This window comes from Sphaeramia orbicularis, chromosome 6 (assembly GCF_902148855.1).
Source record: "Sphaeramia orbicularis chromosome 6, fSphaOr1.1, whole genome shotgun sequence".
In the NCBI taxonomy this organism is placed as follows: Eukaryota; Metazoa; Chordata; class Actinopteri; order Kurtiformes; family Apogonidae; genus Sphaeramia; species Sphaeramia orbicularis.
The window spans coordinates 33509288-33653466 of NC_043962.1; the positions used below are offsets into that span (position 1 = coordinate 33509288).

Sequence of the window (144179 nt, forward strand, 5' to 3'; positions counted from 1 at the left end):
GGCCTGTGGCGATAGAATGACTCACTACTCCCTCTAGTGGTCACATCCCCATCCTACTGACGTGAATAGATTCTGTGCATATCTACAATCCAGTACCTGCTCATTAGTGCCTTCGGAATAACTGTTTATTCTCATCCTCTAATGATAATTTTAGGAAATTTTTCAAAAAGTAGAAAAACTACATATTGTCCCTTTAATAAATTGAGGGAATTATGAATTTGTATCAAACTATTCTGTATGGTCAGAGATCAGATTTAAGTACTGGAATTCATTTTTATAAAACATACATCTCATAAACCAGGGAGAGGAGTGTGAATGAACTGAAAGAGAAAAGTACATACCTCTAAATGTGTTTATTTTGAGGGTTTGTGATCAGCTGAGGCTCATACTGGTTACCTCACCACCACACAACCTCTTTTACTTGAGAACTTTAAAAGAACATTTTATTGCAGGATGATACAAACATATAGAACCACATATTATTAACTAACAAAACATGTGACTTGTGACTGTTTCTATGTTATAATTAAGTTTCTTATTATTGAACATCTCTGGGACTCTCCTCTAGTTGTGTTTCGTGTCAGGTTTATCAGAACAACTTAACATCTGGGATGTACTTTGGTATTTCCGAGAGAGGAGCATTTCCACACCGGTGACCAGCTCCTTTACTATGAAACCTCTGAAACAATTGAATAGAAGGAAGCGCTGCTCGCTGACTTTTTCCTCCCCAGAAAGGCACACTTCCCTTCAACACTTCTATTCTGCTCATCTGAACCTGGTGGACGCATGAAGCTGCACCACAGAAACATGGACGCCCTGTTTTTGGTTTTAATTCTATTTCTGAGATTCAGCTCTGCTTGTGAGTATTGCTGTGGTCTTTTGTGTTTCTGTTTGTGATCAGGATCAGGGTAACTTTAAGACTTTGAGGAGATAGTGGCTGCGGAAACTGAAGTTCATCCTTATCTTTGTACAAAAGAGGGTCGATCTAATGAGCAGTGTGTGAACAGGACACGAACGGACCAGCAGACTACAAAACTATAACCTATGTCGAGTTTTTACCGTTCATTTCTGAAATTTTGATGGTTTTGTTATAGTTTACAGTCTTTATTTAGATGAATGGGTTGTGTTAATGAAGGTTTTCTAATTATCTAACAACAGTCATAATCTTGGCTTACACATATTTGCTCACTGAGAAAGTTATGTTCAAGCAGCCACATTCATTTATTTTTAAAAAATAAAAACAGAACATTTTTAAAATGAAAGAAAACTGAAATGTAACAAATATCAAATACATGTATACAAACCATGCATTTTCTGTAACATTTATAAGCTGGGACCACACTTCTACTTCTAAAGTTTTTTTTACTTTCTATCTGTCTGTCTGTCTGTCTGTCTGTCTATCAATCTATTTTTGTTTTTGTTTACATTTAATTTCTTGATAGGAGCTTGATAATATTCTGAATCTGAGGTATTAGTATTACAGAATATATGATGCAAATAGTGATTATTTTCATTAATGATTCAACTATGATTCATTTTGATTGTTAAAAAAATAGTTTTATCGACCTCTCAGTGAGGGAATCAAATAAAAAGTCTGTCTAAAGCAAGAAAATATATGTTGTGGTTGCTTACGATTGATGGTGATGCAAAAATACAAATCCAATATATTTGATAATCAAATCAAGAATATTTCAGAAGCTGTGATATGCAGACATTTTTGCATTTTTTTGTCAAAAGAATACTTTTTCTTTCAATGAATAATTTTCACCTGGACTCTGACATAAAACTGGTCTGTTTCTGATTCATGCTGATATCGCACCTGTGACACAAACAGCACAACTTATTACAATCACACATCAGCCATTTCTACAGGTCACATAAAAACTTGGATGGATTTATTGTGTTTATTATATATGGACATGGGATTTGAAGCTGCAGCTTCTGTATAATGAAGCAAGAATATTATTGCAATTAAATATTCAGTTATATATTCAACCTTTATTAACCAATTATATTTAAATATTCAGCCTTCAGTTCTGGTTGAAAACCAAATATGGTCACATCATTTATGTTTCAGTATTAGATCACTGTTCAGGAGTCTGTCTGTTTGATTTAAAGATGGTATCAGATTTTTAAAAAATCTCAAAAAGAGGAACTTAGAACAGCTGCAAACATGCAAAATGAAAATTAAATTCAGTGTTACTTAAACAAACTGTGCTGAAACATGTTGCATTGATAGTTTGTCATGTAACTTGGAAATGAGAAACAACTCACACAATTTAACGTGTTAACACTGAGCTCAGGAGTTTGGAAATTATTATTGTTCGGTGTGATGGACATTTTTTTCCTGTCATTTATGTATTTCTTACAATTCTATTATTTACATTACAAACCTTATAGAACTAAATAAAATGCTTTTTTAGTAGCTGTATCCTGAGTCTGAACACTTTTAACTCTACTGAATGAAGTGTGAAGCTCATTGTTCATCTGTATTATTATCAACATCTGTATTATATTATCATCAGCTTCAATCAAAACCACACTGCTGCCTCTAAACCTTCATGTGATGCGTTAGGTGAGAGTTTACATTATTTAAACAGAAAAAAGCCACCAATTGAGGCTGTGGTTCTGGGGTAAAACTGCTGTTTTTGTCAAATGAATCTGGTGACGCTAAGTGATAAAACAACCGCAGTTTCCCGTCAGGCAAAGAAGATTATTGGATTTATTGACTCGTATGTTTAGTGGCTTTTAAAACTTTGCAGGATTAAACAGGAAGTGGTGTGTTTAACCAATTATACCCTAAAATGCACTTTCTCAGAAATGTGCAGGTTTCTTCTGTAAATACTACATAGACAGCACCAATGCACTGTCTTACACTCAGTCCTGTGTTTCAGTATACAACTCAAAAAACAGGCTCTAACCCTTTATAGGGCACTCAGAAATACTCTGAAATTCAGCATTTAAACTGAGGACATAACAAGGCTTTATTACTTTGGTGAAATTTTTCCAAAATTTTTGTTGTCATGTGGAAAATCAAGGTCAATGAAATTACCATATTTGGTTTGCTGCCCATATGCAGATTAAAAAAAAAAAAAAGAAAAAAATCCGAGATGTAAATATAAACAATACAAGAAAAATACATGTGACAAGGAAATTAACATGCATTTTAGACCATTAGAACATAGCTTTTAGAACATTAGACTAACATAAGTGCTGATCCAGACCCCTGTCCACATCCACATTATCCCTTTGAACATCATTCTTTACATTAGTACCATTACTGCATGGTACCGAACAAAGCAGGTCCACTCACTGTTCATGCAGAGGTGGACCTTACAGACCCTGTAGACCACATTGGACCTGAGATTGTTGACTCACTTTTCTAACTGTAAGTGTTCCTGTCACTGTCTGGTAATGTGTGCAAAAATTACCAAATATAGTCACTTACCTGTGCAGTCAGCACTGAAAGTCAACATAGTACTTATCTCATTAACATATTTTGTGCTGTTTTTCCAACATCATGTATGAGGAAGGAGCTTTAACCCTTTCATGCATGAATTATGAGAGCTTTAATGAAGATATTTTTATTACTCCTCAGGCATGAAAAAAAACAATGCGATTGAAATTTTGTTATGAGCCTATTTTTCATGGAGTTGCAAAAATGTCCACGCAGTTGGACACTTTGGGTTTAATTTATGAAGCGCAGAAACATGTATTTGCTGATATATTGTGTGAAAACTATGAAAAAAATACATTTTTAATGCTGCTAATCTGATGTTTTCTCACATTTTAACATACTTTAATACTAGTCATTACTCACTTGATGATGATGATGAAATTCTTTATTCAGTCCAAGGTTATGATAGTTTTGGATTTTTCATTATAGTTTAGTGATATTTAGTTTTGACTTTTTTTTTCTCTAATTCAGTTAGTTTTAATTCGTTTTTAGAGCAGGTTTGCTAGTTTTTATTAGTTTTCGTTATTTTATAAATGCTTAGTTTTAGTTTCATTTTAGTTTCTTTATATCTGTTATATCTCTTATCTTCTTCACCGTCGAATTCAAATAAATCCCAGACAGGACTCTCCCAACTTTCTCCCAACTTTAGTCTACATGTTTCCAGGTAGAGTGGGGATGAGAAGACGACTATACGACAAGTGACGAGAAGTGACAGACCGTTAAATATCATATGGTGCCACCAGCTAAAATTGCTTGAGGGAAATAAATCAATTTTATATCAGTCCGACATTGACAAAGACGAAAATGAAGGGAATTTTATCCATAATTTTTATATGTTTTAGTTAGTTTTGTAAACAAACAATACAGTTTCAGTTAGTTATCTTTTTTTTTCTTTTAATTATAGTTTTTATTTATTTCAGTTAACAAAAATGTTTTTACAATTCTAGTTTTCATCATTTTGTTAGTTTTCGTTAACAATAATAACCTTGATTCAGTCATCGTATAATACAACCAGTGCCAACACTATAAATATTACCAACGGGTTAGTGACTGAAAAGGCACAGGCAGAAGAAGAATGCTTATATTAATGCCTATCCTACATAACAAATTCAGCTACCCAGCATTCAATATAGGAAAAAGAAAAAAACAAAAAACGCATACAACCAAACAAACGATCAAAAACACAAAAAAGTGAAACTAAACCAGAAAAACAGAAAATATAACCAACCAATTAATGGTAATTAGAGTTGAAAATAAATTATTTACTTATTACTTATTAGATCTCAACAATTGTATCCTTCAAAAATTTCCCTATGTACCATTTTTTTAAATATCAAAAATGAGCTCCACATTCTTAAATCCATGCTGGCCTCATTCCATAGTTTAACTCCAACAACAGATATACATCTTCTTTTAGTCGCTTTTCTAGCTTTTTGTACAACTAATTTACAAACATCTCGCAAATCATATTTAGACTCATATGTTGAGAAGAGCCTTCGTATACAGACAGGGAGTAACTTTAATTTTCCTTTATACATTATTTGTATTATTTTATAGTAAACCAAATCATTAAATTTCATAATATGGGATTTCATAAATAGTTGATCAGTATATTCATAGTAACCAGCCTTATTAATAATACTTATAGCTCATTTTTGTAGGAGGACTATAGTATTTACAGTTGTTTTATACGTTGAGCCCCACACTCCCACACAATATGACATATAAGGAACTAGAAGTGAACAGTAAATTATATGTAGTGCCTTATGGTTGAGTATATTTCTGGACTTACACAAGATTGCCTTTGACTTTGCGATCTTTCCTTTTATATATCTAATATGTTGTTTCCATGTTAACTTCTGATCAATGACAACCCCTAAAAATTTGATATCAAAGACTCTTTCAATTTCAGCATCACATATCTAATCATATCATATCATGGAGATAATAATAGTAATATGTTATAACAGTCTAATAACAATAACAAGCACTTGATTTACACTCAAACATGTTACTGCAGATCAAGGTTATTATCGTTAACAAAAACTAACGAAATGACAAAAACTAGAATTGCAAAAACATATTCGTTAACTGAAATAAGTAAAAACTGTAATTAAAAGAAAAAAAACGATAACTAACTGAAACTGTATTTTGTGCTTATAAAACTAACTAAAACGTATAAAAATTATGGATAAAATTTCCTTCGTTTTCGTCTTTGTCAATGTCGGATTGATATGAAATCTACGAAATCGATTTATTTCCCTCAAGCAATTTTAGCTGCTGGCACCATATGACAGTTAACGGTCCGTCACTTCTCATCACTTGTCATTTAGAGACGTCTTCTCGTCCCCACTCTAACTGGAAAAATGGAGGCTAAAGTTGGGAGAAAACAGTAGAGTCCTGTCTGGGATTTATTTGAATACAACGGCGAAGATAAAAGATATTAAAAAAACTAAAAGTAAGCATTTAGAAAATAACAAAAACTAATACAAACTAGCAAACCTACTCTAAAAACGAATTAAAACTAACTGAATTAGAGAAAAAAGTCAAAACTAAATAAAACTAAAGTATAATGAAAATCCAAAACTATTATATAACCTTGCTGCAGATCAGGTTTATCAAAAACAGCAAAGTTACAGTAATGGTATGAATTGCAGTGTATGTGATGATGCATAAGCGTCCATTGTGTTGGCTGATATGGAACTAAAATATACAAGAGAACAGCTTAGAATAGTCAACCACTGTAGTGACCACTATGCATGAAAGGCTTTATTTGTGCATGAGATTTCATTTTTCTGTCATTCTTCATGTTGAAGTTCCATGTACTTAGTTGGAGTCAGAAATAAGAAAAGCCACCATGGATATCTTTGTTCAAACCTCTCTGATCATGTGAACTGTTTGTCTCTCCAGCGGGTTTCCTCATGATGCTGACACAGAAGAGGCTGTGTCTGTCAGCCCACAGTCACAGTGTCCTCCTGGGCCGGTGTGATGTCTCCAACCCCACGCAGCACTGGGCGTGGGCGGCTGGATCCAGGATAATCCACACCCAGACCTCGCTGTGCCTCTGGGCCGACCCAAACCCGAACCTGCCACGCCACGCCCGCCTCGCCAGCCTGACCGACTGCACCGCCGCACCGGCCTGGGACTGCTACGGCACAAAGGGAGCCTTCGGATTGGCTGCAACTTCAACTTATCTGAAGAAACAAGGACAACGGGTGGTGATGACAGAGAAAGCACAGTATTCAGACTGGACCAGATATGATGTTGATTCAGGTGGAAAAAACATGATGACATCCTTGTGCGCCAAAAGAGGTGAGTTCAACATGGGTTATTGGAGGATGATGATTTTTTTACGGCAGGGGTGTCAAACTCATTTTAGTTCAGGGTCCACATTTAGCTAAATTTGATCTGAAGTGGGCCGAACTAGTAAAATAATTACATAATAATATATAAATAATGTCAACTCCAAACTTTTCTCAGTTTTAGAGTGAAAAAAGTAAATTTACATTATGAGAAGGTTTATATCTACAAACTATCCTTTCAAAAGATGTGAATAACATGAACAAACTGAAAAAAATAAGAGTAATTTTAACTATATTCTGCCTCAGTTTATCATTTACGCATGTTCATTATAACTTACAGATCACAGTGGATCTACAAATACACAAAGCATTTAATAACAAACAGAAAATTGTTAAAATTGTACTTACTTCTCTTAAGACATTTCAGGTTGTTCATATTTTTGTTCAGGTTATTCACATTTTTTGCGAAATTATACTTTGTTTTAGTGTAACTACATGAAAATATTTACATTAACAAAGAGAAAAATTTGGAGTTGTCATTATTTATATGTTATTATGATCGTATTTTACTGGTCCTGCCCACTTGAGATTGAATTGGTCTAAATGTGGAACCTGCACTAAAAGGATTGTTCATATCTATGAAAAACAAGTGCAATTTTAACAATATTATGCCTCAGATTATTAGTTTATCATTTACACATGTGTGTTACAACTTACATTACAATTACAAATGCACAAAACATTTAATAAGAGGCAGAATATTGGTAAAATTGCATTTACTTATCTTAAGACATTTCAGGTTATTCACATTTTTTGTAAAATAACAGTTTTTTAATATAAATATTTTCATGTAATTTTACTTTTTTTACACTAAAACCAACAGAAAATTTGCTGTTTTCATTATTTATAGGTTTAATATGACAGTATTTTACTGATTCTGACCCACTTGAGATCTAATTGGTCTGTATGTGGAATCTGAATTAAAAGGATTTTGACATCCTCGACTGTTAATATCTTCAGTGTAATTTTTGCATTTCACAAATTCATCCTAAGGGCCGGACTGGACCCTTTGGCGGGCCACATTTGGCCCCCAGGCCGTATGTTTGACACCTGTGTTTTATGGAGAATTTAACATTTAAGAATATAACCTTTAAAGATTCACTCAAATACATCCCTAGACAGAGACAGAATATTCTTAAATATAAACAAATTGACTTGTATTAAGCAAAAAAGCAATGACCAATGGATTAAAACTACACTGGATGTATCTGTGATTTAAAAAAAAAATCAAAAATTGCACTTTTTAGTGTAACAAAAACATAGATTTATTATTCTTATTATGAATTACTTAAGTGGTGTCATCATTTTAAAAAGGAAATAAACTTGTTCATCTGCTGTAATGTTATACAAACATTTGTTTTACCTTATTATTGGTTAAATCTACTAAATGTTAACTAAAATATAATTGGGGCAAAATTAAATATGGGTCAAAACATGGTATTTGAAATCTCTGTGATGGAACATTTTAGAGACAATTTGACAGATTAGTGTTGCTAAATGACCCTCATTTTTACTTTTAAATTCATTTTTGCTTTAGTTGGACCATAAGGGATTATCCAGAACAAGGAGCTATTTTATATTGAAATAAATGTTGGAATGGCAATCAATTAAAGTTCGCTCTCTGACGGGACATTACTGTGTTTTGACCCATATACAAACAACATGTCCAGAAAATTTGGGACTGAAATGCAACACAAACAATTATCTTATTGTTAAATTATTTCAACCTTTATTTAACTGACAAAGGTACAAAGGAAATATTTTCAGTGTTTTTACCATGAAATTGAATTATATTTTGTAAATAAACCCATTTAAGGACCATCCAAGTGTACAGGAGTTTCCACAGAGGTTCAGGTGTTTCATCCACATAGAACCATCATTGTGGAAGCCTGGATATAGTTGTGGAAAAAATTATTAGACCATCAAAAGTCATCGAAAACAAAGGTTATGCAATCAAGTACTAACTCCTGTTTGTATCATGTGACTAAAACTGACAGAAAAGAAAACATGGAATGCCTAAAAGCACTGTTTTTGTCAGTACAATGCCATAGATATTGATGTAAGAACTGAAGTGATTTTGGTTATTATCAAGAAAACATGGAAAATGATTAGATATCAGCTCTGAAATTAAACTCTTATGAGCTATTTTTGTTGTTATCATTATATTTGTCCAAACAAATGTACCATCAGTTGTACCAGGCATTAAAGTGAACAAGAAATGGAAGAAAACAAGGGGTGGTCTAATAATTTTTTCTCCGACTGTACACTAATTTCTGAAGCTGGGTCCTACAATGAACACCTTTCAAAACACCACCTTTGCATTTCCGTGTTTACAACCCATAAACTTATTTTCTGAAACAATGAAGCTACAACCCCTCCAACAAATGCAACAACAGCAGACTTTTTTTTTTTCAAATTGTGTTTGTTTACGTTGCACGGGTTTTATGCACATGCTCCATGTCTTCTTCTCTATTTTTGGTGTATTTTTGTGGCCGCGTTTACAGGCTTGGCATATCTACTTCAGCTTTTTCTGTAATTTTGTACAGATGATAAACCTTTTTAAAACAGGAAAGATCTACATTGTTTACTTCTCCATCTGGACAAGGTGTTAGATTTTTTATCTGCAGTGCACTCAAAAAAATCCTGAGACACAGACTCCTTTGTAGAATATGCAAAATTATCATGTTCATTGCCAACAGGTGATAAAAATGGTTTAAATAATAACCTCTGAGAGCAAAAATGTTAAATTGCTTCATTGGTAATAGTTAAAATGACATCTCTTCCACCTCCACAAATCTGAAACATTTAGACACAAAATATTTTCTACTTAAAAGTCAGTTTTGATTGAATATGCAGTGATAACTTTAATGTCAACACCTATAAAGTTGTATACTTCATCCCCAACTAAAATGTTAGTGATTTCACAGACATCGTTGTTGGGTCCACTCATTAATATTTGATTTTAGGTGAAGACAGATGAACTTTTCAATGTTCGGAAACTGAACATGAAATCATTCAGAGTCTAAAACCATGAACGAACATAATTCTGGAAAAGAACATGAGAGAACATTTGTTTTGAGTGGAGACAGACTTTGAGGAAAACAAAGGCAACACAGGTGGATTCATTTCCTCTTGTTCATGTTCATGCTTACATAACTTCACAATAGATTTAGGATGTTGCTCTGTTTTATGACTGTCACAGATTCTTACTGTGGGTTTTCTGATAGTTTGTGGTATTTTTTCCATTAACAGATAATTTTCTTGATTGATTGCATTTCAACTTTGGTTATCTATTCCCCCCAAGTGCAGTTATGTGAAAAATCTTTCTTAGAACACAGGTAGCATACGGCAAGACTGTATATGCAGTGGCTCTGTTTTAGAGATTAGATTAGATTAGATTAGATTAGATTAGATTAGAATTAATTAGGTTAGGTTAGGCTATTTTAGATTAGATTAGATTAGATTAGATTAGATTAGATTAGATTAGAATTAATTAGGTTAGGTTAGGTTAGGTTAGGCTATTTTATTTTAGATTAGATTAGATTAGAATTAATTAGGTTAGGTTAGGTTAGGTTAGGCTATTTTATTTTAGATTAGATTAGATTAGAATTAATTAGGTTAGGTTAGGTTAGGTTAGGCTATTTTATATTAGATTAGATTAGATTAGATTAGAGACTTTACTGATCCCACAATGGGGAAATTCAATGGTCAAGGCAACAACAAAATAAAGTGCAAGAAAAAATGTACAGGCATTAAGGTTGTGCAAAAGACAAAGTTACATTGTTTGTCTTTTGCACAATCTTTATGCCTGCACAATTTTTCACATTTTTTCAATAATAATGAAAATAGTAATAAGTAATAAATCTCTAACGACTATGTACAACAGGGTGGAATAGCAAAATGTCAGAGACACCTGCAGTACAGGGTTACACTGTTGTGTTGTAAAGTCTGACAGCAGTTGAATAACCTACGACTGCACTTCTTCCTACACCATGGTTAGGGTTAGGGTTAGATACACTTTATTGATCCCCCAAAGGGGAAATTCAAATGTAACAGCAACACATGACAAGAGTCATCAAATATGATAGAAAGATATAGAAAAAATCCAAAGTATCTAAATATGACATAAATACTACTACTACTACTACTACTACTACTAATAATAATAATAATAATATAGTGCCAAACCAAACGTCACGATGAGGCTTGGTGAGGTTTCATTTCTTATCTGATTTAATGCTCAAATGTTCAGGTATGAACCTCAACATGACAAAAGCTGAGGACAACCTTGTCTATGTGCTTCAGTTTTGGGCGACTTTGTGTTAATTGAGCAGAGTGTGAATGATTCTGTCAGTCAGCCATTAGACAGAGGATGACACTCCTGATACTGACTTCCCTCACATTGTTGGTGGGGTGCTTTTAGCTCAGTCGGTCAGGCAGGAAAGACGTCAGCAGTGTTCTTCCTGTCGGGGTCGGTCACAATGAGGGGACGCAGCACAACCAGAGGAATGTCTTTGAGATGTGACATAAAAATGAGCTCCACTGTCGTAGAATGAAGAAATACTAATCTAAACATTTGTTATTTAGTAGATCCACCTAAGATCTTCAATTAATGTAATGTCACGAATTGCTTTTAATTCACTTATTAAATGCAACTCAATTTTCAACCCATAAAACCTCTAGTTCCAGCTCATTTTAAGAGTCTTAAAGGGGTTACGTGTAGTACTTATATGGTAACTGGGACAGACTCCAGTACCCCTGACCTTCCTGAGGATTAAGGGTTCAGAAAATGAATGACTGAATTAAGTTAATTCTGCCATTATCTCAGTATAATATGTTTTTCTCATGGTAACAGGTTAATTTTCTTGTTTTCTATGTGACTGGAAAAACTGACACTGAGTGTAAATAGTACCTTAAAAGATAAAAATCACTTCCAGACTTATTTATTTAGACTTCCATACAGATGTTCAATTCAAAAATTATTTTACTGAGCGATAATTAATTCCAGATATATATTTGGCAGTTTTTGGGATGAAAGCTGGGAATGTTATCAGCCGATGAATCAGATATAATTTTTTTTCCTGCTCTAAACTGTTGTTTTTGCATCACTTTTTAACCCTTTCATTTCTGTTGTACAGTTACTCAAATTTCAATTAAAACCACAATATTTGCAATAATTAGTCCAAAGTAATAGTGTTAATTGTAGTGTTTAATACTGCAAATTCCTTAATTACTATTCGGATTACCTGAGAATTAATGCCTCTGTTATTTTAATACATTATAAAGTCATTAAAGTGGCTGCTGATGAGACAAATTAGTCATAACTAATGAACATGTCTATGCAAAATATGATATTTACCATTAAACTACATTCAAACATTGATATACGGTTGTTTAATTCACTCAAACTAAGAACTGAATCCAATATGTCCAAATGTCTCAATCATTCATGCGTGAAAGGGTTAAAAAAAAATCCACCACCAGTTAAACTGTTGTATACTTCCTCTAAACCAGGGGTGTCAAACTCATTTTAGTTCAGGGGCCAAATTCAGCCCAATGACCTCAAATGGGCCGGACCAGTAAAATAATAACAGTGAAAAAAGTCAAATTAAATTATGATAATGTTTACATCCACAAAAATCTGAATAATGTGAACAACTGGAAACGTCTTAAGAAGAACAAGTGCAATTTTAACAATATTATGCCTCAGATTATTAGTTTATCATTTACACATGTGCGTTACAATTTACATTACAATTAAAAATGCACAAAACATTTAATAACAGGCAGAACATTGGTAAAATTGTATTTACTTATCTTAAGACATTTCAGGTTATTCACTTTTTTTTGTAAAATAACAGCTTTTTAATATAAATATTTTCATGTAATTTTACTTTTTTTTTTTACACTAAAACTAAGAGAAAATTTGCTGTTTTCATTATTTATAGGTTTAATATGATAGTATTTTACTGATTCTGACCCACTTGAGATCTAATTGGTCTGTATGTGGAATCTGAATTAAAATGATTTTGACATCCTCGATTGTTAATATCTTCAGTGTAATTTTTGTATTTCACAAATCCATCCTACGGGCCAGATTAGATCCTTTGGTGGGCCGGATTTGGCCCCCGGGCTGCATGTTTGACACCTGTGCTCTACAGTGATTCATCGTCTGGTAATACACAAACCTCCACTTCTGGGTGAGTAAGTTTTACCCAGATTTTTCCACCAACTAACAGATGTGTTTTTCTCTTTTTTTTCCAGATACAACTCCTGTTTCTACCATATTTTATTCATCCACACACAAACCTGTCGGACACACCAGTACAGACAAAATAAATAAAAGTCCTACTATATCTGTAGATAATGAGCGAATACCAACCACAGTAAAAACCCACAGGACTACGAGACAAGTAACAACCTTGAAAGTCCACGATACGATTCCTAACGACGCCTCAACGCGTGAAAATGACTTCAACAAACCTCGAACCAGGAGGTCGACAGACTTTAATAATGACCACACATCAGTCACAGACACGTCGGCTTTAAACAGCAGCCATGTTGTCTCGTTGAGTCCGGCCGCGTTCACATCTCAAGCATTCTCAGATGTTTTGGAAAATGCGTCAGCGAGAAGTGTCCCCGAGTTTGAGGCCAAGACAGTTTCAGGACATGAAGTACTTTCCAGCTCCACCTCCAACTTGCTTGGAAGTAAACCAGTTTTGACTGAAATCACAGCTGCGACTCTGGTTTCCTCTACAATTTCCTCAGTGCGGAACAGCAGCGACGAGTCAGATTTCACAGTGATCTCTGAGGTCACATCTGTGTCTTCTGAAACCGACGGCGCTTCCACTGTTGGTTTTGACGTGTCCGATACAGAATCAAACACAGACACAACAAATATGACACATCCAACTCCCAACATGAGCGTACAAACTGGACAAACTGGTGTCAACTCTGCATCTGGGAAGACTCCTCATTATGTGGCCTCGACAGCAGAAGCAACATCTGATTCAGTGACGGACACCGATGCATCGTCGACTCCTCAAGACCAGTCTACGATGTCGAAAACTTCAGCTCTGCCGACGTTTTTTCCAAAAATCTCAGACGCCAACACAAGTCAAACCTCACCCTCATCAACAGTCAGGACGTCTACAGGAAGGACGGCTACCATGACACAAAAACACACACCTGAAATCACAGACAAACCCACATTCATCCCCACAACCACGATAACCTCCACTACAAGCCCTCCAGCTACAACTGCACCTGTTACACCCACAGCAGCTGCGAGCACGCCTGCAGAACCTACAACAGCAGTAACCACACAGACCATAACCACTCCGACTCTAACCACGACTGCACTAGACACCACCGAAATGACGACAACCACAGCTGTCACCACTGCAGCCTGGACGACTACAACAACAACAACACCACCACCCACAACTACAACTACAACCACACCTCCTCTTCCACCAACGACTACAACACTTCAAACAACAACACAGGAAATAACCACCACCACCACCACTACCACCACCACTGTGAGTAACAAACATTTTCTTCAAATTTTACCTGAATGTTCAGAAAATGGGCAAAAAATGTGAACGTATGTGCATTTCCATCCACTCCTTTAACTATTAACAGTTGGTTCTTTATTATGGCAAGGCAAGGCAAGGGAGATTTATTTGTATAGCACAATTTATACACAGGGCAATTCACAGAGCTTTACAAAAATGGAAAAGAGACAAATTAAAAACACACAATTACAATTAAAACATAATCAATAAAACATAAATAATAATCAATTAAAACAAAGTAAAAGAGCAGAGTGCAGATAGAACCCTTTCAGTTGTTCTATGCACAGTTGAACAGAGCTGTTTTCAGCCTGGACTTAAACATTGTCACAGTACAGGTTTGTCTCACATCATCAGGAAGACTGTTCCACAGTTTAGCTGCATAGAACTGAAACACAGCTTCACCTGTTTAGTCCTGACTCTGGACACCAGCTAAAGACCAGTCCCTGAGGTTCTCAGGGTCCGAGATGGTTCATATGGCACCAACATGTCACAGATGTACTTTGGTGTTAGACCATGGACAGACTTATAGACCAGCAGAGCTGTTTTAAAGTCTATTCTCTGAGTGACAGGAAGCCAGTGCACAGATCTGAGCACAGGACTAATATGGTTGTAGTTCCTGGTTCTAGTCAGGACTCGAGCAGCAGCGTTCTGGATGGACTGCAGCTGTCTTACAGCTCATTTAGAGAGTCCAGTGAGAAGGCCGTTACAGTAGTCTAACCTGCTAGAGATAAACGCGTGGGCAAGTCTCTCTAAGTCTGGTTTAGACAGTAAACCTTTGATTCTGGCAATGTTTTCGGTTTCACCCTTTAGCCCCTAATGTGTCTGTGCTGAGCATTCTGTATGTATGATTTATTTTAAATATTCAGAAATATTCAACTGCTTGCTCAAAAGGAAATATTTGAAAAAGTCCTCAGAGAATAGACCTTGTTCTTTCCATAGACATCTGAGCATGCTCAGTACACCACCCGCCACCTGTGGAATGGGGGTAAAACAGAAAGCAGTGAGTCAGACTCGCTCTGAAATGAGACGGTTTGGGCTACTTTTTTTTTTTTTTTTTACACCGTTTTCCTTGTCACTTTTTATTTTTAATGTAGTTTGCAGTGTTGTCATGATTTTTCTTTCTTTCTTTCTTTCTTTCTTTCTTTCTTTCTTTCTTTCTTTCTTTCTTTCTTTTTTACTGTGTTTTTACCCAGTTTTAACTGTGTAACCGCTTTTTGGAGTTCAACCAGGTGCCAAAAAGCAGCTGGACTGATTTAGAAAAAAAAAGCTCCAAAACATAAACTACTGGGCCAACATTCAAAGACTTGTTATTATTCAGTGTTCCAGTTCACAGTTCATGTTCAACCTCCTAAATCTCTTACTGATGTACATTGGGAGTGCCTTATTTAGTAAAAACCTGTAAAACTTCATTTCCCCCCTGACTTTTTCTGTTATTCCACCCTGTTCTGACCCTAAAACCCACAGTAAAGCAAATCCACCGAAGAAAGGAACACAAACACAAACTCACAGCAGCTTTTATGACACTGAAACAGACACAAATTCACAGCAGCACGTTTACCTGGAATAATGTGTCGGGGGTTAAAGGGTTAATATTTCCCCATACAATGCCACACCCACTGAGCTATAGGAGGAGGAAATAAATGTGAAGGATACTTCCAAACTGAACCGCTGATGCTCGTCTCATGTAGATGTTTGGTACTTTATCACTTGTTGTACTATTGCTACAATTTGTCGAAGCCTTTGTCTAACATTTGTTCCTGCAGACCTTCATACATGGTGGCATATTTGCTACCGTTAACATGGCTTTTCTATTTATTTTTGCTAGAAATCAGTGCAGTTTTTTTTGTTCAATAACAACATAATTATTTACTGAATCTGTTTCAATTGCTCTTTTTTGCACCTTTTCTTCACCGTTTACTGATCAGGTGAAACTGAAATTAGAATAATAACAGCTGGATGGAAATGCACTTATTGTCACTTTAGCTATGTGACAATAAATCTATTAATTAATACTTTAAGAGCTATTTTTGTGCTGACTTTCAAATAAATTTTACTTATTGTTTTATCTCTTGCATTTTTCAGAGAAAATCCTTATTTATTTCCCTCACTTAACTCATAAAGACCCAGTGCAACTTTTCCTGTACTTCCCAAATGTTTTTTCCTCTATATTTAAGATTTTTTCATTGATAAGTCTCCATTTATTATGCAATTATCCTCTGTATTTTGCTTTTCCAGTATAAATCAGGTATTTTCCAATATTTAATTTACTGATCATGTAGATGTTCATAAAAGCTCAGATTAAAGTTGAGTGTTTTTATATCAGAAACAGAGAAAACTGACAAAAAAGTGACTTTTTCAGAAAAATATCTCATTAACTGAACATTAAACAAGCCACTGTCATTGATCCAACTCCATGGGTTTTACTGGTGAATCAATGTTGTAGAAGATGACAGTGTTTCCACGTTCACTACAGAGCCTCTGAACGTCCAAATGGGTCATATCTGATGACCATGAAAAGATGACAAACTGCATTTTACACAAATTATTTACATGCATTGATAGGATTAATGGATCAACAGGTATTAAACAGTTTAGATAAGTTGATGGTTTTGGTCGTTAGTGAATGTTTGGGTCTTTAAGGGTTAACTTACTGATTACTTTACTTTACTTTGCTTTTTTTTTTTCTTTTTTGCTAGAGTAAGAGTATTATCATTCTTTGATAAGTGATGATAGCTGTCTTTAGGTGAACAGAATCAGGACAGAACCACCTAGACTCATTTCCAGGAAAAACCATGGTTTGGTTTAAGCACAAAACAAGTTGGAAAAAGATAATGGTGGACGACTGCTTGCAGCTTAATTTAACTCACTCTGAGTCAGCAGTGGATCAACTCAGTTAAAACTTTCAAGTGAACTTCACAGATAAAATACTGCCGTTTTTAATTTCTCATGAGTAAAAAATTAAACTGTGATAGCAATTTAACCTTACTCTTTGATCTTTATTTGTGTTTATCTGCTTGATTGGAATTTTCTTTTGTGCAAACCTCTTTATAGACATGAAATTATTTTTGCTAAAATATTTCAAAATATGCGTGTCTAATAGATGATCAAACGTATTCAGGTAGTTATTTTTCTCTTTGGAAGGTTTGGCTGATTAACTATCTTGCTGTATTACTGTCTATCTCAGTTCGACCCACTGACTTGTAGATTCACTCTGATTTTAGGGCTTCAGTAAATAACAAAAATAGCAGAACAGGAACCAAGCTTCAAAGAGCATGGTCAGACATCCGGGTTAATTTTAGGGTGATATGCAAGACTGATCACACAGTTAAGACCTAGCCTTAAAACAAAAACACATCTTTAAAGCTACTTTTGTTTTGAAATTAAGTTTATTACTATCGTTATTTATCACGGCCAATATAATTAGGTTTTTTGATAGTTAAAAAAAAAAAAAAATCTTTAATGTCAAAGTGAAAACAGATTAATACAAAATAATGTCCCTTAATTAAAAAAATATATCATGTTAAATAAGTGAGCACCTTTGGCTACAATCACAGCAAGTCCAGCCACAGATTCTCTATTAGATTGAGATTTAGGCTTTAACTTGACCACATCTGAATGAGACAGAAAAGTTTAGTTTAATTACATTTATTGGTGAGTAACTGAAGAACGTTATCACATTAAACTGGAGTTCAGATTTAACCTTCAAATACCTAAACAGTTGCCAGTAACCAAACGCATCAATGACCTAAAATGATCAATAACTTTTGAACCATTAATCCTATCTCAATACATTTAATTCACATTAAATTCAGGTAAAATTAATGTTTTAGCCTTTCACATGTTCAGAGGCTCTCTAGTGAACATGGAAACACTGTCATCTTCTGCAACATTGATTCACCAATACAAATTTTAAAAAACACATAGTTTGATACGCAAGTGGCTGTAGACAATTGTTTTAATATTTAGTTAATGATGTATTTTATGTAAAAAGTCACTTTTTACTTAAGTTTGCTGTTTTGATATAATATTCTTTGAATTTACTCTGAGCTTTTACAAACATCTATCACTGTAAGACCAGATAAGTTGAGTTTACTTAAAAAATTTGAGGAAACTGGTTGCCTTAAAAAATTTAAGTAATGAGTAATGAAAACTTGCCCAATACTCACAATGCAATGTGAAGATAGAAAGGTGTGGTCATGACTAAAACTTAGTGATTTAATTCCATTCAACTTAAACTTTTTTGTACTTTCGACTATGTCTACAAATTAGTTAACATTTTATAGTAATGCAATAAAAATCAAATCATTTAAGTACAATGTAATTAAAGCATTTTAGTAAATACAAAGTCTGGGCTTACAGTGTACATGGTCGGTACATTAAATATGGAAAAATACCTGATTATGACAAAATAAATAAGATAATATTCGAATAAATACTGATAAAACACTAAGAAAATGTTAAATTAAAGAAGAAAAAACTATTTGTACACTGTAAGCCCGGACTTTGTATTTACTAAAATGCTTTAATTACAATGTACTTAAATGATTTAAGTTTATTACATTACTATAAAATGTTAAGTATATTCTACTAATTTGTAGACATAGTCGAAAGTACGAAAAAGTTTAAACTGAATGGATTTAAATCACTAAGTTTTAGTCATGACCACACCTTTCTATCTTCACATTGTATTGTGGGTATTGGGCATGTTGTTGAAAATGTGTTATTTTTCTATGCAGGGGTTCAGCAGGGTTGTGGTGTTAGTGTTAATTTTGACTTAATATGTGTATGGCAATGTTTACTGGCCTTTTTGTGTTTGTTTTTGTATTTTTGTAGAGCTGCACCATGAGTGAGAGCCATAGGCTGAACAATGGATTTACTGTTCATCCTTAGTTGAATTGAAGGGTTATTTTCAGTTTCCTTGTACTGAACATGTGTACTCTAACTTGAATGACTTTAACTTTGATACAAGTATATATTACTGGCAGGATCAACCAAGTAACTCCATCACGTCACAGGAAAGAATTAAAATCTCCCCACTATCTTCTAGAGCAACATAAATCTATATGCCTTGCCAACTTAAAAGCACTTCCTGTGCTGGCAAATTGCATTGAGCTGACTTCCTGCTAAACTTCCATTCACGCTACAATATGTTAAGTTTATAATTATACAAAGCAATTTATATTGCTAAAGATTTTAATGTAAATCAACTTGGAATTGAGTCCAATGAACTGATGATATTAAGTTAATGATTATACAAAGCAATTTACATTGCAACAAATTCTAAGTTAAATGAACTTGGCATTTAGTGTGTTGTACTTAAAAGAGCAATTCCATTCAAATCAAGCATTTAATACACTCAAGTTTTCATTACTCATTACTTTAATTTTTTAAGGCAACGGGCTACCTCAGATTTTTTAAGTAAACTCAACTTCTCCGGTCTTACAGTGTAAGTGGTTTTCAAGGGTTGACATAATGTCATGGTGGTACAAGTGTTTTATTTTGCACAGCTATTCAGTTTATATTTAGTTTTATACTTATAGTCATATATTTTTTTTAATTCTTTACTTTATTGAAATTCTTTGCATATGGATATTTTATAGGTTATTTCTGATCTTAACTGGAGCAAGTGTAACAAACCCAATCTCCAGCAGGAATCATAAACATTCTGATTGTGATGGTGGAAGTGTAATATTTATAATCCTTCAGGAAAATATTCAGATTGATCTTCCTCCAGAATGCAAAGCATAATGTAAACCTGTTTGGAGTGTGATATTTAACTGTGTTTTGAAAGGTTTTGGAGTTAAAGTTGTGCCGTTGGATGATCTTCATGCATGAAATGTTTCAACCCTTTCTATTCTTAGAGCCCTTGTGTGTTGGATCTGTGCTTCCTGGCTGGATAACTCTTATTCACTCCTAACAATGGCTGATTCTGCCCTAATTGATTGCGCTCGGTTTGATGCTAAAGGTCGCCGGAGAAAGTCCAAGGCGGACAGGAAGGAAAGAAGGGTGTGGTGCCGGGCAGCACAGAGCCTGTCTGCTCCTGTTTCATAGTTTAGTGAAAGTTTAAAGATAGATGGATCCCTCAGAGAGAAAAAGAGCATGGACTGTGTGATAAATGTTTTGAAGCTGTTTGGGGAAAAAGTTCCAAAAAGTCGGAGCTCTGAGGGAAGACGCGTGATAAAGAGCTTCCAGATAAATGTAAAGACTGTGGCTGGTGCTGATAAAAGGCATCAGCAGATTCCTGGTTTTAATTAGACTCCACCAGATGAAGCTGATGCTGCAGGGTGAGGATGTAACTGTGGATGGAGGACAGGACAGGCGCGCGCGCTGTGGAGAGTTTTGTGCGTAACGAAGTTTGGCAACAAGTAACCCACGTCCTGTGCGCCTCATGAGTGAAGATCACAGCTTCCTCTTATTTAAAATCCTCGTTATGTCAGCTCATCTTGGAAAAGTTTCAAGTTTTTCACTAATCAGACGGACGGATTTACCGCAATGCTCAAATGCGCCACAAAATATTTAATGCTTTGTTTAGTTTGGAGCTTAAATGAGGTAAAAATGGTGAATTAATACTTCATTTTCCCCTCGTCCTCTTTATATACTGTTAACCTGTCTTCATGTGATGCCCTGTTGCAGATCCAGACCACTGAGGCCACCCGCTGTTCCGCAAACTTCACAGAAATCAGCGCCAAATCGGATTCAGTTGTTGTGCGCATAACCTCCACCGGGCTGTTCTGCAACTTCACTGTGTTTACTGACGAGAGCGCGCGAACCGATGCCACCGACTGTGAGCTGCGTGGGCAGATTAGGAACATCTACACGTGCCAAATCACGGATCTGGAACCCGGGACTTTGTATCATTTAGCGGTGATTTCCAAAAAGGATGGAGAGAGGAGCAACGCGTCAGTGCGCACAGGTAAGAAGCAAACTGAAACTGTCTGAACCCTTTCATGCATGAATGATGAGAACATTAATGGTCCAAACTCAGTCATGTCCAGTTAGAGAGTGAATTTTAACCCTTTCATGCATAGTGCACTGTAAGACCGGAGAGTTGAGTTTACTTAAAAAATCTGAAGTAACTCGTTGCCTTAAAAAATTTAAGTAATGAGTTATGAAAACTTGAACGTATTAAACTTAAATGCTTGATTTGAATGGAATTGCTTTTTTTTTTTTTTTTTTTTTTTTTTTTAACCCTTTCATAGATAGTGGTCACTGTGATGGACAGTTATCCTACAGCTGTTCTCTCGTATATTCATGGATTTTGTTGTTTTAGTTTCATATCAACCAACACATTAGACACTTATGCATAATCCCATACACTGCAATTGATAACATTACTGTAACTTTGCTGTTCTTGATAAACCCAATCTAACATGTTTGAGTGTAATTCAATTCCTTGTTATTGTTATTAGACTGCAATTAACAACAATTTTTTTTTTTTTTTTTTTGCATATTATCGCCATGGAGTGAGTAATGACTAGTATTAGAGTATGTTAAAATGTGACAAAACATCAGATTAGCAGCATTAAAATGTTTTTATGTCATAGTTTTCACACAGTATGTCTGTAAAAACATGTTTCTTTGCAAAAAATTAAATGCATGGTGCCCAGCTTTTTTTTTTTTTTTTGCTTTGTTTTTTTTTTTTTGCATTTTTGCAACTCCATGAAAATAGCATAATTAAAAAAATGTAATCCCATTCTTTTCTTCATGCCTAGAGAGGAATAAAATCACTCAAGAAAAAAATCTTGATTAAGGTTCTCATAATTCATGCATGAAAGGGTTAAGTACAACACACTAAATGCCAAGTTCATTTAACTTAAAATTTGTTGCAATATCAATTGCTTCATATTAGACATAATATCATCAGTCCATTGTACTCAATTCCCAGTAGGTTTAAATTAAATGTATTGCAACATAAATTGCTTTGTAAAACTATTAAACCTAATATATTGTGGCATGGCTGGAAGCTAAAATAAAGTTGGCTTATAATAATCAGATAGTACTGACAGTGCTTTTAGTTTGGTAAAGGTTAAAGTAACAGTAAATCCATAGTTCTTCTTATGGCTCTGACTCATGGTGCAGCTCTACAAAAAGGCCAGTAAACATTGCCATATACACATTAAGTCAAAATTAATACCAACACCACACCCCCGCTGAACCCCTGCACAGAAAAATAACACATTTTCAACAACATTCCCAATATCCACACTGCAGTGCGGACATAAAAAGGTGTGGTCATGACTAACACTTCGTGATTTAAATCCATTCAACTGAAACTTTCTCATACTTTCAACTATGTCTACAAATTAGTAAAATATACTTAACATTTTATAGTAATGTAATAAAACTTAAATCATTTAAGTACATTGTAATTAAAGCATTTTAGTAAATATAAAGTCTGGGCTTGCAGTGTGGTCACTACAGTGGACAGTTATTCTCCAGCTGTCCTCTTGTATATTCATGGGTTTTGTTGTTTTAGTTCCATATCAGCCAACACAGTGGACACTCATGCACCATCCCATACACTGACATTCATACAATTATTGTAAATTTGTTGTTCTTCATAAACCTGATCTGCACTAACATGTTCGAGTATAAATCAATTGCTTGTTATTGTTATTAGACTGTAACTAAACAAAAAGTTTCAAACAAAAAGTTAGGTTTTTTTGCATGTTATTTCCATGAAGTGAGTAATGACTAGTATTAGTGTAAGTTAAAATGTGAGAAAACATCAGATTAGCTGCATTAAAAATGTTTTTATTTCATACTTTTCACACTGTTTATCATTAAATATGTGTCTTTGCTTCAAAAATTAAATGCATGGTGTCCAGCTGAGTGGAAAGTTTTGCAACTCCATGAAAAATGCACTGTTTTTTTTTTTTTTTGCCTTTTGCACAGCCTATATTCAACTGTGTACACATCTTACATTTTTACTGTCTATATTCTCTATTTTTACCTCCGCCAAGGAGGTTATGTTTTTGTCAGGGTTTGTTTGTTTGTCTGTCTGTTTGTTTGTCTGTCCGTTAGTGTGCAACATAACTCAAAAAGTTATAGACAGATTTGGATGAAATTTTCAGGGTTTGTTGGAAATGGGATAAGGAAGAAATGATTAAATTTTGGTGGTGATCGGGGGTGGGGGGGGCCCACGGGGGCGGGGGGCACTGATCGTTAGTGTGCAACATAACTCAAAAAGTTATGGACAGATTTGGATGAAATTTTCAGGGTTTGTTGGAAATGGGATAAGGAAGAAATAATTAAATTTTGGTGGTGATCAGGGGTGGGGGGGCCCACGGGGGGGCCCACTGATCAGCCTTGGCGGAGGTCTGCGCTCTCCAAGTGCTTCTAGTTTTTTTCTGTTTTATATTGTAGCGAGCAAATGCAACAACATTTTGTTCTGCATACGCTTGTACATCTGAATGACAATAAAGTCTGTCTAAGTTTAAGTCTAAAATAGGTTCATAAAATAAATTAAATCACTTTGTTTTTTAATGCCCGGAGGCATAAAAACTCTCATAATAACGCTCTCATAATTCATGCATGAAAGGGTTAATTGATTGCCATTCCAACATTTATTTCACTATAAAGTAGCTCCTTGTTTTGGATAATCCCTTGTGGTCTAACTAAAGCAAAAATGAATTTAAAAGTAAAAATGTGGGTCAAATTGTCTCTAAAATCTCCCGTCAGAGAGATTTTGAATACCGTGTTTTGACCCTTATCAAGTTTTTTTTTTTTTTTTTTCCTGAGTGTTTTTATTTCTCTTTAGGCCTGAAAAAAACAATGCGATTGAAGAATTTTTTTATGAACTTATTTTTCTTGGAGCTGCAAAAAATATCCAATCAGCTGGACATCATGCATTTAATTTCTGAAGCAAAGAAACATGTATTTACTGATACACTGTGTGAAAATTATGAAATAATTTTTTTATTGCTGCTAATCTGATATTTTGTCAAATTTTAACATACTGTAATATTAGTTATTACTCACTTTATGGAGATAATATGCAAAAAAAACCAACCAAACAAACAAACAAACAAAAAAAACCCCTGCAGTCTAATAACAATAACAAGCAGTTGATTTACACTCACACATGTTACTGCAGATCAGGTTTATCAAGAACAGCAAAGTTACAGTAATGGTATGAATTGCAGTGTATGGGATGATGCATAGGCGTCCACTGTGTTGGCTGATATGGAACTGAAACAACAAAATCCATGAATATACAAGAGAACAGCTGTAGAATAAATGTCCACTGTAGTGACCACTATGCATGAAAGGGTTAAACTTAACATCAGATTATAAAACACTTCATTTAACTTACTTAGAGATATTTTATTTGCCGTTAGCTTCATAGTTTAAGTGCCTCAGTCATATTTTTGGCCATTCTGCATAAAAGGAAGCAGCATTATTAGACTAAAGTTACGCAGATGTCACAATTTGTCCAAAAATATGATTTTTATACAATGAGGCTGACGTCTTAAAAACTGAAGCTCATTATCACATTATACTTGCCAACCATTAAGGAGAGGTTTGCAGTATATCTTATTTACTGCTGAAATTTCATATTTACTTCCTTTCCAATGTCAATATTGATGTGGTGCATGGCTGTGGTAGTCAAATAATCAGGTTACAGCTCAAAATTGTACATTGGTATCCCTAAATGAATCTGAATCGATCAATTAATACTGAATATCGGATCGAATTGTGATTAATCAATTCAGAAGCTCATGAATTGAATTGATTAATGAAATTGGCAATGATACCCAGGCCTGCTTAAGGTTATATGATCCAATTACTATCTGTCTGCAACAAAATAACTCAAAATACTCTGGATATAGTTGTTTTATTGTTCAGAAGGTCATCATTTCCATTCTAGTATTATTTGTATGTTTGTCTGGATTTGATATAATGGTGGAATTCACCTCTACTGTCCTATTATGAACCACATTTTATGAAAGTACATTTTTGGATTGAGCTTGTTCTTCAATAGATGTAAAAGATGGTGTCCTGAAATCAACTTGCATTAAAAATAATAGCAGACTCTGCTGGTGCTTCTCATCAGATTACATAGTTTTACCTGAATATACACTGATCCACACACAAGAAAATCCGTAGAGTAAATTTAACACTTAAAGAGTTAATGAGTCTGAGAACATATGGCCCTTATCTACAGAGTAAAAGCTACCGTGAAGATAGTGTTGAAATTCTAGTGTCAATTAAACTGTAGTTAGAGTTGATTTTGCACTTAATTACACTTGAAAGTCTTAATTGTGTTTTACTCAATTAATATTTTCAAGTATTAATTTGTGGTTTAAAGTATTTATGAGACATTTCTCCAATTTATTATCTCATTACAAATGTATATGTGCTTCATTTCAAGTGTTTAGAAATGATTCTACATTATGTTGTTATATAACCTCTCCATACTAGGATTAAATACTTCCCCTTTACATATTTATTTTGTCTTATCCAACACCTTACATATCAATAAAACTATTTTCAGTAGAATGACAGTAATAAATTGTGATTTTTCTCCTTAATTATCTACAACACTTTTAAACACAATTAAGCACTTTCATAAAGAATGCCACAATATTCATTTTTATTACAGTGTATTAATCATTAAAATTAATAAAGTTGGAATCATTTGTTTTCAGACATATTCCTCTTTTTATTCATGTTTGTGTGCTTCCATGAAACTGGGTTCATTCTGGTATCTGGCACTTTGCCAGGTTTTTTAGACCCAATAATAAAAGAGAAATTTAGACATATTTCCCCCCAGGATGTACCTAATGATGACCTCAGATAAATGCAAAAAAATTATGCTCTTGCTCTGAGCCATCCCAAAATTAATGAATTTTTAATAAAATATTGATATGACCAAAATTGAGACATGAAAAGCTACCTTGGTGTCAGTGCATTTGATCTGGAAAGCATGGCTTGAAATGGTCTTATATACCGCTGTAAATAAAGACAGTGTTAAATTTGAGGATCCTAGTGGTTTTTCTAATCCACACGTGTGGATTTTTCATGAATCCGCAGTCTCATTCCAGGTTTCGTGTGTAACCCATTGTGTCCAAAGGTATTACATGTGGAACCTGCCCATTTAAACACACATAAATCGTGAGTGATTTTGCAACAGTGTCATTTTTGTGAAACACTCTGCCTTGCATAATTAGTTCGATTCCCAAATTATTCCTGTGAGAGAATAAAAAGATATTGAAAAAAATAGTTGCGCGTCATCTCCGTGTCCTTTTTACCATGTTACATGCAGATTTTTGCATAAAATTGACATAAAAATGTGTTTTATCTGAAGTTTCTCTTGTATCTCAGTAAATATTTATTTTTGAAATTGACCCAAAGTGCTTCCAAACTTGCTTCATAACATTAGTCTACATCTAGTTTGAATTTTTAGCCCCTCTGTCCTGTTTTTATGGACCAGTTTCATAGAGGCACCCATTTGTACAAATTAGTAATCACGTTTGACCAGGTACAATGATTACATACTGAGTCCCAGTTACACTTTATATATTAAGAATAACTCACATTGTCACAATCATTGCATGAGAAGAGACAAAAATATCTTTTATTCCAACTTATCCAACTTATGAAACAGTATTTTAAAGTGATCCCTCATCCTTTTTTACTTAATAATTGACTTCTGTAGCGTAACTTGATATAACCATGATTAGCTGTTCTATCACTTTTGAAATACATTTATCTAAATGATATAAATAAAATATCCATATCTGATCTTTTTAAAGTAACTACATGTTAGCATGACAAAGTGAACCACAACTTTCCATGATGAGTAAAAGGAAGTTCTGGTCAGATCCTTGACTAGGACATGAAAAAACAGAACAGTCACTTAATAACAACCCATCTGGTGAATTCATGATAACTTCTGTTTTTTTTTGTTTTGTTTTGTTTTTTTTTAATGGGTGGACAAAACGTTCCTGCCCCATCCTGCCTCCTCCTTGTCATTAAGCACCTCTCTGTACATCCTTTTGCACATTGTCAAGGCTACAACCTCAGCACGCTGCCAGTTCCAGGCTTCCCAGAAAGCCTTCCTGGCTGTAGGTCTGTCAGGTTAAGCGCCCTAAACGGGACAAACGCTGGTCACCTGAGGCTGATAAAAAACAGCGCCCAGTAACAATAGCGGTCGTCTAATCTGAAGTGTTTGTTTCCAGACACTTCTCCCCCCACTCCCCTGAGCCACTTCCCGCCTTGCATTGTTTCTCAGGACCAACGGATGCAGAGACCTTCGCACTGTTTGTTTTGGTACAACACACAGATTAGACTGAGAAATCAACAGTACAAGATATAACTTTCTTTATTTTCACTGGTGATACTCAGATTTTTTTTTTACTTTTAGGGAGTGAGATTGTGTCATATTTGGATTATAAATACATTATTTTTGGTGCTTTAACCCTTTCATACATAAGTCACTACAGTGGACAGTTATTCTACAGCTGTTCTCTTGTGTATTAATGGGTTTTGTTGTTTTAGTTTCATATCAGCCAACACAGTGGACACTTACGCACCATCTCATACCCTGACATTTATACCATGACTGTAACTTTGCTGTTCTTGATAAACCTGATCTGCACTAACATGTTTTAGTGTAAATCAATTGTTATTTATTAGACAAAAAGTTTTTTTTTGCATATTATTTCCATGAAGTGAGTAATTACTAGCATTAGAATATGTTAAAATGTGAGAAGACATCAGATTAGCAGCATTAAAAATGTTTTTATTTCATTGTTTTCATATCACTTTCTGATACTGGGTTTTAAACACATGTTTTTTTACTTCAAAAATTAAATGCATGGATATTTTTGTAACTATAGAAAAAAAAAACTCGATCACATTGTTTTTTTATGCCTAAGGAGGAATAAAAACAATCAAGAAAAAAATCTTGACTAAGGTTCTCATAATTCATGCATGAAAGGGTTAAGTATTTTATATAGACTAACAGCTCATACAGTCACGGAAAAAAATATTAGACCACCAAAAGTCATCAAAAACAATGGTTGTGCGATTAAGTACTACCTCCTGTGTGTATCATGTGACTAAAACAGACAGAAAAGAAAACATTTAATGCCTAAAAGCACTGTTTTTGTCAGTACAGTAATGTAACTATTGATGTAAGAACTGAAGTGATTTTGGTTATTATCAAGAAAACATGGAAAATGGTTAGATATCAACTCTTAAACTCAACTCTTATGAGCTATTTTTGTTGTTATCATTACATTTGTCCAAACAAATGTACCTTTAGTTGTACTAGGCATTAAAATGAACAAGAAATTGAAGAAAACAAGGGTGGTGTAATAATTTTTTCTCCGACTGTACATGCCTTATTCTTCATTATAGCAGGCCTGTTGTTACTGAGAGACTGTTAATATTTTTAACCCATAAAGACCCAAACAGCCACTGGTGACCAAAAGCATCTACTGATCTAAAATATTTAATACCTGTTGATCCACTAATGCTATCTGTACATGTAAATAATTGGTGTAAAATGCAGTTTGTCATCTTTCATGGCCATCAGATAGAACCCATTTGGACGTTCAGAGGCTCCGTAGTGAATGTGGAAACACCGTCATCTTCTATAACATTAATACACCAGTAAAAACCATCAAGTTGGATCAATGACAGTGGATGGAGACAGTTGGTTTATGTTCGGTTAAAGATATATTTTACAGAAAAAGTCACTTTTTCCTTAGTTTTCTCTCTTTTTTTTTTTGATATAGTCTTTGAATTTACTGTGAGATTTAATAAACATCTACATGATCAGTGAATTAAATATAGGAAAACAAATGATATACACTGAAAAAAACTCAAAATACAGAGGTTAATATTACAATAAATGGTGATAAATCACTTGAGAAAGGTTAAATATAGAGAAAAATTCATTTGGGAGCTGCCACAAATGTAGCACCGAGTCTTTATGGGTTAATTTCTGCAGGAATCTAAAGCTCAGAACTAGTCTTAAAGGGGTTTATATTCATATTCCAGACTCTCACCACCAAGGGAAGTCACACAGAACTACTGAAACCGCTGAAGAGTCAACTACACTGTAACAGATTTCTGTAATTTCTACAGTAAAAAATTCCACTAGCTTCTTGTTCTAACAATTTACATGATATAACTGCAATTTGCAATGCATTATGGGTAAAAATATATCCGGTAACTTCAAGTATTTGTTCACAGTATCACATTGTAAAATTACAGGATGGTAGTGTTTTCACTTGGTCCTGACTGTAAACCATACAAATTACAATTACACACTGTTAGTATTAGAAGGCGGACATGGGAGAGCAAACCCGGCATCCATCCACTCACTAAAGTAGAAGTAAGACATTATCAGCCCACAAAATTAAAATGTGATTCAAGTAGTAACTTCATGGGATATAATTTGACCGTGTAGACATCTGTTTTAACCTGGCATGTAATGTAGGCATGTCAAAACCAGCATTTTAGTAAGAATAATGTTTCTTTACTGGTGTGAGTGACTGTATTTCACATTTTTTTTTATTTATCTTAGTCGTGTTTAATACGGAATATACAGGGTGTGGGACTCATAATGCACCGTTTTTGCAAATGTTAGCTAGTGAAAAACTGGTTAAGTTAAGCTAACGCTAGCTGTGAGCCCCAGTCCAGGCTCCGTTAGCGCCGTTAGCATGGATACAGTCCAACTGGAGCAGTCAAAACTAAAAAAACTTAAAAAAAAACAAACAAAACAAAACAAAAAACTAAAATACAAGTAATGGTTGTTTCTAATATAAAGCAACAATACATTGCTGTAATTTATATACAGCAAAACCTTTTGAAATTAAAATATTGTAATTATTTTTACAGTAACTAGCAAACAATTTTACAGCACTTTATTGGCAACTTTTTTTTTGCCAGGTAATTACTGTAAATTCTACATGAAATTTGTTACAGTGTATGTATCCATAGACTGTATCACTCACTGAATACAGTATAAAGCTAATTACTTACATCATTATCATCTTCTCATCAAGTTTTATTCAGGAAACAGATTAGCTGGTATGAATAAATTCAGTTCGTATCTCTACAATACAAATCATTGGCATCTTTGGCAAACATAATAACATATTTTGAACACTTTAATGGTAATTTGGAGTCATTTCTTTAACATTAAAATGTAGAAATACTACATGCAGCTTCTTTAAAGATAACATTTTTAATGAACAGCACTAAACTAAGGCTACGTTCAAACAGCTGGTCATAATGCACAAGTTACATTTTTTGGTGAAATCTGTTTTTGTGTCCTCGTTCATATTTCACATTAAATGCAACTTTTATCAGTTTTAAGTATGAACTGAATGCGACCCTGAAAAACCCGCATGCTCAAAAGAGGTCCTGATGTAACACATGACCATGCAGGCACGCACTGTGTTTACAGAAGTAAATATGGAGGGACGCAGAAGTGTGACGTTCGTTGCATTTCAATGACATAAAGGTCGGATAAATGTGACCTGGCCATTCAGACTGAAGTCACACTGCAAAATATCAGATATGTATTGGATTTAGGACTACATATGAAAGTGGCCTGGGTCAGATTTGAAAAAATCTGAGTCTTTAACAGATCGGATACAGGTGTCATATGGGCAAAATATCAGATTTGGACCACATTTGCCTGCGGTCTGAACGTAGCCTAAGTGTGTAGTGCCTTTGCAAACACTATCAGGACTGAAGTTAAATTTTTAGTGAACAGTTTTTGTTGTTTCGTTTAGGGGGATGTCCAAAACTATATGAGGCAGGGAGTCAGGTGAAATCAGTCACCCAGTAGCTGAATTATTCCAACAGACGACTTCCTTTGAGTCAGATTAAGCAGTGTGATTCAACACTGATGCTGTGGGAATTTAACCCATAAAGATCCAAACAGCATCTACTCATCTAAACTGTTTAACACCTCTTGATCCACTAATCCTATCAATACATGTAAATAATGGGTGTAAAATGCAGTTTGTCGACTTTTCATGGTCATCAGATATGACCCATTTGGACGTTCAGAGAATCCGTAGTGAACGTGGAAACACCGTCATCTTCTACAATATTGATTCACCAGTAAAACCCATGAAGTCTGATGAATAACAGAAGTTGTAGATGCTTTTTTTTGTTTAGTCACTGACTGCTAAAAATCACTTTTCTTTAGTTTTCTCTGTTGTAAAATAATAACATTTGAATTTACTCTGAGTTTTCATGAACATCTTCATGATAAATAAATTAAACACAGGGTAGATATCTGATTTAGACTGAAAAATGCAAAAATACAGGAGATAATATAATAAATGGGGATAAATCCCATAAGAAAGGTTAAATAAAGTGAAAATTTCATTTGCACTGGGTCTTTATGGGTTACACCTGTAATGGAGATGTTATGGAGCTGGAAACAGAAACTTATACATTTGAAGCCAATTATATCAGATGCACAGATATTTAAAACTAAGATTGAAGTCAAAGTTGTATAAGAACAGTTAACAGTTTATGTAAAGTACTTTTTTCACATTTGTAATTTCTCAGATTGGCAGTTTTTGGCTTCACTTCGAGGAACAAACTGTCTCTGGGGTTTTAATTTGTGGCGTTAGTGTGGGACATTGTCCTTGGGGTGTCACTGATCTGCCAGCAGGATTCTTCAGGAAGCAGTGAAGGCTCCTCAGGGAGGAAACCATTATTAAGAAAGGGCCAGAGTTCAGGATTTAGCTGTAATTGTGTGTGTGTATGTGTGGCTTTTAGCCCTGTCCTGTTCCGTCCTCCTTTTTTTATTTCCTGTTCACGCTTGCTCGAAACACATGCAGATCTCCCCACGAAAAACGGCACATTCTTTAAGCAGCTCAAACAATCTTATCGACCTCCTCCATCGCTGCCTCTCCTGGCTTTCAGCACAAAGACAGGAAACATCAGAGGCCTTCCATGTACTGACACTGTTGTTGTGTAGCACACACAAAAAAGTTTAATTAATGTTAGCATAATGCGTTTGAAGAACAGAGGAGGTCTTGAGCGTACAGGATCTGTAGGTTCCTGGAAACCTCTTTCAGGGTCAATGTTGTCATGTCCCCAGGTGAAACTAAAATATACTAAGAGAATGTCCAGAATCATCAGATCAGAACCAGTGGACCCCATAAAGATGGTCACATGTTGTGTAGTATAAAGGAAATTCTAATATATGTTTGGTCATAAATACTAAAAATGGGAAATGACTGAATTATGTGTGAGATTATTGTTTTTCATCAGTTTTGAGTTTCAAGCAATCAGTATTTGTTTTGCTAAAAAAAATAAAAAATAAAAAAAATTATATATATACTGTATATATATTTGAATATTATTTTAATATTTAGAAAAAAGCTCAATGAAGCTGAATCAGCTGATAGTTTACATTAGAGCTCTGTTTTTAGACAGATTAAAGCTAAAGTAAAGCTTCCATTTTCTGTATGGTTTGTGTTGTCAGTAGCTGAAAAAATCTATTTGGAATCGAACAAACAAGGTCAGAACTGTCACAGTTTAGTCTGGAGCATGGATCAACAAACAACAACTTAGCAAAGATAATAACATGATATAATACCTTTATACACTGAAAAATGTCAGAATCAAACTCACATATGTAGAAGAAACACTGGTTTCAGCATCAAACTCCATTCTTTTCATTTAGAGCTGCGTCCAGTGGAGAAAATAACAATAATGTTTCCAAATTTGATCACTTTGTCACTTTTTTTGACTCTGAAAGTTGTTTCTTAGTGGTTCCCATCCCACATTGTCACTTTCTGATGCTTTGATCAAAGGCCCCGTTACTTTTCCTCACCATGGGAGACAAACATGATGATGGACCAACAGAGTGACTCACTATTCCCTCTATTGGTCACATAAATCTCAGTTCATATCTCTACTATTCAATAAATTGGCATTGTTTGGTATAACATCAGAGCTCTTTATTCTAAACACAATTCTGATATTTTAGGTAATTTCTTTTTATCTCAAACCAAAATACAACATATAACCCTTTTAAGGACACATAACTTATATTTAGACATAATTCTTCCATTAGATTGGTTCCCAAGTCTGTCCAGTTGTTGTTTTTGGGTTTTTGTGCAAAACCATGAAGTGATTTAATGACATTCAGTGTTATAGTGACCAAAAATACACTTAAGTAGTCATTTTTCTCTTTAGAAACAAATGAAAATTTTTTGAAATCTGTTTCTTTAATCCACCAAAACCACTCATTTTTGTTTTGTAGATGACTGCAATGAAATGTCAAATCTGTAAATTTTCAAGGTTTTCAAGTTTTTGATGATTCGTCTTGTCACTATTAATCAGACATGAAACATTGAACATCCGCTCATCAGTGTAGAGGTCGGGTAAACTCTAAACTTCACTGGGTTCTTTCCTGTTTTAGACCCGGTCAGCCCAGCTCGGTTGGACGTGCAGCTGGACCAGGCCCCAGTCCAGTACAAGAGTCAGTCTGCGGTCCAGAGCGGATCCTCAGGCCTGCGGGTCTTTTGGCCTCGCTCTCCTGGTCATGTGGACTGGTATGAGCTCACTCTGGAGGATCCTGCCTCCAAATCCATGGTCCGTACCCGGATTATGGGCACCGCCGCCCCTCAGTCGGGCTTCAGCGGCCTTGTTCCTGGGACCGTTTACAATCTCCGACTGGTGGCCACAGCGGGGAACAAACGGGCTCCTGCAGTCCAGACCACAACCGCAACAGGTGAGCAGCTGCTTCATTCAACTTTACACTATATGGACCAAAGTATCTGGACATGGTGAATTCAGGTGTTTCTTTTCAAACAAGGGGTCTGTGCGACAAAACAAGAATAAGATAAGATAAGATAAGATATGATAAGATAAGATAAGATAAATATCAGTATTTCCTTAAAGTTTACTAGGATATTTTTCTTCCTAAGTGACATATGGAGAAAGTAGATGATAAGTTGTGATAGAAAATTATTGATATATTTTAGAAATTTAGAGGTAGAACATTTAAAATCGTAATCATGGATAAGAGAAAACAAAAACCAAAATCAATGTTGAGAAAAATTAAGTAAAAACCGTCTCTGAGGCATTTTGGAAGCAAAGATAACTTAAAACAAAACTAACCAATGCAGTTATGTTTGTCACAATATAAAGCTATATTATGATATTTATAATAAGAAAAAAGAAAAAAAAAAACCCACCTAAATTCAACTTGTCCCAATACTTTTGTCCATATAGTGTACGTCATGTTAGGCTACATATGAATTTAGAGTCCACAGCTTATTTCCCCATGGGGACAAAAAGGAAAATTTCTTCTTTTTTCAAAGGTTTTAAATAAATTAAACATGTTATTTTAATTGACTTAAAACACAGGATGGAAACTACAACAACAGCAGCCATTCTATTTTATTCTCAATTCCTCTATTCTTTAATATTAAGAAATTGAAAACATCCTTTCTTCAAATGTTATTTGCAGTCATATTTACATTTTATCATATTTAGTGTATACATACAGTGTATTGTTTAAGAATGACTTGCTGAATTACATGTCAGATGTACATGTCTATGTTTTTTTTGTTTGTTTTTTTTTAGTTCAGGTGACAATCAGATTAGATTCAGATCATATTCAACTTTATTGTCAGTATACATGTATAAGTACAAGGCAGTGAATTGTCATTAGCATCTAAAACAGAAGCACAGTAAGCAGCAAGTGCAGAATATGCAGTATCTACAGTATGTACATGATCAGGCAGTACTATAGACACATAAACAGGTGGATGTGCTGGGAACATATTATACAGTGGAAGTACTATGGATGTAGTATATACATGTGGAGGTGCTATGAAGATAAAAGTAAAGTCTATTAAGTGAAATAATAAAAGTAAGTTAAGGTATACAAAAAACCCTCTTTTTTTTCAACATGGAGGTCATACATACAAATGTTGAAATATAGCTTTTTAAAAGCAATTTAACCCATAAAGACCCAGTGCTACTTTTGTGGTAGATCCCAAATGAATTTTTTCTATATTTAGTTATTTTAAGTGATATATCACCATTTATGATAACATTATCCTCTGTATTTTGTGTTTTTCAATGTAAATCATGTATATTCCCATATTTAATTCCCTGATCATGTAGATGTTCATTAAAACTTAGAATGAATTCAAAGGATATTATATTAGAAACAGAAAAAAAATTAAGAAAAAGTGACTTTTTCAGCAAACATAACAATAACTGAATGTAAAAACAAGTGTCTCCATCCACTGTCATTGATCCAACTCCATGGGTTTTACTGGGGAGCCAATGTTGTAGAAGATGATTGTGTTCCCACGTTCACTACAGAGGCTTTGAATGTCCAAAAGGGTCATATCTGATTATGATATAAAGCTGAGAAACTGCCTTTTAAACCAATTATTTACATGCACTGATAGAATTAGTGGATCAACAGGTATTAAACAATTTAGATCAGTAAATGCTTTTGGTCGCCGGTGGCTGTTTGAGTCTTTATGGGTTAACCTGCAACTGACAGTGTTTTAACATTTCTATACCTTTTAATCTGCTGCTATTCTGCATTTTGTTAATTTTTTAGGGATTCTTTTCAACACTAAACCTCTGGCTGTATTCAAAATGTGTTTCCATTCCACAGCCCCCTCCTCTGTCAGCGGCCTGCAGGTGGCGTCCTCTTCCTCAAACAGCCTCACTGTGTCCTGGAAGGCCGGTCCAGGCAGGGTAGAGCGATTCTGGGTTCTGCTTATGGACCAGAGCGGGGAACTGATGAGAAATATTTCTCTAGAGAACACTGTGACCTCCACGGTGCTCGACAACCTGCATCCCGGGACTCTATACACTGTTACCGTGGTAACAGAAGCTGCTGGACTGAAGAGTGCCGTGCCCAAACAAGCTGTGACAGGTCGGCAATGTCCCAAATTTGCAACTTGTGTTGTGTTTTTACATCAAAGGATTTTTTTTGTTTTGTTTTAAAACATACCTTTTGTACAGTTTTATAAATCAGCATCTACGGTATTATATATGCACTCCACTACATGTCTGATAGCTTTAGTTACATCTCAGGCTATAGTTTTGTTTTGTTTTTTTTTCCTGTCCAGTGAAAACAACGTTTGTCCAAATATGTTGCTTTTCCAACACGTTCCGGGTGTAACCCACCATCGCCCATAGATCTGACTCTGGCACACCCATGACCCTCACAAGGATAGATGGATGGATAGGATAGGATAGGATAGGATAGGATAGGATAGGATAGGATAGTTATGTTTATGTTTATGTTTGTATAGGATAGTTATATTTTCAGGTGAATAGAGTTCTCCAAAAAGATGCTGTTCCCTCTAGATGTGTGGACAGGCAGCTGTTTATTTACTTATTTAATTTTAACCTTTATTTAACCAGGAAAGACTCTTTTTTAAAAAATTTTAGTGTAAATGTATACATAACAAAAAACAGACAGAAAAGGGCACAGATAAATCACAAACAGATAGACCAGTGTATAAGTAAAAAACAAAACAAAACAGAATAACAGCAAAGCTAAGACAATTTAGTATATCAGTGGGGAGGAGATCACCAAAATTCAAGAATTGTTATATGTCACATGTTCATGGTAGGAACATTGAAATGCAAAAACTGTCCACAAGGCCATGCAATAAAATTGGTCAAACCTACAAAAGCTTACTCTTACAGAGTCAAATCATTTGCATGCATTTTTCTTTCAAAATTTCATATCTTTAAAAAAAAAAAAAAAGTATCAGAAAAAACTTGCATCATGTTGTTTCCAATCAAGGCAATTATTTCATGTAAAAAAATAAGTCAAAACATTTACTTACTGCATCTAAAAAGGATATAAATATGAATATTAACTTATTAAAGTAACAGAAAAATACTGTTATAGAAACCATCAAAGTACTGTACAGAGTGCAGAGACCAGAGTAGAATGTAAAATGTACAAATGTTATATTTATATGTCTGTATATGTGTGTGTGTGTGTGTGTGTGTGTGTGTGTGTGTGAGTGTGTGTGTGTGTGTGTGTGTGTGTGTGTGTGGGTGGGTGGGTGGTGGTGTAATATACATACAGTATATACATTGTGGTGCAGTCTAGTATTCATTTTGGTTATGACCTGGGTTCACAGTCCTGACAGCATGAGGAAAAGAGCTCTTCCTGAGTTTCTCTGTTTTGGCCTTGATGAGGCCCAGGCGTCGGCCAGAGCGTAGCCACTCAGACAGTCACCAAATAAATCAATCAATAAACTAATAAATCATCCAAGATGCTATTTAACAGCTCAGGCTTGTACGATTTTATTTGTTTATCCATTCTCACAGAATTGATGAGTAAATAAATGGTACAAAGAAATTATTTGCCTTTAGTGGTAAATATTTATACACAAATCATGAATTATTTGTGTATTGATATTAACCACAGGAGGAAAGACCTACTGAGATTGAAAACAGCATCCTGACCAATATACACAGCAGCAAAATTAACCAGGTTACACACAACCAACTACACACACGCACACACACACATACACAGACATCACATGAAATTCAAGGCAAGTATAAAATCATAGGTGTGAAGTGATACCTCTGTGGAATTAAACGTCTTTTGAACGTGTTTAATTGGACCAGCTCCTTAAGTTTCAGGTCATTTTATAGTTGATTTTGAGTTGAAGGTGCAGCAGATTGAAAGGCCTTTTTCTCGGTTCAATGTAGACAGAAGGAATAAATACTGAGACCAAAAAACTAAAACTATGTTTTTTTTGATTGCTTTTGTTGCAAATTTATGAGAAGATAATATGTGATTTTTTTTTTTTTTTTTTTTTTTTAGCTTGATAGAGTTTTTCTCCTCTCAGTGACCAGAACAATCAAACAGTTTAACATCTTGTCAAAACAGCAGACACAGTAAAATATTAGGCTAACTTGTCAAAAAAAAAAAATAGTATTGTAAGAATATTTTTCAACAGTTGCAAGTCTTTTTCATTTGATTTTAAAATGTCAAACCTCTCAGAATGATGCACCTTCAAAACTGTAATTTAAACACAAATGAAAATAACAGTTTTCCAAAATGACTGTACTTTTCTGTGACATTTGTGTTTTGCGTCATACTGTGTTATGTTTCTAATTTTCGAGGTATGGTTTTCAGTAATAATATATTTAACAGATCACCTTTCATGTCCAGTGACAGATGGGAACTTGTACATGTAGGTTGTACAGAGTTGCTTGTTTCTGAGCCGTTGCTTCTCTTTGTTTTACTTTCCTACGCCGCCCCGTCCTGTGTCCTCTCACACTGCAGCAGCACTGTCAGACATTTTCCCGTCGTTTCCAGGATATTTCAGGCTTTTGTCCTTCCCACCCTTCCTCTGACTGCAGCTGGTCACCTCGTCTAAAACCTTTCCCACCCAAGAGCATTATCAGTTCAATAAATCTTTCCAAACCTGAGAAACAGAACTGAGGGCTGACCTTTTATACCGATGACAGAACAGTTCTCTTGTCTGGAAAGAAGTGTTTTACATTAGCAGTGGAGGAAATATCGAGGATTTTACTGAAGGGTCAAGTCACGCGCCTGTTGACTTTGAATCAAAAATTAGAATTAAGATAATGATTTCAAACTTTTTGTAGTTCAATAGTATAACATCTTAAGTTTCTAAATCCATTAAAATTTTTGCCAAAAAAGGATTTTCAAGAAAATTACAGAGCTTTTTATATGAATTAAATTCAGTCCCTCGGAAAGTTCTCTAAGAATGAATAATAACATAACTTATCACTGCTATAATTTGAAATCTCAATCATATATTTCTGTTTTCAATATAGTTTTATGACCTTTTACGCTCCCTTTTATAATTATAAAAATCATTTTGTCTGAAAAATTGGTGTGAATTGCTTTTTTAAGCATTTTAATATCAGATGGTGCCAGTTATGTAGGGAATTTCACTTTTCTCAAAAAACATGTTTTTTTTAAATTACTCACGCAAAAGATGGCATGATAGCTTTTGTTTCTTTTCATGAGCTTCAAGTACTAGTTAATACCTTTAAAATGATGTATTATTCATGTCTCTAGCTTAAATACTTTTTGAATTAGAGTATAAAATGTAGTCGGGCAGTCCCTACATAACCGCGTGACTTGACCCTGAAGTAAAAATACTGTGAAAGTACTCAACTACAAGTTAAGTATGTAATTAAGTAAAGTAATGTTTTTTTGCATGACAACACTCATTTTTAATGATAAATAAGTAAATACATACATACATACATACATACATACATATTAACTGAAAGGTTCCAGACTACCTCCCATTTTAGAAATTAACCTTAAAATTCCAGGTTTGTTTAAAACAGTTCATCAGCTGTTAAGAGTGTGATAAGTGTCTTGTGTGGATTTATGTTATAGCTACAAGGACTGAGTAACTTTAATTTGTTTTGTGTATTGCATTAGTTTTGTTTCTGTTATTTCTATGTTTCTGAAATACACTGAAGTATTATATAGGCTATATATATTATATATGTTAACTTTTTGACAAATAAATAACATTAAAGCAAAGAATTAATTTGTGTCATTCCCAAAACCTTTGGCCATGACTGTAATAATCTGGTATGTAATTTACAGACAAGGTAGACAAGACAAGAAACAAGATAAGAACGTTTTTGTCGCCAATTTTTTCAATACTCTCACAGTGAGTAAAGACAGTGTGCAGATTTTCAACACCAGAAGTTGTGTCATGCTTCACTGGTTTTTAGGTGTAGTCTTGAGTCTAAAAATAGTAACTGTGGTGTGTTTTTAAATCCCTTGAGTGTATATTAGATGAATCACATCATAGAATTTTATACTGTAAGACACCACAATATGGTATTGTAGGTAAAGCATATAATCACTCCAAAAATAACAATGACTCTAATAAGTAAAAATAGAGACAAATAAGAGAACACTGATTCTGTATTTTTCTTGACTATCCTCTTCCCTCAGTCCCAGTAGCGGTGTCCGACTTGAGGCTGGACAACAACGGCAGCTCTGACAGTTTACTGGCATCATGGACATCACCTAAGGGGGGTGTGGATGCTTATGTGGTGACTTTGTCGGCCCTGGGATCCTTCCCACAGGAGCACCACTTGGCCTCCAACCACACCAGGCTCACCTTCCAGGGACTGATCCCAGGACGGAGCTACCAGTTAAGCATCAGGACCACAGCGGGAGGAAGGAGCTCCACAGCCAGGACCAGCGGGAGGACAGGTACATGGAGCTTTAGTCACTTTAACAGATGAAATGATGTAAATATCACTACGATGGAAGAACAGCAGTGCATACGGTTATACTTGATAATGTTTAACCCTTGTGTCCCTTCGTTGCAAAAATGCACCAAAAAAACTGCGATTAAATCATCATACATAAATATTTGTTTTGGCTTTTTTTTTTTCTTTTCATAAATCTCTTAAACAACTTCAAATTTGCTCAAAACTACCAAACATTCAATTATTTTCATGATTTCACCCCTTTAAATGCCAGTTTAATTATTCAAATTATGAATTATGATGGTTTAGTAGTGAAAATAAAGAAAAGAAATAAATAATATTGATGTATGAGGATTTTAATAGTTTCTTTTTGCATGTACATTTTTGCTATGAAGGTGTACAGAGGGTGCAGAATACATCAATAGAGTATAAACAACATGTAAGATTAAAAGATATTGGAAAATTCATGCCACAAGCTGTAAAATTATTACCAAATCAAAAAAAAAAAAAGTTGAGAAAAATGTTCAAAAATATTCAAGGGGGTATAAAGGTTGATTTTAATTGTTAAACTGCCAGATAGTTTTGAAAAATTGCATGTGTGAAATAGTTTTTCTTTTTATGTTTCAGTCCCTGAGCCTGTGTCCGGCCTCTCCATGTCGGAGGTCAAAGGTGGCAGAGGGTTGACGCTCACCTGGTCGCCCCCTAGAGGTGACTGGGAGAAGTACAGTGTTCAACTGTGGAATAGTTCTGCTCTTGTGGTGAATGAGACCATCAGTAAAATAGTCAGACAGCACTTCATTCCAGTGTCCACCTTCGGCCTCATCCCCGGTCGACTGTACAGGGCAGAGGTGACGGTGCACAGCGGCATTCTGGGTAACAAAGCACAGTGCCAAGGACGACTGGGTTAGTCAGTTGTTTTTTTTTTTCAATCTACATGTTTTTGTGTTTGATATCAAGGGTTGTTCAGATTTGCAACATGAAAGAGAGCAAAAAATACATTCTTTACCTATGTAGGAATATAGATATTTGAGTTGTAAAATAAAGTAAAGTATGCTGGCTGTTTCTGTGCGCTGCAAAAATAACCCGACTAGAAATAAGAGATTTGCATGGATAGCATTCTTGAAACTAGTATATAAATATAACCGCTTTAAAACTTTAAAACATAAATAGACACTTTTATGTAAGATATGTTTACTTTAAATGATTGTTCTGTTTTCCTCATAACGCTGATTTAAAGATTTTGCTTACTTTAAGAATTTACACTTAAATTAACATTTTCAAGTATGAAAAAAAAGCTTACAATAGGACACATTTTTATATGTTCATGATTTGACTGATTTTGAGAATTCATATCTCAACTCTGAGAATAATAAATAGCAAAAATTGCTTAGAATAAGGCAGCATATCATCATAAAGCATATTGAAAATAAATGAGTTACATGACTCAGGGATAAAACAGAAGCTTATTCTTATATTTTTACCATTTCATTGAAAGAGCAATAAAACTCAGTCTATTTCAGTAATATGACATTTGAAGCTTACCTGTTCTGTCTATATATATATAAGTTTGAAGTAAAGATATTTGTGCTAGGGAGCAAAAGTAATAAGTCATCAGAAAATATATACCGACATAAAGTAAGTGTAGTATATAAGTATTTGTACTTTGTTACTTTTTTGTTGCTACTTGTTTTCTCATGAGTATTAATCATATTCATATTAATAGGGATAATTAGAAGTAAAAGCTGAATTATATGCTTTATAAATACTCCATTTACCATTTCTGACAACAGAAAATTTGAAAAGTGAACTCTTTAATATAGTTTGTATATTAACAGTAACAGTCACATAAACTAACTGGACTGAACAGAATAATCCACAGCTGGAGTTATCATATTAGATCATGAATACCTGATCCTCAGCCTTGATCTCCTGCCCACCAGCCCCTCGACCCGTTCAGCAGCTGCTCCTCCGTCACAGTGATGAAACCGTGATGAGTGTCGTGTGGAATCGGCCCGTTGGCGAATGGGAGGGCTTCACCGTGGTCGTCAGACAGGGGGACTCTGTAGTGGCTCAGAGGAAACTCCCGTGGGAGGCCAAAGAGTGCGCCTTCAACACCCTCACCCCAGGACGCCTGTACACTATCACCGTGACGACCAACAGCGGCAACTTGACCAACTCTGTCTCAGTGACAGGATGGACCAGTAAGTCTCCGATTTAGCATTTTCATATTACTGTCACTTGATTGAAAATCCAAAGCATACGACCAAAAACCTAAATAGCACAGCTTCCGGACTAGAAAGAAGTATGGACAAAAAACACAATATTAACATCTCAATATTAATCCTTTCATGCATGAATTATTAATAAACTAGTGACATTTTTGACATAAAACATAGACTTATGGATTTCTACACTGCTATTCATGTTAGTGGATTCGATGCATCAACAGTTTAACATGTAGTTTTTTTTATGCATAAACACATCCATAAAGCTCTGTCCAGAAACAGGATCACTAATTTAAGAAAACATATAATTTCAGAGTAAAATATAACTGTCCTCAGTGATTATATTCTGGGAAACTTCAGTCACTGAGACAAAATGACAAAAAACATTAGGATTAAACTGAACAAACTACTGCCTAAACTGCAGATTATTAAAGAATTTCTTTGCAATCACATGTTTTGAGTTCATTAAACAATATATCAAGTAAAGTTCTGACTTTATTTATCCCACAGTGGGGAAATTCAAGTGTCACAGCAGCATTTACAGTAAAGTGAGCCCAAGAAATATTAGAAAACACAATGGCATAATTAAGAGTTAGAGTCATTACTGCAAATAATGTAGCTTTAATTGAAGACTGAATATCTGTCTACTGCGGTGTTGTCATGCATGAAAGGGTTAAAGAGGAGCATTACAAATGAAGGAGCTGAGTAGATCTTTATGAATGAGGAATGGTAGAAAATCCAGTTTATTCAGCGTTTGTGTAAATGCAGAGTCTTTGGAGGCTTTTCTTTTAAATTATGTATTAATACTCAGATTTAATAAAGTGCTTTCAACTCAGCAGTAGTGGAAGAAGTATTTAGATTCTATAAAAAATGAAATCACTTTCCAAATATCTTTATCCTTTTCAGCTCCGGCTCAGGTCACTAAGCTGCAGGTTTCCAACGGCGGCGGCACTGACAGCCTTCAGACCCAGTGGGAACCAGCCACCGGTGACGTGGACTCCTATCAGGTCCTACTGGTCCACGACAGCAGCGTCATCAAAAATGAGAGTGTAGCGGCAAACACCAGCAGCCTCAGCTTCCACTCTCTGAGACCTGGCGCTCTTTACCGGGTGGTTTTAACCACCGTCAGAGCTGGACACACCTCCAGGCAGACGGTCGCAGAAGGGCGCACCGGTAGGAAACACAAATATTTGAATGTTCTGTCAGAGACATTTATGTTGGACTTAAACACATCAACATGAATACAGTCTGAGCAAACCTACCTGAGTATGAGGAAGAATAAGTAACAATACAGTCTATATCAGGGATGTGAAGCTCATTTTAGTTCTGGGGCCACTTTTAGCCCAATATGATCTCAAATGGGCCAGACCAGTAAAATAATAACAGTGAAAAAAGTAAAATTACATTATGAAAATCTTTACAACTACAAAGTTTTCTTAAAAATCTAAATAACATGAACAACCTGAAACGTCCTAAGAAAAAGTGCATTTTCAATAATATTCCTCAGTTTATCATTTACACATCTACAGTATGTTACAACTTACAGATCACAGTGGATCTACAGATACACAAAACATTTAGTAACAGGAAGAATATTGTTAAAATTACACTGACTTCTCTTAAGATATTTCATGTTGTTCATATTTGCTCAGGTTATTCATATTTTGGTGAAAGAATTGTTTCCTTTACATGTGTTGATAGGATTAGTGAATCAAAAGCTAGAACACATTTTTTTCTTTGAGGATAAAACTTCCAGATCAAAAACTAATGAATAATATTATAATATGAAAATCTCAAACATTTACTAGCAATACTAATGATACTAACTTAATTATTTTATTGTCAGAAATGGTAGATATAGCATATACAGGAAGTGTGATATAGCCTTTTTATTTGTCATTATAAAACAGATGATAACTGCTCTTTCATCACCATGAAGGTTTAGAGAAAAAACAGGGAGATGCTTTGCTTGATGAGTTTTCTTTCTGTTTTATTTTACAGTGGTTTTTGCATGAGAAAAGGTTGTTTTTCTTTTTTGACATTTTAAGGAGGTTTATGAATTGCATATATGCTGGTATCCTTCTCTCTATTAAACTGAATTGGTAATTATTCACTGTCATGCATGAATTATACATCAATAATAGTTCCCTTAAAGGCAATTCATTTATAGCCTCCTAATCCAATAGACAGTTTATTAACAGATAAAATTCAAATGTGAGAGCACAGATTTTAGAAAAAAGCACTAAAAGCAATAAAAAAACAATAAATTAAACAATGTAAATCAAATAAATCAATAACTAATCTAATTTGTATTGTACTAACATGTTCATCAAATCATAAACATATTATCTCTGCCAATATAGACATGCTACATATCATTGAAATGCTTAGATTCTCCATATATTTAAGGAAATCATGAGCATTTAAGAACAATTCCTCATGAAGTAAAGACATGTATCAAGGATTATTCATATTCCTTTAGTCTAGAGGTTAATCATGATTTAAGGAAGTCCATATAGAGGAAGTTTCCTTGTGTACTGATCCGCAGCATCATTGTGTTTAAGTTGTATTTTAATTTATGTTTATTACTTTATATATGTTGAAGAAGCATTGTATTGTTGTCAACAACTTAAATCAAATGAAGCAAGCTATAATTCAATGCTATTAAATCAATATTAATTTTGACTCTGAACTCTGGAGGGTTGAAATGGGTATTGTCAGTCTGATTAGGAGAGTCATTGCAAAGAAAATAAGGGACTTCGAGTAACGAACAGTTCTCACCGAGGGGTCATTATAGCAACAATTACTAATAAATGATTACAAATTATAAATGCACGTCAGAAGTAGAACTATGTCAATATTTTTCACACAAACCAAATTTTCTCAAATCACTGTTTGAGGGGAAAAAAATAAAAAATAAGGTGCTCAGATCTTTCTAAGAGATGCCAAGCTCCACCTTTCATAGACACTTAAGTCAAAGGAAGCACCACCAACGCCACGTTTTCAACATTCGACTGTCTGGATGTAAGGTGGTTGTGCATGGACTCAGTTGTTAAATTTAGCTGCAGACTTGGCAGTTGCACAGTGGTTAAATCCAGCTTGTTTATTTATGTAATGTCTGTTGAATTTTACACACAGTTACGTAACATCATATAATACCAGCAATAATGTGATATCATTGCTTTGTGTTTTCTGAGACAATAGAGGTCCTGTTGCCTCTCACTAATGCAGGTCACCAGCGACATGAGGACTCATAAACAGCTCTGTGGATGTCAAACTAACAGGAGGATATTATTGAAAACGGTCCCTTATCTGATGCACCAGGAATTTGCCTGGAATTTGCAGGAAGTGTCGACTACACAACAAGTAAAGAAAAAACAGAAAGTCAAGGTCTGTCTATCAAAGACTTCCCGTCAGGAGGGAAGAGGATGAGGTTCCACCATATTATTGTCGAATTCCAGCATGAAGACTTTACTGCTGCTGGAAAATATTTAGATGAATATCCTCCAAGTCACCAAGGGCTTTAAACATCAAACAAAACATGTATAACATTGTGCATGACATATACTCCTTTAAATAAGTAATTGTTTATTAAAATGTTAAGACTATTACTTGACTTTTTTCCATGGGTATAGCTGAGGGTTTAGGTGAAATGCTACTTTTTTGTCTATTAAAATATACAAAACTAACAACAGAAGAAGAACCAAAGAAAGTCTGTATATGAGCTTGTGTAGATACTTTATGCATCTAGATTATTAGGGGATGGATCTATAGAATAACTCACAATATGATATTAGGAGGATTCAGTGCCTGTGATATTACAGCCATTCTAAAATATTTAATACTACAATACAAATACATGATAAGCAGAAGAAAAAACACTGATTTGATGTTTTATTTTTTGTTTTCTCTCTGAAGCCAAGAAAATAATCTGCAAATGTTGAAACCATTTTCTTTTGTTTTCATAGTCATAATATTTTTAAAACATTAAAATGATTTTTTCACTGAGCCTTTATTTTCAGTGTTTTTTCCTCGTATGTGTATATTTTTATGTTTCTAACTTTGCCTGTTTCCGTCTTTCTCTTCCATCAGTCCCGGCTGCAGTCGGTGAGGTTACTGTCAGTAACAACGGTCGTATGGACTTCCTCAGCGTCTCGTGGCGTCCAGTGCCCGGTGATGTCGACAGCTACCTGGTTGTCCTGAGGGACAGAGAGAAGACAGTCCACACTCTGGCCGTTTCCAAATCCAGCCCAGAGTGTGTTTTCAACTCCCTGGTGTCTGGGCGCCTCTATAACATCTCCATCACATCTCGCAGCGGCATTTATGAAAACCACACTATTGTCCAGGAACGAACACGTGAGTTGATTTTTGAAGAGAAATATAAAACCTGAACAAAACCTGAGTCATAAAAATATGTAAAGAAAGAGAAAAACATGGCTTGGACTTGTGTATTTGCTGTCTTTTCTCAGAACCGTCTAAGGTCCAGATTCTCACAGCGACCCATGCTGCCCGAGACAACTACCTGAAGGTGTACTGGAGCCACGCAGCTGGAGATTTTGACTTCTACCAGGTGTTCATCAAACACAACAACATGTTCCTCCAGAACAAGACGGTGCCAAAGACACAGAATGAGTGTGTGTTCAATGAGCTGGTGCCGGGTCGGCTCTACACGGTGCTGGTGAGCACCTGGAGTGGAAACTACGAAACCAGCGCCTCCACCGACGGCATGACATGTAAGTCAACCTTTATTATTATATATGATGTGTCCTTGGGCAAGACACTTCATCCTCCTTGCCTCCAGTGCTGCTACTCACACTGGTGTATGAATGTGTGAGTGAATGAATAATGGATCCATTGTATGCGCTTTGAGTATGTGTTCATAGAATATCGCTATATTAATCTAATCTATTATTGTTATTATTATTATTATTATTATACTTTATTTTTATTGATTTTTCAGTTTGCATCAAAAAACAAAGAAAAATATTAGAACAGGCCGCTTCATAATATTACACAGAATTTTTCAGGGAGCTATGGGTTACATTTTGTAAACAAATATAGAGTTTAAGTTATCTTGCACAGTGGTAGAAAAATGTTTTCGGACAACCCATGCAATTATGATATATTAGATTAACAATCACTCTTAAGTCACTGAAAACTGAATGTTTCAGCAAGATAATGAAACACATCCAAGGCATGACATGTTAAAAGTGAACAGAATTTAGTTTTGTTATCAATAGAAAGTGTTGAAAATGGCGTGTGACTACATCTCTTAACTCCATTCATTTATTTTAAATATACATCATTTTTCCAGTTTCCTGAAAAATAACTGTTTTGGTCATAAGAGGTTTCCGCCTGACAGTGACGATATGAAAAAAGAAAGCAATGATATTAAAAGTTGCTCTGAAATGTAATTCATTGTTGACAGTATCAACATAACATACTTCATGCTTTGTCTGGTCAAAATTATTCCATTTGTAAATACATCTGTTTGCAACATATTCAAGAAAAGTTTAGGATTAATAATGAGTTAAAACAGTAAAAAACAAGTGATGCAGGAAAGGTCTAGTCCTTCAGGAGAAAAGACAGGAGAAGGATTGCAAATTCTAAACAAATGTGGGATAAAATTATTGATTAAAAAGAATGTTCCTCAAAAAAAAAAGACAGTAAGAGAATTGGATATTTCAGCCTTTATGGTGTAGAAGAGTCTGAATGTATTTCGAGAACAAGCGTTTAAACCTAAGCTGAAGACCATGAGAGAACCACATGAAATAAAAGGATGAGCTGATAACAGCACGTGGGCTCTGTGTGTTAACACTACGATAAGGAGTTATATCCACAAAAGCCAGTTCACCTTTACTGAGTCAAAATGAAGTCTTATGTTAACTGTGTCAAAGTCATCATCACTGTTTCAGACTCTAATGCATCTGTAATGGAGCATCTGTCAGTGGTAACGTGGACTGTGGTCAGACCAACCAGTATCCAGGTCCAGCTTTTTGAATGTTCTGGACTGAACATGAAAATGTAACACTATCTGTTTTAAAATCCTGCATTAAAACACATTTTATTCCTTCACTTTTAATTCACTATGAGATCTGCTTTTCTTTATCATTTCTCATTGTATTTTATTTTTACTATTGGCTCATTCTTATTAATTTTACATGCTCCCTGTGAATAAATCTGTGTTCCAGTACCGGCGGTGGTCCAGTCCCTGACTCTGTCTGGACAGGGTACTGAGGACTTGCGGGTGTCGTGGACGGCGGCTCCGGGTGACGTGGACCACTATGAGGTGCAGCTGCTCTTCAACGACATGAAGGTGTTCCCGCCGAACACTCTGGGCAGCGGAGAGGGCGAGTTTGTCCTGTCCTCCCTCACCCCCGGGCGGCTTTATAAGATCCTGGTTTCCACCTTCAGCGGCCCCAACCAGCGGGCTCAGTTCATCGAAGGCCGCACAGGTCAGAAACACTACGATGAGGATGATACTGAAGTAGGAGAAGCTAATGTGGATGTTTAAAGTTTCTGTTTATTTAGGTCTTCAGGGCTTGGATGGAAATATTTACTCCATTTTTTAAATTCATTTGACCAGATGAAATTCAGCTGAAATTAGAATCTTTTACATCTAGATCTTAAAATAACAGCAACATAAGCCACTTGTAAAAAAGGACTGTTCAACATCAGACATGCAAATGCACAACTGTAAAACATAAAAGATGCTATGACTTAAGCTGCCCAGCATAAGAGGAAATGAAGACAATATAACTTTGTCAAGGTATACAAAATACGCAGATATATAAAGGTTAACTACGAACATTACAGTAAAAATGTATGTATTTAAAAACAGATTTTGTTCCACTGGCTATCTTCATTAACATAGCAGCAGCTGCTAAGATTCACTGGGTATTACAATTTTTCAATCCAGTAATGATGAAATGATGAAATAATGACATTTTATCAAGCTATAAAAGTATGTATGGCCACACAAAGCACAGTGTAAATATGACAACAACCACAAAACAAAGAACTTTATTCCACTTTAGAAAAGTCTAAAGCAATATATCTAAGCAGCTAGTATCTTAGCTAACTGTATAGCTCTTAATAATTAGGCCTATATTTTTCTTATAGCCTTCAAACTGCCTGAATTTGTTTAGTTCTTATGATAAACATGTGCTTTTATGATTAATATGGGTTGTCAGTTCACCTCTGCAAATTTTACAAAATGGTACCTATGCCTACATAGTAAACACATGTCAGATTTTTAACCTTTTCTCCCAAACTTCAGTTTTCTATTTAGAGCGATGAACTGGAACTGGTGGCTCCCATTTCTGTAGCAAAGATTAACTCTTCACATGATGAAAACCTTCTTCAATACAAAATTCAAATTAAAACATTAAACATGCTGATAGGGTTAAAAGTCTGTCTTTCCTGTTTAGTCCCCAGTAAAGTGAAAAACATCCATGTGAGCAACAACGGCGACAGCAGCAGTCTGAAGGTGAGCTGGACGCCGGGTCAGGGCGACGTGGACAGCTACTCTGTGTTTCTGTTTAGACTGAATCGCCAGCTGGACGTCCGACCCATCCCCAAGCACCAGAACCAGGTGGGCTTCGGCTCTCTGCAGCCTGGACAGCTGTACAGCGTCACGGTGCAGTCCATCAGCGGAGAACTGATGAACAACAGCACAGCCAGTGGACGCACAGGTCAGAGCCACATGTGCCCTAGGTTTATGTGACTGAGATGATAATTCACTGTTATTATACTGTAGTACTCTACTGTCTATCAACATTTAGTGTGTTGTTTCAGGTTGGCATTAGACACTGTATATAATTAATGAGTGTGGTGGATGGGATCTAATTAGCCAATCTGATAAGCCATTTTGGATACATATGATAAAATATATAAAACCCTATAGATTTTGTCACAAGGTGGCTATTCAGCAGTACCCTATTTAATATTATTTGATACTTTAGTTACCATTACAATGATACAATGTTAGGTACATTTATGAAATTATACAACTACATTAAAGAAAACAGTTGACTCTTTAATATTTCTATAAGGGATTTTCAAAACCTTGGAACATTGTTAAATTCCAAAATACAAAAGTGATTCATTCAAAAACTGTGCTGGTGTAGTTTTACTTAGAAACAGACTGAACAACTAACAAATGGACATTTTGTTTGATAGAAAAAAGGCATCAGGCCCTGATGTAGCATATGATTCACATTTTGGTTGATCCAGTGTCAGACATTTTTGCAGCTGGACAATGTAAGACTGGCCTACAACACTGATAGGAAAGGATTCAAATGTAAAAACATAATCATTATGCTTTTCCATATGGTCCTTGTGTACCCCTTATCCAAGAGGTCAAGGGTCTGCCAGCACTGAATATCTAATTTTTTTTTGTAGAGATCTTTTTTTAAAGACATCTAGTGGCTATCATAGGTAATACAGGAAGTTTTGTCTGTTTGCTTTTTTTTTTTTTTTAACCTGTTTTGTATTTTCTGCCTCCTGTCATGGAAACCTGACTGTCACCTCCATGTTTTTCTTTTCTCCTTCCTCAGTCCCCTCAAAAGTGACAGGTCTGCAGGTCAGTAACCTCCACACGACCTGTAGCCTGCAGGTGAGTTGGCAGGAGGCGCTGGGCGTTGCCGATGGTTACAGTCTGCAGCTGTTGGACGACAGAGGCAGCCTGGTGGTCAATTCCTCACAGCCCTCTGGACATACTCAACACAGATTCAACAACCTCATCCCGGGAAAGAAGTACCGCATCCTGGTCCAGACCACAAGTGGAGGCGTTCTCAGCCAGGGGGTCAGCGCTGAAGCCCGTACACGTAAGAGAACGCATGTGTTTTACTTAAACTGGATAAGGAATATACACATGGACATTTATGAAATGTAAAGCAACAGACATGTAGATAAGAGGATCACATATGGATAGACAACACCGTTTATGGAGATCACTTGGGTAGAAATTATTTAGATTTTACATTGTCATTCACTGTTTCTACCTTGGGAATATACTTAATACTTAAAATATACTTAAAGCATGCCCCCAATAATAGAATAAGTAGAATAAATATGCATAAAATTTATTGTGGAAACAACCTTCAAACAGACTTCTAGTCAGTTGTATAACAGTGCATCACAATTTTTTTTTTTACCAAATTTTCTGAAGATCAGCAAAATTAAAAAAAAAAAAAGAAGAAGAAGAAGAATTGATATCAAGCTTCTGTTTGAATCATCATTACCATCATGGACTATGAAGTAAACTTAATGCAAGTGTATTGCTAATAGTTGTGACTGTGTTCAGTTTACATGCATATTGTAAAGCATTCCAAGTGGGTGCAGCATAAAATAAACAGAAGCAGTTTTCCCAAATTTACAATAGAGTGAGTCAAACAATGATTATGGGACCAAATTAATAAAAATGTTGGGATTAAAACCAAATCCTCATCCCCACAGAACTTTTTCCACTAATGAGAAGAACAAAATTTGGCAGTAACTATAAACTTCGATATATTTTCCAGTAAATACAGTATTAAGCAACTGATACTATTTTTTTTTTTTTCAGAGGTATTTTAACTTGGGTTGATAAAATATCACAGAGGTTTTCTTTTCTCGTTCTTTCAGGTCCAGCGGCTGTCACTGATCTGTCCATCAAAACCAATGCCACCACCAGCCTGTCCTTCCACTGGTCACCACCAGAGGGCGAGTTTGAGGCCTATGAAATGTTCCTGTACAAGGCTGATGAGACTCTGCAGGAGCGTCGCCGTGGTCAGCCCAGCTCCCAGCAGTGCTCCTTCCAGGGTCTCAGACCTGGAGCTCTGTACAAAATGGTATTACTGACACGCAGCGGCGAGCAGACCAATGACACATCTGTCTGGGCTCGAACTGGTGAGGACGAGAGAAAACCATTTTCTGAAAGACACCGTCATAATTCTGAAATTAGTTGATCTTTGGTGGAACATAACTCTCAGTATTTTTACAGATTTGAAGTACATTAACTTTATTTCAATTTTATGCAGCTCTACACTAATACTTCACCACAGTCAGATGTAAATATTGTACTTTTTTTTCCAGCCTTCGCTCCTTTTCAGATTAAACAAAGTCTCCAAATGTCCAAATATGTTCAACTTAAATATATGATAAACTAATGGGCTATGTGTTCCTTATCAGTTGCTATAAAAATGTGATGATTATATAGAATTTGATGAAATGCTGCAGAGAAAATCATCAGGCTATGAAGTTGTTCAACCTTAACCCTTTGTAGGGCACTCATAGAAATACTCTGAAGTAAAAAATTTCATCTTAAGTGTGTTATCGAAGGACATTTTACAAACTTTTTTATTGTTATGTAAAAAAATCAAGATTAATGAAGTTACCATTTTTGGGTCCTTATCCATAAGTGGCAAAAAAAAACAAGAACAACACATGTAAGGTGAAAGGAACATTTATTTTAGAACATTAGAACATCACTTTTAGAGCATTAAAACAACCTAAGTGCTGATCCAGACCCCTGTCCACATCCACATTATCCCTTTGAACATGATTCCTTACATTAGTACCATTACTTCATGGTACCTAACAAAGCAGGTACACTCACTATTCATGCAGAGGTGGACCTTACAGACCCTGTAGACCACATTGGACCTGAGATTGTTGACTCACTGTCCTAACAGTAACTGTTGCTGTCACTATCTTGTAATGCATGGTGAAATGACCAAAAATAGTCACTTGCCTGATAAAAGGTTAAACATGCAGTGAAATACACTGTAGATATTAATATAACACTAGAATTAATCCATAATCTTTATATATGTTAGTAAAACACTGACAGGGACCATTTTACTGCACAATAAACATTAAATACACTTTCTGAATTATACTCTTAACAAATTGATAGGCAGATTGTAATTTCTGTTTTCCTGACCCTTGGACTGTGACCATATCTTGAAGTATGTTATATCTTTTGATGACCCTTTTGTGTATCTTTTTGAAAAAAACTGCAATGAAATAACATGCATCTTTGGACCAATACTAATGTTTACAATCATAGTGTGACTGCTAGTTTGTTTGGTTGTGATTTATTCACTCTTTTACCAAATAAACTAGTAAAAGTAAAGTGTTTCATAGTTATATCTATAAAGCAATCTTTAATAATGACACAGACAAGAGATCAGCATATTGTCGCTATCTGCCAGAAACCTCTTTGTTCAAAACGGTCATTTTTCAGGATACTGGAAAAACGATGTGTGTTGTAAATAAATGAATGGTGTTAAGAGATGTAGTCACGAGCCGTTTTCAACACTTTTCATCGGTTAAATGTTTCCACCGTCGTCAGACAAATGTGAAGACTGACCAATAGAATAGTTTTATGACAAAAAAAGACCAAGCGATGATATGTTCAGATAATATAAAATAAAACTGCTCCTCTTCCCTCAGTTCCAGCAGCTGTGATGTCTCTGAAGGCTCAGAGTGGAAACCAGTCTGAGTCTCTGAAGTTCACCTGGGCTCGTGGTGGCGGAGATCTGAGCGACTTCCTGTTAACTCTCTACAACCCTGATGGCTCGCAACAGGCTGAGGAGCAGCTGGGGTCAGAGGTCACAGAGTTTGTCTTTTCTAAGTTGGTTCCTGGGCGGCTTTACCAGGCTGTGGTGTTGAGCCGCAGTGGAGAACTCGCCAACAGCGCCAGCACATTTGGAAGGACAGGTGAGACTGGATGGGTCTGGAATTTAGTGAGATCTACACATGTGGCTGTTCAGGATCAGATCATTCATCTGGTGGTGGTTTTTCAAAAGAGCACTGGACTAAATCATCCTAATCCAGATACGAACGTGTTCTGTATGAGAATACATATCTCAATGTAGGCTGCCAGACAGTTAAAGAACACGTAGAATGATAGACAGAAAATAAATTAATAAAGCAATAAACAATTGACTGTTAACCCATAAAGACCCAAACATCCACTGCTGACCAAAAGCATCTACTGATCTAAACTGTTCAATACCTGTTGATCCACTAATCCTATCAATACATGTAAATAATTGGTATAAAATGCAGTTTGTCATCTTTTCATGGTCATCAGATATGACCCATTTGGACGTTCAGAGGCTCTGTAGTAAACGTTGAAACACCGTCATATTCTACAACATTGATTCACCAGTAAAACCCATGGAGTTGGATCAGTGACAGTGGAGGGACACACATGGTTTATGTTCAGTTAATGATAGATTTTTGATTTAAAAGTTCCTTTTTCTTCAGTTTTCTATATTTTCGATTTAATAACCCTCAATTTTAATCTGAGGTTTTATGAACATCTACATGATCAGTAAATTAAATATAGATAAATACCAGTTTTTCACACAAAAAAATGCTAAACATAGAAGATAACATTACAATAAATGGTGATAAATCATTTCAGAAAAGTTAAATATAGAGAAAAAATCATTTGGGAACTGTCACAAAAGTAACACTGGGTCTTTATGGGTTCATGCAAAAGTACTGCATGTGTCAGAAACCACTTGACTGGTTTATCTCTAATGATTATTGTTATAATTAAAGGGATGTACAATGGAATATATTGTTTTTGTTTGATATTGACAGTTGTTTGAAGGGTTAAGTTGCTGTAATGGAAGACTTAGGTCTGTATGTAGTTGAATGTTAAGAAAGTTAATGTAATCAAGTGCATAATATAAATTGAAAAATAAATATACCCCTAAAAATAAATTTTGTGTCAGAATCCAGCATTTTTTTTAATGGATCACAAGTATCTAAATCCTTTCAGAAAGTTTTCAACAATAGGTATTGATGGTTTTATCCAAATTAAACCAAATACAGGATACCATTATCTGATTTTTTTGTTTCGTCTGACTGACCTGTTGTCAATATCTATTCTAATCCAACAACTGATATCAAATCAGAAAAATGAAAAAGTGAAATTTCTGATTCATCTGCAATTAATTTACAATACATTTATTTTTCACCTCAGCACCCAAGCCTCCAACCTCCTTCTTGTTCGGCGGGGTGACCAACACCTCCCTGGAGATCACGTGGAGCAGCCCCATTGGCTCCGACTATGATGACTTTGACCTGCAGTGGACGCCTCGGGACCAGCTGTCGGTCATCAACCCGTACCACAGTCGCACCTCCGGCAGCCGCATCCTGAGAGGGATGCATCCTGGGAGGCTGTACAGCTTCAGCATCCGGACCGTCAGCGGAGCCACAGACACCGGAGCTGCACCGACCTACAGTCAACCCATTCACAAGAGCATCCGCACCAGTAGGTGGCAGCAAAGCAAGAGAAGATAAAGCCAACTAGATAAAGCTGAAGCAAACTGTGAAGGCAGACATAGGAAATGGAATTAAACTGAACTTGAGTTTACTAAAAATGACAAATAATTGGCCTTATACAAAAACTAAAATAATAGATGCAAAGTTTGTTGACACATTTTATTTCAGGGGCGCCAAACATGTGGCCCGTGGGTAAAAAGGGTTCGCTGTGGCCCACAGGATGAATTTGTGAGGTGCAAAAATTACACTGAAAATTCAGTGTTAATAGTCAGAGTTGTCATTTTAGTTCAGGGGCCACATACAGCCCAGTGTGATCTCAAGTGGGTCAGACCAGTAACATAATAGCAAAATAATCTATAAATGATAACTACAAATTTTTTTTCTTTGTTTTCGTGCAAAAAGTAAATGTGCAATTTTGACAATATTATGCCTCAGCTTCTCATTTACACATATGCTTTACAACTTACAGATCACAGTAGATCTAGAAAGCCATAAAACATTTAGTAACAGGCACAATATTGTTAAAATTCCACTTATTTTTCTTAAATTAAAATGATTAAATTTTGGTGGTGATGGGGGAGGGGACTGATCTGCCTTGGTGGAGGTCTGTGCTCTCGGAGTGCATTTCTAGTTTTTTATTAAGTTGTTTCTATTTTGCCTAATTCGCTCCCACATTCTTCCTATATTTTCCTTCATTCATTCATATTTTCCATATTTTATTTATTCATTCCTATGTTTTTTGATACATGGACATAAGACAAATGTATATACAGATGACTCACACAACAGAACATCCTTCTCAGGTAAATAACTTTCAAGTAAAGCACAATTTACCATAAATAACACCAAGTGTTTTAAAGTAGTCAACAATTTACAACCTCATCAAATTTTGGAAAGCAGGTGTTTTTACCCACAAACACTGAAAACCTGTTGTTACTTGTTGTTATTTTATCTGGTCAGTAAGGAAATGTATTTATTTATTTTTTTTATTTTCCTTCTGTAGAGCCAGAACGAGTCCACAGCCTCCACTGCCGCCCTCAGAGCTCCACCTCTATCTCCTGCTCCTGGGGTCCGCCAGAGTCTGACTATGACTCCTACACCATTGAGTGTCTCCATGAGGACTCCCAGATCCTGGTGTACTCCCGACGCACCAGACGTGACTCCAACTACTACCTGATCACGCAGCTGGAGCCTCACAAGCGCTACACCGTGTCGGTCAAAGTCATCTCGGACAGGATGACCAGTGAGGCAGCGAAGGACAGCGTGGTCACCATGATCGACCGTGAGTGATAAATAAGAATAAACAAGACGTCTGGGTTCAATTCACAATTCTGATACCCTGATCAGATTTAGCTGTTCACATTACGTCTTAAATGATGCTAATAGATTTCAGATTGAAATACACTAAAGCACGGAAGAGTTCATTGTAGTATTTTTAGTTGATGCTAAAGTACTATTGTTGTGCTGCATTTAAATAATAATGTAAGCAGCCAAAATAAAGAAATGAAACCTGAGCAGTAAATATGAATTCAGCACAAAAATATAAGATGCGCACAATTGAAAACCCTCAGCCTGACTTATCAGGCACACTACTGCCACCCAGTGGCCTGACTTATCAGTGCCTGCCAAAGTTTTTGGACAGATGGACTACCAACTGATGACAATACCCTGAGGCCAGTGTGGCCGAGGGTAACCAGACAGTGTGAATGTGTCAAGAACACATGAGTGCTAAGTCACTGCTCCGTCAGTCAGGCATGATCAGTGACCTGTTGCCTCCTTCATGGGCTGTACCAGCACTGATAGTGATGAAGTAACGTTGTATTATTCAATTACCTGGGCTGAGATGGACTGGTCACTGACCCCGTACAGCTGACACCGGTCTAAGATGACACATTATCAGCCAGTGCTGGGTCACAACCCTAAGATAATGGTGGAGTACAAAGCTAAAGTGCAAACACGTGCTTTCCACTCAATCTTGCTCACGGACTGCAGCTTGTTTACTCATACTCGTACTGCTTGTTTACTCATACCAGAATCAACAACAGGTACATCACTTACAGCGGCAGTGGCTGCTCCCATAAGTTCTGTCCCTGCGCAAAATTGACGTAATAAAAAGTGTACAGCATTTATGCTGTTTTTTTTCTTTTTTTACTGAATTTGCGTGATACACAAAGCACAATTAATATCGTAAGCATGACCAGTACTGGTTCACTTTAAGGAATCGCGGAGTTAAAATTACGAATTGAGAAGAGCCTCAAGTTACCGCACAATAACAACACAGTGGTTTAGAGAAATTATGGATATTTACAGAATAAGTTCACTATAAAATTCGACATAATCTCTGCTCGGTTGCTGCCTTTCAGCTCTTTGTCTTCTCCTTCTGATCCAAACCTCATTCTTCCAGGTCCACCAGTTCCTCCACTCACTACCCGGGTCAGTGACAGGACCACAGAGGTCACCAAGTCCTCCATTTTGTTTAAGTTCAACTGCAGCTGGTTCAGCGACGTCAACGGAGCGGTCAAGTTCTTCACTGTGGTGGTGACTGAGTCAGCTGGTACGGAACGCTGATTTGAGCTTTACAATTATTTATTTCAGTGTAAAAGGACAAAGAAATGTTTATTGCTGAAAAGTAAAGGTAGAAAAGTAAAAGTACAAACATTTTGCACTGAAATAGAGGTACACAAATCTACTTCAAGTTAAAGTGAAAAGCACACGTTCAATATATGAAAAAAAGTAAGTATTAAACCATTCTAACTTTAAGTAAAAAATGACAATCTGATTTTTTTGGCTCTTAAAGATGTAGAAAATGTCCAACCGGACCAGCAGCACCCTCTGCCTTCTTACCTGGACTACAAATCTAACAGCTCCATAAAGTCCTACCAGACTAGCTACTTCCCCAGTCACTGCATTGAAGGCCCGGACAGCAGCTCCAAGAGCTTTGAGATCAGCGTGGGAACAGGCATGGATGTCCTGGGAGGCTCCTGTGACCGGACCAACAGAGACCTGGACACCGAGAACCGGAGGAACCTGGACCTGTTCTGTGACGGACCTCTGAAACCCAAAACTGCATATAGGTAATAAAGATCCATGACCCTGTGTTACATGGTGTTGTATCTATGTTACTTCTTTCTTCACATCAACAATGAATGAAGAATCTAATGGATTGTTTGTCTGTTTTTTACCTTCAGCAGAAATAAAATATTTTTCAACTCAACAAAATATTTTCAATCTTAATATATAATATCAATATTTTTTGTGTTTTCATTCGTATCAGGGTCCTGAATTATCCTTTCAGGGTTTATTGTATAATAATGACTGGCACATAATATAATAATGACTGATCTTCGTTGCCAGTTTCAACATGTGAAGTATGAGAAGTCCAACTAAAAGTATTCACAAACTAGAAGCACTCGGAGAGCGCAGATCAGCCAATGAGAGCACAGAATCACAGAACGCCAGCCAATGAGAGCATAGGGTCACACAACCTTAGAGCCTGATCCTTAGTTTTTCTCTTTCCTGTTGTGCTGTTACACAGTTATAGCAAACATTTTTTGTAATAAATAACTTATATATACAAATGCAATGTAGAACAACATCACTTTCATCCAAATACACGCAGTACGTTATAAGAGTTCACATAACCATTGTTCAACTTATGATTCATTTCAACTTTAATGTGGTATAAAAGTGTTAGTAGGTGATATAGGGATGTCAGTTGTTTTTTGTTTAACACACCCAAGTTTGATCGAACATCTTATCATTTGTATTACCTAACAAAATACTTTTAAATATCTAACTAGAAGCACTCGGAGAGCGCAGACCTCCGCCAAGGCTGATCAGTGGCCCCCCCCGTGGGCCCCCCCACCCCCGATCACCACCAAAATTTAATCATTTCTTCCTTATCCCATTTCCAACAAACCCTGAAAATTTCATCCAAATCTGTCCATAACTTTTTGAGTTACGTTGCACACTAACGGACAGACAAACAAACAGACAAACAAACCCTGGCAAAAACGTAACCTCCTTGGCGGAGGTAATAACTGAGGGAAACCTGAGGAAACACAGGTGTGTACTTGGGCTTCATTGTACACTTTATGGAATCGACTTGTCTTGTTGAGTGTTGAGGAGTTAAAGAGGTACAAACTAGGGAATTGATAAAATCTTTATATATTACTATTCACCTTCTATTTGTTCTCTCACCATCATGTAATATCCCTCATGTCAGCAACACATCTGACTGTGTGTTTCTGCTTTCCCTGCCTGTTTTGTCATGACCCTTCTGTTCATTTGGTGTTTTCATAGTTACCTCCGCCAAGGAGGTTATGTTTTTGCCAGGGTTTGTTTGTTTGTCTGTTTGTTTGTCTGTCCGTTAGTGTTCAACATAACTCAAAAAGGTATGGACAGATTTGGATGAAATTTTCAGGGTTTGTTGGAAATGGGATAAGGAAGAAATGATTAAATTTTGGTGGTGATCGGGGGTGGGGGGGCCCACGGGGGGGGCCACTGATCAGCCTTGGCGGAGGTCTGCGCTCTCCGAGTGCTTCTAGTTAGATATTTAAAAGTATTTTGTTAGGTAATACAAATGATAAGATGTTCGATCAAACTTGGGTGTGTTAAACAAAAAACAACTGACATCCCTATATCACCTACTAACACTTTTATACCACATTAAAGTTGAAATGAATCATAAGTTGAACAATGGTTATGTGAACTCTTATAACGTACTGCATGTATTTGGATGAAAGTGATGTTGTTCTACATTGCATTTGTATATATAAGTTATTTATTACAAAAAATGTTTGCTATAACTGTGTAACAGCACAACAGGAAAGAGAAAAACTAAGGATCAGGCTCTAAGGTTGTGTGACCCTATGCTCTCATTGGCTGGCGTTCTGTGATTCTGTGCTCTCATTGGCTGATGTTCTGTGATTCTGTGCTCTCATTGGCTGATGTTCTGTGATTCTGTGCTCTCATTGGCTGGTGTTCTGTGACGCTGCGCTCTGATTGGTTGACGTTCTGTGAAACTTCGCTCTGGCTGACGTTCTGTGACGCTGCGCTCTCATTGGCTAACGTTCTGTGACGCTACATTCTCATTAGCTGACGTTCTGTGACACTGTGCTCTCATTGGCTGGCGTTCTGTGATGCTGCGCTCTCATTGGCTGGCGTTCTGTGATTCTGTGCTCTCATTGGCTGATGTTCTGTGATTCTGTGCTCTCATTGGCTGGCGTTCTGTGACGCTGCGCTCTGATTGGTTGACGTTCTGTGAAACTTCGCTCTGACTGGCTGATGTTCTGTGACGCTGCGCTCTCATTGGCTAACGTTCTGTGACGCTACATTCTCATTAGCTGACGTTCTGTGACACTGTGCTCTCATTGGCTGGCGTTCTGTGATGCTGCGCTCTCATTGGCTGACGTTCTGTGACGCTGCGCTCTCATTGGCTGGTGTTCTGTGACGCTGCGCTCTGATTGGCTGGCATTCTGTGACACCGCACTCTCATTGGCTGGTGTTCTGTGACGCTCCACTCTCATTGGCTGGCGTTCTGTGACGCTGCGCTCTCATTGGCTGACGTTCTGTGACGCTGCGCTCTCATTGGCTGGCGTTCTGTGACGCTGCGCTCTGATTGGTTGACGTTCTGTGAAACTTCGCTCTGACTGGCTGACGTTCTGTGACGCTGCGCTCTCATTGGCTGACGTTCTGTGACACTCCACTCTCATTGGCTGGCGTTCTGTGACGCTGCGCTCTGATTGGCTGGTGTTCTATGACACTGTGCTCTCATTGGCTGGTGTTCTGTGATGCCGTGCTCTCATTGGCTGACGTTCTGTGACGCTGCGTTCTCATTGGCTGGCGTTCTGTGACGCTATGCTCTGATTGGCTGACGTTCTGTGACGCTCCACTCTCATTGGCTGACGTTCTGTGACATTACGCTCTGATTGGCTGACGTTCTGTGACGCTGCGCTCTCCTTGGCTGACGTTCCGTGACGCTGCGCTCTCATTGGCTGACATTCCATGACGCTGCGTTCTGATTGGTTGATTTTCTGTGACGTTGCGCCCTCATTGGCTGGCATTCTGTGACGCAGCGCTCTTATTGGCTGACGTTCTGTGATGCTCCGCTCTGATTGGCTGGTGTTCTGTGACGCTCCGCTCTCATTGGCTGCTCAAAACAAATAAATGAATGAATGAAAAAAAAGCTGTCTTTGTTTCAAAATCATTGCTTCCTGGTGCTTTTTAAGGCTAAAAACTCAAAAAAGACTGTTCTAGGTAATTTGCAAATGCCCATGTTCCTGTGACTTTAATAAAAGAAGCCTCAAATCATTGCAACTTTCACCGCAATTTTTTGGAAAAGCTGCTGCAAAATCTGCATTTTAGGCCACAACAATCAAAAAAAAAAATCTCGCGAAATCCTGGAGGGACTGATCAGAGATCATAAAACGCAGAGGTACATTCCAACAATATTTACAAAGTTGCAGCATACGACGTATTTAACATAATGATTACAGTTTTACTGACTCTTCTACTGTCAAAACAGTGTGTATGAAAGGCATCTTTTATGTTTCACTTTTACTCTTTTTTTGCATCTTGTTAGGTCTGTTACCGTTACATCATTTTCATCCTGTGGCATTTTCTACATTATTTCATATTTTTAGTCTTACTACATTGTTTTTCTCTGGTTTTGTCTTTTATAACTTGTTTGATCTTTTATATAATTTTTGTCTTGTTGTATCTCTTACTTCTCTTTTCATTGCACATAACTTAACATTTATAAATGCTTCCAAAAATTCTTCCGCTACTTTAAATTAGAAAATGGATTCACTTGTCACATTTTTGTCAAGTGTGACCCATCTTTAATGTCTACAGTCGTGGCCAAAAGTTTTGTTTTGCAAGACTTGCTTTCCTCATGGTACATTGAAGAACAATTACAACATTCTTATAGGTTTCATAGACGTTTATTGAAAACTAAATCATTTTTTTAGCAAAGAATCTATTAAATAATAGTATTGTAATTAATACATGATAACAAAAGATTAATAAAAGAAACACAAGAAAACTGAAGAAATTACTGAAGTAAAGGTACAAATGTTCATGCTCTGTGTTTTGTCTTTCAGGCTGAGTATTCGAGCGTTCACTCAGCTCTTTGATGAGGAGAAAAATGGTGTCATTGCCAGTTCGCCTCTGTACACCGATACATATATGTCACTTCCTGTGGTCACGGAGGCTGGTGAGTAAATCAACATGAACTCTGCTTCTTTTCCTTGTTAATAACCAAGTGTTTTACAGAGAATGGAAAGGCTCTAAAAGGATAAAAATAAAGTTTAAGGATAAATCAGGTAGGGAAAAGAAGAGTGGGGAAAATAAAGAATGAGATAGTATGTGATGTATGAATGAAAATAACAGAAATCTACAGTCCTGGATGGTTGTGTAAACGTTTCTTTGCTACTCCAGAACCTCTGACTGGTGTGATCGAGGGCATCAGCGCCGGTATGTTCCTCATCGCCGTGATGGTGGGCGTCACTGCTCTACTCGTCTGTAGACAGAAGACTCGCAAAGTGTGAGTATCTGTAAACACATGAGTCTCTGTCAGGCTCAGACGTCTGCTGTATGTACACAGTTTACATTTTTACATTTTAGGGACTGATCCAGCACTGAGCAGCTCCACAGTCAGGGTCCTGTTCAGGAAATCTGCTGTTGTGATGGTTGAACATGCACATTTGGACTAGAGGGTGTTTTCTATAAATATAACCATGTACAAACAGTCAAATCTGCCAAAATTGGAACTTTAACCACAGCTGATTTTTTTTAACTTAAGTTTCTCCAGAACTGATCAGTAGGTCATTTGAATAGTGAAACTCTTTTTTAGTATCAATTTTTACTTCTAAAGCTAATTATGCTAATGCTAATCATCACAAGTAAACTGCAACTGAACATGCTAATATTAGTTTATAGTTTATTTTGCAAAACAAACTGTATATCATGCTAACAAGAGATTTTTTTGGAAAAACCTTCTGAAGTGCAAATCTTTTTTCTGTGCAGACATAGAAAATGGTGCAGCTTCTTACACCAGCAAGCCTTTGCATCTGCAGTTTTTGTTTTTCCTGCGTTGAAAATAGAAAAATGTTATTTTGTAGTATTCCACATATTGTTGATATATTAGACAGTAGATGACACCAACTGTTGTGCTTGTGTGAGCAATTGTAATTTAACGATTAACACAATCATCAACAGTATATTTATATCACAGGTGTCAAACATGCGGCCCGGGGGCCAAATCCGGCCCGCCAAAGGGTCAAGTCCAGCCCTTGGGATGAATTTGTGAAATGCAAAAGTTACACTAAAGATATTAACAATCCTTTTAGTTCAGGTTCCACATTCAGACCAACTCAATCTCAAGTGGGCAGGATTCAGTAAAATATGATCATAACAACAGATAAATAATGACAACTCCAAAGTTTTTGCTTTGTAAATGTAAATATTTTCATGTATTTGCACTAAAACAAAGTACAATTTCGCAAAAAATGTGAATAACCTGAACAAAAATACGAACAACCTGAAATGTCTTAAGAGAAGTAAGTACAAATTAAACCAAATTCTGCCTGTTATTAAATGTTTTGTGTGTTTGTACATCCACTGTGATCTGTAAGTTATAATGCACATGTGTAAATGATAAACTGAGGCAGAATATTGTTAAAATTACACTTATTTTTTTCAGTTTGTTCATGTTAATCACATTGTTTGAAAGGATAGTTTGTAGATGTAAACCTTTTCATAATGTAAATTTACTTTTTTCGCTCTAAAACATAGAGAAAAGTTTGGAGTTGGCATTATTTATATATTATTATGTTATTATTTTACTGGTTCGGCCCACTTCAGATCAAATTTAGCTGAATATAGCCCCCGAACTAAAATGAGTTTGACACCCCTGATCTATATTATTGAACTATTATAATGTATATTGCAGGAAACTTAATGGAAAAAGATTACTAAAGCTTCTATGTACAACATTTTAGAAAACCTTTGTTATTACTGACACCATTGGCAGTGGAGTGATATGTAGTTAGCATTCTGCTCTTTGTGTATTTGTATGAAGTGTGTTTTGGAGTCTGTGTTGTGCTGTAAGCATCGTTCATTGACATTAGACGACTCACTTTCTAAGCTAATGGTAGGTACTTTTCCACACCGTTGTTGCTCTGGAGGAGATGACCAGAGGCAGTGAATCACAAACAGCAATGCTTGGATTTTCCAAAAACCCAACCATACTCCCCTTCATAGTGATCAATGCACAGGCTGTTGTCATGGATGAAAACAGCAGAGACAGTTGGGGAAGGTCAAATCTTTTAAGGTGTATTAATCCATGTCAGTTTCTTCATGTTGTTTCACACTGCAATTTTCAATCTTTTTTTTATCACAATTTATGCAACACTTAACTTATCAACTAAATGTTCATATTTGGTTCGTTCAGTCTGACCTGTTATCTGACCTGTTTTTAGCTTCAAAGACTACTCTCTCAATAACAGGGGGCAGGGCCATTTTTACAGGGTTTTTATGTGTTTATTTAACAGTATAGAAGTAGTGGGAAAGAAAGACAGAATCCATAAAGTGCACACTGAAGCTCAAATACACACCTGTGTGTCCTGGGTCATAGATTTACACACATTTTCCTCAGTTGTTAGATATTTAATTGTTATTTGTTAGGTAGTAAAAATGATAAGATGTTCGATCAAATATGGGTGTGTTAAATAGAAAATAATTGACATCCCTGCATCACCTACTGACAATTTATGCCACAATAAGTTGAAATTAAAACAGAGGAACATTCTAACAAAATTTACAAAGTTGTAGCATGCGACGTATTTAACTGATGCATAATTATTACAGTTTTGCTAACAATGTGTCTGAAAAACAACAAAAACTTTTATGCTGTTTTATAGCTAGATAGATAGATAGATAGATAGATAGATAGATAGATAGATAGATAGATAGATAGATAGATAGATAGATAGATAGATAGATAGATAGATAGATAGATAGACTTTATTGTTTGTCACAAGTGACCACTTACTCTTTTTTCTTCTTGTTGGGTCTATTACATTTACATTACATCATTTTCATCCTGTTCCATTTTTTACATTAAATTTCATATTTTTAGTCTTGTTACGTTGTTTTCCTCGTTTTTTTTTTTTTTTTCATCTTTTACATCATTTTGTCTTGTTGCATCTCATACTTCTCTTCTACATTTCACTTAAGTTCACGTTTATAAACACTTCCCAAAATTCTTCTACTACTTTAATTTGGGAAATAAATTTAGAAAGGAAAAAAAGACAGAAGAGAAGGTAATAATACAGAAAAGATGACCCAAAGAAACCGTTAAAACTTTGTGGTGTTAAATATTGAACCAACGGATGCCCTTTGAATCTGACATTTTCTGTTATCAAAAGGTGGCGCAGGATCTGAATGTCTTTCTCAGCTGTTTTCAGTCTGTACACACTATTTAATGAACAGCCAAGTGTGGTGTAGTGAGCATCCACCATATAGACAGAAATGACAAACCACTTTGTCACCTGTTTGATTATGGTTTTTAAGTCTCAGGCAGCTCCCAGATGGAGGTGTAGCAGGGTGGAGGCTGCTGGGTTTAAAGCACTGCTGTGGTGTGTTTTCAGCAGTGTGCAGGAGAGTCCAGCAGTCAGGATGAGCACGAGGAGAGAAGGACCGACATCAGGAGTTCACATGGGAGTCAGAGGGTAAGAACAAACACTGAGCTGCTCCTCCCATAAACTGCCTCATACTGACATAATGAACTGATGCAGAAATATTAGCACAGTAGTCAAACTAAGGCTGAAAACACTGAAATTTGACTACGTATTAATAAGATAAGATATACATTAAAATTAAAGGGCTCTTGTATATACATACATTACCAATGCTAAAATGAATTCACTACTCCTGCTAATAATACATGTGCTAATGAATTGCTAATAAATTAACTGAAGGGAATTTTGACAAAAATGAAACTTAGCAAAAACCTAAACAATTAAACACTTAAACCATTACAGTGTGCACATTCTAACTGCAATTAAAGATTACGAACATATATATTTTAGCAGTTTTTGGGCTTTTTTATTCATAAATATTGAAACGTTCTGAGAGATTTAATAATTGTGGGTTTAACAACAATAATAATAATATAATATATAAATCTAGTTTTATTTGACATGAATATATCAAGATGTCAAGGTAGCTAATAGCACAGATAAAACAAACCACCGCATTCACTATACTACCACTGTTGTATTGAAATAAACTATTGCTTATTTAAAAAATTTATATAACCTTATAAGCAAAAAAACTCACAGCACAAAAACCCTTTATTTATTATTTCTATTGTATTTAGATATTCAGTGTTCATTGTTCTCTAAACTTCATGGCTGAATTCCTAACCTTTTATTCTTAGCATGTCTCATGTTTGGGAAAAAAAAAGCATTAAATAAGTTATGCATTGATGTGGGTGTGTTAAACATTTTTTTATGCCTGGGATAATGTCTGTAATTAAAATTAATCACTATGATAATATTTAATTCTCCTACTAACCCAGTAATGTACAATACTCAACAGTAAAAATATCCATTCTGCACTATATAAAAGGGAAAGGAAAACAATAACTAAAACTGAAAACGTACCCAACAATATGCAGGTAAATACAGTGTATTCATTAATTACTGTTTTGATTTTTGCAAACATACCAGCTGGGCTGAACATAGAAACCAGCCAAACCATTAATTACAGTTAACACTGCTCACACCACTCCCTTTCCCCTGCAGGGTAATGCAGTTTGTGGCTTTTTGTGCTTCTGTTATTTTAAATAGGCCGTTTACATCATACTGACAGGTGTGCCTCGGTTTGTTACACAATCTGTACAGTAAAGGTGTCGAAGGAGCGGGAAAAGATGGAGGACAGATGCTGTAATAAGCTTCTTAGCACGATACTCGCAACATTTCCTTTACAAATCAATATATTGCATAGTTATGATAATCCCTATCAGTCATCACTTCTGACCGTCTATGACTTTGTGGTTTATTTATCTCCCTTTTCCTGTGTTTTCTTATTTTTCCTCATATTTTTGCTTTGTTTGGGACATTTCTTTGCGTCCACCTTTTTGCACTGAATTTGTTCCTCATTCAGTGTGCGTGGGTGTAATAATACAGCAACACACAAACAGGAGGAAGCATGTTTCAGTTTCCTTCCCACTAGAACATTCTGCGAGAGTTATGCAATGATGTAGTTTATTCTTTAGAACATAACTGCCGTAAAGCAATCAGAAAATGTCATTTATTCTCCCATATCAGTGCTTTTTTTACTATCACTACTTACTCTCCCCATTCATTCTATTGCTCGCTCAACCACTACTTGAAGGCGAAATAACTTTGCAAACAAAAAGCACTATTACATATTTTACCCGTATATACAATAAATCTGTCAGTGAACATCTATTAATGCACAAAACTGTGATTCCTCATTTGTTTGTACAACCACTAACAACTATCTCTCCTTTCTCAGGAACCGTCGTTTTTCAAGGTAAGAAAATATCATGCATTATGTAAGTTTGATGGTAACACTTTACATCCGGTGCAGTATATTTATATTTTCAACAAATTTATCTTGAATAAGTGGAGGATGGTGGATAAAATGTGCTATTTCTGCTTACATTATAGTGTGACATAGTGTGTTTAATATTGATCTGTTGTATGAATCTTAAATTAGACCCTGATAAATCTTTTTACCTTTCTCTATGTCCTGTAGCCCTATTAAGATTGTGAACTTTGAGTCTCATTACATCAAACTTCAGGCTGATTCCAACTATCTTCTATCAGAGGAGTATGAGGTGAGTTATGAGGATATGCCACTAGTACAATATTGATCCTGCATGGACCCTAATATTCCACCAGTAATCTTAATAATGAAATGAATAGTCACTTACACCACAGTATACTACAGAGCCACCCACATTTTAATATTCCATTGGACTGCCTTTAGCTTTGATTACAGCACACTTTTGTCTTTGCATTGTTTCAATGTCACAATATTTATTTGTCATATTTTGGATACGTAATGTTCCTGAACCTAGAGCTAACCAACTGAAATGACCCCAGATCTTAACACTGACCCCACAGACTTGTACTGTAGGCACTAGGCATGATGGGTAATCACTTGATCCACCTCTCTTTTCACTGTGGAACATGATCAGTGCCCCTAATCCTGGAAATAAGATAACGCTATATGCTAATACTAATAAACTACAATTATAAGAAAGAAAGAAAGAAAGAGGACCTTGTTGAAAAGTCAAATATGTTGAGGAAAAATTAATTACCATCATAAAATAATTACTATCATGTGTCAAACAGGCAGATTAATGTGTTGAACTCCAGTATCTGTGATTTGATCTCTAAACCCCAGCCACCTTCCATGCATAATTTCACCCCGATTTGCTGTTTTCCTGTCAGGACCTGAAAGACGTGGGCCGAAACCAGCCTCTCGACTCGGCGCTGCTGCCTGAGAACCGCGGCAAGAACCGATACAACAACATCCTTCCCTGTGAGTGGGAGGCAGCAGCCCTTTAGACACATAAATATGGAGTGATTAGCAGAGATTACACTGTGTTGTGAAGGCCACACCCCTTCTAGTTTGGCAGGCTTCACATTACCCAGCAGTGCATGCAGTATTTATGTGGCAAGCATCTTACTCAACGTCTCTTATTTATCTCATGTTTAGATGACTCAACACGGGTGAAGCTGTCCTACGTGGATGACGATCCCTGCTCTGACTACATTAACGCCAGCTACATTCCTGTAAGTTCACAGCTGCGATAAGTGACTGACCATACATTAAGAATTTATGTCAAAGAAGAAGGGCCTCACCAGTTAATATATAGTGGCATTTATCAACTCTCAGTCACTTGTTGACAATAAAAACACCATTTATAAATATTCTTGACTATTGTAATGGTACAGTAATGTCTTTTTTTGCCCATGCTGAAAAATATTTACAATCACACATCAATAGAGAATGAAAACTTGCTGAGTTTGGATCTACTTGATGGTTTGGTGCTATTTAAAAAAAAAAAAATCTTTTTGTAAAGAGACAATTATGTAGCGTGAACTCATGCCACTATGGTTTCAGCGGTGTAATATTTTCACAATATAATATGTTTGACAGCATATGGTATTACATAACATACCATAACAAACCATGACATAACATACCATAACATAACATAGCGTAACATAGTATAATGTAGCATAGCATAACATAGCGTGGCATAGCGTAACATAGCATAACGTAACATAACATAGTATAACATAACATAATATAACATAATGTAGCGTAATGTAACGTAATATAATGTAGTATAGCATAGCATAACATGACATGATTTAACATAACATAGCATTGCATAGTGTAACATAGCATAACTTAATATAACATAACATAGCATAACATAATATAACATAGCATAACATAACAATATAACATGATAGTATAGCCTAATGTAACATAACATAATGTAGCATAGCATAACATAACATAACATAACATTGCGTAACATAGCAAAACATAGCATAGCATTGTGTAACATAGTGTAACATAGCATAGTAGACAATAGTGTACCATAACATAACACAACACAATATAACATAATATAATAGTAAAGTGATAAAATATGAAGAATATAAAAATAAAGATATTCAATATTAACATAAAATAGTAATACAATTCTACACGAATACGAATATTTACAGACCAGAAGAAAAATGTTCAGTGTAAACAGTTGCACAAAGCCCAGGGCCTTAAAAAGGCAGCTATCCACAAAACGGTAGTACTATGGTTGAATATAATCTGGTATAAAAGCAGTTGGAATTTGTTATTTATTTGTTCCAGACTAACCCTTTAAAACACCAAGTCACACAACAACAAAAACAAATTATGTGATTGTGGCAGCAGTATTTCTGTGAGGTAAAATTGTTGCATTACCATACCGTAGCATTACCATGGCAACACAGATGGGACTGTGGTTGTCCCCAGTACTAGGTATAACTGGGCTACATAGGATGTTAAAGTCATATGAACCACAACACCATGTTGTTTGAGACGTACAGTATTATGTGACTATATTGTGAAAACATGCATCAATGCTGGTGACGATGGACATGAAAACTGATATATATGTAAAAATCTGCATTCTACTGGTCAAAACTGTTTAACTCACCACTTCTTGTTTGTAAATCTTCTTGACCTTTCTCACCTCCATGATGATGTAGAGTTGCACTTTTAATATTGTTTTAGTACAGATCCACATCATGAAATTCATATAAAATGAGACCTGTCAGATGTGTACTTCTGTCAGATTCTGCCAAACCTTATTCATTTTCAGATGGGTCAGACCGAAGCCTGTTTATTTCTCTATTCTGAACCACCAGACTCTCACCAGGTTGTAAAACTGCAGTCTTGATTGCTTCATTTATTTGGTTTGATCCAAAACAATACATTAAAACACCACAGTGACACAACACCAGGACGGCAGGACTTCAACTCCCTGAACTGTGAACGGCAATAGAAAACAGGAGAAATATTCTAAATATAGCATACATGGCATAAATGGTTATTGATTTTTCAGTTGGCTTTTCTCAGGTGGTATAACTAGTACAAATAATTAAACTAACCCTTTCAGAATTTCATATACTTCTGCAGAAGTGTCTTGTGACTCTCTGTGATGTCAGATCACTTCTGTCTCAGCCTCTTTATGACTTTTTAGTAATTTTCAGAATCATGCAATAGATGGAGTTAACCCTTTTAAGACTCCCATTATGACAGGCCTCTAAGGTGTCTTCATGTTTCATTTGCAATAAAAGTGTCAGAAAATGTCTTTTTTGCCAAGTCTTTTGCAGCTTTCTTTTCAGGAAGAACTTATCTTTCAATATCTGGCAATTAATTATCATTATTATAAATAATAAATGCTTAAAACAGTTTGTTTTAGTAAAAAAGAAAAAAAGCTGACTTGAAGTTTTTAGCATATTTGTCAGAAACAACTGTAAATGTCCATGACGAAACTTTTTGAGATTGCAGAAATAAACTTTTAAGTATTTTACATCTGCTCAAACATGCTTTTGGTCTTGAACATTCGGTATCCATATTATGGCTTCATATTTTTGGTATTTCCTGGCATTTTTTTTTAGCCTGTGTAGAAGTCTCTGAAACAGTTCCTTTCTAATTGCGTTGCTGCCGTAAAGTGTTCTATAGTGTCGGAAAGCTCAGATCTAAGCTTTCCGATGCCGTTTGTGGATCGCACATATGGTTAAGGAGTTGCAGTAATTTGAATGCTGTAAAGTCCAAATGCAGCGCTGTAGAGATTGCGGTTGTTAAAGGGTTAAAGTTACAGTTTGACATTTAGCTATTGCATCTCTCTTGCGTATATGTGAGATTCTGGTGCACATTCATACATTCTATTATAAATGGAGAGTGATTTTGGAAAAAGTTGTGATTTTTTTTTTTTTTTGGGTTGTCGTGTATTTTAGGGTAATAACTTCCGTAGGGAGTACATCGCCACTCAGGGTCCACTCCCAGGAACAAAAGATGACTTCTGGAAGATGGTGTGGGAGCAGAACGTCCACAACATTGTTATGGTCACCCAGTGTGTGGAGAAAGGCAGGGTGGGTAGTGAAGTAAAATAACAATAAAACATAGAGCAAACAAGTGATTTCTTTTTAGTGTAAAAGTCACCTTGGTTGTTCTTTTACTCCATCATCTTAATTTATTTCTGTCCTTGGCTTGTCCTTATTTTGTTCCTTTCCTAATCTTTGCTTCCCAGATGTTATGTAGTATTATTTTGTCTGTACAGGTAAAGTGTGACCATTACTGGCCGTTTGACCAGGATCCTCTGTACTATGGAGATCTGATCGTCCAGATGCTGTCAGAGTCTGTTCTACCAGAGTGGACCATACGAGAGTTCAAAATCTGCAGTGTAAGTTTAACAACTACTTCATTCTAATTCATTTTACCTTGTTTATCAGCTATCATCTGAAGTCAAAAACTGACCTTTAATTGCACATAAAGTTGGATTTTTTTTGGAATATAAAAAAAAAAGAAAACAAGGAACAAAATGTAAAAAAAAAAAAAAAAAAAAAAAAAAAAAAAGGCTTTCAAAAAGGAGCAGGATGAAGTACAGCTTATGTACTCCCACTCCCTTACCCCATCTTTTTCTACTGATCACAAAGTCCCATGTCAGTTCCTCAAAGTACCTCAACAAATCTTACACATGTCAAAATAAAATGTAAACAATACTGCACAAAACACAAAAAATACTATACATTTCAAGAATAAACTCTGTCCATTTCATAACTGCATTTCATAATAATTTTGAATGATCATGTTTTCAGACACATTCCTCATTTTATTCCTAGTTAAACACATCAGTGATCACCTTTGACCAGGTGCAATGATTACATACTGTGTCCCAGTTACACTTTATCGATCAAGAATAAAACACATTATCACAATCATTTCATGAGAAGAGGTAAAAATATTTTATGCCATCTTTATGGATAACAGTGTGGTTTGTAAAGTCTAAACTGCATGTATCACACAGTGTCGGCCATTATAAGAACGCCCATCAATCTGTCATTTTTTAAATTGTTTTTGGGGATATTTTGATAGAAACTACATGTCAAACCTACTAATACGAATCTCAGCTTCAAGTAACTTGATGCATGATTCATTTTATTCCCAACAGAATAAATGAATGCCCTATTAAATATTTAACTTTATAAAATACAGTTGTGGCAAAAAGTTTTGGGAATGACACAAGTCTTGTTTTTGAAAAGTAATTTTTATTTTAATCTCTTCGTGTTTCTGAGGCTCAACAGAAATTCAATGACAAACAAATCACATTTGAGTCAAGAATTAATTTGTGTCATTCCCAAAACTTTTGACCTTGACTGTACATTGAAGTCAAGTGAATTACAAGAGGTGTGACCTGATGGTAGAGGTATTTCCATTTAAAATTAAATGAGGTTTTTTTGTTGACTTTCACATCTTAATAAATATTTCTTTATCAATTTACTTACAACGTTATGTCTGTTATTACTACTTTATTATCATTGTGTCATTATTAATATCATCATTATAGTTTATCTTTTATATCACTTATTCTTTTTCTCGTTTAACCTCTTTTTTTTAATTGCATGGAATTTAATGGCAAGGTGAGAGAGAAAAGGCACAATTCTCTTTAGGTCCTGTGCATCGAGTGAATTGACAATTAAAAATATCTTGGAATCTTGAATATTTTTATTAAATGGAAGTGTACAGCTCTTGTGTAGAGTGTTATCTAATATTAGAAATCCTTGCTCATGGGCACTGCAGCAGCATGTCCATCAGGCTCATCTTCTAACTGTATGTGTGTGTTGTGTTTAAGGAGGAGCAGCTGAGCTACACCAGGCTGGTGCGTCAGTTCCACTACACAGTGTGGCCCGATCACGGGGTCCCAGAGACCACGCAGTCCCTAATCCAGTTCGTCCGCACGGTCCGCGACTATGTCAACAGGACACCTGGATCTGGACCCACTGTGGTCCACTGCAGGTAGCCACTTCACAACTAACATGTGTCTAATATGGTGAGACAGGAATATAAAGTAACAGGAAATAGAAATGTTTAGGTCAACTTTAAGTTCCTCAAATTGAGTGAATGTTCTCTCCAACCTCAAGAGACAGATTTCTGCTCAGTGTTCGTACTGTCGTGGTTGTTTTGTACTAAATCCTGGATGTGTGATTCCCTCCTCCTCCCAGTGCTGGTGTGGGTCGCACAGGGACCTTCATCATCTTGGACCGTGTGCTGCAACAGCTGGACAACAAGGACACGGTGGATATCTACGGAGGTGTCTTTGACCTGCGCCTTCACCGATCCCACATGGTGCAGACTGAGGTAAGAGATCTGTGTGTCCGTCATACACTGGTGAAAGTAACAATTTAGTCATCTATCATCTCCAGGATACCCAGAGATCAAAAAGAAACACTGAATATTCAGTGAGTCATTGAGAATCATTAAATAATTAAGACCCAAATATCCACTGGTGACCAATATCACTTACTGACATAAAATGTTAAATACCTGTTAATCCACTAATCCAATCAATACATGTAAATAATTCAAGTAAAATGCAGTTTGTCGTCTTTTTCCGGCCATCAGATATGACCCATTTGGACGTTCAGAGGCTCTGTAGTTACCATGGAAACACGGTCATCTTCCACAACATTGATTCACCAGTAAAACCCATGGGGTTTAATAAATGACAGTGGTTGGAGACACTTGGTTTATGTCTAGTTAATGATATATTTTACTGAAAAAGTTACTTTTTCTTCAGTTTTCTCTGTTTTTAATATAATAACCCTCAACTTTTATCTGAGCTTTTATGAACATCTACATGACCAGTGGATTAAATACAGGAAAATACCTGATTTTGACTTGAAAATGCAAAATACCCCCCCCCCCCCCCCCCCCCCCCCCCCAGCGATCACCACCAAAATTTAATCATTCGTTCCTTGTGCCAGTAACTGTCCATAACTTTTTTAATCATCTTGCTAACAGACAAACAGACAAACCCTGATGAAAACATAACTTCTTTGGTGGAGGTAATAATATAAATATATTTACAGTTTGTGACTTTTCGATCCATACAGAAGTAGGACTAGACATGCATATACACTGGTGACACAACCAGTTTTCAGTTGGTAATTACATTTTGGCACGACACAGCAGATTGCATGCACTGCAGTGGGTTAAACCACTTTGCGAAAATTCTATTCTGATTTAATGCTCTGGGGCATGTAAACACACATCTGATCACTTCTTTTTGTGTTTGTACAGTTTATTTATAATCGCTGAGGATGAAGAAGTATTGTCCTTGAAACCACAGATAGTGTCTGACACTGAATGAGACCTTCTTAACTTTTGTAGAGCAGAATTAGTCAGATTTTTTAACAGATTGCTTATTTGCTTTGACGTCTTTTCTTCTCTTCTCAGTGTCAGTACGCTTACCTCCACCAGTGTGTACGTGACGTTCTGCGAGCCAAAAAACTGCGCAATGAGCAGGAGAACCTCCTTTACCCCATCTATGAAAATGTGAACTACAATGCCCAAAGAGGTCAGTGAACTTAACACATTACACCTACAGGTGCATTAGTTTAGTTAAATAATTGAACTTATTAATTAGAAAACTATATTGATCCTTTGTTTTGTTGTTTTGTTTCTGGCCTGCAGATACGCTGTGCACCAGACGTTAAAGATTGTATTGACTACTGAGTGATATGTTGAGCACTACAGGGATTCATGGCAATTTAAGCTTTCTGTCTTTTTGTTTATATTTTTATCAGCAGATATTTCCAAACAGAAAAAATATATGATTATTTATGTAACACACAGCACTGTATATATACTTATATCATATGTGTTTGTTTTTGTAAATATTTTTGCTCAATATTTCTATAGGCTGCTTTTTAAATTATGTACTTTCAATGTATTTATATATTTTATATTATTTGCACAATACAATACAATCATGGCATTTCATAGAAAAAAAACAAAAAACGTATGCTGACCAGTGAATTCAGTTTGTTTTGTGTATCACCGACTACTTTTAGAGAATGACTCAGCGTGACTCAAAGTGCTGTAAGTGTATACATCCTGTAAGTGGGAGATTTGTCCGTATCTTAGGTTTCTATAGCAGTAAAGACAAGCTGCGGTCATACTTCCAGCACAATTTGACCTCACAGAGCCTTTTGGAAAGTCATCCATCCATGCTTTTGTTATACAGACTAAGACTGTAAGCATCAGACTGGTGGTGATATTCTGTGTTTTTATTAATACAAAACAGTAACTGAGAGGAATAAGTGAGTTTTAATGCTTTTTATAATGACCGTGAGAAATTTCAGAATATTGCCAGACTTATCCTAATGATAAATGTATGTAATATATTATTAATTCATTATATATTATTACCTTTTTCCTCTTGTAAAAGAATATTTCAGACAAGTTTATTGTGTTTACACCAGCAGATGTTCACTGCTGGTCAAAAGTTTTAGAACACCTCAAGTGTAATGAATAACCTGAAATGAAACTAAGCAATGAGGTACATTTTTACAAAAAAAAAAACCCAAAATTATTAACTTAATGTAACTTTCAGAGTCCTATAAAAGGCTTTTCAGGAATCATGTAACTTACAGCACCAAATGTACTGGAAACCTTCAAAGTTGATGCAAACAGTTCCTACAAGTGTCCAAACTTTTGCTGACACTACCACAATATGTTGCTGATGATAAAGATAATAATGATAAATAGTATCTCAATGCACAAGACATCATCATCTTCATTTATGGTGCATCATGGCTGTTTAATTGAAGGAGAAAAACAGGAATTACTACATATAGACTACACTGAGGTACTTTCATAGAAGTGAAAAGTGCATGTAGAAGTACAAACTGTAGTCGTATTTCCTTTATTAATCCTTAAAGTGCCTTTTTTAAATCATCCATCATGTTTTCAAGATTAAGACTGTGCATAGAGTCTTATAGGTGTCTTTTTAACACACATATACTGACTACAGCCTCTATATTCAGATAATCCATTCAGAACAGCACCATATATTTCACGATAAAACATTCCAGTGTAGATACTTTGTCCCAAAGCTATATACAAACATTTATTTTCATTGCATCTTGCAAAACAGTTCCAAAAAGAATGACAGAGTGTAAAGCTGGAGCACACTGATCATTTTAACGCCTTTGAATAGTGCAAACAGAGCGACTTCAGCGAGAAGACAGCATAGTGTCAAAACATTTGTGTCTGTTTGCACCATTAAAAGGCTCTGAAACGATTAGTCTGCCTCAGTTTTTCTCTTCGTGTCCCTCTTTCTGTGCGATCCTACCTGAAAACCACCTGATTTTGCTAATTTCTGCTGGAGTATGCCCCGAGAACTTTATTCTACTAGTGTTACAAAGTACCTTACAATAGGAACACATCATAGAACAAAATAAGAACATAAAGTTAATATAAAAACAAACTAAAACTATTAAACTTTTTTTTTTTTTTTTTTACAGAAAAAGACCAAAAGTTAAGGAAAGTACATATGGTGAAAGTGAAAGCTGTGTTACAACACCTTCCGAAGCCTTATTTTGACTATCTCACACTATGGCAATGGTTCTCAGTCTTTTTCTGTCGGGCCCCCCTTTGGAGAACGAAAAATCTCCAGGCCCCCCTCAACCCCACAACATTGTAACAGTGGTGCAATTATAACTTTTACTGAAAGAAACATCAATATCGTAACAATACTTTTTAGTTTTCCTTGAATAATTGTTGTGCAAATTAAAAATAACTTAGATTTTTGCTTGAACAATACAAATAAACTCAAGGAGACTGCTCCCTGAAACAATATTTTTTCCAAATAGAAATAGGAAATGCACAATTATCTTACAACTATGACAATAAAGTTACTTTGTTTTAGAACAACAAACAAATTTGGTAACAAAGATGAACATTTTAACAATATCAGTGGCTGCAATGAGCCCATTTACATTGCACATCTCAGAACATTAAAGTGCAAACTGTACAAACTGTGCAAAAACAGAAACATTGCACGTTTTTCTCTTCCAGTAAAATCCTTAAGCCCCTTTTACATAGTACTCCTGTTGTGGGAATATTTCGCCTTTATTCTGGAACTATCTCTGTGTAAACAAAATGGTGGGATCATTTGGTTCCACCTTTATCGTGGCTTTGTAACACCTCTGGGGGTAGTAACAGAGTCATGATAAAGGTGGAATCATGATTCCAGAATGCTACGTAAAAGGAACACCTCTCATTCCGCAACCAAGGTGTGATGTTTTGATGATGGTGACCCCCAGCGTGGGAGAGACAGCGGGTGCATATGGAGGCACTGGCATGATTCTGCAGCTACGTGCCATTTTCATGAAGCCAGCCGCGGCAGGCACGAAGCTGTGTGGGCACGAAGCTGGCAGTGGCGGGCCCCAGAATCCATGCCGGTGCCTCCATATGCGCCTGCTGTCACTCCCACTGGGGGTATTTTAAAATGAGCCCTGCATCACTGCCCCTTTAATTCCAGAACGGAGCTCCGCTGTGTAAAAGTCCAGCCTGTTTCACCTCTGTTACTCCTTTGAGTTGGCTGTGTAAAGCAGTCAATGGTGGCAAAAAGGTGGGTTCACCATCTCACCTTTTTCCCAGGATCTCTGTGTAAAAGTGGCTCTTGTCCATTCTCCAAACCTAAACTCTTTGTCTAGTCCAGTGACAGATCACTATAGCAGTAGATTTGTTTGTTGTACATCCCTTAAAAGAGTCCAGGGTGCTACAACGCTAAAACATTAGTTCCATCTGCTACATGTTCTAACCTGAAGAGAAAAAAAAAAACACCAAGAAGTGATCCCATGCCCTCCATGGCAAGCCTTTGCGCCCCCCCAGGGGGCTCGCCCCACAGTTTGAGAAACACTGGACTATGGTGAGAAAAAGGCTATTAGCAAAATTAACATACAGAATAGTATAACCCGTAAAGATATAGAGAAAATGAAGGTGTTCTAAAACTTTGAACAGATAGTGTACAAATATACAGTTATGATTATTCATCCATTATCAATACATACCTGCTCTGACACGACGTTAAAGTCACTGTTTAGGAATGTTACATGGCATCCACTGCACTAACAACCAATGAGAGAGAAACGTTCCTACCCTGTAAACAGTAAATGATTACCTTCTGGTACATTAAACTGCGTACGTGCAAAATCTAAACAAACTACAAAAATATCCTATAGTAACGTATAGAAAGATGTGACAGTGATCTTCAGTGTCATCTGATTAACGCTCTCCAACTCCTCATCCTAAAAATGGCTGATTCATAAATTATTTAATCAACACAAAACTTTTTATACTTTATTACTCGAAATGCCATAGATTTTCTCCTTTGGGCTACTCAGACATTTTATTTTCTGCTCAATTTTTATATAATTGTGAAGTGTCCTATTTTTACGATGAAACAAATCTTATGTGTTGTGCTTTTTCCACATTTATTTTGTAAAGGAATTGTTCATAAGCATGATTATGTGGGAGGTTTTAAGCCACAGAAGATGTAGAAATGTACAGTTATGATTATTCATCCATTATCAATGTATACCTGCTCAAACATGACTGTAATAGTCACTGTGGAGGAATGTTACAAGGAAATTGTTGCACAGTCATTGAGAGAAAGATATTGTTGCACGCTGTAACAGTAAATTGTTGCCTTCATACACTATCAGTCAAAAGTTTTAAAATACACCAAGCACTTACAAAACTGTCATAAAATTTTGAAATAATGTAAGGTTTTGGGAGATAATAATAACAATGTGAGTTAACACTGAGTAAATCTGATAATTTACCAAAGCCATCAGATAAATGTAGTAGAGTGAAAAAGTAAATTTCTCTCTGAGATGGAGTGGAGTAGAAGTATAGCATAGGAGAAAAACTTCTATAACTTTAAAGAACTTATGCTAAGATGTTAAAATACTGAAGCACAGGTAAAGGTTCTGCATTCACTGTCTTAAAAGTACAAAAGTATTTACATCAAGATACACTCGAAGGACCAAAAGTAAAAGTACACAGTTTCCCATTTCACCTGTTACTGGGTTGTATTAGCCTACATAATAGAATTTAGTTAAAAAAAACAAAACAAAACAAAACAAGAATATCCAAGACTCTTAAAAAGCATCAAATTTAAGTGTCTGATACCTGAAGACACTTTTAATGCAGTATTTCTACATTTCTTCCATCTCCTTTCTTGTTTTTATGTTCAGACTAAATCTAAATGACATAATGGAGGTGTTTTAAAGGTTTCGACTGGTAGTGTAAAAATTATACTGTGTATATGACTTATCATGACGCATTTTTGTGGGTGTTTCAATAAAACAAGTAATTATGTTTTTTAAGATTGCATGACTGGCATGCCATTACTTTCTATTAGTCATTCATTATGTCCCTCCTGGGAGAGGCCCTGGCTATCCCAAACCACACATCGTGCGCATGCGCAGTTTGCCGAGCCTTCACCACATTGGAGATTCCTGCTGCCTGTAACTCTCGGAAGTTTAGCCAAGTTGCAGAGATTTAGCCCAACAGGCTAGCAGGATCAAAGACGGTGCGACCACAGCAAACTTGGTTTTCTGTGAGAAAAAACAGTATTTGGACGGAACCCCTTACCTTGCAGTGAAACACGAAGGACTATCGATGGATTTGAGCCGTCTTTCATTGTTTCATTTCCGCAGACATGAGCGTTAGACACCTTTGAAAGAAGTTGTGATTGTTTTTTTGGCGCTCTAGCACCGCAGAGGAAAGATGGAGGATCTGCTGGTGTAGCAGCGGGCTAACGCTAGCTGGCTTGTTGGGTTTACTGGCCCCGGAGCTGTTCGCCAAGTGTGTGAATGTCCGAAAAAATTGGATGCTTTAGTTCAACATACGAACGTTACCTGGTAAGTATTGTTTTACGGCATCGTTAGTCTATTTACATGTACATAGTGGAGAGTAAAGTGAATGCGTCGGTGTGTTCTCGGGACGCTAACTGTAGCCTCCGAGCTAATTAGGTAGCTGAAATCTGTGTTAGCTTATTCAACCAGCAGAGAGGTCAGCTTAGCTCTGTGCTAACTAGCTGCCATTACACTCTCATACCATACTGAGCGAATGAAGCTGGCTCTGGCTAATTACAAAGTTATTCCAACAGCAGCTGCCCCCGCAGTTACCTTCAAAACTTCTCTAACTTAGTTACCAGCCTGACTAAGTTAGTTAGCCTGCTCGAACAGCTGATTAGTTCATTTGTGTTTATTTGAGCTGCATGGTTGGTAAACACCCATAAATGGTCGTTAACTGAAAACATTCATCCTAAAGTATTTTTGCCTGTTTGTATGTTACTTATAGTGGTGGATGTAACACCTATATCTCTGATTTAAAGTTAAAGCAGGCTTAAAAAAATACTCCACTACATGTCAACGCCTGCATACCAATGCTTAAGTAAACGTATGTCATCATTACCAACAAAATACCCCTGAAGTACGAAAAGTCAAGAGTAGATCATCTATTTTACAAGGATGTTTACCACTAGATTATAACTATCAATGCATGCATGTGTTCATCTTTAATGTTATAGCCAGTAATTCTTACTATATGTATTACTGAGTAAATGAGTCTATCAACATACATTGTACATTAATATTTGATTTGTTTTTGATAATTGCAATGTGATTCAACAAAGTAATCAAGAATATTTGTAATTAACTTCTAGAACTAAAACGTATTTGTGTAAAAGTGGTAGGATTCCATCACTGGTTATAATGTACTCTACATTTTACTGTTGTATATGATATTTTTAGGCTTATTACTGCTGCATGAATGTATATGCTGTATTTTACTGCTGTTGGTGTTAAGTGTTGACCTAATTTAAATATACTTGTTTTACATACTGTTGAGTAGTTTGATCTACAGCAGTGCTGTATTATATTGTGTAAAATCACCCTATATTTGTATTGTCCTCGTCCTGTGAGAACCACATATTTCTAAAAAGTCTACTTTTCGTGAGCACAGAAAAACAGTTCTGCTGTCAGCTTTGTGACAATACACATCCCAGCTAATCCAAGAGGGTTTTTAAAGAATTTGCTTGGCTTTAGAATTTGGAGGAGTCTAAACTCAAGCTGTAGCTAAAGGAACTATTCATCCTTCAGGCTTTTACTGGGTGCGAAGGGGATGAAATACTGCTCTCTGAAAATGAAGTAAAGCTGTCAGACACTGGAGTAAAAAAGTACGATATTTAACTCTGAGATGTTGTGGAGTACAAGTATATAGCTGCAAAAAATAGAAGTCATGTGAATTACAAGAATTTCTGTCAAATTTACACTCATGCAGAGTACTGGACTAAAAGTATTTGGTTACCTTCCACTATTGGTTATGTGAAAGTGGCAGCAGAAAGATTTTAACTGGATTTGTACAGGTTATTAAAAAAATGAAACCCTATAGTTCAGTAACTGGTGTTTTGGTTGAAAAACACTATTGGAACTGTTATAATTCATATCTTTCTTTATACTACACAGACTTCTATAAATATTTTAAAAGCAGGCACCCCACTCTATTTTCAGCAGACCTGTATGTGATTACATTTTTTCCATCGTTTCATTTTCAGGTCATAATCAGAATGGTCTTTGTCTTTATAATAGGATGAGATGAAATTTTACCAACCATTCTCCAGTTAAAATAAATAAATTAAAAGTAGACCCAAAAAGCAGAAGCACGACAAAGTGACATTTGTGGAACAGCTTTAATGATAGTTAAACAAATTAAGTAAGATTCTGCAAAAAAATAAGCCAATTACCTATTTACTGTAGTTTAATGTTATAATGGGCCTGTAATGTTGGGGGGGAAAAAAGAAAGATGGCAAATGCAAGTGTTGGTAATCATGGCCTAATGTTGTTCTATGTTTTCTCATATTTGCAAAATTTAAACTATTTAATACATTAACATGTAGAATGATGAAACCAGCATGTCCAGTGTTTCCTGATTCCTTAACTCTGTCAATTATTCATAAATAAATCAAATAATTTAATCAACTACAAATTAGCTGAATTTGAGTCTTGGTAATTGGTAAAAAAAAAAAAAAAATTCTTAGTCACATTTTCTGGTTTTATCCTCCCAATTTGATTATTTTCCTCATATTTTTTTCTTTTTTTCATCATCATCTTTTTGCTTATCATCAAACAATTTTCAATTTTTTCGCAGTTCATGTTTGCAAAGCAAGAAAAGAATGAGTGTCCCTCCAGCTCTGAAGATGGAACCAGGGCGACTGGTGGCAGGATCTAGGTGAGTGACGTAGCATCTTGAATGTAATGTCTGCATATTTTCTTAAACGCTCTTCTGATATGGCTCAAGCTTCTTGCGCTCTTTCCTTCTAGACATCAGATGGTGCTCTGAAGAAGCCATGGGTAGCTGTTTAAGCTGTCCAGAGAAAGAGTCAATTCCAGATAATCATCAAAGTAAATTCAAGGTGAGTTCCTGCTGCAGCCTGCCTCAACACCAGCCTCGCAGTCCGTAGGAGTCTGTCAACCCACACCCTGGATTATTCACTAATGATTGTGGTTAGGAGGTTTCACAAACTCTGCTGATTACATTTTCTCATTTTCAAAGGTGTTTTTTTTCCCTCACTTTGGTTGTGTTACATTTCTGAGACCTTATTGATGCCTTTTTTTAGATTTACGTTAGGTTTTGATAAGTGGTAATCATCATTTATTTTACCTAGTGAAATTTATAAATAATATGTACCAAGGTCATGCCATTAATTTGCTTGAAAAGTTAACCTGAAAATTTATGCTGAATTTGTGGGACCTAACTTTTTTTAGTTAATGTTGAACTTTGGCCCTTTTATTCTCTGGATGTGGTTGTTGTTGAGTCTTCACAGTAATCAAAAGAATGAATCAGAATGACTCATTTATCTGTAGTTTTCAGAAAGTACATCCATTTTGCTTTTTTTTTTTTTTTTTTTGTAGAAGTACTGAATTTCTATCAGATTTACTGAAAAAGCAGATTAAAGTCAGTTAAAATCATGAATCATCAATGACAGAAATAATTAAACATTCATTTTTTTTCCCATTCTGTCCAACTTTTCTTATCTAATACTATTTGATGTATCTATGGTCATTTGTTTTAAGAGTCTAGTACTAACAAACACTAGAATTTCTTTGTTGCTGCTACATTTCATTAAAAAAACAACAACAAAGCAACATGTTATAAATAAATGTGTCAGGGGTTTTTGTTTCCTTTACTTAACTTGTGTCTGGTCATAAAGGTGATCAACGTGGACGACGATGGGAACGAGCTGGGCTCTGGCGTGATGGAGCTGACCGATGCCGAGCTGGTCCTCCACACCCATCGCCGTGACGACGTCAGGTGGCCCTACCTGTGCCTACGGCGCTATGGCTACGACTCCAACCTCTTCTCTTTTGAGAGCGGCCGACGCTGCCAGACAGGCCAAGGTACATAAATGAATAACTTTGAGATAAAATAAAGTCTGCTTTTTCCTTAGAAACTGGGGAAAAATGTGAGCATATTCAGTGGTTTTACAACAGTAGATGCCTCTGTTTTTTATGTTTTTGGTGAAAAAAATCTGCAAGCTTGTGATCTAAACATATTTGTTGTATTCTTCTGTTAATACAGTTTGGGAGGGTTACATGTATGGCTTATATCAACACAAAATCATAAAGAATCAAAAAGAGACTTACAAAAGAAAATAGTTTCCTACACAGGATAGTATGTTGAAGACCCACAAAATAAGATGAACTATTCACCTTCTTTTAATCATAAATCAGACAGAAACAGAACTGTACATTGATGCAGCTGTTATGAATGAAGAAGTGTTGACAGGAAATGCAGGAGCAAAGTTATGCTGGACTTGGAGTTGATGTATCCAGTATCACCAGTGTATACAAACTTACATTTTGAGTGGATATACGTAGATTCGTCTAGTGAGTCAAAGTGACACTATCAATTATTCTGTTTATCAATTATCTGATGTATCTTAACTTTTCTTTTTATTAATCAATTTATGAAATCAAATTGTTTGCCCTGTAAAAAAAAAACAAAGGCATTGAAAATTTCCTGTGGGGTCTTCAGACTGCTTTGTCCCCCAAACAGTGTAAATGTTTTACTGACTTACCTGAAGACAAAAAAAGTGGCTCATTTGAGAAGAAGTTAATCAGTTATTAAAATAGTTGCAAGTGCTTTTTCCTTAGTAGATTAAATAATAAATGAAATATTTATCTACCCAGAAACAGGAGCTAAAAATAGACCCTTAAAACAGCATGGATAGAAGTGTGGCAGCATTGTAGTCACCAGTTCTTCTAGTGAACACAAAAAATAGGCATTTTCTCTTCACGGTTCCAAGTATCAAAAGGTTCATCTTGCGCAGAAGCACCTGATTTAAACAAAATAAGCTACATTTGGTTGAAAAAGTCTTAAAATTTATTGAATTCAGTTTTTTAAATAAGGCCCAAGAAGTTGTTAAATGAGTCTTCAGTTTTCTTAACTGCCACAAACATTGATTTGTTTGGCTTAATTAATAAAGTCAAAGATAAATGTCTTTCCTGGAGTAAGTCAAGTTCTTATATGTAAATGTATAGTTTTCTGGTGTTATAAAACTATTAGTCCTTCCCTCCTTCTAAAAGATGATTTTCCTACAACACGAACTTTAGTAGTGGTTAAAAATTAGTACGAAAACGGTCTTAAACGGCACTAAATCTAAATATGTAATGCCTTTGGACGCCTGGATAAATGTCTGTATCTTTCCATTACTCGGCCCAATGTTGAAGCAGCAAAAACGCTTTTCTGAATATTGCATTAAAACACATTTCAGAGGAGTTTAACTGTCTCCAATAGAAAATGAGACTGTATTGTCCTTTGAATCAACAGTATTTCATGCAGGGCCTTAGGGGTGACCTTGGTCTACGGCTTCATCTTTGCATTGCTGTTGAATTTTGTTGTCAATCTGTCACAAATCACATGTTTCTGACTCTGCCATGACACACCTTTATTGTGCCATTATTTTTGGATCCCATGCTGTCATAAGGATGAGGTGGCGAGAGCTGGGGGTTTGGGAGGGGTTCAGTAGGTTCGTGGGTGTGGTAAGTCTCAGGCACGCCGTATCCCCCCTCTTCTCATTCATACCCCGACCACCCAGTATGTGATCAGACGTACAGTATCGATAGCTGTAAATGGAGGTGTGTGTTGTGTACCGTCACACTGGGAATCAACCCTGTGCTGTGTTTCTCCCTGTGTGCAGTGTCTCCCTGCAGTGTGATTACTCTCAGTCTCAGCAACTGGGCCATGCGTGGTTTGTCCTTGATGTGTTGCCATGACCTTGGTTAAATTTTTTTTTTGACCTGTTTGATGGTGGTTTGTCTGTCTTTATCCTCCCTTAGTTCTTCCCTCAGATCTGCCCTCTGATAGGGACCTGAAAGGACTAATGGTCAGGCTACAAACACTTATTTCATTACTAATAAATCACTGCCACTTCTCTTGAAATGTTGAAAATTACAACATGCCCATCACTTTGTCTCAAATAAGTGCAGAAATGACTGAGTATTTGAGTTTCAAACAACAGCATTGCCAGATGAGATATATTAATTTTTTTTGTTTTTTTTTTTCCAGAGGCTTAATATTATTGTATTTTGACTATTTGAGTAAATTAAACTTAACCATCATCCCTAAAGAGAAATTTCTCTTGGGCGCAGTGCTACAGTAACGAACATATTGAAAAGTACACAAGGATTATTGTTAAGGAGTTGCATCTAATGCTGTAACACATTAATTACATAAATAGATTGCAAAATAAATTAAACTGCAATTGGTTACAGATGAAGTGTTTAAATTCCAGTGTCATATCAAAGGTGATGATTTGCAAAATTAAGTCAGAAAACATGCTTTTAGGTAAAGACCTTATATGTGTAATGGAACATTTTACTTGAAAACTAATGTAAACTTCTCAATGCTTTAATGAGTCACATCCAAGAAAAGGCATAAATGTTCACAAAACATGTAATCATTAAAACAATTTTTTTACATTGCCTGTAAATTCATTGATCCTTTATTAAGATGGAAAAAAAAATTCCTAACATACTTATATTGTTCATGGAAGGACATATTCTTTCAGCGTTGTCAAGTAATTATGTCCAACAAAACAACAAAAGCGAAGCAGTTCAATAAAGTCAAGGCTGTAAAGGTAAACTAAACCATCACAATCTGTAGCATATTCTACATCCACATAGAAATTAAACATGTTTATCTTATCAGCTTGATTTACATACAGCCTCTAGAATTGACTCCTATTTCCACACTGGAGGTAACTTGTAAGATAATGACAACTGCATTACACTTGGTAATTAACTCACTGAATTCAATATAAAATACCTACATTTCTTGTTTGTAAAGAGGATTTGATAAATGGTCATTATTAGCTGAAAGATGTCACATGAGAAGAGACCAGCATAGAAGAGGGTCAGTGTAAACAATTTATTTAGAATTTAAGTTCTTTATTTATCAAGGCTTTGGCTAAATGTGGTATCAAAAGTTTAATCAATAATACGTCATTGTACCCGTCTGATATTTCTCACCTATGATTGAATGTAGTACAGTATGTTCAGGGTTAGTGTGTGCATTTAATCTGGTCTAGGAAAGAGCTGATAACAGGCCCATTTTCTTCTGTTAGAGTTTACAGTTGTTCTTTATAGTCTAGACTGAGTACACAAAATGAAATAATCACACATTAGTACTTGTGACAGTATTTATCATACATACAAATATAAGTTCAGGGGACGGAATAAATTCATAAGGGTAATTATTGCATACTAGCAACACTGATAGAACATTAAGTTTGAAGCTTTTTCTTCATTTGATCATAAACCTGTGGAGCAGAAAAGCAATTTGAACACATCACTCTGGACCTCATGGGTATTTTTTTGCTATTTTCGGAAGGTGTTCGACTAAATGATTAATCCGTAATGAATGTAGTTGTTAGTTGCCAGCCTACATGAGTAGAGGACAGTGAAAGTTTAGTTTTTAAGTAGTTTCAGTGTAAAATCCACTGCTTTTTGTGTAAATTATAATAATAGCGCACATGCAATTGGGGGAAAAAAAAGCATTATTTTAACATTTCTGGCATGCATTTCTAATTTTGGAAAATTTAATTTGTTTATCTAAATGCTTGCTTTTGTCAACCACATCTTTTAGCAGCAGTCACATTCTCATTTTGTCCTCAAAGTAAAACTTGCAGCAGATCAGCCTCAGTGAAGATTAGATCAACAGAGGTTTTCAGAGATGGGTTTGAGGTGGATTTTATTTATTCTGTTAATGGAAATATGACATCAGACCTGTCTTATATTTCATTTGAGTTACATTTTTTTGATTGTCTTTTTCTTTCTGGGTTTCATGGTAGTGCTCGTCAGATGTTCGTTGTTTCTGAAAGGACCTCTCATTGAAAAACTACATGAACAGGCTCTCTTTTTTTGACACTTTTGTGCTTTTGTTTTGTGTGTGTGTGTTCAGGTATTTTTGCCTTCAAATGTGCTCGGGCCGAGGAGATCTTCAACATGCTGCAGGAGGTGATGCACAGCCACAGCATCAGCGTGGTGGAAGAGGCCGTGCTGGAGCCCAACCACCAGGCCGCACACACACCACACACTCCTGCAGGTACACACACACACACACGCACTCACGCACACGCACACACACAGCAGTAAAAACATGCAAGTATTGTTATGTGATTCATGTCAAATTCCTTTTTTGTGTATTTCAACTAAATGCAAATAAGTCATTGAAGTGAATCTGTGTGTTCCTGTAGCTCTGGGTTACTCGGTGCCCACTGTGCCAAATGGTGTGACCAGGCTTCCCTCTGTGGGTGACGCCCCGTCTCACCCTTCAACTCGCCACCCATCTGTGGCGAGCACCCGTCTGCCCTCTGTGGGGGAGGAGTCCACTCACCCGTTATTAGTGACAGACGAAGTGGTAAGGCACTAAAGATGAAACTGTCCTCAGACTACAGCTCAGTAGTTTCTATTTCCACTTCATCTGATTAGAAATATTACACATAGTTTGGTTTTAATTTTCTGTACAAGTACCTCCATACCAGTTGCAGTTTGCACTATAAAAATGTGTATTATGCAGTTCTTTCACTCAAACCAATGACATCATAAATTTTTAGCCCTGAGCAAATCTAATTCAGACCTCTGTAAACTCAGGTTCACATTCTGCCACTTCAAGTCTTTGTCTCAGTTAGGAAATGGACTATTGTAGCACCAGTAGTGGTGCTTAATGACATAAGTAGATGACTAGAACTCTGCTGCCTTTTTCTGTCTGTGCAGGTTCACACCTACGTCAACACCAGGGGTCTCCTGGAGGACCAGCCCAGCCCGCTGACGGTCACCACGCCACTGGAGAGTCCCACTTCTCCCCAGTCACAGTGTCCACCGACACCTCCACCTCCTCCCAGGGTCCGCACTGAGCCCCAGGCCCCCCCTTCTCAGCCGGAGCCCCAGGTGCTGCTGGAGCCTCAGGGCGTGCGGTTTGTGCTCGGCCCCACCCCCGTTCAGAGGCAGCTGATGGAGAAGGAGAAGAGGCAGAAGGAGGCGAAGGAGGCGGGGGAGCCGGGAGAGCCGGGAGAGACTAACGGCCACACGGACACTGAGCAAAGTGCCAAGGAGGCCCCCTCCGAAGCCGAGCCGGCCCCCGTACACTCCAACGGCTCCTCCTCCACCGCCTCCTCCAATCCAACCTCAGCTCCTCGCCGCCACCGCCCACCCCCCCTCACCCCCGACGTTCAGAATGTCAATAACTCGGCCCAGCGGCGCACCGCCCTGCTGGACTACGAGAACCTGCCGGCACTGCCGCCGGTGTGGGAAGCCAGGAAGCCAAGCTCCGAGGAGGAGGAGAACGGCTGCTGCAGCAGCAGCAACAGCAGCCTGAAAACGCCTTCGCTCAATGGCTACAACCACCACCACCACCACGGCCTGCTGCACCACTCCTACTCCCACCCGCTGTCCGCCCACCCGCTCTCCGCTGCCCTCGAAACCTCCCACAACTACGTTAATACAGAGAACGTCACAGCACCTCTGAGCGCCCACCGGCCTGACACGGCCCGCCGCCGCGCAGACGGACCAACCATCTTCAACTTTGACTTCCGCCGGCCGCCGCTGCTGGGCCACGCAGAGCCGCCCAAGACTCTGAACTACATTGAGGTAGAGATGGACAACAGCGCCAGCGCTGGGAACAAGGGCGCCTCAGATGGCAGCAACCCCCAAACGCCACGCACCCCCACCTCACCGCTGCCCCCTACTACCCCCACACGCCGCACGGAGCTCTACGCCCTCATTGACATTGAGCGCACCGCCGCCATGTCCAACTTGCAGAAGGCTCGGCCGCGTGATGACGGCACGTCGCGCAAGACGCGGCACAACAGCACGGAGCTGCCGACCAAAAGCACTGTCTGACCACGCACCTTTTTCCTATTAACCCTTTTTTGTTTTTGTTTTTTTCTACGTACGATACACAGAAGCACAGCAGGTGCTGCCTTTATATTCCAGAATGGAGACGCAAATAAGAGACTCCAGCAGAGAAAGTCTTAAAAAGCGATTAAAGTGACTTTTTGTGTGGTTACCTGTAAATGAAGTCGGGTAGACCCAAATGAAATTAAACCTAGGTACTTGCCATATACCAATTTATTCCTATGGTAATATAATACCTCTCTTCCTTCACTCATTCTCCAGTGCATTTGGGTTGTTTATTATGTTAATAAGACTGGACTGCATTCCTCCTCCTCACCCATTCCCTCTCCTTATATGGTACAAATCAGTATTACTGAACAAAGCATTCCATTTAGCCCTTTTTTATATGATTCACTACATGCTGCTGTAATTTCAGTATCTAAGGATTACATGGTACACTACATTATGTTTCTGACTATGTACAGTAGATTCTGGCACAATAAATGTCTGTTCTGTTTTTATTTGTACTTGGTCAACAACTTGTCTGGTGTCCCCTCTTGTACATGGTCTCTGCTGAACAGGACGTCGGCTGCTGACGTCTGGTTGCTCTTAAATGGTTAGTTTGGATTTCTGAAGGTTGTATATTGTACTTTTCCAAGAACATGATGTTGGATATGAAAACGTGTTGTTTTTAAACCATTGAACACTAGATAGACGTGCTGGAATCTCTTTTTTTATTCTATTATGCATCAGGTAGATTTCTTTGCACTATGACAATTTTCCTAAACTTTGACTCATGAAAAATCCTCATACATCATCTTGCTAAATACTGGTATTTATGGAACTATGGCCCCTCTGTGACTGAGAATGTCTCTTAATTTCAGTGTGGTAAGTCAACTTCTTTTACCTGTTACATTCTCAAAATGCTTAGGTTTGAGCAGCAGGACATGATGGGGTTTAGGAAAAGACTTGTGATGTCATTGTGACAAAGGTACAGTTTATAGACAGGACCTTGTGTGTGAACATGCACAAAATGAAAGTCCTTCAGCTGATCACACAGCTCTAGATTGTATTGTAAAACATTGCTGTTTCCTATGAGCCTGTATTTCTATTATATAACCATAAATAATTACGCAGTATTGATTATAAGCCAGCACAGACAAAGCTCAGTGTTTGGGTCAGTTCTCCATTCTGAACCCCGTCTAATGTTGGGAACACACTATGGATAAGTGCATGTCGTTACTGTCTGGTGGAAACATCTTTTATCCAAACCGGTTATTTTTCCGAAAACTGGAAAACGGATGTATATTGTAAATAAATGAATGGACTCAACAGATGTAGTTACAAGCTGTTTTCAACACTTTTCATTGGTTAAATGTTTCTAAAACCGTCAGGCCAATGTGAAGACTGACCAATAGAATAGTTTTATGACCAAAAAAAAAAAAACAGACCAAAAATGGACTTGGGACACGGGTGTCAAACATGTGGCCCGGGTCCAGTCTGGCGCTTGGGATGAATTTGTGAAATGCAAAAATTACACTAAAATATTAACTATCCTTTTAGTTCAGGTTCCGACCAATCTCAAGTGGGCAGGATTCAATAAAATACCATCATAATAACATAAATAATGACAACTTAAAATTTTTTTCTCTTTGTAAATGTAAATATTTCATGTATTTACACTAAAACAAAGTATAATTTTGCAAAAAATGTGTATAACCTGAACAAATATGAACAATCTGAAATGTCTTAAGAGAAGTAAGTACAATTTTAACAATATTCTGCCTGTTACTCAATGTTTTGTGTATTTATAGATCCACCGTGATCTGTAAGTTATATATAATGTACATGTGTAAATGATAAACCAAGGCAGAATATTGTTAAAATCATACTTATTTTTTCAGTTTCTTCATGTTATTCACATCTTTTGAAAGGATAGTTTGTAGATGTAAACCTGTTCATGATGTAAATTTACGTTTTTCGGTGTAAATTTACTTTTTTCGGTTTAAAACATAGAGAAAAGTTTGGAGTTGACATTATTTATATATTATTATGTTATTATTTTACTGGTTCGGCCCACTCCAGATCAAACTTGACTGAATCTGGCCTGTGAACTAAAAGGAGTTTGACACCCCAGACTTAGGAGGTTTCCACCCAACATCGATGATATGCAACTTTTAATGATCCAAACTAACATTGTAAATGTGTTTCGGTGGTTGCACAGGTTTAGCCAAAAGTCATGAGGAGGTTTCAGAAGAAGAAATGTGTGAGTTTGAATGTTTATGTTGACTATGAAAGTTGTGGGAATATTTTTGGGAATTGCACTTGTCTGTTTGTGTGTGTGGGTGTGTGTCCATAAGAGGATGTTTGTGTTTCAACTACAATAATGGAGTTAAAAGACATGTAGTTGAATCTAAAAACAGCCTCTCCTGGACATTCGAGGCTTTGATTTGATCTTCTACTGTAGAGTTCATCATCCCATAACTGTAGTAACAGAAGAAGACCATGTGTTAATGTTTGTATCTTCTGTGAACAGTGGTTTTCGTCCTCATTGAACAGAGGCCAGACCGGTCAGGAGTGTGCATCCTCCGTTATCGATGATCTCTGATTGGACAGCGTGGACACATCCCTCCATCTTCTGCACAGTTAACCTCAAAAACATGGTAAATTGAATACACACAGATTACTTTCAGTGGAAGCACAAATGTCCTCTCTGTGATCCCCTTTTAACTGTTATCATGGAATTACCAGAGTTACAGGTTTAAGGATTATTTTTCTAAGGTTACGACTGGAATATAATTGTAAATGCTGTGTAACCCTGACAGGCATGGAAACGTCTGTAGAGATTTTTTGACGGAAAATCTGCATTCAGTTAATGACGTCATTATGTCCAAATATTTAACATCATCTCTGAAAACTTAAAAACTGACATTTTTGTATCACAACCACACAAAAAGATGAGTAAAAATGGTGATTTATGTTGAATTTATCACATCTAACCAAGAGAATATGTTTCATAACAGTCTAAAAACAGTTTAGATCTTAAAGCTTTAAATTCATAAATGTAGACGGTTAAGTATTCAACATTAGAGAAGTGTTGGTTTGTTCAATTAAGTGAAATTAATTGTACTATACAGTCGCGGAAAAAAATATTAGACCAAAAGTCATCAAAAACAATGGTTACGCAATCAGGTACTAACTCCTGTATGTATCATGTGACTAAAACAGACAGAAAAGAAAACATGGAATGCCTAAAAGCACTGTTTTTGGCAGTACAATGCCATAGATCAGGGGTCTCAAACATGCGGCCCACCAAAGGTTCCAATCCGGCCCGTGGGATGAATTTGAATTCCGCAGTCAAGGCTGTCGAGCTCATTTTAGTTCAGGTCCCACGTACAGACCAATATGACGTCAAGTAAAATAATAACATAATAACCTACAAAAAATAATGACTCCATATTTTGTTCTCGGTTTGATGTGAAAGTAATATTACATTATGTCGATAAACTTCAAATTGTTGTCTGTTTTAGTGCAAAAAATAACATTAAATTATGAAAATATTTACATTTGCAAACTATCCTTTAACAATAAAATGTGAATAACCTGGACAAATATGAACCTGAAATGTCTAAAGAACATTAAGTCCAATTTTAACCATTTTCTGCCTGTTATGAAGTATTTAGTGTCTTTGTAGATCCGATCCATAACGCACATGTAGAAATAATAAGTTGAGGCAGAATATTGTTAAAATTGCACTTATTTTTCTTAAGAAATTTCAGTTTTTTTCAGGTTATTCACATTTTTTTTTGTTCGGATAGTTTATAAAAGTAAGTATTTTCATAATTTAATGTTTTGGGGGGTTTTTTTGCACTAAAAACAGTCAAAATTTGGAGGTGTCGTTATTTATAGGTTATTATGTTATTATTTTACTGGTCCGGCCCACTGGAGATCAAATGGGGCTGAATGTGGCCCCTGAAAGAAAATGAGTTTGAGACCCCTGCTATAGATATTGATGTAAGAACTGAAGTGATTTTGGTTATTATCAAGAACACATGGAAAATGGCTAGATGAAATTAAACTTTTATGAGCTATTTTTGTTGTTATCATTATATTTGTCCAAACAAATGTACCTTCAGTTGTACCAGGCATTAAAATGAACAAGAAATGGAAGAAAACAAGGGGTGGTCTAATAATTTTTCCATGACTTGGATCAAGCCCCAGTTTTCCGACATCTCTTTCTGATATAAATAGTTTTGATTCTAATGTAAGAAAACACTTCAGAATATTTTCTCTTAGATGTAACTGTACATAAGAGAAGTCTGGGTGACATTATCTGCACGTCTCCAAATATCAAACAGCTGAATTAAATATTTCACATTTCATCTCAAAAGGATAGAGCTCATGCGTCGCCATGACAACGGGCATCTTCAACCTGCAGCATCACTGCAGTGCTGCTGTTACCGTGGTGAGGGAAGAGAGGCTTTGGATCCACGTCAGGTACAAGGTTTAACAGCTACTACTGAGGAAGCAGACAGTTTGTATTAATTAATAATCTAATAATAAGCTGTTGGTGTGTTAATAACAGTAGATCACATGACCAGTGTTAGAGAAGCTACTTTGAAAGCATCACTTAGTGAATTCACACTGGAAGATTTTTTTATATAACCTGAAAGCTAAATATAACAGCGTTAATGAAAAAGGTAGATCAGGGGTCTAAACATGTGGCCCGCCAAAGGTTCCAATCTGGCCAGTGGGATGTTTTTGCCAAATGTAAAAATTCCAGTCTTCAATTGAATTAAGTAAAAAAAAAAAAAAAAAAGCTTGAATTAAGGAAAAAACCTTGAATTAAGCAAAAAAAAAACAAAAAAAAAACGTGTGTATATATATACAGGGGTTGGACAAAATAATGGAAACACCTTCACCTCAAGATGATAATGCCCCAATCCATACAGCTAGAATTGTTAAAGAATGGCATGAGGAACATTCTAATGAAGTTGAGCATCTCGTATGGCCGGCACAGTCCCCAGACCTCAACATTATTGAGCATTTATGGTCAGTTTTAGAGATTCAAGTAAGACGTCGATTTCCACCGCCATCGTCTCTAAAAGAGTTGGAGGGTATTCTAACTGAAGAATGGCTTAAAATTCCTTTGGAAACAATTCACAAGTTGTATGAATCAATACCTCGGAGAATTGAGGCTGTAATTGCCGCAAAAGGCGGACCTACACCATATTAAATTATATTTTGTTGATTTTTTTAAGGTGTTTCCATTATTTTGTCCAACCCCTGTATATATATATATATATATATATATATATTCAATTAAGTTAAAAAAAATCTCAAATTTAGCAAAAAATCTTGAATTAAGCAAAAAAAATCTTCAATTAACTTGATTTTTTTGTTTTGTTTTAGTGCAAAAAAATAACATTAAATTATGAAAATATTTACATTTACAAACTATCCTGTAACAATTAAATGTGAATAACCTGAACAAATATGAACAACCTGAAATGTCTAAAGAAAATTTAGCAGGATTTTAACCATTTTCTGCCTGTTACTAAGCGTTTAGTGTCTTTGTAGATCTGATACATAATGCACATGTAGAAATGATAAGTTGAGGCATAATATTTTTAAAATTGCACTTATTTTTCTTACAAAATTTCAGTTTTTTCAGGTTATTCATATCTTTTGTGTTTGGATAGTTTATAAAGTAAGTATTTTCATAATTTAATGGATTTTTTTTTAAAACTAAAACAAAGACAAAAATTTGAAGATGTCATTATTTCTGGTTATTATGTTATTATTTTACTGGTCTGGCCCACTGGAGATCAAATTGGGCTGAATGTGGCCCCTGAAAGAAAATAAGTTTGAGACCCCTGAGGTAGATGATGTATTGGCGTCCTTTTTGAATTCAGTTATCCTTTGAGTTCAGTCCACTCCAACATTATATTTACATGTAAAGTGACCTTGTTCAGAGCACATAGTTTATCCATACTACTGTACGAGTGGGTGTTCAGATGACTAACACTGCCTGAAAAAGCCTCAGAAACAACGTAAAACACCTCAGAGCATTTACACTGCTCTATGTTTTTACCCCGCCCCCTGAAGAGGAAGCAAGGGGTATTATTTTTGGTTCGGTTTGTTTCTTTGTTTGTTAACTCTAGCAGCAACACTATAGGTTAAATTCATTCCAGATTGGGTTTATAAGGTTGTCAGTGAGCCAGAATAAATAGATCTTATTCCATTTTTCTAAAGGCTGATGACTAATGACTATAATGTTCTATTAACCCTTTCATGCATAGTGGTCACTGCAGTGGACTGCTATTTAAAGCTGTTCTCTTGTATATTTCATGGATTTTGTTGTTTTAGTTCCATATCAGCCAACACAGTGGACGTTTATGCACCATCCCATACACTGCAATTCATACCATTACTGTAACTTTCCTGTTCTTAATCAACCTGATCTGCACGAACATGTCTGAGTGTAAATTAATTGCTAATTGTTATTAGACTGTAATTAACAGGGTTTTTTTTTTTTTAAACAATTTTTTTTTTTTTTTTTTTTTTTGCATATCTGAGTGAGTAATAACTAGTGTCATCCTCCTGAGACCCAGGAAAGGAAAAGTTTTGGCTTTTTTACATTAAATAATTGTCTTGATTAGAAACAGCATGATGCACCAGTTTTTTCAGATAGATTTTTTTTTATTATTTATGGAATGTCCTTTGCAGTGGACAGCATTTTGTTTTGGTTTGGTTTTTTTTTAATAATAAAGCTGTAAAACTCTTGTGCCCTACAGAGGACAAAAATGCATTGCTGGGTCTCAGGAGGTTCTAGTATGTTAAAATGTGACAACAGAGTAGCAGCATTTAAAAAAAAAAAAAAAGTATTTCATAGTTTTCACACAGTACGTCAGTAAATGATCATCAGGCTGCCTTTGGAAGTAAGAATCTGTTCTTAATTTCTTCCCTGGGTAAAGGTTAAATAAAAATAAAAACTGCATGGTGTCCAGCTGAGTGGACATTGTTGGAACTCCATGAAAAATAGGTTCATGAAAAAAAAAAAAAAATCAATCACATTGTTTTTTTTCATGCCTAAAGAGGAAACAAATCTTGATTAAGGTTCTCATAATTCATGCATGAAAGGGTTAAAATGTTAATGTTGAAACATATGGGATGCACTAGTCTACCTGTTTCAGCTGCATATATGAACACTGAAAATGAACACATTTGAGTCCAATGTAAATGTATTAAAGAACCATATATGTGCACTACTGAGTATTAACGTGTTTCATGGAGCAGAAGATGTGATGACTAGTTGAATATAAGTATTGGAATGGTGCAAAAAGTCACATGTGATGGATCATATACAAACCAATAGGGTGTCAGAATGGTATATGTTTATACTTCTCATCCAACCACAGATTCACTCTATTCAGATGGAGCGATTTATCTGGAAAGTTTTATTATATTTGAACGATGACAAGCCGAAATGAAATAGGAGTAACGAGGCTTTTTTTTAAATGTGAGGAGAAAATACAGATAAATGAGTGAAAATGTAACAAGTAGAAGTAAAAAGTTGGCTGAAAAATAATACCTCCAGTAAAGTATAGATAACTAAAATTTATACTTAAGGTAATGAAGTATTTGCACTTCGTTAGACACCTCTGAACCTGTATCAGTAACATGATGACTCTGAACAGTCACGTCCCCCATTGAAAAGTGAAGATAAGCAGCCGCTCATTAACAGAAAAGGTGGAAAAATTAACCACTTGATGTAGAAAAATAAAAAGACAAAAAAAAAAAAAATCGAAAAAATGTAGAAAAATAAAAGAATACAATAGTGGGAAAGATATTGAAAGACAAACCAAACACTGGTCCAAACAGTCCTCAGATCTGTGGAACAGAAGGTTCTTCAATAAATGACCTTCTTCATCCTCTGGAAACAGAAAACATCCCTTTAACCCTTTAGAGTCACTCATTAAAATTCTTAGTTTGTTATTGGACCTCATCGTCTGCCTCCTGGTCGGTTGCCGTGACAACAGTCCCCCCCCTCCTGCCATAAAACATCCAATCAGCACCAACTAAAAAGAAAAACACATGCAATTAAACAACAAAAACCACTCGTATTCACTATGTAGAAGTAAAAAGTAGGCTGAAAAATAATTACTCCAGTAAAGTATAGATAACCAAAATTTATACTCAAGGTAATGAAGTATTTGTACTTTCGTTAGACACCTCTGAACCTGTATCAGTAACGTGATGACTCTGAACAGTCAGGTCCCCATTGAAAAGTGAAGATAAGCAGCTGCTCATTAACAGAAAAGGTGGAAAAATTAACCACTTGTTTACTACTAACCTGTTCCACCTCATTGTTCAAGACGTTTTTTTTTAAAGGAAAACAAGTTAAACGGTGTTTGAAAACAGGCTGGTTAAAGTAAAACAATTTCCTTTGTGTGAATGTGCAGCATGTTCTGGTTTATAATAGATGCATATTTACTGGTTCATTTATTTACAGGGTGGGGAAGCAAAATTTACAATGAACATTTAGTTGTTTTTTCTCAGCAGGCACGACGTCAGTTGTTTTGAAACCAAACATATATTGATGTCATAATCATACCTAACACTATTATCCATACCTTTTCAGAAACTTTTGCCCATATGAGTAATCAGGAAAGCAAACGTCAAAGAGTGTGTGATTTGCTGAATGCACTCGTCACACCAAAGGAGATTTCAAAAATAGTTGGAGTGTCCATAAAGACTGTTTATAATGGAAAGAAGAGAATGACTATGAACAAAACTATTACGAGGAAGTCTGGAAGATACTATTAAAGAAGAATGGGAGAAGTTGTCACCCGAATATTTGAGGAACACTTGCGCAAGTTTCAGGAAGCGTGTGAAGGCAGTTATTGAGAAAGAAGGAGGACACATAGAATAAAAACATTTTCTATTATGTACATTTTCTTGTGGCAAATAAATTCTCATGACTTTCAATAAACTAACTGGTCATACACTGTCTTTCAATCCCTGCCTCAAAATATTGTAAATTTTGCTTCCCCACCCTGTATATACTCAGTGCCAATGAAAACGCAACACTTGAAGATTCTATTTTTTTTAATCGATGAGGATTTTTATTCCATAAGCTCTTTGGAATTAATCATAGGCCATTTCTATACAGTAAAAAATAAAAAATCACATCCAAATTTGTTGACAAAAAGTAAGGATAAAGAAACTCAAGGACCCCGACAACCAAAAGTCACAAAGCGGTCCTGGAGGTGCTGCAGCTCAGTGTAGTGATCCTGCTGTGGCGTGGTTACATGTGCTCGTCCAGGGCGAGGTCTGTCTGCAGCTGAACCAGTTTCTTCATGCCTCTGTTGCATCCTGACTATGGTGAACACATTGCATCCAAAACGGCGCGCCACCTGCCGAAAAGAGATTCCGGCCTCCAGGAGCCCCATAGCATGGCATCTTTGGTCACATGTCAGTCTAGGCATCGCTGAGTTATTGCAAATGATTTTCATGCTTTTCAGCTTGGCTTTATATACAGAACATGACCACTCCTTAACTGACCACAATTCCTGAAGTTGAGCAGTTCAACAAGTCTTATGAATGCAGACAAGTTCATTCAAGCGTGACAACAGCTCAACCCGTCTCAGGTTGTTAAGAAGTTGTCTGGGATTATCTTATACAGGTGAAACTGAAACATATTGCTGCAGCTCAGGAACAATAAAACACATTCGAGTGTTGCGTTTTCATTGGCACTGAGTATATATATAAATCAAACACCCTAGTGATTTTCAATCTGAATCAGAAGAACCAGTGACAGAACACACAATAATATTCAAGAAAAACAATTTAATTTCATCACAATTTACAACAACTCTCATAGAAAAGCATCACAGGCAGAGTACAAAAGACTATAACAATAGATTATTACAATATCCTGAAGAAAAACAAACTGCATTCACACAGAAGAGCACCTTCACTTTCTCTCTGTATTTACATTATATTTAAGAGTCACTGTGACCTAGACCAGACCAGGTTCACCGTCCAGTCCACATGAACTAAACGGATCGAATCCCATCAGAACTTGAAATCCGTACAAACGTGAACTGCGACGGTACAAAAATATGTGGTGTGTGTTTGTGCGGAGTTTGTCTCTGAGGTCGTCTGCAGTTCACCGAACCAGGAGCCTTCGTTTGGTCGTCTGTTCCACCAGCTTCTGGTACTCGTCCAGTTTGTCCCGGATTTTGTTGTAGATCTGAAGCAGAGACAGAAACAGAGAGACGTGTAAGGTGGGATGAACGGCATGTGGGTCACATCTGCGCACAAAGTAGTCATGGTTGTGAGATGTAAACAGTAGGAAGCATCCATGACTCACGCTGGCGTTGGTTTGCGTCTCGTTGAGCGCCTGTAGCAGCTGGTCGATGGCGGTGTACGGCAGCCAAACCAACGGCGCGGTCGCAGACAGAGGCTTCTGCGCAGACAAACAAAAGCAGAGTTAGATCCACAGGAAACCAAGACCAGGTCATCACAAGGCAGGTAACATATGTACAGAGACATGACAAGAATCTAGACTTATGTACGTTATTTTATTAAATGACATTTCTAAAAAAAACAAAAAAAAAAAAAAATCTGTGGTTCTTATTTATCTTTATATTATTTCCTTTATTTTTATATATGTTTATTTTTTATATAGATTTGAGTTCATAGACATACATAATGTTAATATTGTGTCTATTCACATTTATCCAATCCAACTTTATTTGTAAAGTACTTTAAAAACACTGCAGTGGACCAAAAGAATACATAAAAGAATAAAATACAGGATAGATTAAAAAGCCATATAAGTAAAAACAACAACATAAAGAAATAAATAAAATAGATAAATAAGAACAATAAACCACTACCAAATAAAAACAATAGAATAAATATAGTACCTTCAAATATCTCATTTATGTTAATTTTTTACTTTTATTCTATTTAGCTCGATTTTTATCTTGCGTAAAATTTTTTATTCCATTTTCTTTTCTTATTTTGAGCTTTTGTTATTTTACATTTGCTCTATTCTTGTTTTCTTAAGTATTTGTATTTTTATTAATATTGTTGCACTGACTGGAGTAGCACACAATGACAATAAAGTCTATTCTATTAAATTCCATTCCATTCTATTACCTCTATTCCAAAGTACTGGTGTCCCCTCCCCAGAACAGCATCCACGTACTCCAGAACCAGTTCGGCCGCTGCATCGAGGAGGTCAAAGTTCAAGTAGAGGCGAAGCAAAGCGGCCGCGTCCACCCTCTGAAAACACACAGAGCTGCATCACTGAAAACCCAGAGCATGATGGGAAAATACAACCCAGAAAACGGTCACTGTGTCTTCACCTTGTAAGACTTGATCAGCCAATCAGGCAGAGGGACGCCGTGCGACAGCAGCTTGGTGATGACGTAGCGGTGATGTTGGCTGTTGGGCGACACATACCTGTCCAGGTAAGACGCCAGCAGCCGCCACGCCTCGTCTGTGGCACTGCAGAGGGGAGGACAATGTAAAAAACTGGGCCTAATGAGTCATTAACAGTAATTGACTGCATTAAAGGCTGAGAAATAAGCAGAAAAAAACTTCTATGTCAATAAGTTTGAGAGAAAATGGTGACGCAGGATAAAAGACGATAATATTTAACCCTCACAGACGCCAAACCGTTTGACCCGTCCTTTAACAAACATCATCTGATTCAGCAGAAGAGCCACTTTCATTACAAGTCACAACTTTACATTTTCTTTATCCAACAACAGATGAATTTACAGGAAATGTAAAAATCTGCTGTAAAAGTACATCTTTTCCTGTATAAATCAAACACAACTTTAAAGGTGCTGGAGACTTTTGTGACCAGTTTTTCATCACACATGTCAAACCTCAGTCATATCCTCAGTATCATGAATCTGTAAGTCTGTCTGTCATTACTCACCTGAATCTCTTGCATTACGACGAACAGTGTCTTTGTGCCATCCACCATAAACAGACCATATGTTTACAAACCGAGCCGGGAGGTTACTCGGGCATCTTCAGAATTTTGTCGTGACGTGCATTGTGGGAAAGGGAGGTTTACACAGCTGCCTTACAGCGGCAGCACAACCATATGGTATTATATGGATGAAACACGACGTGAACACAGCTGAAACGCAGAAACAGCTGGAGGAATATGCATAGAGGGAAGGGAGCTCCTGCCGTTTCAGCGTCGTGTCTGTTCCAGCTGCCGCTGCCAGGTGGCTGTGTGAGCCTTCGCTTTCCACAATGCACGTTGCGACAAAATTCCAAAGATGCCCGAGTGACCTCCCGGCTCGGTTTGTAAACACATGGTCTGTTTATGGTGGATGGCACTTTGAAATTGTTCACCATGATGCAAGAGATTCAGGTGAGTAATCGCAGACAGACTCACAGATTCATGACACTGAGGATATGACTGAGGTTTGACAGATGTGATGAAAAACTGGTCACGAAAGTCTCCCGCACCTTTAATGAAAGATATTTTAGTGATTGTTTTTCTACGTGTAACCTTTTCTAAAACACCTTAAAGCTTTTTATTGCCTTAAATTAAGAAATGATGGTGAACCAATGCTGTCATGTCCATATTTTGTACCAGTGAAAGGTTGAGAAACAACTTCACTTTTCACTTCCACTTTTACACTGTATCCACAGGATCATTGTTTCTAAAGCTAAGGAAATCTTTCCCAAGCTAGTATGTTGAGCCATGGAGTACCACAGATTCTAGATCCTGTGATACAGTTCATTCCTTTGCGTTCTTTACTTTCTTGGTAAATTCCACTGGCATTTTCAGTTAAATAACCTCTCAGCTGGCATGTCTGTTTCTGCACATGAAATGTGACATAATGGCGACGTGGCCCTATTGTTTATCTGTTGCTAGGTAACCCACTTCAATGATGATTCTATGATTCTGGGCATAGCAATGTGATTGTAAGACTACTGTATTCCAGAATTACTAATATCTCCCAAAATTTCGGTCCTATCAACTTGCCGTTTTCGCTAGTCTCCCTTGAGCAAAAATACACAGGTATACCAAACTGTAGCAGTCAGCTCTTTCCAGATTTTGTGTGATGCTCGAGACACACAGACTCCACTTCCCTTTTATTATATTGATAGATGGCCATTTGACCCATACTCATGATGGTCTTGATCTCGGAGGGTTATCAAGTATCAATAGGTGCATTTCTGACTGACAGTGTGGGTAAATAAGACCCAAATATAGTCAGGTCATTGAGTTTGGTCATATTTATTTTGTGACCTGAAGGTAAATAAAAAGTTAATCCAACTTCATTCACTCTTCAGCTGTTCAAAGGTATTATATAAACATACACAGAAAAAGGATAATTAATTAAAAACCACAGAACTGACCTGAGATGATGAAAAAACCCTCTGAAATCCAACAATAATTTAAACTGTTGACTGGACAAGCAGGATAAAGCTGTAATTCACCTGTGAACATTGACTGGTGGATATTCTACACTAAACTATATCCTTTTAAATCTTAATATTTAAAGTTATTGCAGCTCTTTCATTAGAATTAAATGACGTAATGTGAAAATATTTCATTTAGCGTGTAGACTCATCATTAAGAGGAGCAAAACCCAAAAACTGATCGTTTAGATCACATCTCTGGTTTTAGGACTCAAGGACAAACCTGGATTCTTTGGTGTTGACGACAGATGACAGCTGATTGGCGGCCAACCAGCCCCACGCTTCGTTCTGCGTCTCCTCCCCTCCGTACTGCAGCTTAATACATCTAAACAAAGAATAGGAACACGGATCCACTCAGATTACTGTGCCACATAAAAGTCATCACACATGGATTCCACAGAGGTACAAACCCATCACTTTCAGCCTGTTTCACACACTCACACACACACGCACTCACACACACACACACACACACACACACACACACACACACACAGTTAAACTCTGATCAGAATAACAGGTTTCCACAAGTTAAATTTAAGACTTTCTACGACTACTTAGGCTGTGAAATGTGCATTAAATTCTGTTCTATTTCACAACCATACTGGCAAAAATTTGTGACTCCTAGAGTTTAAAAAAATTTACTTATTTACTCCAATGCTTTGATTCCCACCATTCCGAGTCATTTCTCACCAGGGGCTGCAAAGTTAGCAATAATTGGTTCCTAATTTCAATAGAAATTATCGGGTTGGAACTGAGTCGACTAACGTTACTTTCTTTGCAGCTTGGACATTTAACAGACACATTTAAACATCATACAGACAACAAGTTTATGACAGCATAACTTAAGACCTACCATATCAAATCGAATACCTTTTAAAGACGTTTTTAAAAGGTATTAAATGCAGATTTGTAAATTCAAGACTATTTGGACTTTTGAAGACCCTGTAGGAACCTTAAATAAACCCTTCACCAGGACCAGGATGATGTGACGTGATGATGTGGGACTTACTTGAAGGCCAGACCCTCGAAAACAGGCGTCAGCGACAGTTTGAAGGTTTGACAGAGTGAGAGAGCGCAGTCAAACAGGCCTGTTTGGACCAACAAGGCCACCATCTCTACAGCAGAGGCACTGCCTGGAAACACAAAACATCCAGTGGAAGAGTCAGCTCATATGACAGGATAAAAGGAGGATTTATTTGGTCTTTTGAATCATGATCTCATCTTTGTGGAAACATCATATCCTCCTCCTTGTAAAACTCACATCTTGTCAATTTGTAATACAGTAACTATCAAAAGGAAACACCTATTTTTTTTTTTTTAACCATTTCTGAGAAACATGCATGTGCATCTCACGTCTCAAAAATGATTGAAAACCAGGCTTTTCCAGCAGTATATGGCTCATCTCTGAATGGTTAAACATGAGATTTCTTGCTCTTCTTAAAGTCAGTTTTCAGTGTCTGTTTCATGTTTCCTAAACACATGAATTAGGAGCGTTAGAAAATATCGGTTCTGCTATGCATCACAATATTTCATCTCACAATACTGTATCGATATTAAAAAAATACTGTATCCGTATTTTTAGGTATTTATTCAAATGCAGACATGGCGGAGGTTCTTTTTTTTTTTTTATTGTTTATATCTCATTTAGCATTATTTAACACTGTTTTATTAAATAATGGTTATTTGAAGAATCCTAAAAGCACTTGTTTACTGTATAGAGAGGCAGATGTTAGTTCCTTTGGAAACTAGGAGACTTATAAACATTTTGTGGTATAGCATTAGATCCTGTTCTGATTAAATAAATGTGTGTTTAGTATTTGTACATAGATCTGGTGTAATTCAATTCTACCAGGAAATAATCTTTGAAAAAAAAAAAAGAAACCAACAAAAAATTGCCTTTTTAACAGTATCATGATATATTGTGATATATCCTAGTATTGTGATTTGTATCGTATCGCCAGATTCTTGCCGATACACACCCCTAATGTGAATGAGTGACATCTTTACTTCTCCATTACAAAACCAAAAACAATAGAAGACCAAAAACTAATAAAAAATTCAGAACTAGAACAACTCTGACCTGCATGTGTGTATATATCACACTAGAGATTGAAATCCAGTAGGATTCGTAATCCTACAAGGACAGATAGGAATTTTAGTTTGTCCTAGGACAAACTAAAATCCTATCTGTCCTAGGGTTAGGGGTTAGGGTTAGGGGGTTGGGGGGGGGGTTAGGGGGTTAGGGTTAATCTTCAGATCCTAATTTCTTCTAGGATTTCAGTTTGTCCTAAGACAAACTAAAATTTCAATCTGTCCTAGTAGGATAACGAATCCTACTGGATTTCAGTCTCTACTGTGACATATACATCCCATGTCATTTATATACAGAACATCTATGTTCTCTTGGGGCACCTTGTATTTTTGGACTACATCCCATAGTGCCAGTGCTAATGTACTAACCCTACTGAGTACTACTGTGTGGTTTAATGTTGCGTTAAAGCTAAAGGTGGTGCCAGTACCAGCGATGGCAGCAGATGGGGGATGATGCTGGGCCAGGGTAAGGCGACTGCGGGCCAGGATGTACTCCTTCTCCAGGTCCTTGAGCTCCAGGATGTCGACCTGATGTTTGACTGCAGGAGGAAACACCCAACACAAACACTCAGAGCTCAGCGCTGAACAAATAAACGGGGGCGTACACTGCAGCTGTTCTCCGTCCTGAACAACGAGGGTTCAAAGGTCAAAAGGCTTTTATTCTAATCAAATGCTGGAAAAGGTCAAATTCAACACGGCAGCGCTGACGCTACGGCTGAGTGAGAAAAGCAAATAGGCTGGTTCTTCTGCTACATGATTGAATCTTTGAGCAGTTTTTAAGCATTATTTCATCATTAGTTTACTGAGAAACTCACTCTGACAGCATCTAGTGGTAGAAAGTGAAAATTCTTATGTTTCCCAACACAGATGTATGGGTGTCACTTTTCGAGGTTAACCTGTTAAACCCTGGGCCATTTGTTTCCAGTAACAATCATTTCAATGCAACATAAAACAATGGATTAGCCGATAGCAGAAGATTCATTCACATAAAACCAAATTATGATCAGAAAACAGCAAAACTACGACGAAATTCACTATCATTGCTTCATAATGTGATCTTTATTTGTGCTCTTCTTTGTCTCGTTCAATAAGTTTTAGTGGCGGAGAAATAATACTTGTACTGTTGGATCTGCTTCATGTTAGCTTAGCGGTGCAAAGTTTGTCACATTCGTCTGTTTTATTAAATTAGTCATGACATACGCTGGTCTGGGACTGTTAGTTTGTTTTAGATATTTGCCAATTCAAGTGCTTGTTGTTTGGTGTGTTTCTGTTTTGTTGAGCTTTTAGCTGACATTCTTCTGGTTACATGGATGTATACAGCATGTGTATATGGCTATGAGTGGCACGTAGCGTTCCCATGGTAACACCTGACAGAACTGCAGGTGTAAGAGCTTAAAGTACTTTTGCATCTGAAATGATCTTTCCTGTGGATGTGCCTATATGGTGTGCAGTCTGCATAAACACACAAATATTAATTAACTTCATCATATGTGGTTGTGAAAGATGGTTTTCGATAGTTGTAAGTATGGCTCAAAAACACTAAATATATCTCCTTCAACACCAGATTAAATAACATTTTCAGATTATTTCTCTTGTAATAATACTGTATACGTTATTAGTAAGTCGATTGTTATGATGAAAGTTGAATTAAAGAGAAATCTGTGACTTAACTTGAGCCTCAGTATGTTTCAAGTCCAGAGAATGTACCTCTGCTTTCACTCAACTGTCAACTATGAAATAAAGACACAAAAATGCCAAAAGAAAAAAAAAACAAAACACTAGTACAGCTACATCTCTGCTGCCGTCCCCACTGGGCGTTAAGGTGAATAGATATTAAATTGGTTCTCCAATGGAAAAGAGCAGATGGTGAAGTATTTTTTTAGTACATCTGTACAACTGGTAACAGAAGCTGCACATAAACTTAGGCGTTTGAATCTCACCTGGTTCACAAGCAAATTCTCCATCTGAGTTCCTCTTTGGCGATGCTCCCGGTCGCTCATACTGCAAAAACACACTCAGATTAGTTTAACTGAAGCTCGTCATGTCTTATTGCAACTGTACTTGCATGTGTATGTGTGTCTGCATGTTAGTACCATGGCTCCAGATGTGGGCTGGACGATCCAGGCGTACTCGGGCCTGATAAGCCGGAGACAGTTGAGGGCGGCCAGGTAACAGTTCACCTGTTTCTGGAGACCGAGGCGAGTCCGAACCTCACGACCAAGACGCATCCCAAACTCAAACATCACTGTCCCGGCTGGACAAGATAAACACAGACCCCAAAGATTATTCAGTGTGAGCTGGATGTACAAATACATAACACGCAAAACTTAGATGATGTGAATTAAGTTTAGAAATACTCAACTTGTTATTAAAGAAACCCAAGTTAAACGTGAGAAGTATCTGTTTAAACGTCTTAAAGCTCATGACATCTCAAAAGGCTTTTTCTCCTTAATCAAAACTAAGATATTTAAGCCTTGTCCACATGGAGATCATCATTTTAAAAAAGTTTTCTGTAAAGACACAGCATTATCTCAAGAATGTGTTTCCACACAAAGCTACTGAAAACTATCAGTTTCATTAAAAATGTGCACGGGTTGTAGACACAGAAATGCATGTGTGGTTTTCAAGATTTGTTCAAAAAAATCATCGTATTCAGGCTCCTAAACTCAACTCCATGTGGACGTCTCCTTAACTGATCAACTAAAACATAGAAACACAGCGAACCCCCAAATCAAAGAAGGAATAACGAGATGAACCTTTTGAATATTATGATGCGTAAATAAATCCTCTACACTGGTGTTAAAACTAGACTAATTTGTCAATATTTCTAGGCCCCAAAACATTGTGTTTTTAAAGATCTAGAAGAATCAACATCATTCAGGGTTCCTACAGGTTTTACAAGTTAAATTTAAGACTTTTTAAGACTACTTAGTACAGAATTTAATGCCTATTTTAAGGTCATACTAACAAAAATTCATGATTCCTAGAATTTAGGAAAACGTATTCATTTACTCCAATGCCTTGATTCCCACCTTTCTGAGTCATTCTCACTGGGGCAAAGTTACCAACAAGTAGTTCCTAATTTAAATATAAATTGTCAGATTGGAACAGGTGGAACTGAGTCGACTAACATTACGTTCTTTGCAGTTTGGACATTTCCCAGACACATTTAAACACATTTATGGCAACATAATTTAAGACCTACTGTATCAAATTTAACACCTTTGAAAGACTTTTTTAAAGGTATAATGTAGATTTGTAAATTCAAGACTTTTTAAGACCCGCAGGAACCCTGACCCTAACAACATAAATCAGGTTAGATTTGTAATGCATATTTTTATTAAATCTATGTGGAAAGTATGAAATATTTCTAGTAAATATACTTTTGTTTTAAATGAAATCCCCTTCAGTCAGTTACCTTTCCTGTAGTTGTGTCTGTTAATGTGGAAAGCGTAGAGCAGTTCATAGTAGTTGTGAGCCAGAAGATCCAACCCTCTGGCCCGAGATTCAATGATGTTGACGACCTGAAAACGACACAGAAATATCCTGTTTAAGTCAAAGTGCAAAAGAAGAGATGGGTCTGGTGTCTTTAGCTTGAAAAAGTAGACTGACCATCTGTATTTGGTTTAACAATAGAACCTACTTTATATGCACAGGCTGTTAAGTGTTTACATAAACTTTATACATTTAACACTTTCAGTGCCATGGGCCGATTAAATCGGCTTTACGAAAACAACCTGTAAAGTGCCACGGGCCGATCAGATCGGCTTTGGAGAACACGCCATATTTGTGTACAAACAAACCATCCACCCCCATTTCTTTCTCACATTTCAATGACGTTCTTTCTGTGTCCCCCTTTTGAGACCAAGCAGACGGGAATTTGAGGTCACGCGACCGAATAATATTTTTATATCTTTTTAATGTTTCTTATTCTCCGGTGTTTCATCAGAGGGAGCCCTCCATGCCGGGGGGCGGCTGTGAACTCTGGGGGCTGTGGCGCCTTCTCTCACTGGGGTCCGCTCCTTTCTGGTGGGTGGGGGTCCTAGTTGGCCCTCTCCCACTAGTTGGGATGCGGGGCTGTGTTGCTGGTGCCTGGTCGCCGGCTGCCTCCTGGTGCGGATGGCTCCCTGAGACAGCGCCTCCTAAATTGATGTTTTACTTTTACTTGTACATTTTTGTTCTGGTCTACCAGTGCTCAGTCAGTCTTCTTAAGTATGTGTGAGCTTGTGGGTTTGCATGTATATGTGTGTGTGTGTGTGTGTGTGTGCGGGTGAGTGGGTGGTACTGATTTTTAAACTGATATGTAAAGCACTTTGTGCTACAGTTTTTAATGTATGAAAAGTGCTATATAAATAAAGATTCTTCTTCTTATTATTATTATTACAAATTATGCAAATTACAATCAATAATGAATCGGCTGCATCCGGTGCGTTTTGAATCTAATCAGCAATCGGTCGGATGTTACCGAGCGGTTTCCTGCAGGATTCTTCAAATATTATAAAAACGACGCGAAATACTGAAAAACGGCCAAATTCTGTGGCACTTTTAAGGCTTATTAGCCCCTTAACTGTCTGGCACCGAAAGAGTTAAACTTCTGATCACATATTACAAACTAAAAATTGCTCTTAAAAATATATATATAAGCTATATTATAGGTGACAAAACAGTGACTCTGCAGCAGGTCAGAGGTCAGATAACGGTTTTTACCTCATCATGCAAGTTGACGTAGGAGAACTGGACTAAATCCTGAAGCTGTGAGCGTTCACACAAAACCACCACCAGCTGACGGAGACAGTCCAACTGCCTGTGAAGAGAAAAGGCAGTTTTTAACAGACAAACTAACATTTACATAATGTGGAGAGAAAACAGCATAAAACAGTGTGGTAGAAAGGATGTTCCCATGAACTGACATCGGTCGAAACTTGATCTGAAAAGTAATGGAACATTTGTCCCTCACTTAAATGACATATTTCTGTCTCATCTGTGTACGTACATGCTAGAGTCAGGGTTCTGGGTGAGAGCCTCGTAGGCTTCACTGTTGTGGCCAAGAGCCAAGTGGTGTTTGAATATTCGCGTCCACAAAGCAGCCTGAAAACAGAAACATTATAGATTTTACCAGGAAAATACGTAAAAAAGTCACCCATATCAAAACCAAGTAAAACACATGCATGTATAGATGTATTTAGATAGATGTAATTGGTTCAGATATCTGTAGCCGACACTAAAGGCTCATATTGAACATTATCAGATCAATTTGTACATGTAAGTGATGAGGAATCTTGTTAGAATCCAATGAGGATCACTTTTTACAAATCACTGTCCTGGAAATCTAGCCTGAAGCTTGTTAAAATATTTAATGTGAATTGTGCAGTTAACATGTCAGTTGTATTAACAGGAAATGTTCCCGCTCACCTGACTGCTGATGTCATTGGCGGCCTCCGTTATGGCCAGAGTGGCAAGCTGAATGACCAGCTCAGGGAGACCGACGTCCTCCAGCAAACGCAGCACCTGAACAGTCCAATCACATTTCAAATATCAAGTATTTCTAAGGCTGATGGGTAATTTAAGAACATCTGTGTTGGGTATGGTTTCAGTTTTATCAATAAAATATGGTTCTTAGCCAATCTCATTTCCGATTCAAATATTTTATATACTTTGTCATACGTCATTTTATGTACTTGTGATGTTATTGCGGCCATGAGACAACCATACATTGAATATGATAAACTCCTTTAGATTCTTGTCCTAATAAAGTAAATGCTTTGTTATTTTGAAGGTGTTTCTTATGTTAAATTTCCTTCCTGTGGGGTCATTATCTGTCAAACTGTGCAGCATTAGCTGTGGGTCAGTGATTCAGAAAAAAACATTTTGTCAATACAGTACGTAACAGGTGATCTGCATAGCCTGGTCCTGATGGATACATGCAGCTTTTATGGATTATGAAATGTTGACTATGTTGACTTCACTTGGAGCTGATTTAAATATGCTAAAGTTCGGTATCAAAAAGCATGTGTTCTATGAAATCTATGGTTCTTAAACTTGTAATCTGTTCTAGACACACTTTATCACATACATGTCTGTTACTTTCAGCGGAATAAGGTAAACCTTTTACAAACATGTATGGAAATTTCATTGTCAGATGGCATTTTTGTTTCCATTAAAATGAAAAGACATTCATCTAAAAAGCACACATTTTTCTATTACATCTGATATATGAGTCATGCTCTCACAGGTCGCCCGTACCTTGGTGTAGTACTGTAGTCGGGGGGTGGATGCAGCCTCTTCATCGTCTGTCCCTGTTAGTTTCATCAGGAACTCCTCCTTCTCCACCTCATTTGCTGCTTCTTGGAAACACTGCAGAGCCTAAAAAACACAAGATTGGTGAAGGAATGCCTTGTGGAGCAGTAATGCAAACAAATGCTGTCTAGTAAATCTTGTTGGTGCCACCCACCTTCTGTCCCTCCCCATTCGCCAGGTAACACTGACCGAGCATGAAGCGACAGGAGCCGATGTTCACCTGACACCAGGGGCCGATGAGCCTCACATACTCCTGCAAAGGGAAGATTCACCTCAGACTGTAACTACAGTCACAACTAACAGCAAAACCGCAGGCATAAATTCTAATCCAGCGACACCTTAGATTTTCCTTACCAATATTTTTTGTAAAAGTGACACTCTGAATCTAACAAAATTATATGTAATGGTGTCACTTCAGAATCGAAGGCATAGAAAACTATTTTTATTCACAGCAGTAAACACATAATCAAACAGTATTTTAACCTTGAAACCCACCTGTAGTTGTGTGTACTGGCAGTTGGCCATCAGACACTCAGGGAACTGGAAACTAGGGTTACTGGGCCAACTGGGAAGCATCAGTTAAGAACATACAACTAGAAACTGGTTTAAAAACCACACACACACAAATGACTTCTGTCAAGTCAAAACCCTCTGAGATGATTCTTCAAGGATACAGTAGCTGTGCAAGCAGATTGACCACGTTGGAGACCATCTGGGGCCAGTGGAGCAGGGCGTTGCCAGGTGTGGGGCTCTGCTGCTGCGAGTAGATCTGGGAGATGATGGTCTTTCTGGCTGCTGTCTGGTAGAAGAGCTCCACAACTGTCTGAGGACTGAGCACTGTCACAAAATAAAGAGGTTAAAGTTTTAAAACAAAGACTGAGGCCAATGGATGAGACACAACTTTCAAGTGGGCAGTGAAAAACATACCATATGGACAACTACCAGTATTGCAATGTATTATAACTTTCTCCTTGCTAAATGTTAATATGTTTAATATCACAATAGGATTGGCCAAAGATCATATTAATCTTGATCCATGATTTAAATTGTGACCTTCATCTCTGTTTAAAAGAGAAATTAAAGTAGAATATTCAATGTTCAGTTGTACAGGTGCAATAGGAAATGTGATACCTACAATGTATACAACAAATTTACATTTTTCACTGCTAGTTTTACTTTCAGTTCACGTTAGTTATGAAATCCCCAGTCCTGAAGACTATTTTACTGATGTGAGCCTCTTGTGTTTTTGCCCTGTTAAATGTTGTTTTGAGTAGTTTTTACTGACAATACATGGGTTGTGTTTACAGACTGTAAACCCCTGTTATGTAGCTCAAAAACTGTGATTTCAAACTATGTAAAAAGGGAATATATGAATCAGACTGAACTGTCTGTCGGTCGAACAGTTACTTACCTGATCTGTTGGTGGTGAGAGCTGGTGTGTCCGACAGCTCCAACACTGTGAGGTGCTGCAGGTTGGCATCTCTAGAGGGGGTCAAAGTTCACAGGTCAGAAATCAATAGTGTAAGGGTGTTGTTTTTTTTTAACAGTAATTTTTACCCATGCCCATGTATTTTAATCATTTTCAGTATAGAACCTTCACAAGGACAACCCTGATGAATATTTACTTAAGTTTTTTTATATCCCCTAACAAACTGAAATGAACAAAAAAAAAAACAATAATGAGAAGAACTTTTCTGGTAGGTTTGTGTGTAGATGTGAGTATGCCTGTGCTCACATGATGTCCACAGGTACAGTGGAGGCGAGACTCTGACTGATTTGTTTGAGGACGTAGTAAGATGACAACAGATGGGAGGTCCGAGGAATCAGGTCCTGCTGGAGCTGCAGTAGCTGAGTCCCCCCACCCAGAAACACCTGGAGAGATACAGCTTTAAGTAACCCCTTTGACATGACAAATCAACTAAAACAACTGGTTATGTAGTTTTTAATGTGTGGTACATCCCTGTGTGGATGCATGTACGTACATTATCTCCAAAGCGTAGGTAGAGTTTCTGTAGGATGAGCAGGTCGCGGCAGAAAAGTGCTCTGGTCATGGCCATGTTGCTGACGGCCTGACAAACCATTGAAACCGCTGTACTGCTGCCGTAGAGCTGAGACAGGCTGATCCGCATGTTCAAACTCTGGCCTGAAGAACAACAAATGAACATAACAGTATTTTCTTTAAATGTCTACATTAAGAAAACACTGACAAATATATTAATGTGCAAATAAATAATTATTTTGCTACCTTTATGCAGATTAGTATCTTTTTTTGTGCTTTTTGGCAACAGTTTGACTTTTAGTATGTAGGTTTGTGATAACATTACAGCTTACGGCCGACAAACAAACAAACAAAAAAAAAAACACGTACTAATGCTACACTTGGCACTACTCCATTATCCAACATGGTTTTATGAGGTAATCTCTTCTGCTTTTGACAGTCAGAAGGACATGCCTACCTGGTGCGACTGGGCCTTCTCCACCAACTTCTGAATCCGTCTCCAGGTCCATCTCCCTCAACAGGGCGATCATAGCCCCCATAGGGTTACGAAGATCCTGCAGCATGTTCTGGATGTCCCCGATCACGTTGTCACTGTAGGACATAGAGTTACAGCCACATGAACAAACAGAAGTGATATGAAGTCATTCATTTGTTCATTTTCTGAACCACTTAATCCTCAAGAGGGTCATGGGAATGCTGGAGTCTATCTGAGCTACCAACGGGCAAAGGTAGAGTACACCCTGGACATGTCACCAGTTCATCATAGGCCTGACATACAGACAACCATTCATTCTCTCATTTACACCCATACACAATTTAGATGAACAGGTTAACCTAAATTTGCATGTCTTTGGACTGTGGGGGAAGCAGAGTACCTGAACATTTATCATCAGATGTTAGAAATACTTATGAAACCCAATATCAATGGAATATATTATTTGGTGGATTTTTTGGTAGCAATTCAATCCATAAACAGGTCCATCCCACATTTTAGACAAAAAATAAAACAACACAAAAAAAAAACAAACAACACACATATTGCGTTTTTAAGGCCTTTTAATAATTCAGCTAATCCTTTATGATATAAGGCTCACATTTAACTTTCTTCACTTTAAACTTGTTTGTGTGGTTCTTTTCATCTCTCTCACTTCTCTGAATCTCTCATAGTGTTAAATATAACACATGTGGATCAAAAGTTATTTATACCTTTTTTAGTTATAAATCATTTCTAAGCACAAATGTCAGTAATTCAGTATATTTTATCATATGAACATATTTCCAGGGTTCCTAGAGGGTTCCACAAGTTAAATTTAAGACTTTTTAAGACCTTTTTAAGACAACACAAAATTTAATACATATTTCACAATCATACTGGCAAAAATTCATGACTTCTAGATATTAGCAAAATGTATTTATTTACTCCAACGCCTTGATTGCCATTGTTCTGAGTCATTTCTCACCAAGGGCTGAAAAATTTGCATTAATTGGTTCCTAATTTCAATAAAAATTGTCAAGTTGGAACGGGTGGAAGTGAGGCGACTAATGTTACTTTTGTTCTACTTTGGACATTTCCCAGACACATTTAAAGACATGTATGGCAGTCTTTGGCCATGTAACTTAAGACCTACCAAAGCAAATTGAATACTGACTTTTTAAAAAGGTATTAAATGCAAATTTGTAAATTCAAGACTTTTAAGACTTTTTAAGACCCCATGGGAACCCTGATTTCAGATTTATTTTATTATTTATTTATTTTTAAATCAAAACAGTCAAAGATAGAATACTGACGTGTCATTGGACAGCATGTTTTCCAGAACCAGCTCAGCGGCTCTCTCTGGTGACTGAAGATGCTCCAAAGCCTTCTCCATCTCGTAGGCCATTTCTCCAGAAACCGTGTCACTCACCAACCGCAAACACTGAACCAGCTGAAGGACATCCCGGCCAACTTCGGGGTCTGACAACGTGACAGTAATAAATATGTTACAATTATAAACCCACAAAAGCCCATTTTTAAGATCCCATAACCTTTAAGATTGCAAAGGAAGAATGATTTGAATTGCTTTAAATCAGTGTGGACCCTGAAAAAAAAAAAGTATTCAAACCTAATAGGACTAGTATTTTCAGAATAACCTATTACTGTCATGAATTGAAGTTAAATGTGTGAAACAGTAGGGCTTAAATCATGTCTGTGGTTGATGGATATGCTTCAAACTGATTTTTATGGTTTTGTTACCTTCAGCAATAGGCGTCTCCTCCTCTGAGATGAGGTACTTATCGAAGGAAAGGTACAAGTGATCCACAGCAAAACAAGGGAGGAGGAAGGACACAAACCCCTGAAAGATTAAGCATCGATTTATTATTAACATCATGTTCCTCTTTGCGCAGATATCTAAAGTCGATAAATTTTATGCATTTCAGTGTCTTTACCTTCTTCAGTAAACAGACCATGGAGGTTTGCGGGCTGACTGTCAGACCCAGAGGCATTGACAGAGCCTCCTGGTACTGCAGACAGCAAGCGTAGAACTTCGACCAGAACTCCACCTGCAGCTGTCGGTACTCCTCCTGAGAAAACTCAAACTCTGTTACACTGCTCTGCAACTGGAGGACAAACAGGAAGAGAGAGAAGGGAGGGTGATCAGAGTTTTATTTTACTATACTCACAAGGGACTGCGTTTTGGCCCCCAATCCCAAGCCATAGGAGTCACTTATACTTCTAGACTGCTTCAGTATTTTAATGTTAAGCCTAATACTTGCATTTTGCTACAGATATACATACTTCAATTCTATTATAATCATTAATCAACACACCCTGATACTGATCTTTGAGGCCAGATCAGGACATTTGTATTCGTGTGGAAAAATACCTCATTCTCCACAGCAATCGTCACTTCTTTTTTCAGAGTCTCCCATGACAAATCAGAGATCCTTTCTGTGCCTCGTCGAAAGATCTGAAGCACAAAAAAAAATCCAAAACCATCAGCCTTGCTTTTTAATTATGTATATGTAAGGGTAGAGACTGCGATCTGGTAGGATCGGCGATTCTACCAGTAGAGACTCCGATCGTAGTCTCTACCAGTAGAAACTCTGATCAAAGTCTCTACTGGTAGAAACTCCGATCCTGCCAGTAGAAGGGTTAGGGTTAGGGTTCGGATTGGAGTTTCTACCAGTAGAGACTCTGATCGGAGTTTCTACTGGTAGAGACTACGATCGGAGTCTCTACTGGTAGAATCGCCGATCCTACCAGATCGCAGTCTCTACCCTAACATATATAAAACACATTTTTATTTTCACAAGTATATGATTGGCTACAAAACCTACACTGTATTCTTATTACACTGTAAATGTCTGTGTAATAATTCTACTTTCTTTTTCATAATAATTCTTAATTCTATACACATAGTTCACTTTTGCAATAGTTCAAACACGGTTTTCATTTTTCTCTGGATGTTCTTTCTGGCCTTCTGTGTATACTGTGTTGTGAATACTAGGTGACAACCCTGAAAGGAAAGCTTAAAGAGAACCTCCAAACACGCATGTATGGACCAATAAGGAGACTGCGGGGTTCCGTGTTGTAGAAGTAAACAAACACACACAACTTGCATGCATAAATGTGCGTTTCCTTTGATGCTTTTCTGAACATTCTGACTAAAGTTGTGGTACACTTGGATGGAAACCCAAATACATCAATCCCACACAACAGTACCAGGCAGTTACCCACCTGTAGAGCTTTAACTATAGCTGAGGCAGTGAAGGACAAAGGAGAAAAGAGAACCTCCAGGTACGTCTCCTGTTTAGATGATGAAAATGATCAGTGGTCAGATAAAACAATAGTTAGTCAAATACATTGTTCTTAACTCTATAAATTAAAATCATTTATTTCAGTGACAATTTAGCATTCGGCAGTCTCTCTCAACTGTTAACTGTGGACAGTAGTTCTGATCTTACCCTGGGGTCCTGGTCCACTCCTATGTGGACTTCCTCCTCTGGTGATGGCTGGGCGAACACCTGGTTCCACTGGCCTGCTGTGTTACTGGAAAGCAGACAGGGTTGCACAGGTTTTTACCTGAGACTCTTCATGTTTTTTATGAAATGAATTTTAATCTTCTGCTCAGAGTAGAAACAAACTCCCCATGGCATAATTAATTCTGTTTCATATCTTTTTCACCAAGTAGAATTAACTTTTGGAACTCTCCACCAACTTACTGTTCAAAGTTGATGTATTTGACGATGGTGGTGTTGCAGTCGTCTACCCACAGACCCCAGACGTCCGTGGAGGTCAGAGCAAAATCCACCAGATTTTCCTGCTCATAGAGACACACAAGTTTTGCATTAGATCACTTCTCCTGATACTGTTACACTAGTCAACATTACAGGTTAGAATGTGTTCATGAAGTGTTATGAAATAATCTGGAAAAGTTATTAAACCACAGTCACATTTTGATTACTGAGGTTTGTTAACACTGTTATTTATCAAGATAAAATGCCACCAAGTTCCACATACAGAAAAATTCTCAATTGTTCAAGCTTATTCTAAAGTGTTATTGTCACGACAAACTTTACATTAATAGCGCAGAAGGGAAGAAATCTTTTAAAGGCCAGTATTAACAGAAGCAATGACCACAAAACATACTGAGGTGAATATATCCGTCCACTGTGGAAATAAGCAGTTAAAAGTTTTGTTTGGTTTTTTTTTTTTATTAGCAAGTCACGGAGACTAACTAAGATTAGATTTTGGAAGCTTTGGGAAATTCTCTTGAACAACGTAAAATCCAAAATGGTTGTATGTTTTAGGAAGAGATTAACACAAGGTGAAAGATTACTGTAGTTTTTTTGGCTTCAACTTGATATACCTCTAAATAAATGTCAACCCCAACTTGTAAAATAGTTTACCTGTGTGGAGAAAAGTGTGGAGATGTGGTCAAGGCTGTAGCGGTTGTTGTCTGTGGTGACCAGCTGCAGTACAGTGAACTGCCCACTCAGGGGAACAGCCAGGTAGACAGCGAGGCACAAGCCAGTGGCAGAGGAGAAAGCCAGTCGCAGCCGGTGGCCCTGACCACTCAGCCGGCTCGCACTATGACGGTCTGGCATGTACTCCAACATGTCTGCCTCCAACAAACAGGCCTGGTCCTGGAAAGAGGCAAATACCATTTTAGATCACTCTGAACAATTATTATAGATCTACTATTAGTTTTCATTTCTATGACAGATTGGTGTAGTTCCTAAGAATAAAGCATTCCTCACCTTGAAGGACCACATGCGTAGTTTGTGATCCTGGCAGAAAGCGAAGATGAAGGAGTCATCTTCAACCTCCCTGACGGCCAGACTGAGTACCAGGTCACTGGGGCTCTGCTCCCCTCGGATAGCAGTGGGCATCCACCCAGAAATCCTCCGCATCATGGAGCTCCTCTTCAGCTCCACCACTGACACTGTACCTGCATTAGAGAAATATAACAAATAACCTAAAACAAAAACTAGACAAGCATGGTTTATTTTAGATAGCTTTAAAAAGAACATATTTTTGCATGGGAAAAATTCTGAAAAAAGGAGTATTTCAGTCAATAATCACCAATTCACACACAGAAAAAGTCTGCAACAGGGCACCTGAACATCTCTTTAGTAAAAATGTAATAACTCTTTAAGACTCATTCATTCAACTCTAGACATAATCTTTTAAAAATGCAAATTGTTCGTGCACCATTATTTAGAGGAACCTATTATGGAGGCTGCATCAAACACATCTATACCTTGTGTGTCATGTGGTGGGAGAGTGACAACCATCATGCCTCCTGCAGGTGAGGCCATAGCATAATGCGCCTCCCCCTCTTGGCTGAGCCATGCTGCTGAGGTGCTGGGACTCCCAGTCTGTCCCACTGTGGTGGGAATGACAGCGCTATGGGACGGGTCCTGCAGGCTCAGTTTACCTACATCAGTGAAGATGGATTGCATGTGGAGCTCAGTCACCAGCTCCTGGGAAAAACAAACAATATTACTATAAGATGGGGATGTAGCTTCATCATGTCTTGGAGTTGGCACCCACAGACTAGAAAAAACCCTTGTGCATAGTCACATTGAATGAGTGGATGTAAGAAACTGTCTGGTGACTTATGATAAAGTATAACACAGTGCATTTGGTCCTGCATGGTTAGAACCATTACAATACGTAATGGACTATCTTACAAACTGTGATGAGAAAACTTTTATGTCTCTGTTTACTTGCATATTTTTCAATCCAACATCTGGCTTCCTAATTCCACAAATTCCCTTTAACCATGTTTATACCTGATTATTTACTAAGGCTATTGATCTACACAAAAACAATGCAAAACCAAATGCTAATGAGTTTGCAGCCAAGTTGATGAACCAATGTAATTTATTATCTCATTTTACCCCTATACATACATGGTGTATCTATTTGTCTATCACACCTGGGTTAAGGTCCTTTCTGAACAATCAGTTTACTCACACTGCGATACATGCGAGTGGGGTGGGGCAGCACCAGCCTATGCACACTCTGATTGGTGCAGATGAGTATGATGACATTATTGAGAGTCTCCTGGATAGTCACTCCCCCCGGCAGCACAATACAGTGGATAAACTTGAGTTTGACAGCATTGTTGAGCAGGTTGGTGTCCAGAGACTGCTCCACAAGCTGGACTGTGTCCCCTGAGGTGGACCTAGACACCGTAGAGTGTTGGAACAACATCATGTTAATCTATAAAAACATCTGAAGCTAACAAAGGCTTTGCTAAACTAGAAATATTTCACTTGGTAGCAGGATATCCTGTAATGACAGCCCCTGTCCTTTAACTTTTAGAAACAGAGGACATTCATCTCCATCAGCTGATAAACAGCTATTAGCAATAACTAATCATTAATCGACTGTTGGTGATTATAAATGGGTTACAGGAAAATATATTGTTTTCAGTAAGAATCCTATGTACAATATACCGTTCATTCTGTTGCATGAATGTCTTTTTATATTTTTAGACAATGGCTGATCAGCAAAGCCACTGGGACAGAGCTGAGTAAAACACCACTGGCAGTGGGATGGCTTATAAGGAGTAACATATACCTCTGGATAACTTCTGTTTATTTATATGCGCTCAAATTTGCCCACAATTTGATCAGTTTTCTTTCCTAATCTGCCAAACAAATCCATTGTCTCACCAAAAGTTTATATAATACATTGAAATTTGATGTACAGTGAATAATAAACCTCAAATTTCTCAGTCTGTGATTGTTAGTACCAATAATGTGGTAACTTTGTGTGTTATCCTCACCAGTGAATGAATCTGTTGCTGGCGACAGATAGAAGCTTCCCACTTTCGTCATAATGATAAGCTCCAGCACTGTCTGGGAACTTGACACCCCCAGGAAGAGCGTTGAGACCTACAGAAAAGAAATGAACAACAAAGTAATATTACAGAATATAAACTGACCATCAAACTCTTTTTACTAATAAAAAAATAAAGAAACAGTATGGCTGAACTGAAAAGTTACTGCAGTAATAAACCATGTGTCAGTGACTCTGAATACCCTGTTTAACCTGATGTGAAATAAATGATATCAGGATGTGAATAGAGGATACAACTGCCTAGTGAAAGGATAAACGGGATCATCTGTGCTAAATTCAGTCAGTGTAATGAGCAAATAGCTGTAAAGCATCTCATCTCTTTAACATTGTTTACATTTGTTGACCAATTGTTGTTTCTGATTACATACTAGAGTACTTTGTTTATGTTATGTATGTTCCTTGATTTGCAGGTTACCTGCTTAAATGAACCAAAGGGAATTCTGAATTATAGGGGAAACTAAACCTCTTGATGAACATTAAAAAAGTCATATGTGATAACGATAAAAGCAGACAAACATGATGTTCTACTACAATATCAGACGTTGAAAAGAACCATTCTGCAAAATGAATACTATTACTTGTCATAACAATCTTAATATACTTTTCCTAGCGTAATACCTTAACTTGTACATTATAATGAAGTTTATACACTGAAGTATTTCCATTTTCCCTCAAGTAACTTACTTATTGTTTGATCCGGAATAATATTATATACCGACTTTGTGTACATTGTTTATGTTACAATGATTTACATATTGACAGGTGAGCTTCAGGTCACCAGCTAACTAGCTAAATATGGTGACAAAGTACGGAGCACAGGTAGAGGGACTATTGTTACAGCCTGTAACACCTTCAGCACGCTAATAATGAACTACAGCGTTTAATCAGTACCTTGTTTTAGTTTTTAAATACACAACAGGTAAGACCCCGTTACTTAACAGATGCTAACGTTAGCAAGAAGCCGGCGTGTTAGCGGTGTTAGCTCCCTCTTGCGACCATAACACTCCTCCTGCGTGTTCACACCAGCTCATAGAAACCCCACAACACACAAGTAAAACCTGTTGGTAGTCTGTGTTTAAGTTTACCAAGGTTTACTGTCACTTCTCGGATCCTGCGCAGAGTTTCCCTCTCAAATCCACAGATTTCTATGAAGCTCCGCTCCAACACCGCCGCCATCTTCGCCTCATGGAACTGTGGGAGTGACGCGAGAGGAGAGCGGCCGCGCGCTGCTCTTTCAAACATTTAAAGGGACAGGACACATTTGAGCTCACACTTTTATTTGTTATTAATAATGTACAACGCATTATTCAGTCCATCCAGGATTTCGCGGGTTTTTTTTTTTTTTTTTATTGTTGCGGCCTAAAATGCCTGATTTTGCGGCAGCTTTTCCAAAAAATTGAAGTTGCGATGATTTGAGGCTTCTTTTATTAAAGTCACAGGAACATGGGCATTTGCAAATTACCTAAAACAGTCTTTTTTGAGTATTTAGCCTTAAAAAAAACAAAACAGACTTTTTTTCATTAATTCATTTATTTGTTTTGAGCAGCCAATGAGAGCGCAGCGTCACGGAACGTCAGCCAATGAGAGCGCAGCATCACGGAACGCCAGCCAATCAGAGCGGAGCGTCACAGAACGTCAGCCAATCAGAGCGGAGCGTCACAGAACGTCAGCCAATGAGAGCGCAGCATCACAGAACGCCAGCCAATCAGAGCGGAGCATCACAGAACGTCAGCCAATGAGAGCGCAGCTTCACACAATGTCAGCCAATGACAGCGCAGCGTCACAGAACACCAGCCAATGAGAGCGCAGCGTCACAGAACGCCAGCCAATCAGAGCGCAGCGTCACACAACGCCAGCCAATCAGAGCGGAGCGTCACAGAACGTCGGCCAATGAGAGCGCAGCGTCACAGAACGCCAGCCAATCAGAGCGCAGCGTCACAGAACGCCGGCCAATCAGAGCGGAGCGTCACAGAACGTCAGCCAATGAGAGCGCAGCGTCACAGAACGCCAGCTAATCGGAGCGCAGCGTCACAGAACGCCGGCCAATCAGAGCGCAGCATCACAGAACGCCAGCCAATGAGAGCGCAGCGTCACACAACGTCAGCCAATGAGAGCAGAGCGTCACAAAACATCAGCCAATGAGAGCGCAGCGTCACAGAACGCTAGCCAATGAGAGCGGAGCATCACAGAATGTCAGCCAATCAGAGCGCAGCGTCACAGAACGCCGGCCAATCAGAGCGCAGCATCACAGAACGCCAGCCAATGAGAGCGCAGCGTCACAGAACGCCAGCCAATCAGAGCGGAGCGTCACAGAACGTCAGCCAATGAGAGCGCAGCGTCACAGAACGCCAGCCAATGAGAGCGGAGCGTCACAGAACGTCAGCCAATGAGAGCGCAGCGTCACAGAATGCCAGCCAATGAGAGCGGAGTGTCACAGAACGCCAGCCAATGAGAGCGCAGCGTCACAGAACGCCAGCCAATGAGAACGGAGCGTCACAGAACATCAGCCAATCAGAGCGCAGCGTCACAGAATGTCAGCCAATCAGAGCGAAGCGTCACAGAACGTCAACCAATCAGTGCGCAGGGTCACAGATCATCAGCCAGTCAGAGCGAAGAGTTCCAGAATGTTAGCCAATCAGAGCACAGCATCACAGAATGCCAGCCAATGAGAGCGCAGAATCACAGAACATCAGTTAATGTGAGCACAGCATCACAAAACACCATGAGAGCATAGGGTCACACAACCTGAGAGCCTGCTCCTTAGTTTTTCTCTTTCCTGGTGTGCTGTTACACAGTTATAACAAACATTTTTTGTAGTAAATAATTTATATATACAAATGCAATGTAGAACAACATCACTTTCATCCACATCCATGCAGTACGTTATTATTACACAGGAGAATAAGACTAAGAAACAGATGAGGTAGGTGCTGTTTATATGTTTATTATTACATAGAGTATTTAGGCTGCTAACCCTCCTGTGTGTCCTAATACATACTGTATTTGGAGATCTTTTTGCTGCATATGGACTCCTTTTCCTTTTAATCCTTTACTGCTGATAAAGTTTTAATTTAAGATTTTTAATGTAGTGGACTCTTTTCTCAATGGTATTCATACATTGACAAACAAAGTTCAATAGTTGTAACCACCAATGAAGCCACTTACTACATACACCTGTTTATTCAGTAAAAATCACAATGTGTTAATTTAAAATTCTTCAGGGTCTCAGGTTTAACAGAATAACAGAATGTGCTGCACACTTTTAATACCCCAAATATAGTGTAGGATTCTGTTGAAAGTTACTGCCCTGTAACTTAGATTATTGTCTTTGTGTAAACTTATTTCATACATATTTATATTTGAAAGTACTCAGATATTATAACTGCACAAGGCCATTTGACCTCAAAAAGTAGGTCAAGGTGACCTATTTTCAATATGCTTCTGCTTCATGCCAAGATGCATCCACAGTATAAATTTGGTGCAGATATCTCAATGCATTCTTCAGATAATGTGATTATGTCCTTGAAAGGAAAGACAGACAGACAGATGGACAGAAGGATGACAAAACGATTACCATACCCCTTCAGCCAGAAGTTGGCAGAGGGGTAAAAACTACTCTCTAATCCGGTTTAAACAACTTGCAGCTGGATTGACAGACAGGTGTCTAACATGTCTTTCATTCTCACTAGGCAGCATGAAGTTTACCTGCAGGTTTTGCTACCACAGGCATTAGTTATTCGGTGGGAAGTGAAAATGTGTTTTCAAGGCAAAGTGAATCTTATCACTGAGCAAATTTGAGTGGGTTTTTTGATACACCGAAGGGTATAAAGAGGTGCTGCGGCAGAGATGAGGTGCTGCGGCAGAGATGAGGTGCTTACTCTGTACACCCGCAGGTTAGAAACATGACTTTGTCAACATTTGGTCTCCTGCTCCTTCTGGTGCTCTCTGACTGCTCCTGGGCTGAGGAGAAGGTGAGCGTGTTTGGTGCTTTTACCAAGAGCAAGAACGTTTTGTAATAATTTTGAGATAATTACTTTTACTTACAGCTCACTTGAGTGATTTGTCATTCTTCTTCTTCTTCTTCTTCTTCTTCTTCTTCTTCTTATTATTATTATTATTATTATTATTATTATTGTTATTATTATTATTCTGTGAAAGAAATATTTTGGTCGTCTTTGCAGTGGGCTTTGAGGGAGTTAGACTTATGTCCATAACAGCACTAATATGTGAGAGAAGGGAAGAAGATTACACATTATTTAAAAGAATTGACATTTAACTGCTATTTAAGAAGATAAACAAAAATGAAGAGAAAGAATTTATTATTGTTTCACCCCTAAAGACATAGATCATTTTTGTGGCAACTTCCAAATGAATTTCTTTCTCTATTTAACCTTTCCTTAGTGATTTATCACTAATTATTATAACATCATTCAAATCAAATTTTATTTATATAGCACCAAATCATAACAAAAGTTATCTCATGAGACTTAAAATACAGAGAGTTGGTCAAAACCAGACTCTAAGCCAATTTACAGAAACCCAAAAGAATCCTCCAGGAGCAAACACTTGTGCCTGAGCTGCCCTCATTCTTTGCATTCTCCAGCCATATTACTGTATTTAATTCACAGATCATGTAGATGCTCATAAAAGCTCAGAGTAAATTGAAAGGTTATTATATCAAAACAGAGAAAACTGGAGAAAAAAAGTTACTTTTTTTTTTTTTAGCTTAACTTACCCTTAAATGAATGTAAAAATAAGCTTTTACAATCTCTGTCATTTGTTAGACCACATGGGTTTTATTGGTGAATCAATGTTGCAGAAGATGGTGGCGTTTCCATGTTGACAAATGGGTCATACCTGATGACGATGAAATGCTGCAAACATTTTATATAGGTCAATGGTTTGGTCACTGATGTTTAAGGTCTTTGAGTGTTAAAGATTAATATCAATCAATCAGTAATGAAATGTGCCAAGTGGTCACTTCATATCGCTGTACAAGCCATTGCAGTAGTTGCATTTCAAAGGAGAAGGTTCTGATGAACTGGAATCCGTCAGATCATTCAGACTGTACAGGTGAGTACTTCCTCATGCTCTCCTCACCTCTGTTACCTGTAGGAGCTGTCTGTCTCTGAAATCCTGTGGAGGGCCAACAAGGACGTCGGTAAGATGAACTTTTTTACTTAGTCTCACAGCGCCCACGTTAATGTACGTTTAGTGTACATAATAGTCTGGGATAGAGTGTATATTCATTATTTAATCAGATCTGCAACTTGATTCACCACCACCAACCTCAACTGCTGAGCCGGTTCTGTTTCCCTGTGACAGTTCGTACCAAAGATGAGCCCCTTGTTATCGACGACATCGCTTACGATAATGAAAATGACAGAAATGCTGATCCCTGCACCTCCAGGGGCTGCATGTGGGGAAAGTCCTCTGATGGAAAGGTCTACGTGCCCTATGTTATTGCTGGACATTACTGTAAGTACAAGTAATTAAGTTTGCCCTGATACTGAAAGTCTAAATTTAGTCATTCACATCCAGATTCTTGTTGAAATATCATTGTACTTTATTTAGTGATATTGTTGAATGAATGCTTACTTTTTCAGACACATAAAAATCGCAATATAATCACCAACAAAATAAATGCTTGAAACAAATTATGAACTTAAAATAACCCCCCAAGAAAAGGAAATGTATCCTATTATGCAAAATAAATTTAATGTTATTATACATGAGGGTTTTTGTTTGTTTGTTTTTTGACAGATGCTGTTTTCACCCATGTGTCCAAAACCAACTATTCTATTTACTTTATTTTCTACAGACTTTTTAGCATGTTGTTTAGACTGTGAAAGTTCAATATTAACCCTTTATAGGGTACTCATAGAAATACTCTGAAATGTAAAATTTCAACCTCCATGTGCTATTGGAGGACATAACAAGACTTTGTTGCTTTTGTGAAATTTTTCTTTTTTTTTTTTTTTTTTTTTTTACTTTTATGTAGAAAATCAAGGTTAATGAAGTTACCATATTTGGTTCCTTACCCAAAAGTGACAAAAAACAAACAAACAAACAAAAATCTAACAAGTAAATATAAAAGAATACAATAAAAACACGTGTTATGTGAAAGGAACATGCATTTTAGAACATTAGGACATCACTTTTAGAAAATTAGACCAACATGTGTGCTGATCCAGACACCTGTCCACATCCACATTATCCCTTTGAACATCATTCCTTACATTAGTACCATTACTTCATGGTACCTAACAAAGCAGGTACACTCACTGTTCATGCAGAGGTGGACCTTACAGACCCTGTAGACCACATTGGACCTGAGATTGTTGCCTCACTGTCCTCACTGTAACTGTTGCTGTCACTGTCTTGTAATGTGTGCAGAAATTACCAAAAATAGTCACTTGCCTGATAAAGGGTTAACCCAAATCATGATTTTTCCGAACCCTAACCAAGCTGGTTTTTTTCTCTAATCCTAATGCAATAATTTTGATCCTTAGAGGTGAAAAAACCTGCAGTTACTTAAAAAGTGTTTCCATGTTGCACTGGGAGCTCCAACCTCAGCTCCCCAGGGAAAAGTACTGTGATGGACAAATTCAGTCTTACATTATATCAAATATCATATTGAAATGCAGTGTATCGTACACACAGTATGTGGACTGGGCTTGTTTGTGTTTTATTCTCAGCTTCCCGTGAGCGATCCATCATTGAGCGAGGGCTGCTGTCTTTCCATGATGTGACTTGCATCCGCTTCGTTAGGAGAACTAATCAGAGAGACTATCTGAGCATCCAGTCTGACAGCGGGTGTGTTTTCTGTGAATGCTTCTGCGTGCTTAAATGTCAATGGCAATTTACTTCTCACAGTCAGAAATTTATTATGTGGATGATAAGGTAATAGGTAAGGTCAGGTCAGGTAAGGTAAGGTCAGGTCAGGTCAGGTCAGGTCAGGTCAGGTAAGGTAAGGTAAGATAAGGTAAGACAAGATAAGACAAGATAAGTAAAAATGAAGCTGATGAACTGTTTCTCAAAATCTTTGAAGATCAGTGTATTTGTCAGCTGTTCATTCACCTCTTACTCTTTAAATGTGACTGCAGCTGTTACTCCTACGTCGGTCGTCGTGGTTACAGTCAGACGTTGTCTCTGGACCGTCAGGGCTGCCTCTACCACAGCACCGTCCAGCACGAGCTGCTCCACGCTCTGGGCTTCAACCACGAGCAGTGCCGCTCCGACAGGGACCAGCACATCCGTGTCCTGTGGCAGAACATCCAGCGGGGTCAGCACTGCTTCAAATCTACAAAAAACAATAATCCATCTAGTAGAAATACAAATAATTTGTTACTGGACTTAACCCATAAAGACCCAGTGCTACTTTTGTGGGAGCTCCCAAATTTCTTTCTTTCTATATTTAACCTTTATTAAGTGATATATCACCATTTATTATAATTTTTCCTCTTTGATCTGCATTTCTCAGTGTAAATCATGTTTTTTTTCCCCTCTATTTAATTCACTGATCATTTAGATGTTCATGAACACTCTGAGTAAATCCAAAGGTTATTACATAAAAACAGAAAAAACAAAGCAAATATATCAATAACTGAACATAAACCCAGTGTGTCCATCCACTGTCATTGATCCAACTCCATGGGTTTTACTGGTGAATCAATGCTGTAGAAGATGACGGTGGTTCCCATGTTCACTACCCTCACTCTGAACATCCAAATGGGTCATATCTGATGACCATGAAAAGACGACAAACTGTATTTTACACCAATTATTTACATGTATTGATAGGATTAGTGGATCAATAGGTATTTAACATGTACATCAGTGGATGATTTTGGTCGCCGGTTGACGTTTGGGTCTTTATGGGTTAAGGAGAGTTTTCAGAAATCTATACTTTAAATTTTATCTATTCTTATGACAGCTTTACTCTTAATTCCCTCATTCTAATATAAATGTAGGTTTTTTTCTCATACTGACAGTAGGCAGCTTACTTTAGCTAAATTCATTTGATGGAAATAACTGATTATTATAATTTTGCATCATTGTACAAGGCTAATTTCAACTTAAATGGATATGACAATAACACTGAAAAGATGATTTCTTGGTGTATCCATCAGTGTATGTCACATTTGACAAACATAACAGTCAAAAATTACATAAAAGAGGCAAAAAGACTAAATCTATAAAAACTGTAAAAAAAAAAAAAAAAAAAAAAATGCAACAAAATGTAAAGATACAAGATGAAAACAATGTAAAAAAAAAAAAAAAAGCAAAAAGACAATGATTCTAAAAGAGATGTAACAAAACATAGATGTAAGACATATAAAAAGATAAATAGGGTTCCTACAGGTTTCTACAAGTTAAATTTAAGACTTTTTAAGACCTTTTTAAAACTACTTGGAACAGAATTTAATGCCCATCACTGTCTATTTCACGGCCATACTGGCAAAAATTTGTGGTTCCTAGAGCTTATTTACTCTGACGCCTTGATTCTCACTGTTCTGAGTCATTTCTTACCAGTGGCTGCAAAGTTAGTGGTAATTAGTTTCTCATTTAAATATAAATTGTTGGGTTGGAACAGGTAGAACTGAGTCAACTAATGTTACCTTCTTTGCAGCTTGGACATTTAAACACAATACAGAGAACAAGTTTATGGCCACATAACTGAAGACCTTTCATAAAGATTTGTAAATTCAAGACTTTTAAGACTTTTGACAACCCCACGGGAACCATGGATAAAACATGAAAGATGGAGAGAAAAAAAAACTGTTTAAAAAAGACACAAGATGCAAACATTGCAAAATACAAAGCAAGATGAAATACATATACATAACAGACCCAAACATCATAAAAGAACAAGAAAAAAAGGACGTAAAAGATTCATAAGGACAAAAACAATTAAAGCAAAAATAAATAACTAAATAAATGCACAAGACACAACTGTTGTATAAATGATGTATAATGATGTGACAGGATGTAGATAATGTACAGAACAGGGTGAAACGGGTACAGTCTACTTCCTGGATTAGAAGTGCACTGTATCTTCAGGGACCTACAGGAGTCTGGTTTTCTTCTACTCTGGGAATACTATGACCTGAATGACTGAGAATATGCACAGACCCTCAAACCCAAATCTGTGACTCAGTCCTAATGCTGAACCTGAATCCTGAACCCTATCGTTTCTGTTTTCGTCTCAGGTTGGGAGTACGCCTTTGACAAGATCAACACTCTGAACCAGAACACCCCCTACGACTACAACTCTGTCATGCAGTACCACAAGTCAGCTGACTGAATATCTGACATTTTCTAATAAATTACTAACTCATAATAGTAATAGTAGTGTAAGTCATCCTCTGTGTTTTCCCAGATATGCCTTCTCCGGCAACAACAGGCCCACGATGGAGCCCATTCCCAACGCCAACGTTGAATTCGGCACAGCCTCACAGATGAGCAAGAACGACATCGACAGAGTGAACAGGCTGTACAAGTGTTAGCCATACGGTAAGAGGAACACAGCTTTTTATTTATATACTTATTTTACATGATGGTCCAGAGCCGCCTTTAACACTTCCTCTTTGTTTTCCTCCATCAGGTGGTTCAAGTGTTCACAACATGATGCCTCCTCTGACATCAAATCTCATGTTCTTCAAGACAGTGAATTAAATTGGCACAAATAAAGATTTATGAACAGATTTATGGAAGATCCTTGTGTTGTTTATGCATTTATAAAATATACTAGTGTGCTGACCCATGGGGATCCACAGGTTGTGGATGTGGTAGTTTTTATCCAGTTGTGTATTCAATCATGTTGTACCGCATTTGTCCAGCAGTCACTGCCAAAGCATTCTGGGTATAGTGACATGATTGTAAGGCTATTGTATTCCAAAATTACTAATATCTCCCAAAATATTGGTCCTATCAACTTGCCGTTTTTGCTAGTCTGTTATTTGACCAAAAATACGCAACTATGCTAAACTGCAGCAGTCAGCTCTTTGCAGATTTTGTGTGAATCCTGAGACATACATACACACGCTCACACACAGAGGCCACTTAGCTTTTATAATATCACATTCAGGCAAACACATTTCACATGAACACTTACTATAAAATGTGGAGCTTGAAATGTCATTGAGTTTATTGTCTTGGTTTGTTGTGCATTATATATTTGTTTTCAGGTAATGTATGTTGTTCTCGAATAGATGGTAGAAACTAAATCATCTGCACTTCTTCTGTGAGAGCAACAGAATGTAAATATATGTGTTTCAAAAGATTATAAACTCACAATTACGTGTAACCCTGTCTCAGAGAAATTATATTCACATACAAATCGTCAAGCCACCTGCATTATCTGACTGCAAATGAATGTAAGTGTGAATATCGCACTGATCTACAAGTAAAATCCTTCCAAAATAAAAAGTAGTGAATCTTTATGTTTCAGTCACTAATAAAGAAACATAACATGCGCACACTTGAAAACCCTCAGCCTGACTTTTCAGGCGCACTACTGCCCCCAGTGGCCTGACTTATCAGTGCATGGCAAAGTTTTTGGACAGACGGACGGACGGACAACCAGCTGATGACAATACCCTGCAGCCAGTGTGGCCCAGGGTAAAAATTAAGCTGGCTGACTGTAGGTTCCCTGGGGTCAAAATGTAGAATTCTGAGAAATAATGAGAGAATGGATTTTACTTGAAAGGAAAGTTTGTCTCAGAGCTACAGCTCTACTTCAAAACACTGTCTGTACATTACAATACATTCACTTTACAGAGTCTTTCTAGTGAAAGAATAATCAATCTATTGTATAAATGTATATAAACCAATATATGTGTAATAACACATTCATTTTCCAGTTCATTTTATTAATGTATATAAGATTTATCACATTTTCATCTCTAAGGCAGATGAAAAAAAACAAACTTGTTGACCAGCGTCTCATGCCTTTTCCCTCAAATCCTTGGATCTATTATGTTCATGTTTAGTTTTGCATTCTGTGTGAGAAAGTTGGGTTGTCACCTGCGTCTGAGATCAGGGTGTCTTAGTGGGGGTTAAAGTGGGACTGATTCCATAGGTTTGACTAGATTTGATAGCTTCTTTTTTTATATTAGTTGTTCTTGCATTTATTTAAAAAGCTGATTAATGTCACAAATGCCTCAAAATCAGCTCAAGAACTTTGAATAAAGTTCAACAATGAAATCCTCATGCAAAACAGTCGAATTTAACTATTATTTTCTGTGTAAATATCCATAAAATGTTTATTGTCAGTGGATTTATTACATTGGTGAGAATCAAACATAATAACCACAGTTTTGTCACAATTTGGAATCATTTGCTTGAGTAGATGCACTACTATGGTAGAGGGAATAGAAAAAATATTCAGAGTGAAATGAAGCGATTAAACATCACTGATATCATTAAACTTATAACACTTCAGATAAAGGGCCTCTGCTGCTCTGTGTGTTTTTCCATGTTGTGTCCATTTATCTTTTATGTAGTATTACATCAGATACAGCTGTTAATTTACTGTGTGATGTGGAAAACAGTTACATAATCTGTCTGAGAAGCTGCATTTTTAGCTTCAGAAACAGGTCAAATGTGATGTTTTTACTGAACATTCTCTGAACCCAGTCAATAATAAACCAAGGTCTTGGAGCAGAACCTTTAGTAATGTGTATAAACTCACTACTACCTCTGTGTTTTCTTCTTTTAATGCCTCACCTGGGCTATTTACACGTATATACCTTTACTTATACTTCATTTCAACACTCATATCTGTACTTTTGATGCCTTACAGTTTCAAAGCAGGCTCCTGCCCTTAGTTTTAAAACATTAGAGGGTATCATAGCACTGCTTCCCTGCACCAAGACCTAAATGAGAAGGACAAATATAGGACAATGTCACATAAATAAATGACTCCCTTGGTGTATCCAATAGTGAATATTTTACATGACACAGACAGAAGACAGACACACTCAGGGGGTCCAAAAGCCTCTTCTACTCTACCTGGAACCTGGTAATGTTCTTTATTAACACTAAAAACTCTCCCTGATAACTCGTGAATTCATGAGTTTTAAGTTAAATCATGGGGGATGACATGTTGTTGCACAGCCCGACACATCCTCACTTGCTCTCTAATCTGGCCCGTAGACCGACTCAGCTCTTGTTTTTGTTTAATTATTTATGCCTGATGAGTGTCATACCTACTAATATTATTGCATTTATTTGTTTACTTATTTCTTTATTCTCAGATTGGGATGCATTACCTGGGAGTTTGTAGGGTGGGTATTGTATTTATATATGTGGAAAATCCAAAAACATTGTTTTCTCTTGTATTTATTTATTTATTTATTTATTTTAGCTTGATTCCAAGAAAAAGAACGTTGGAAAAAAAAAGACCCCCCAAAAAAGAAGACAGACATGAACAGCTGTGGAAAAAATTCTGATATTAAAAACTGATTTACACATCAGAGCAAAGTTGACATTTATCATTTGTATAATATTTACAGTATTGTATATTACAGTACTAGGCTACATAGTAAAATATATTTTTCCTTTAATAAGGAAGTTGAATCAGTATTTCTGCTTTTACCATATACTCTTTTTATTTTTATTTATTTATTTATTTATTTTTACACAAAACTGAATTTCTAGGTCACATAAAGTATTTGAATTGTTGCCACCTCTTTTTATTCATGTATATTATTTTCATTCTAGCTTACTTTTAAGATGTATGGAATTATATATCATGATTGTTTGTAATATTTGTCATGTTTTGTCTTATTTATCTCAGCTGTTCATGCACTACAGACATTCACCACGGACGATAAAGTGCAAATATTTTGAGACTTGATTTGACAAATATTTCCATTGATTTTTTTTCCTTTGGTGGCACCTCCCTTTTGAATTTTTCATAAATATTTGTCATTGTTGAAGGATTATTGCTGGCACACACTAACAGATTGCATTAAATACCTTTCCTGCAGAATAATATATATTAGAATGCAAGAGTGTGGACAAATTTACTAATATCAAAGTTATGTTTCACTTTTAAAATTATAGTTTTCAATCAGATTGCAAAGAGAATACAAACACTTTCACAGCTTCTCTAAAGTGTCTCTATTCTCTGAGAAAAACAAGAAATAAAACTGAATTCACCAGAAAGAAAAATTCCATTTCACACTCATGCAGGTGAGAAAAACTGTGGGGAAATTTAATGTCAAACCACAAGACCATTTCATCTGTTTGTTCTGTTCTGTACAAAGGAACACAAAATGAAGATTAACCCTGTCATGCATGAATTATTCCAACCTTAAGATTTTTTTCCTGAGTGTTTTTATTCCTCTTTAGGCATAAAAAAAAACAATGCAATTGGAAAAAAAAAAAGTATGAACTTATTTTTCATGGAGTTGCCAAAATGTCCACTCAGCTGGACACCGATGCATTTAATTTTTGAAGCAAAGAAACATGTATTTACTGATATACTGTGTGAAAACTATGTAATAAAAACATGTTTAATGCTGCTAAGCCAATGTTTTGTTACATTTTAACATACTCTAATACTAGTTATTACTCACTTCATGGAGATAATTGGCAAAAAAAACACCTTTTTGTTAAAAAAAAACCAAAACAAAAAAAAAACCTGTTAATTACAGTCTAATAACGATATCAAGCAATTTTTTACACTTAAACATATCTCTGCAGATTAGGTGTATAAAGAACAGCAAATTTACAATAATGGTATGAATTGCAGTGCAGGATGGTGCATAAGTGTCCACCGTATTGGCTGATATGGAACTAAAATAACAAAACTTATGAATATACAAAAGAACAGCTGTAGAATAACTGTCCACTGTAGTGAACACTATGTATGAAAGGGTTAAAAGAACAGAAATTATTTTTATCCCTCTGTGGTTCTCTGACAAACATGGAAAATGTTGACAGTAAATATCTTTGGCCAAGTTTTTAGTTGAATAGCCTTTTTAACCTGACCTGAATCAAGGTAAATGGGCTCTTATTATGGGAAGACGCAATGTGGCATCAAGGTGAAATATTCTTATCAGGTATTTCTTTACTAGCTGTTCCGAATATCCTTTAAAGGAGAGATTTCCGGTGAAGCTGATGCTTTATAACATTGATGCCTGATCACAGTGTTTCATTCGCTGAGGGATAACGGTGAGTGTCGTTTTTGCGTAGTCCTCGCTTTGACATGACAGGAAAATGAACATGTATTATGGTATGTGTTATTGTTTGCTCTGCAGGTAATTTGCTGACATGGCTAGCCTGAAGTGCATTCTGGGAGTTGTGGTCCTGGTGGCCGTCTCGGCCTGGGCGGAGGAGGTGAGGTTTACAACCTGCTGAACATAATTTTGAGGATGAAAATCACTTAATAATTTTTGTCTGTTTCCCATTTTTGTTTACATTTCATTCCTGGGAAAATCCTGCATCTGTAAGTTTACTATGCTTTTTGATTCACACATTATTAACCTAAAAATGTCTCACCTGATGAAAACACTGGTGTAACTGTAAGAAAAGTTTAATCAGTGAATATTGATATTTTATTTACCTCAAAGGCCACTAAGGTGTTGACTACTTCAGAGCGGATTGAGAGAGCCAACAGAGATGTGGGTAAGAATACCAAAAGTTTCTTTATAATATCAGTACGTGATAAAAACTGATATCAGTACACCTAAAGTAGTAAGATTTATCAGGGTTTTTTTTTTTTCTTAACACTTTTTCCATGGAACTCCTTGTACACGTGTTCTCTCTCTCTATATATATATAGGGCTACAAATAGATATGACATCCTTTGCTTATGTATATATTTAGCCAAAAAGGTAAATTAAATTAGAAAGAGCCATGCCATTGCAGTAATAATTAACCTATTTTATACCTTAACAAAATATATTCATTTATGTCCAAAGGAAGTGATACTGTATTTTCAACCTCCATTATTGTTCCTATTGATGGACAGAAAATGTGACCCAGTAAAAGTACAATATCACTTAGACTTAGACAGACTTTATTTGTCAGTCCAGATTTTGCATCAAAGATGAAATTTCAATGCAGTTGGTTCAGTAGGCAGCAGCAATAATACAAACAGGCTCTACAGGATACTATATGCTAGATAGAATAAACATGCATATAAAAACTATAGAATATAGAAAATAGAATAAATATGCATATAAAAAAGAAAGTGTGAGTATAAAAGTTGCGGAAATATTGAATAGTTATATTGCACGTTATAATGGAGTTTGATAATACCTATAGTTATAGTTTATACATTAGATGAACAATGGTTGCCATGAAAGCAAGTAAATATTAAAACAGTTAAGACAAGATGTTGTTTTGTGCAGTTCGTTCTGCAGATGAGCCCTATGTGGAAGACGATGTTGCATTTGATTCTGAGGCTGAGAGAAATGCTGATCCCTGTACATCTTATAGCTGCATGTGGCCCAAATCTGCTAATGGGTTGGTCTACGTGCCCTACATCATTTCCAGCGTGTACAGTGAGTATAACGAACTCAAAATTGTGATTATTAGCTCTGTCAAGTGTAACGGCGGAGGTTATGTTTTCATCGGGGTTTGTCTGTTTGTCTGTTTGCGAGGTAACTCAAAAAGTTATGGATGGATTTAGATGAAATTTTCAGGAAATGTTGGGACTGGCACAAGGAACAAATGATTAAATTTTGGTGGTGATGGGGGGGGACTGATCTGCCTTGGCGGAGGTCTGCTCCTCTAGGTTTTAAAGGATTGTTGAACATTTCACTGATGTAAAAGCAGCATTTCTTAAAAATCTAGGTCGCTGGTGTTTAGAAACTTCAAAATATGCAAAACTCAAAAGCCTCAGAAAATATGCCTAGCTGATATTTTCAAGTGAGTCAAATGAGAAACTACTTTCAGCTGATCTGCCTTTTAGTTTCTTCTTGGTTGGTTAAACTGAACATTTCCTCCAGAGATAAGACATTATAATCTTGTTTCATAGGAATTTCTGTCATATTTGTTTCTCCATAATGACTTTTCAAGAAGTGAGTTGTAAAATTACCATTTGCACTAAAATCCCACAATATGTGCATTTACAAATTCGTACAGTCTACATCCAAGTTTACATGAGATGCTTTCTGCTGTCCTAAAAGTTATTTTTACTTGTCTGAGCAGTGAAGGCTTCAGATTCCCACATCACACCTCTATAAGCTCCTTACATACTGCTGAAAAATCAAACCAGACATAAGAATATAACATTGTCGTCATATTTTTCAGCAAACAGTAGATATCAACCTTTTCAGACCCAAAATACCCTTGGTAGGACAGTGTTGTAACAGCTCATGGCATTGGAGAAACATTAGTACACTGTAAAAAAAAAAAAAATCATGTTTTTATGGAAAAAAGACAGGCAGCTGTGGTTACCAGAACAATACTGTAAAAAACACATCAAACTGTAAACACATTTACAGAGTAACATGTAGATTTAACATTTTAAACATGTATATTTAACACTGGATTTAGGTGATATTTACATGTTTAAAATGTTAAATGTATCTTTTTATTAGTTTTTTATTTTAAAAAAAGTATGAGAACAGGCCGTTATTTCAACATCATGGTCTTGCAATTTAAACGACACCACATTGTTTTTTAATTTACAGTTTTATTTTCTCAAAACAATAGAAATACCTAATTTCTACATACAAATCTGGTTTTGTTAACATACTCTTCCTGTAATAACTACAGCTATATTTAATTTAATAGTTAACACAAAATCTTTTCAAATTAACAACCTCGCATTGTATTTTCACTTACAGTTTTTTTATGTTGCAATTTTACAATTTTTTGGGGTTAATTCTATGGTTATTTTTTACACTGTATCTATGTTAATATATTTATTAATTTTATTGGTAAGTTTAGACAATAAGGAGAGAATTAATTAGGTCTGGTAGTGTAGGTACAAGCCTTTAACTGAGACTGTTTTTAAGTAGAGAGAACTTTAAATACCCTTCCATCAACCATAGTTTTTATACAGGATTGAAATGTGGATGTGAAGACTTTTAAATCATTTATTATGTCCTGTATTTAACCAGAAAAATTATTATTTAGAATAAAATCTTATCTCCAAGAATGACCTTATCCAAGTAGTGAAGTGCTCTGATGTGTCTACACACTTTGACCAGGGAAGGATGAGAACGTAGTTTTTTGAATGGAGAGGATTTTATAGTAGTTTACTTTGTGCTCACAATAAAACTGAGGTCTCTGATAAATAAATTATGTTCAGTTGAGAGTATTGTTCACATGAACAACCAATACCTATAATGTTTTGAAAATATTGTGTCTTTCACATCTTTGTATGATGATTTCACTATGATTGATCTGTTTTCCAGCTCCCAGAGAGGTATCAATCATCGAACGTGGCCTCTTCTCCTTCCATGACGTGTCCTGCATCCGTTTTATCAAACGCACCAGCCAGAGAGACTATCTGAACATCCAGTCCCTCAACGGGTAAATGTGCATCAGAAGACTCTTACTGTTCTTCACTTACGCATTACAGAATAACACAGTGTTCAGACTGAAATATAATTATAATTTAGAAGTTTTAGGGTGAATTGTTTTAGTATTAAGTAGTTATTGTTTTAACATAGGATTCTTTTGTTTAATCTGTTTTATTTCAGAAATGTTAATATTGAATTTTTTGTGACCAGGATTTATGTAGTACTCTGTTTTAGTTCAAATATTTTGTCAGTAGGTTAAGCTTGTTAAGATAGGAAACATCTGTATGCACAAGAGTTAAGTATGTTCTGTTCTTCCTCTAGATACACGTCTGAACACACAAATTCACACACATAGTGTTGTCAAACATAGGTGATAAGAGGTAAACTTATTGTTGGCATAAGTTTACTTACAGTTGAGGCCCCACATCTGTTTGACCTTTTGAGATAACACTAACTTAAAGACCAACCCATTAGTACAGGTGAGCCCGCCTATAGGGACAGTAAATATACAAATCATCTAATGTTCAGGGCTCATTGTTTTTTGAGTCCTTAGCTGAATGTCCATCTTATTTGTGACCTGAATAAATTTTGTCAACTTTGTGACCGATCTGAATCCAGACTCATCCCTGGAGCTTCCAATAAAACACAGGTGTCAAACATATGGCCTGGGGGCCAAATCCAGCCCACCAAAGGGTCCAGTCCGGCCCTTGGGAAGACATTTTGAAATGCAAAAATTACACTAAGATAATAACAATCCTTTTAGTTCGGGCTCCACATTCAGACCAATTCAATCTCAAGTGGGTCATAATAACCTATAAATACTTAAAACTCCAAATTTCTCTCTTCCATCCATCCATCCATTATCCACCGCTTATCCGGGGCCGGGTCGCGGGGGTAACAGTCTAAGCAGGGATGCCCAGACTTCCCTCTCCCTAGACACCTCCTCCAGCTCTTCCGGGGGGACCCCGAGGCGTTCCCAGGCCAGCCGAGAGACATAGTCTCTCCAACGTGTCCTAGGTCTTCCCCGAGGTCTCCTCCCAGTGGGACATGCTCAGAACACCTCCCCAGGGAGGCATCCAGGAGGCATCCGAAACAGATGCCCGAGCCACCTCAGCTGGCCCCTCTCGACGTGGAGGAGCAGCGGCTCTACTCCGAGCTCCTCCCTGGTGACTGAGCTCCTCACCCTATCCCTCAGGGTGCGCCCAGCCACCCGACGGAGGAAACTCATTTCGACCGCTTGTATCCGGGATCTTGTCCTTTCGGTCATGACCCAAAGCTCATGACCATGACCAAATTTCTCTCTTTGTAAATGTAAATATTTTCACGTATTTACACTAAAACAAAGTATAATTTCACAAAAAATGTGAATAACCTGAACAAATATGAACAACCTGAAATGTTTTATGAGAAGTAACTACAATTTTAACAAGATTCCGCCTGCTATTAAATATTTTGTGTATTTGTAGACCCACTGTGATCTATCTGTAAGTTATAATAAACACATGTGTAAATGATAAACTGAGGCATAATATTGTTAAAATTACACTTATTTTTTCAGTTTGTTCATGTTATTCACGTTGTTTGAAGTCATAGTTTGTAGATGCAAACATTTTCATTGTTTAGTTTTACTTATTCTAATACATAGAGAAAATTTTGGAGCTGACATTATTTATATATTGTCATGTTATTATTTTACTGGTTCGGCCCACTTCAGATCAAAATTAGCTGAATGTGGCCCCTGAACTAAAATGAGTTTGACACCCCTGCCAAAAAAAACAAACAAACACTTTAACAAGACTCACATGTCGTTTCAGGTGTTACTCCTATATTGGGCGTCGTGGCAACGGTCAGAATCTGTCTCTGCGGCGTTCAGGCTGTGTTTACCATGACACTGTCCAACATGAGCTGCTCCACGCCCTGGGCTTCCACCATGAGCAAAAACGCTCTGACCGTGATCAGTACATCCGTGTTGTTCTGGAGAACGTCACCCCTGGTTTGTCTGCACAGGCTGCAACATCTGCACTCAGAAACACCAGCAGCAGATTGCACTTTGAGACGTATATTTGTCATATATTCAAGGGAAACGAAAACAATATTTGATAGAAGTGGAACCAATATTTAAAGCCAATGTACAGATGTAATGTCTGCCCAGTGTAGAAGAAGACTTCAGTGATGGTTCCAGTCTGGACCACCATGCTTTCATCAATGCAGTGACCTTTAAAGATTTAATCCATCGCTTATCAATAAAATACAGAGAGACATGCAGAAACCCAAAATCAGAACGCTTCTGAAAATGCCAGAGGGGTAATTTCAACATTTTCAAACCAATAATACAGTGTGTGTCAACATTTCTCAAGACATATATACCAAATTTGTATTTTCACTGGAACTATATTCATAAATCAGTTATCATTAGGTTTATGGAAAAATATCAGGTTTTTTACAGAATCTGGACATTTGTGATTAAATGACTCACAAAACCAAACCATGATGTTTTACTAACCTTGAACCAAGTGCTTTTATTGTCTAAACCTAAAGAAAAAAAGGCTGCAAAGCAAAGATATTTAATAATAAGACTAATAATGTCAGTAGTAATTGTTTAAATAATTAAAACAAAAAAAGAGAAGAAGACAGAAAGCAAGCCAGCATACCAGCAAGAAAGAAAGAAAGAAAGATTAGACAGAGGTGTTAAAATGAAATAATGTTCAGGAAACACACAATGACTGATTATGCTGAGATTTTTCATATTTGTGGTTTCCAGATCTTAAATGGTAATATTATTTCTAGTCATTAGGTTTTCTTGCATGTCTTATTGGTTTACATAATATGTAATATAACACTGGATTATATGTGAACAGTGCAGCATCGTCATCATCATAACTACATACAGTTATTGTACAGGCACAGATAAATCGTGTTATAATTCTGTTTTCTGCTTTGATTCATAGGAATATCTATGGAATCTATGTCTATCTCTAATCTATCTATCTATCTATGGAATGTCTATGGAATGACCTGCCTCTACACCTACGGTCCATGGACTCTGTAGAGAGCTTTAAGAAACACCTCAAAACCCTCCTGTTCAAAAAGGCTTTTTAGTCTCCCACCTGACCCAGGGCCACCACAAACTGATTACACTCTATGTATTCATCATAACGTACTCCATGTGTCATCCCCCCCCCCCAGTCTCTCTATATCTCTATCGCTCTCTCTTTTCTCCTCCTTTACTCTCTCTCTCTCTCTCTTTAACCCCAACTGGTCAAGGCAGACAGCCATCCTTCAGGAGTCTGGGCCTGCTCGAGGTTTCTGCCCGTTAAAGGGAAGTTTTTCCTCGCCACTGTCACCAATCACAAGTGTTTGCTCCTGAAGGATTCTGTTGGGTCTCTGTAAACTTAATTTGATTCTGATTTGAATAGATAAAGCACTTTGTGACTCTGTCTGTGAAAAGTGCTCTATAAATAAAATTTACTTTACTTTACTTTACTATAGGAAAGGAGCACAACTTTGATAAAGTTGCCACTCTGAACCAGGGAACCACCTATGACTATGGCTCTGTCATGCACTACTCCAAGTATGTATCACAAAACATCACATTTCACATAACAGGGCAAAGGGAATTCATTTTCCACACTGTCAAAGCATTTGTCTGTGGACTACTGTTTTGAACAACAGCTATGTTATATATTATTCATAGTTTGGGCAAATATCATTTCCTCCCAGTGGGTTCCCTGTCTTTGTCTTTCCCCTCTGTATTGGATTTCACTCATTTAAATACCATAAACCTTTTAACCAAACAGAAGACACCTGTCACAACATGTAACATAGTGCTGCATTTCTACTCCTTAATATTGGTGTTGTATTGGCTTTAAAAAGCAGTATAATTATTCAAAGTTCAATATTTACAGCTACATTTTGCAAAAACAAGGCTCATTGTTAGATACTACAAACTCTAAATGTACAGGTTTTGTATTGTAATTGGTAATGTTTTTTTTCTTTTTTTTGCTTTAATTTTTTTTTTTTCACAGTTTGGCCACCAATTATCCCCTTTACCTTTATAACAACAATAATGATGATGTTTGTTTTTCAGGTACGCCTTCTCCGGGAACGGCCAGCCCACTTTGGTGGCGATCCCCGACTCCAGTGTTCAGTTTGGGACGGCCACTGAGATGAGCCAGAAGGACATCATCAGACTCAACAGGCTGTACAAGTGCTAAACACTCTGAGTCACCTTAACACAGCAGCACTTTCACATATATGACCTTTAATCAGC

The 144179-nt window shown here is 36.8% G+C and overlaps 5 protein-coding genes across 10 annotated transcripts; 4 read left to right on the forward strand and 1 right to left on the reverse strand.

Annotated features, from left to right (window-relative positions):
- Positions 1–702: 702 nt before the first annotated feature.
- Positions 703–78245, forward strand: LOC115420793 (receptor-type tyrosine-protein phosphatase beta-like). 4 transcript variants are annotated; one of them, XM_030136321.1, is made up of 34 exons: positions 704–859; positions 6368–6769; positions 13084–14363; positions 21033–21312; positions 33814–34125; positions 36037–36300; positions 40357–40620; positions 41247–41522; positions 42560–42820; positions 43751–44017; positions 46937–47200; positions 47314–47577; positions 49036–49299; positions 50275–50538; positions 51403–51672; positions 52472–52735; positions 54284–54550; positions 55830–56120; positions 57135–57413; positions 58536–58685; positions 58929–59205; positions 63235–63347; positions 63572–63677; positions 66784–66864; positions 68678–68695; positions 68921–69002; positions 69622–69712; positions 69890–69966; positions 72691–72825; positions 73014–73136; positions 74586–74749; positions 74956–75091; positions 76190–76310; positions 76427–78245. In XM_030136321.1, exons 1-34 carry the CDS (start codon positions 787–789, stop codon positions 76447–76449), a joined length of 7803 nt encoding a protein of 2600 aa, XP_029992181.1. In that variant the 5' UTR covers positions 704–786; the 3' UTR covers positions 76450–78245. The 4 variants fall into 4 exon arrangements, 3 of the variants coding, with proteins under 3 accessions (XP_029992181.1, XP_029992183.1, XP_029992184.1); XM_030136323.1 differs by having other exon boundaries at positions 66787–66864; XM_030136324.1 differs by lacking the exons at positions 704–859; positions 6368–6769; positions 13084–14363 and adding an exon at positions 20516–20948.
- A 2928-nt stretch (positions 78246–81173) lies between these two features.
- LOC115420794 (fibroblast growth factor receptor substrate 2-like) lies at positions 81174–92258 on the forward strand. Of its 2 annotated transcripts, XM_030136325.1 has the most exons (7): positions 81174–81669; positions 83960–84040; positions 84133–84224; positions 85023–85209; positions 89273–89416; positions 89568–89731; positions 90088–92258. In XM_030136325.1, the coding sequence occupies exons 3-7, from the start codon at positions 84159–84161 to the stop codon at positions 91210–91212; spliced, it is 1686 nt and encodes a 561-aa protein (XP_029992185.1). In that variant the 5' UTR covers positions 81174–81669; positions 83960–84040; positions 84133–84158; the 3' UTR covers positions 91213–92258. The 2 variants fall into 2 exon arrangements, with proteins under 2 accessions (XP_029992185.1, XP_029992186.1); XM_030136326.1 differs by lacking the exons at positions 81174–81669; positions 83960–84040; positions 84133–84224 and adding an exon at positions 86799–86853 and having other exon boundaries at positions 85096–85209.
- Positions 92259–101038: 8780 nt separating this feature from the next.
- On the reverse strand, positions 101039–123608 carry nup160 (nucleoporin 160). Its single transcript, XM_030137106.1, has 34 exons — positions 123506–123608; positions 122347–122455; positions 121530–121740; positions 120811–121033; positions 120308–120498; positions 119957–120193; positions 119270–119367; positions 119012–119096; positions 118785–118853; positions 117931–118014; positions 117494–117664; positions 117300–117399; positions 116855–117020; positions 115524–115657; positions 115050–115210; positions 114803–114939; positions 114479–114549; positions 113742–113904; positions 113563–113632; positions 113222–113320; positions 113014–113133; positions 112183–112278; positions 111764–111858; positions 111478–111574; positions 110189–110294; positions 108864–109024; positions 108711–108771; positions 107199–107309; positions 105689–105812; positions 104900–105001; positions 102588–102729; positions 102379–102504; positions 101585–101680; positions 101039–101464 (listed from the first exon to the last, which is right to left on the reverse strand). Exons 1-34 carry the CDS (start codon positions 123594–123596, stop codon positions 101381–101383), a joined length of 4191 nt encoding a protein of 1396 aa, XP_029992966.1. The 5' UTR covers positions 123597–123608; the 3' UTR covers positions 101039–101380.
- A 2689-nt stretch (positions 123609–126297) lies between these two features.
- LOC115421094 (high choriolytic enzyme 1-like) lies at positions 126298–132127 on the forward strand. 2 transcript variants are annotated; one of them, XM_030136810.1, is made up of 8 exons: positions 126298–126391; positions 127536–127581; positions 127746–127898; positions 129119–129323; positions 129527–129705; positions 131633–131714; positions 131803–131936; positions 132028–132127. In XM_030136810.1, exons 1-7 carry the CDS (start codon positions 126323–126325, stop codon positions 131927–131929), a joined length of 861 nt encoding a protein of 286 aa, XP_029992670.1. In that variant the 5' UTR covers positions 126298–126322; the 3' UTR covers positions 131930–131936; positions 132028–132127. The 2 variants fall into 2 exon arrangements, with proteins under 2 accessions (XP_029992670.1, XP_029992671.1); XM_030136811.1 differs by having other exon boundaries at positions 129119–129236.
- Positions 132128–136703: 4576 nt separating this feature from the next.
- LOC115421015 (high choriolytic enzyme 1-like) lies at positions 136704–144123 on the forward strand. Its single transcript, XM_030136665.1, has 7 exons — positions 136704–136769; positions 137003–137057; positions 137786–137938; positions 139802–139919; positions 141724–141902; positions 143399–143480; positions 143997–144123. Exons 1-7 carry the CDS (start codon positions 136704–136706, stop codon positions 144121–144123), a joined length of 780 nt encoding a protein of 259 aa, XP_029992525.1.
- Positions 144124–144179: the final 56 nt, after the last annotated feature.

What these genes read in the sequence shown, in the direction of transcription:
- LOC115420793 (XM_030136321.1), top strand. Translation starts at nt 787, where the DNA reads ATGAAGCTGCACCACAGAAACATGGACGCCCTGTTTTTGGTTTTAATT. An exon ending in ATCCTTGTGCGCCAAAAGAG is followed by an intron (nt 6,770 to 13,083) that starts GTGAGTTCAACA and finishes TTTTTTTTCCAG; the next exon opens with ATACAACTCCTGTTTCTACC. An exon ending in CTCAGTGACAGGATGGACCA is followed by an intron (nt 42,821 to 43,750) that starts GTAAGTCTCCGA and finishes TATCCTTTTCAG; the next exon opens with CTCCGGCTCAGGTCACTAAG.
- LOC115420794 (XM_030136325.1), top strand. Translation starts at nt 84,159, where the DNA reads ATGGGTAGCTGTTTAAGCTGTCCAGAGAAAGAGTCAATTCCAGATAAT. An exon ending in ATCATCAAAGTAAATTCAAG is followed by an intron (nt 84,225 to 85,022) that starts GTGAGTTCCTGC and finishes CTGGTCATAAAG; the next exon opens with GTGATCAACGTGGACGACGA. An exon ending in CACACCACACACTCCTGCAG is followed by an intron (nt 89,417 to 89,567) that starts GTACACACACAC and finishes GTGTTCCTGTAG; the next exon opens with CTCTGGGTTACTCGGTGCCC.
- nup160 (XM_030137106.1), bottom strand. Translation starts at nt 123,596, where the DNA reads ATGGCGGCGGTGTTGGAGCGGAGCTTCATAGAAATCTGTGGATTTGAG. An exon ending in TACGCATGTGGTCCTTCAAG is followed by an intron (nt 120,194 to 120,307) that starts GTGAGGAATGCT and finishes GCCTCTTTCCAG; the next exon opens with GACCAGGCCTGTTTGTTGGA. An exon ending in GAGTGGACCAGGACCCCAGG is followed by an intron (nt 118,854 to 119,011) that starts GTAAGATCAGAA and finishes TCATCTAAACAG; the next exon opens with GAGACGTACCTGGAGGTTCT.
- LOC115421094 (XM_030136810.1), top strand. Translation starts at nt 126,323, where the DNA reads ATGACTTTGTCAACATTTGGTCTCCTGCTCCTTCTGGTGCTCTCTGAC. An exon ending in GTGGCAGAACATCCAGCGGG is followed by an intron (nt 129,706 to 131,632) that starts GTCAGCACTGCT and finishes TTTTCGTCTCAG; the next exon opens with GTTGGGAGTACGCCTTTGAC. An exon ending in TCTGTCATGCAGTACCACAA is followed by an intron (nt 131,715 to 131,802) that starts GTCAGCTGACTG and finishes GTGTTTTCCCAG; the next exon opens with ATATGCCTTCTCCGGCAACA.
- LOC115421015 (XM_030136665.1), top strand. Translation starts at nt 136,704, where the DNA reads ATGGCTAGCCTGAAGTGCATTCTGGGAGTTGTGGTCCTGGTGGCCGTC. An exon ending in TCTCGGCCTGGGCGGAGGAG is followed by an intron (nt 136,770 to 137,002) that starts GTGAGGTTTACA and finishes TTTACCTCAAAG; the next exon opens with GCCACTAAGGTGTTGACTAC. An exon ending in AACATCCAGTCCCTCAACGG is followed by an intron (nt 139,920 to 141,723) that starts GTAAATGTGCAT and finishes ATGTCGTTTCAG; the next exon opens with GTGTTACTCCTATATTGGGC.